We start from the raw sequence: 144,179 nt of genomic DNA, 5'->3' as shown, positions 1-144,179 counted from the left end.
GTAAGGAATGTTTACTATCCTGACTGAATTTAAACTCAAAGCCTCAGAGTCCCATCGCACAGGCTCAAAGATCCAGACTACTGTTTGCACAGCTACTGATCTGCTAAACAGACACTGACTTTACACTCCGAGCTCTCTGTTTGCCTCTGCTGCATTTAGCTCTCTTGGCACCACTTGGGTCCACATGTATGCTTTGTGTGTTTTGTGATCTTTGTATGATTAGTTTGGGTCTTTTCACAGATCATCATGTTCTCTCAAACACAATGGACTCTTAGGCAAAAATCTTGGAACTGTCATAAATGCTGTCTTACCTTCCTGACAACCTGTTTAAGTCTGTAAAACAATTTTGGTTGCAGTTAGTTCAGAGGTCTGCAGCCAGACTCCTCACTCCTCGTTTAGCTACTACTACCACGATATGGCTGAGTAACGATGTCCACTTGATTCATGAGATGGGATGTGAACGTCTTGCACAGCCATCCACCAACCTCTGCCCTACACCTGTTGGTTGCAGTATAAGAACATACTGTAATAAAACAAAAAGTTGACAGTGAACATTTCCGACCAAAAGCTACTAAACGATTCAGACTGTTTTATGTGGGCATAACATAGGAGACAAAGTTAGTTCTTGCTTGTCCTAATATTTGTACTCGTCTTAATTGCTTCTTATTTCTTACTAGTGCTGTTGCTATTACAACTACACTTATGTCACTTACACTAATGATATTACAGTTATTACTTTTTTGATATGTTGTTATTTCTGTTACTGTTCCTGTCAGTAACTTTACTATTATGTGTTATCAATGACTAGTGTTTTTGCTCTAGGATCTAACCAACCTTCTTTCCATTCTGAAAACATATTTTAAATTACCCACCAGCTCCGTTCCTCGCCACGTTAGGAAAAGATTTTGTAGCATTAATCACTCAGTGATGACATTGCTTTCACACCCACACTGTAGATGAATCGCTCCAAAGACAAATGGCTGATCAAAGCAGCAAGACAATTTCCATCTGGAGACTCAGGTAGTTCGATGACCTCCTTTGGTTTCTCTCTCTCTCTCTCGCTGCTGACTCATAAGTGGTCACCAAAGCCAAATCCCTAATGGCACGAGGTACAGTCAGTAGTCTCGGCCACAGAGGCAGCGATGGAGCTGGAGTACCTGAGAAAGAGACAGACGCTGAGAGAGACATGAGATAGGAGCGAATGAAAAGGCACATAGAGAAGAGGAAGGGAAAATCAGAAAATTGATGTGTAGATGAAAGAGAATGGAGACAAAAGGAGGGAGAGAAAAATAGAGCAGAGAGAAATATACTCAACAGGAAGAGAGAGTGGTCAAAAAATGGTAAAGAAGAAAATCAGCCTTGTTGGTTTTCTTTCTCATTTCCATAGAAATGAGAAAGAAAACCAACAAGGCTGATTTTCTTAGTTTCCTAAAAGCAAATTTTTAGTATTTTTAAAAAAAGTTAATTTACACTTTGTACAAGTTAAGATTACTTATCTGTGGTGTCGGTTGCAAACTTCATAAATATTGCAGTTTCTCTCAAATGTCCATAATGTAGAGGTTTAGCATGACAAGGGGAGATCATAAATATAGTGCCGGACAAGAAACCAATTGCAATTGCATCAAAGAACAAGATGGAAGAGAAGAGAGTGGCCACCTAGTGGTACAAGACCGTCAGTACACAGGACAAGATGCTAAATTTTCCTGCAAAAATGAATGAAAGAAGTGTGTACCAACGTGGAGAAGACAAGACTACTGACCAGAAGTCGCTTGGAAAGCAATAACAGTGTGTTTGGGTGAGTGGGTAAGCGTTAACATTTACCTTCAACTTAGATCAGGAGCATCACACTACATCTCAGAAATTCTAACACACACGTTAGGCCTTTTATCTCCCCTTCCTCCAACACTCACATGATGTTTGGTTTTGTTTTGTTGTTTATTTCAGAAACAGGAACACTGCACGCAGATCGAGTGGTTGAGAGGGTGATGACAGACCGATGACCTACAGAACTTAAAGTAATATTTCAACATTTTGGGGGAAAGGCTTATTTGCTTTCTCGCTGAGAGTATTATAAGTAGGTTGATACCACTCTCTTGTCTATATGGAATATATGAAATTACTGCCAGCAATCGTTTAGCTTAGCTTATCATAATGACTGGAAACCGGGGGAAACAGCTAGCCTGGCTTCTTCCAAAGGTCACAAAATCCTCCTACCAGCACCTCTAAAGCTCACTGATTAACATGTTATATCTCGTTTGTTTAATCCATACAAAAACTGAAGTGTAAAACAACAAGTTGTGGTTTGACCAGGGGTTATGACTATTTCTTAGCTAGGCGTAGTAACTTCCTGGAGTTTTGTCATCACCGTGAGGTTGCCAGGAAGTCACTTCACCCGGCCTGAAATAGTCCAGCACATAACCCCCGATACAGGTCTGCGGCCCAATGATTGGGAACCACTGCTTTACATCCTGACATTGATTTTTTTTTTTTTTTCTAATGAAAGTAAGAAGCTTGCCAACTTCACTGAGTTTGTATTTTCAACATACTTCCTGCAATGACTTGTGAATGTCAGAGTGACTGAAATGTTCAGGTTCCCTTTGATACCCATCCAGGACTGTGATCATGTGTGACCATTGCAGATCAGAGCTACCTTAAACTCTCACAACCAGGGTTCTTTGTCAACTCATGACAAGATCGGGGAAGAAAAATACCTACTTCACTTTCAGATAAACTGTTTTCAACCTCCACCAAAAACTTCAAGTATCTTCATCTAGAAATTCTACGCCAACATCATCAGCTTGCCGTGTGTGAGCCCCTCTTGTCTTTGTCGGGTAATGTTTTTTTTTTTTCTGTGGTGTTAATAATTCAAGCTTTTCTTTTCATTTGTTATTCTGTTACTGAGCTTATATGAAAGGTGGTGTAAACCTGCTGTAACTGTGAGCTTGTCAAACTCTGGCAATGTTTTTAACATTATTTACAATTACGTGCTTAAACTGAAATGTAGTTGCCTTCACCTGTAGCTTACCTCTCCATGTAAAGCATGTTGTGTCATATTTGAGGATGAAATCTATATTCAAACCCACAATACATAAGCTGCCTTTTGGGATTTTTACTTTTTACCACAACGTTTCACGAGTCTATGTCTAACCCAAAGAAAGAGCGGAGACAGAGACAGTTTATAGGAGTTAGAGAGAAATTCAACACTCAGAGAGATCTGTGGGAGCTATAGCCTGTAGCTCTGCTGCATACAGAGAATATAATAATACAATATTTAGGTTCTGAGAGAGTCTGCTCTAACAGCAGATTATAAACTGTCTTTAGAAACCACAGGAGACCGTCGGCTTTGATTAGCTCAAACTTCACATTTTCTGAACTAAAGCCAAAACTAGCCAGTAGCTATTAGACTATCAGTGCTTTTAGTATTCAAACTCCCAGCCGCCCCACAAGCCCTTTATTTCTAACTTGGTGCAAGACTGTATAATTGCATTATATATAACCAGTGGAAGCCAGGCAATCAGAAGAACCATGAAATGGCCCCCAGTTTCATTGTAATTCCATTCAGATGGCTGCATTTTGTTTTTCATTACTCTCGCATGCTCGCTAATTACAAAACTGACTCCATTTGAGGTCTCTGTCCGACTGTAATATTCATCTGGAATAGACTACAATAAAAAATGGTGGCTGATGCACTTTCTTATGGTAGGAGTTCAAGATAGCTTCAATTCAAATTAGAATGAGAAATTAAGGCTTTATTATCACCTCTATCTCTTTTTTTAGATATGTGCACTCCTTTTAAGTGTTTTTTCTTGCCCTTGCCACTACGTAAAAAGTAACACAAATCAAGCGCAGCCACAGACCACACCCAACCACACCCACCAGTGATGCTGCAACAGACTTGAAACTTTCAACCAGTGAACAACAGCTTTCCATAACCATGGATGGCCACTGGATGCAGTTACATCGGGTTGCGGTTGTGTTACTGCTCTGTCCCGTTGTGGTTTGTCAAGCAGGTAGCAGGAGAAACACAAGGTTTTGGATCCAAAATGCAGACGCCGAGGCCGAGCAGGTACAGTTCAATGATTTAATAGGACAAAAGGCTTACATGGACGTCTGTCAGGCAGAGAGCAAATCCAGTGAAAAACAGTCCATAAACCCAAAACCATGACATGTCCACCTTCACCACGGTTGCAGTGTCCACTGGAAGTGTTTCAGAAGCAGAGCATCATCAGTCAGTTTTTTCTTCAGCTGACACATTTCAAATATTATCCATATTAAAATTGTTTTACCATTTTTTTGTTTTACAAGCAGATTTAAAAAAAAAAAACATTTGCAGCTAATTTAGATGTTCGATCTCCTCCTCATGACCTGTGAGACGTACGCAAGGCTTCAATCAGCTGCCTCCATCGTTCCCTGAGCCTTCATTTAATCTCAGCTAACTCATCTGTCGCAACAGCAACAATTTCAGTAACAAATGAAATTCATCAATTTGTTAAACAATTGTCAATAAATACAAGCATTTATTTGTACTCAAGTGAATTTCACACTTCAGAGATGCAGCCAAGTCCAGGAAAACTAGATCCAGCGCTCAAAGATGCTTCAGTCCAGCCTTGTGGTCTGACAGCTTTGGTTATTGGGGGTTAGTGATATTTTTAATTATTAATTTAATTTATTTTTAATTTTTTATTTATTTACAGAATGTAACAATAATTTATGTGAAAGAATTAGCAATGGCGAGGAGTCGTAGTTATCTTCCCTACTGAATGAGTAAACCTGAAGATTTGTACAACTAAATAAATGACTCAAATCAGTCAGGATACACCTTTAGCGCCCTGAAATTTGAATCAGTTCCCGCTCTGGCTGGCACTCTGGAGAATTGTGGTCTTCAGTAGCTGTGCACGGGACTATGACCTGTGGACTCTTCAATTTTATCACCTAAATCAAACTTAACTGAAAGAGAAGAAGAGAGAGGCGAGGAAAGGAAAAAGATCAGGGATGGTTGAAAAGTAAAAATATCACATACTGACAATTTCAAATATTTTATAATAACAAAATGACTTTGTTTTTACGGTAGGGAGCATCTAGAGCTCATAGTAAAGTCTCGGGTAGTGAGTTAACTAGCTTAAATCCACACTGCACAGCAACAAGCCCAGAGAGAGCATAAAACAACACAGACAGATAAAGAGAGAGATTTGTAGTCTTATAGCCAAAATAGTATTTTCAAAAGCTCAAGAGGACAGGGGAGGAGACAGTCAGAGACATAAAGGATGGCATGGAAAGACTGTGCAGTGAAAGGATATGAGAAACATTCATTCACACAAAAAGGCAACGAAAGAAGGAGAGGGCTGGCAACAGATGGAGAGAGAAGGAGAGAGAGAATGGGAGGAAGACCAGAGGGGAACAAATGGCAGAAGAGTCAGGACAGAGTGATGGAGGAGAGGAGAGAGGGAGATAAAAGTCGCTGAGGGGCCGGCTCTTTTACCATCCATCTCCTCTGTGCTGCTGCAGAGAGAGAGGGAGAGAGAGAGCGAGGCAGTCACCGGTTGGGCAATCAAGCACTTATTGACAGTACTGCAGCAGCACCACACACACACACTCACACACACACACAGTACAACAGCAATTACAACAGGCTTAGCGCTCCCAGGCAGGCCAGAGGGGGAACAGAGCACTCTCTACCAGTGGTGTAGCTGAGGGGAGCTCCCACACTTCTTGATAAAAAAAAAAAGGTCATTTTGTCGTTTGTGATGCCAATATTTATATAAAAAAAAGAACAACTAATTTCCAACCTCAAAAAAAAAGTTCAGAAAATATCATTTCTCTTGGACTTGGCTGGTAATGTTTTTGTCGTGGTTGAGAACTGCAGTCTTTTATGAGCAGTTTTAGTGTGCCATTAGTCTTTATAACGGCCAAAGTTAGGCAGTCTGGCTACTGGATAGCAGGCTAATGTCACTGCAAGTACAAGTGATGATGAACAAAAGTAGAGCCCAGCAAGTAACAGTAAGTAATAAACTTATTTTTAACTTGTGCACAATACTTAGTAATTCATAACATTACACAATAGTGTTTTACAGAGCTTTCACTCACATGTCACGGTCTCCATCAGTGGATGAGGTGTGTTCAGTTGTCATAACAGGTGATACCTCGACAACATCCCAACCCGACTTAATCTCAGGAAGACAGCTTTCACTGTTTATTTTGCGCTGCATTAGTTAACAGTGTGCACCTAAATGACAGCAGCCAGAGATGGCTAATATTGCTGAAACAATGTCCAATGTGGCATCACAACTGAGGGGACAAATGTAATGAATAACCCTAATGATATTAGTATGGATATAATTCTGTATTTGTAAACACCTTAAAACTAAAAGAAAGCCTGCTGCTACGACTGAAGAAATCAATTCAATCATTGTGGATTCTCCCGATGTGCCCTGGAACTTTTTAATCTCTATTGGAATTTTTTGACTTTACAAGTTGATAAAATGCATCATTAGTTTGATGTCTTTGAGGTCAGACTTGTCATGGCTGCTGCCGATCCTCTTCCTCTCCTTCCTCAGCCTCCAGCTCCAATACTTTGTGCCAATTTCATGCTTACTAACTGTCCTGTCTTTTCAGACCCCACCTGTCCAGCAGCCATCAGTGGGGCGCTTTCCCCCATTAGCTCCCCAGTATATTTAGCTCTCACTCAGTCTTTCCCTACCTTTTGCTGCTTACCAGCTGCAGTGTATTGTCGATTGTCCGTCTCGGCCTGTAGGACCACTTGTTTGACTGCCTTTGACCTTTTGGTGCTGTTGCTCATTTGGACTGATCTTTTGTTGCTGACTTCTTACTTGCCACTTGAGCATGTAAAGATAATTTCCCCTACTCTGCCTGCGTTTTCTGCATTTGGGTCCAAGCTCTGTGCTCTTTCGAGAGGAGCGGGTTCAGCCTGGCCTTCAGTTCCTCTGAAGGACACACCTTCGAGGGCTGCATCCTTTGACAGACTAGCTCCTGAACTGGGACACAACTCATACTGTTTCTCATTGCTCATCCTTCTCCTTTCTCTCCTATTAAGGGCAAAATACACCAGCCATGACATATAGCAGTGTTATCATTTCACTGCCAAAGAGTTCACCAGATGTGCTGCACAGGCAGAAGACGTCATCACCCTGCAGAAGGCCGATAATGCCAATCCAGGGCATTGCGGCTGTTCTGGAGCATCATCGTGTTGACCAGTATGCACAGGTTTTTGAAGGTGCATCGTGTGCCAGCGGTGTGTTATGCCCTTTAGGTTCTCTCTCCAGTGCTGTATTTGCGTCTCCTTTCTCTCTCCGTCTTTCTAGTGTTCTGTGTCGGTCCAGCATTCCTCCGTCCTCCTCCTCTGTTGTGAATCCCCCTCTCGCTCATTTCCCAACCTCATTCTGTCACTTGCCCCGCCCGCTCGGCCGGCCCCGCATATACATCAGAGCCGCACTATAAAGACGCTGTGCAGCCAGCATGGAGGTGCTATTGGCAGAACTATAATGGAGACAACGATTTATGGTCTGCATCAGGTGTGTGTATGCATTTCTGTGTGCACGTGTGCGCTTGAAGAATCGCTCTCCATGAACTAATGGACTTTTCCTAATTTAGATTGGAAATGGGAGAGAGATAGAAAGAAAGACAGAGGGGTGAAATGCTAAAGGTGAAGCTTCTGAAGAAGAGTATAGTAAGAAAGTTAAAAGGAAAAAAAGCAGTGAGACCTTCATAAAATGTGGCATTTTTACGTTACTTTATTATTTCAATTTGGTGAGAAATCTGTTGGATTGCTTTACGGCCTCAAATAGCGACGAGAGGGGAAACGGAAACACACAGGCTTCTGGGACATGGGGTCTTATTTTAAAACACATTTTGTGATGAATTTTGTCTCACTTGGAGAGTGGACGAAAAAGTTGCAGTCAAATTCAAACAGTTTCCAGCAACATTATCATTATCTGCACAGGACAGGCTCATTTCATACAGTATGAGTCTATTAGAGCTGATCCAGGACCATTTAATACATATCACAGTCCTGCATAGCTATCTAGCTGAAGTTGTTACTAGCAGAATGTTGAAAATACAAACTCACCAGATGGTAGGAAATCTTCTGAGTGGCCTATAAACTGAGAAAAACTTTGAACCTGCCAATCCTCAGTCAGATGGTCTGACCTCACACAGACCAAAACTAATGGTGCATTCATGCAAGTGAGTGTCCAGATTGCTAACAAGAACAAACACTGAAGTTTATGTCTGACTTTCATTATTTACATCCTGCAGTGAATTCTTCATTTGTCCAGATGATGTGATCTGAACAGTAACTGATGACCACCTGAACACAAACACCTGGGAAATGCAACACGGTCACAAGACAGAGATTTAATACACTGATGAGCACCAGGAGGCGCTGCAAAGGATACACCCGCTGTTTACATTTGATTTCATTCATTTGGTTTTGAGTTGGGTCAGCCATGTTGTCCTGTTAGGATGTATTTAATCTTGACATGTGTACCTACCTGTCATCCCCACTGTGGTAACATTTGGGGTTTTTCGGTAAAAGATTCTTGTTTTTATAATGTTGTGTATTTCAAAATGATCAGGAATGGGATTTTCAATTAAAAGTTACAGAAAAAATATGGAAATGTACATGGAAAATTGGCTAATAAGGTAAACTTTTTTTTTTTAATGTGTGTCTTAAACTCAACACATTGGTAATAGTATTTATGCTTTTAGAAATACTTAAAGTTTCAAATTGAGCAAACACGTGCAGACCAGACGAGGTATAAAGGGCAGAGAGATGGATGGATGACTGTGAAAGAAGATAAAGAGAAATGGAAGGTGAATGCTCTCGGACTCCTGTGGTCAGTCAATCTTCCACTCGTTCCACGGTTCATTTTCATGTGTGTGTGTCTCGTATGTTCCGGTAGATTTTGTTTATTGTATGTACTGTGTGGCATGCTTTGCTGCAAACCTAATTTCAAGGACAATAATGTCTAAAACTAGATTTAGTGCGAGAGACAGCAGGAGAGGTGAGGTGCTAAAGGTGAATTGTTGAATAATGGAAGACTTTCGGGGGCGAGAGAGGAATGGAGTGATGGACAGGAGGAGATAAAGGTAAAGGGAAGGAGCAAGGGAGGGCAGTCTGGTTTCACAAAATGTTGGCAAATGAGTTCAATATGTTGAAATGCAAAGAGATGTGTGTATGAAAACAGATAAATGTGTTTCCCCTGCCAGAAAGGTTCAGAAGGAGGAGAGTAGTTTGACTTTAAAACAGGGTAATAAGACCAGAAACAGCGATATAAAGGATACCTCACACCTTAGCTTATTAGCATATTTGATCAAAAGGAAAAACTGTAAATATATCTTTTGATCAATATCACAACACACCAAAAAAAAACTAAAAAGTAGAGGTAATGGCACTGTCCAGGCACTGGTCTGTCAGTCCAACACTTTGGTTCAGAATGAAATGGACGGAGGTTTTTTTTACAGACATGTATGGTCCCCAGAGGATGCATCTTAATGGCTTTGTTGATCCCCTGACTTTTCAATTAGCACCACCAACAGGCCAAAACTTCCACTTTTTCAAAACTAGGTTCTCAATAGGATACCTCTAAACTCCAGTCAGTGTCAGCGGTACTTTGAGATAAATGCTAACCTAGCATGCTAATGTAGTGGGTCTGACTCTGCATTGTGTTGTGTAGAAAGTAAGGACCATGCTTCTTGGTGCTGTCTTTGAGAACTTTATTGGAAAATAACAGGACTGTAATTGTGAAGAAACAAAACATTCACAAGGTTGCTCTTGATAGATATGCAATGCACACTAGTGGCCTCAGTAATTATGACGGGATCAAAGGAGGAATCCAGATGAAGTATAAAGAGCGTCAAAGTGGATGGATGGGTCAAACACAGGACTTTCACTCGGGAGACTGGGGTTTGTGTCCCGTGTGAAACCAAAAGTCAACGTTGAGTTATTTTAAGTTATGCTTACTTATTTTAAGTTACGCTATTCACTTCACGTGACTTACTGTGAGTTACTAACGTAGCTTACTTATTTTACCGTAACCGTGAGCTTTTCCTAAACATAACCAAGTAGTTTTGGTGCCTAAACCTAACCAAACTACGACCGTTTCACAACGTTTACCACGTGTTTATTGTTACCATGACAACAAAGGTCACGGTACGCCTGTTGCTATGCGTAAAGAGGAAGTAAAGTCACAGACAAATACCGGTCATAAAATAAGACGATCGTTAGATTTCCTGTAATAACACAAAACATTTCCCTTTGTAGAAAGCTAAAGTTACCTTAGTTACTTTAGGGATCAAATTCAGGTCAATTACAGGGTTTTGGTCATTAACTAAATTAAAACATTTGAGGAATTCCTGTTACCATCATATAACACTTCTGTAGAGTATGGACTTTATCTTCACATTTTTCATCAACACTTGACTGATGGACTGAAATTTATTTATGTATTTATTATTTTCTTTATTTCTATTTTGTTTTATTCTTGAGGCTGTGTTAGAAAGAGGTAACATGCATAGTGTCAACCCTCAAACATCTGAGGTTTGATGCCCCTCACCCGTTTCAGGTCAGGATTAGCTCCACAGTAGTGACCCTGGAGCTGATATGGATTGGTCGAAGACACTTCAGCAGGTGGAGGTTTAAGAAAAGCAGGTCTCCCTCCTCACCCAGCTACACCACAGATCTAAAAAAACAAACACAAAAAAACCCCCAGAAATATTAATGTTAAGATGAAATCCTGTGCGTAGGGGTGTCTTTGCCTTACCAGCCTCCCTCCTGCAGCTCTGTAAATGCTTCTCGTGTTTTTAATAAAATGTTCCTCCGTCCTTCTTCCTTCTGTGAGATGACAAACAGGACCGGAATAACAATTTCTCTCCGTTCTCCGGGTGACTGCTGGATGACCGCAGTTAACACGCTAATGCTCAAGTTTCATTCATATGTGTATGAGAGGTTGTCAGCAGTCTGTACAGTTTCCACTTGCGCACACACATAAACACAAACACACACATTATCATACTATACTTGCAAGGACCATCTTTGACATAATGCATTCCCTTGCCCCTAACCCTGACCTTAACCATGCCAACTGCATGCCTAACCCCAACCCTTACACTAACCTTAATGCCAAGAAGATGAGAACCAATCAGAACCAATAAAACCAATGGCCAGGGCTAGAAAGATAAAAGTTGTAATAAACAGTAGTTTTAAGTAGTACAGGTGCGGGTGCACACCGAGTTTGGGTCTTAGTTTTAGGCCTGTGCAGAACACTAACCCTCAAACAGCCCTTTGTAGAAGTGGGGACTGAACAAAATGTCCTCACTCACCAGTATACACTAAGACCGGTCCTCATAAAGATACAAGCACAAGAGACACACGCATAACTATGTATACAAAAACACACAGATTCACAAACACAGGCATCAAGTGATGTACACACATGCATACTTAGGTACAAAGATATATACACACAACTACTCTGTGACAAATAATAACATGCAAACACACACATGCACACATAAATGTAAATCCATGCTTATACTGTAGGCATACTGCAACATGCGCTTCCACACACTCACAGGTATAACAGCACATACACAAAATGCTCTACATACAATCACACACACACACACATATATATCCATACCATCTAACTGTTCATAAGCATATGGAAGCACACACACATAACTCCAGTCATATGAACACACAATACATATAGCCTACTGTCAGGAAACAACATACACACACTCACACACTCAGTCAGGGGCAGAGAGATGTGACACACAGGCGCTGATGCAGCTTAACGACCAGAATAATTTAAAATAAAGCTTCATACCTACACCCCCATCACACACACACACACACACACATCCTCTTCTCACACTCCACCGCCCACAGCGCTTAGCCTCCACGCCGCCTCGGCTCACATTCATTTTTAAAGGATCGCTTTTATTACGCTTTGGTTTTATTTGTGAACAATAACGACGCGGTGAGTAATTCCCCCGTCCGAGCAGCTATTCCAGCGGGGGAGTTTATGAGCGTGCACGCTCACTGAGATATTTGCTGAATGGCAATTATATTTCAGCACGGTGGTTGATTTGCATCTGAAGGTGCAGCCGTGATGCAGAGATCTGACAGCGAGGACGGTGTCCTGCAGTCAAATGTTGTGTTAATGTTCACACTGCGGCGTGTCCTGGAGGTGTGTTTCCCCTCATCACTGAACAGAGGCGTGTTGTAGATCATTGGGATAGTGGACAAAATAACAGCAACACATGAACATCGAATGCAGTCCAGCACAATGGCCCCGCAATGAACATGAAGGATTTAATGTTGTTGTTGCATCAGAGAGAGGCTGTTGAATCAGCGTATGGTAATGTTCGAGGCTGTTGTTTGTTTGTATTGGATTGTCGGCCTATTACACTGTCAGATGGTCCTGTTGTTTAGTCCTTTCCCTCTATGTGCAGCCATGTCGTAAGAATGAATATACAAGGGCAGGATAAGAAAATATAGGATTGTCACCTGAGATGCATCTACTTTAAAAACACATTACAGTAATAGACTGCAAGCAAAAAGTCTCAGTGATTCTGTATCTGTTTGGCCCGAATGTGAGATTTAAAGTGTGTGACTGTGTGCCTTACACCACAAAAATTAGAATAGAATATTCTAGCTTCTTAACTTAATATTTTGAAAATATCTGAAAAAATGGGAAGCATGTCATAGAGAGAAGCACATCCCAAGGGACATAAGATTCAGAAGGAACTACACCTATCGATATTTGATAGTAGACTGCGATATATTTGGCCAATATTAATTTTTTAACATGAACATTTAACAAGCAAAAGAATCAAATAAACAACGTCTTATATTTGGTTATTTAAGAATTATGATAGTATATAGTTTAAATAATAAACGTGTCAGTGCTCTGACATTCCTCTGTAGAACAAAAGTCTTATGTAGGAATTTCAATCATTGGGCGTAAATGCCTTCTTGAATATTATGAACTTGTTGGCTTTAGCTGTGGGTCTAGAGTTTTTGAATTAGGATAAGTGGGTGTTTTGTTTCGCATTTACTCACTAAATAATTTTTTGTTTTTTTGTTATTTTCTTGTCAAGTTGATATTTGACCATCCACTCGACAGATGTAGAGATGTTTCTCTATCAGATCTACTGAGTGGTGAGTAGATCCTGACCCATATATTGGCTGATTTTAGCTTTTAGCTATCCTAGATATATTGCTATCAGCATACACTGCATGTTGGTCAGAAAAGTCAGCACCGAAGTGGAAAGATTGCAGTAGTTGCAGCAGAAACAGAGTCACGCTCTCCTGCATAATGGGAAACCTTTTCATTCATCTACGTATATCGGCATGGAACAAAGTCTTAGAGGTGTCAACATTTTGGATCTCTTATTCTCTCAAATGATTTATTTGTATTTCATAAAATTTTTACCTTTTAAAAGATCAAATTCATTCCCTCAAAATAATATGTTCCCTCTAATAATGAAACTACTTTATTGATTCTCTCAAATCAATAGCATTAAGTTATCCCCTTCATTCCATCAATCCTAGTCACCTCGGCACTCTCGCTGCACACTTCAGCAGAGTTTTATTTTTACGTTGGACTGAGACACCTGGAGGCTTTTGCTGTTAAACACAACATTTGGTTTTCTTTGACACTCCTTTGTGAAGATGTTATTATAGAGGAGAAAGCAAATTAATGTGAGTGCACAATTTAGTATTTCAAAGGTGCAAATTAAGTGTAATTTACTAAAAGAGAGAGAGGAATAATTACACAGAGCACAGAAAACTCAGAATTTGAGAGGATTATTTGTGACATGAGGTCATGATTTATCAAAAATCCCTACCGGGCTCACTGTGAGATTCAGTTCATTCACACCTGGAGCCAACCCAGTACATCTGTGTATTCCTGAGTACGGGGAGGGTGGGAGTGTCTGTCATTCACCTCCAGTGAGCATCCCAGCTGGGATTTGAGGCCTTATTTCTAACCCAGGCCAAAGCAAACCGCAACACAGTTCGTAGGCTGCTGTAGCATTCAGCGCCCAGTCAGAGCCCAGAGGTGTCATGCTGTACGTCAGCGGCTTCCCAGCGAATGTTCAATTACTGCGCTCAGCATCCCCTGGAGTGCTGCATGATTGCTCCTTTAAGAGAAGCAATTTGATACTGTACATTACACAGGGAGCCAAAGGCCATAGCTCATAGCAGAGAGGAACACTTGGTAAACAGGATGCAGAGCAGTTATGGAGGAGAGGGGAGATGAGAAGTTAATTTACTGCTTCCAGCCTACTGCAGGACTCTAACTGCTGCATGACTGCACCAACAGGACACAAATGCTTTTTGTTTCCAATATGATGAAATGATGGTGGTGTTACTGACTGAACTGTATCAGTCTTACATGATTTTGGATTTCTCAAGCATCACACAAGGGGGCATAACAACAAACATGTACCATCAATTCAATAAGCACTGCAATGAATATTACTTTTTTAAACCTACTGCACTAGAGCAGTCTCACTGTGTGTCCATCATTTAGTGCCCGAAAGCACCACATAACCTTGTTACCTTTACCTGTTAAAATGAGATGTTTAGGGTTTATATAGTTTGAAAAATGTACAGTACACTGGAAGACACTGAAAGAAAAGAAAGAGTGAAAAAGGGAGAATGTGATTTAAAGGGAGTAATAGAGAAAGTTCACGACCAGATAAGACCTTCTGAAAGAAAATAGCGATTAATAAAGTTGATGGAGTCTTCACACACCAGCGGGCAGCTGAAGCCAGTCTTTTAGAGAAAGTCTCTGATGCAGTGGGTGGATGGACAGCAGCAGAAGAAGAAGAAGAGGAGGAGGAGGAGGGTGACATCATTTGTGGAAAGGAGGGCCTGTCAGGGCGATCACATCACCAAACTCTCTGACCTTTGAGACCGAGCCTTAAAGAGTGAAGCTGAGGCTGTTTCTCCTCCTTCCTGTGTGATAGACGGCTGTCTAATCTGCTCACAGATGACTCACTCAGCCTCAGGTACCTTCAGAAGAGGCCTTTTTCATCTGTTTGGTGATTTATGGTTGATTTCTACACTGTAAAATGATATGATCTGTTTAGTGAGTTTAGTGAAATCAACTTATCTTTTATCATGAACTCAGTGTGATTAAATATGTTTGCTAATTTCAAGTGTCAACTCAAGTCAATTCAGAATTTCTAAAAAAGCATTTTAGGACGGATAATCGTGAGTTTAATCATTGCATTTAATTTCAGATGTTTTTTTTTTGTGGAGGAAGCGAGTAAGTTTTGAATGTGCAACATCCAGTGGAAGAGATGAAGAGTGTGGCTTGATTTGCTCTCCCTCAGATGGGAAATGTGATGACTGATGATGATTTTACCACACCTCCACAGCAATGATGCACACTTCAACTGTGTGTAAAAAGGAGTCAAATTTCCAGAGCTTATTATTATTTTAAAGCTTCTTTCATTAATATTTTCACGTTTTACATCTTGCAACCATCTTAATCATGACCTTTTGAGTGGTATTCAGGTGTTGATACCACTGTAAATGTAACAGGGGGCCATAATGTTTGAGTCCCTGCGCGGCTCTGAATTCGAGGCAAACATGAAACCTGCAGGGAAACACTTACGCTGAAGTGTGTAATCAGTCTGTAATGCGTGCACAGATTATTTAGTGATGAAATTTTGTTATTTATTCTTTTGGCGAACCCACTTTTTAACCCGCTCTTACTACTTCTACCTCAGATAATGATCTCCTGGATTTCCCAGAATACTTTTCAACAACCTCAGAAGGGGCAAACTTTTTGTGCTCAGCTTGATTTCCCATCAGAGAGAGCGACAGTGGTGACCCAACATGTCTTGTAGCTGCATTGAATTCTGGTCTAGTTCTTGCTCCTGTTGGTGTCGTAACTGATCTCTGATCTTTCTCGTGAAGCCCTTGCTCTTTGAATTTGAAGGACGGACAGCAAAACCTGATTCAGTTGATGTTTTGGATCACTGTGTCACAGGTTCATCTCCATCTGCTTCCTCTGTTTAATCCACCTGTCCAGTAGATGTCCTCAGTGTTCTTCCCGCCTTGTCCAGTCACCTGATCAGTCTCCTGCCTGCACACCTGCTTCCCATCAATCATCTATCTCAGTTTATATACTCTCCAGTCAGATCGCACTCCTTGCCAGATTGTGTGTGTTGCTGTAGCTCTCCACTTTGGCTTAAGTAACTACTGTTTTATCCCTTCTCTTTTATCCAGAGAGTTCAGAGAGTGAGCTGACAGGCCGAGTGTGGCTCTGGGTGGCTGTGATGTCCCTCTCGTCTGTCTCCCTCTCCTGGCTAATCACTTTCAGTTACCTGACTGGGTCTCTTTACTGTTTCTGTGGAAGTGTCTTTAACATCGTTTTAACACTGACCCAGCTGGCAGTGGACTGTTGCTGACTCGTTTTACATGAATAACAAATTTTTAAAGAAAACATGGAAAACGAAACAAAGAAGTTGATGCCCTGAAAAATAGAGGCATCCCAATGCTTCAAAATACCTAGTTAATGCATTCAGCGCTGCAGGTGGCACCGGGCAGTGCAGCAGGGTGGATTCAGGACCACAGGACCCCACTGAGACCAGAGAAAACACCAGTCAGGCTTTTACAGCTGAAGTGGGAGGCAGAGGACAACAGGGGTAAATGAATCTGGGTTTAGTTAGCAGGATAACATTTGGCTGTTTACCTCATTTTTCTGCTCTGGTTTCATCAGAAATTCTAATATGCTAATAAACCAAAAAGTGTTTTGTCTGTGATTAGTTCAGACGTTATAGGAGGATTCACTGAAGGAAGAAAATAAATCATATCGCTGCTGTATTTATTACTTTACTGTCCAGTTTGACTTCTAATTTTACTAGTTGTCTGTGTGTTGACTCAGTCACATGGTAGTTTTTGAGAATGTCAAAATCAGCATAGAATCTGATCCAATTTAATTAACAATTATAACATTACACAATTATATAAATACATTGTTATCATTATCATTATGTAACATTAAACAGGGGTTTCTTTTTCATGTATCATTCTACAAATTATCATAGTTAATTCAAGAAATCAAATCACTTTACTTATTCATTCTTCTAAAGTGTGACATGGTCTGTATGGGTGGTGGTGTGTCTCCTGGTGGGCTTGGTGGGCCGGTCAGAGTCAGAACTCCCAGGCAGTTTTCCATTCCCACTCCGCCCTGAGCTCAGTGCTGCTTTTATTTGAGTAAAAGTAGCAATACCGCAGTGTAGAAATACCGTTACGAGTAAAAGTCATGCATTTAAAATTTGACTTAAGTAAAAGTACAAAAGTATTTTCATCAGAATGCACTTATACAAAAAGTACAAGAAGTCATTATGCAGATTGTCCATTTATTATATTATTGGATTCTAATTATTGATGCATTAATGTGTTTATCACTGGTAAAGGTGGAGCTAACTTTAACTACTTTATATAATGCTGGGTAGCTTGTGAATTTCCCATCAGGGAGCAATAAAGTCTTATCTTATCTGAACCAATAAGGTTAAGAGGTGTAAATGTGAGCGTGAATGCGTTGTCTGTCTAGAAGTAGAAGTATAAAGCAGCAGAAAATGGAAATACTGCAGTAAAGTACAAGTACCTCAAAACTGCTAATTAAAATATAAAACTGCAAAACGGTTCAGCAGTTAGTTAAAACCCAGGATGATAATAAAAGGTAATAATAATAGTAATAATAATAATAATAATACTGGTGCAGCCCTAACACACACACACACACACACTCCGAGTGTTCCCCCTGTAAAGAACTGCTGTAAGTACATGATAGACTGACTTTCATTCAACTAATTAGTCCCTGCTTGTTTTCCAGGGAAGGGTCCCAAGTGACTGAAATCACAAAACTCTTTCTTTATTTTCTCCCTCTCTGTCAAAACTTACAGGTCACCTGCATCCAAGGGCATCGCCTAACTTCCTTCTGTCAACAGACAGATTTCAGCTTCTTGCAAGAACAAACAAAACAAACCAACAACAAGGATTTTAATGTTTGTTAAAGCAGTAACACCGCTCACAGCAAAGGCAGTAATAGCTGTGGATAACAAATTCTTAACGTGTCTTTGCCATCTGCTCTCAATAAACGAAGCGGTGGTCTGCCTGCGACGCCTCAGCCTTTCATTCCTCAAATCTGTCGCACCAGCTGGCACAGCGACGGCATTTAGGTATACGATGAGAGCGGGCCACCAACGAGGTCACACAGCACCCCAAATTAACAAGAACAGAGAACAAATACCTTTTTCTTTTTGAGGTAACTCCAGCTTTGTGAAACTTTACATCCTAAATATTTTAAGGACGAAATCAGAGAACGGCACTCAGGAGAGATGAGGAGCAGAGGTTAGCTCAGTACTCGGTATTCAATGAGGATTAAAGGTAGCTAATGCTGACCTTTAAAAGTCCAAAACACTTCAGTTATGAGTCACTCTGCTCTTTTTCTTTATATGGTTCGCAACCTCGGTGTTTCACTCAGCTTAATAAAGCAGCAGTTGTGATGGAGGCCGCAGGTCTGAGACACCTGAGGAAATACAACGAGGCGAACAAAAAGCTGTGAAATGTCGGCTGTTAACATTTTCTTTTTTTATCTCATTCAAGTGTGAAGACTATTGAAATTACTTCTGAAAACATACTTATGTGGTTACACTAATTGATACATCAAATCAAAACAAAAAAAATGTTTTATTACTGTATTATTGAGGTGCAGAAGTGTTCACAGTAGTTGAACTGTTTTCCAAGAACATCAACACAGAAAACAAACTTGTTTTGTCCATGAAGGTTAAAGTGATAAAGTTACTGTCTTTTGTTTATTTTTCAGTGTTCCAACATGGCGGTGCAACCATAGTAAAGTAATCGTAAAGTACTCAGATGCCTATATGTAAGAAGAGTTCTTGGTGACTGCAATCATTCCTCCTCGTCATACTTGGAATGAAGTGATCCCTTCCTTACGCAACTCCAATGGGAGAAATGGACAAAATCCACTCATTCAAAACTGCATTCTTAGGTCCAGCTGAAGCTGATATGAGGACTTCAGCAGTTTGAGTTAGGCAAATCAAGTGGGTATTATCCAAACTGTCAGTTAGTACAAAAATTCTTTCTGTTGTATTTGTTACCAAGGTTAGCACCAACTGGCTGCTATTGTTCCCTATAACTTTATGTACAAGAAACAGCGTTTTCTCAACTTTCCCCCCAGTGGAACCGTTTTAAATATTGCAAGAGAAAAAACAGCCACAATACGCTGGTTAGATGAAGAGCTGAAGGCGACGGGCTCTTAATGTGGTTTGAGGACCAGCACACCTCCAACATGTCATCAAGGTTAACATCTACTATCTATATATCTATGTTGTCACAGCCCAGCTCTTAGACTGCAACAAAAACAGGAGACACACAGGTGAACTAAATAACAAAGTAATTTATTTACAACAAAATAATCAAATCAGACAAAAACCAATAGATGGGAGGAATCTGTAAAGTCGGTAGTGTAGCGAGTGGATGAGTGAAAATGTGCTGCATGAATGTTGTGCTGTAAAAACAAAGACGCAAAAAGATGCAGTGCAAGAATCACAAAATCTGACCTGTGGCCTGAGATCTCCTGCAGCGTTGTCTAGGCTGGTTGTGGAAAGACATGAGGGTCTTTCATGCTGCGCTTTAGCCTTAGTTTTCCCTTGACTAAACATGACAAAAGTCATGTTGGTGGTAAACTTCTAAAGTCTATATTTGTAGGGGAACTATCGTAGAAAAGGTTTCAGTCGTAGTCATCTGGACGCTGTTTTCAGAATCAAGACGTTTCGGCTCCCATCCGGAAATCATTCTCAATTGTGAAAAAATGGGCCGGGAACTAGAAATTTAAGCTAATTTAACCATTTCTGTTCAAAGAGTGGTTCTCTTTTTTTCACAAAAATGGTGGGGTTCAAGGGGTGTCAAGCAAGCCATTTTTCTTGAACAGAAATGGTGGTCTGAGATTCAATCTGCCCAAAGTCTATCAAAGTGTATTAACACCTTGGTCAAGCCAATCAGATGCTAATCAGGTACTTAACAGTGATGAGGGAGGTGCAGCCAGAAAACAATAGGCCTGATTACTGATTACTGGGCCATCTTGGAAACCATTAGGTCAGTTTCAGGTGAAACTAGCTAATTAACAGATACTCAGGCAGATTCCTTCCTGAGGGCAGGGCTTATGTAACTCAGAGTAGCTTAAATTTCTGAGTTCCCGTCCAATTTCTTCACAATTGAGAATGACTTCCGGATGGGAGCCGAAACGTCTTGATTCTGAAAACAGTGTCCAGATGACTACGACTGAAACCTTTTCTACGATAGAACACTCCTGGACGAATGAGGGACTACACCGTCTTATTTGTAGGGGAAGTACAGGATGACTACACATACTAGCAGAAATGCTGTGGTTGATATTGGTTCATTACTTCATGTCTTTTCTGGCTGAAAATGTCAATAGTCACTTCAAATCATTCAGCACATCAGAAGAGACGAGACTGCACCTTATGGCAGTTTCAAGTATTAAAAACAACATTGAAAAACCTTTATGTGACACTACTGTTGTTTTTGTTTCCACCACTGATGAAGCTAACTCTGTCGTCTTTAAAAGTGTTGGCTCTCTTATTGCTCCACATTGACCAATGAATTCAAATCCTCAAGGTTTCATTAAAGGCTTCCCTAGCAGATTCTACCTTGTGAATATCTTCTAAGAGCATTTTCTCTTCTTCTTCTTCTCGTCACAGTCCTTTTGCCTGCAGTCGTGTTTCTTAATCAGGCTTTCAGATGTGACGGTGTGCTGCGACGGGATTTGTGTGGATTCTTGTGGTTTTGTTCTGTTGTTCTGCTGCTGCCAGTTCCTGTTAGGACAGGAAAGTGGACAAGACACCACAAGGTGTGGGAGGAAGTGAGCCAACACACATACACACACACACACGTGCAAACTGCGTACATGCGTTTTTCACTGTATTCATGAGGACCTTTACATTCATTGTATAACCCTTTCACCTCAACCCTAAACTTAAACTGAATACAAATTTCAACTCTAATCCCAAAATAAAAGTCTAAACTAAGAATAATTGATGTTCAAATTCTTAATCCTAATCCTAATCCTAATCCGAACAGTAAACTCTAGTTTAAACCCTAATTTAACCTTTGAACAAATGAGTTGCAGCAAAATGTCTGCTTTTGGTCCTGTCTTTGTGACAACATTGGTCCTCAACAGTATAGAAATAGAGTGTGTACACAAACACGCACACACTGAGCAACACACACTCACAGCACATAACACACTCAGTATACAGGCATGTTCACGCAAAGGCTCATAAAACACAGATTCTCCCAGACATGATAGAGACATAATGATTAATGGAGGGACACACACACACACTCATGCCCCTGGCTTAAAGCCAGAGTGACCATATCCTCTCCCTCTAAGGACTGACAGGACATTAACACCTCAACTCCTCTCGCAGATGGGAGAGGAGGACATTTTGTAAGTGAGAGAGGGGGCAAGGCAGCCTATTTTAAGCTATTTCCCTTTTTTATTATTTATTTCTTTTGGACTTTTAAACCTATACTTTTTAACCAAGAAAGATATGAACAGGCTGGGTGTGACCAGGAGGAAATCACAAATAAGACAATCATGCACCATTCATTTCAGTCAGCAATCTGAAAAGTAAAACCTTTTTCTGGGGAAGTGCAGCAAAATATTTCTCTGCCATTGAGAATTCATATACAGTATTTATTTCTCTATATGACTTCTCCACAGGCTTCTCCTCCCTGTGGCGTGACTCTAGAGAAGGCACTGAAACATCTCAACAACTGTTTAGCTTTTTTTTAGCTTAAAGCACCACTGTTCTTAAGTACAGCCTCACAGAGCCGTTAGCACGGCTGTAGACCGCATTCAGACCAAATCAGGCGTTGCAGCGATTAGCCGCAGGGTTGTGCTGCGGTGTGTGGGCGTGTTTATATGTGCTTTAGAACGTAACCGCTGTGAAACAATCAGAAAATAACTACTGGCACTCCCTCTCCTCATTCTCTCTGCTGTCTCTCTCTCTCTCAAACAAATGAACACAAACGCAAAAGGACGCTTCTTGGTATCGCTATTTTTCAGCATAGACTGCAAGCCAGACACAGACGTCAAAGCTACACGAAATAAACCAAGCGAGGACACAACTGGAAGATCATAGTTTGGTCCGTGAACTGTGTCCGGTCAAACTTTAACTCAGTCCGATCACCGGACTGGCCACCACAGCGTGACGTCGGGTTGCGTTTCTCCAAAAGTTGATACTGTTTCAACTTTTTCGCCGCAGGTCGCTGTGTTTTTTTTCTGGCCTCTCCTGCGGCCCCCACCACCGCAGCCAAAACCACATGTAATAATTGAACCTTGTCTGAATCAACATCCAAAACCAGTGGTGAGGAGCATGACGAAATTAAACAGCTGAAGCAGCAAATAAATTAAATAAATAATAGGATGAAGCACATATATAAATTAGAAGGTAATTAAACATAAAAAATAATAATTTTGTGTTTAGTTCCAAACAAGAGTAGAAAATATTTCTCTCAGAGAAATGAGAGAAAGGAATAAGAGCTGCTGCATGCGCAGAGTGGCTGTTTGTCCCACTGTCCTCCAGTAAATCATTTTACTGTCCAGATGACAGAATGGAATTGGTGATGTGCATGCATTTGAGTTTGTCTGCAGGCAAAATCAAATTACCAGCCGCCCATGGAGAGGGCTGTTTGTTTCATAAAACTCCTGCAGTCCTGAAGTTAAAATTATAATGCTAATTGCCTGAGCTCTTCTGTCAATACTAATGCCATCTGGAGAGGACTGAAGGACAGTAAAAAAGTTGGGACATCATAAATTACAACTTGTTGCTAGAGGCAGAAAAAGTGAGCCACAGGATTAAAAAAATGGATCCAAATGAGTTCAGAAAACACAATGTCCCTGCGTGATTAAAGTAACAATGCTGAGGCAACGTGTTACATGCTGTTGTCTGAAAAGTTGCCCGGTATCACTGCTTTAGGACCCCAACTGCGCAATCCGAGACAGGCGGTAGCCTATCGGGAAAAACGCTTTTAAACTCCATACATTTCAAAGGTGAAAAGCGACTTGTAGCAATGTAGCTGTGCAGGGAACAGTGCAACACGGCTATTGTAGTTGGACATGCATCACAGAGCCAAAAAAACCTATATAGAAAACTATATAGAGTACCGACGTCACCTCCGAGCTAGCCTCTGTTCTACTAGCTTCTGTAACTCAAAGCATTCTTTGTCTTATTGAAAAAATGACACGTGTTCCTGGTTTATAATCCATACTCTGAGATAAATGAGTACTTGATATTAGACGATGAAAGCTTCTTGATTTAAAGCAGCCCGTCCTCACCAGAAAAACGTCCGTATAGGTCGATTGCGCAAGCAGCTTATTACGACCCATGTTTACGTTTATCGTTAGGCCGTGACCTCTAGTGGCCGTAGTAATTATGACGGGAACAAAGGAGGCCTGAAACATGTTTGATTTTAAAAAAACAAAAGCAAAACAGCTGTAGCTAAAGTAAGAAGGCTTCAGGTTCTGACACATTCTGCTGTCATCTCTTCTGCATGACGTACTGTATGTGTCTGTACAGCGGCAACATGGGGAGAGGATGTGAGGGCGGGAGGGTTACATACAGTACATATACGCATTCACACATAATATATGAGCTGCTCAGTACAACCACAGGCTTCACTACTGCAGTTCCATTAGAGTTTAAACGGCTCGTTCAATGACAGGCAGCCATTAAAGGAGAGACGGATCGTCTCATTCTGTTTCCATAATCAGATTCTCCTTTTTGGAATAGAAAGCCAAAAGCCTTAATACCCCCTCACACACACACACACACACACACACACACACAGAGCACAACTCTGAAATGGAAAATCTAATGTCCTGCATTAGGACAGCATAGCTGCAGGGGGAAATATTATACAGAAAAACAGAGGCAGGACACACACACCAACCAACTGTTCTTTTCATTTCCCCCTTCCTCTCCTTTAGATCTGGTACATTTCATGTCATGAATGCTCATCCAACAATAAGGATTTAACTTTGATTCAGTCATCTAGGTTAGTTACGTCTGAAGGTAAGTAATATATTTGCAAAAAAACATACAGTACATTAAGAGAAAAAAGAGGATTGCGCAGGTGAAACAATAAAAAAGGGCTTATGACGACATCTCAGCAAAAAAAGTATGAGACAAAAGATCATTTTTTAACATTCCTACACACACACACATACACACACAAATGTCACATCTATGGTTATAGAGTTGCACACAGACACAAACATCTGCTTGGAAAATGCATATCATCATACACTTTGTGTTGCACAAGCTCAAACGTACTGTACAAACACACGTACACACTGGAAAAACAAGTGTGACCTCTCCTGGGACGCAGGACTCTGATCTTTATCTGAGTCCACTGTGACACAGTTGCTTTTGTGTGGCTTAAGAGTGTATTGATCTAAAGATTACATCAACCTTGAAATGAATATACTGTCCGAGTGAGAGGTTAGGATGAGTTTTTTTAATGCTTCATTCTGGAAATTATTTGTGCAGCTTAACGGGGGAATAAAGGGGAATAACTGATACAAACCCACAGAGAGTTTCCCATTTGTTTTTCTTTTTTCAAAGGCAGAAATTATTTTGTTGGTGTAGTTACAGCTCAGTGTTGGTTCTTTGGGGAGCCAGAGCAGTGCTAATGTCATTCTGAACACAGCCTAACTCTGGTCAAAGTGGAACAGTAAAAAAAAAAATAAAAAAAAAATAAAATAGCATCTAGATGGCATTATTATGTCAGGGGAACATCCAGTTCTACTTTATATGCCATTGTAGTTTTTCCAAGCAATACATTTACTCACAAAATCTCAGATAATCATGCTTTCACTGGGTCCACAAGCATTTCAGTCCCTGCACCCACACCATTGCAAGAAATATCATCTCCTCAGACATAGTATGCATATTTTCTTGATGATGTTGAAAGGTCTGCAGCCTAGCTAACTAGCTTACTTAGATATTTACCAGTTTGTATGTCTTGTTTGAACTTGGAAAGTTATCTAGGCTAAAGGTAAAGTAAGAACTGTGATTGTTTGGCTCCACCCTTTTCAACATTGAGAATGAGTTGCAATGCGGCAGGAATTATTTTATATAGCCAGAGAACTGGAAACCGCATTCCAAGATGGCGCCGCATTCATTCCCATGAAAGTTGCTCACACCCAAAACAAAATTCAGGCTCATGTGTTTTTGGGCACATGGAGCATGAGAGTCCTTCTCAGGCCAAACTGGTTGCGAGCATGCCCGTTAAGATGTATTAGCACCAAATCAGGCGTTGCAACAATTAGCGCAGGGTTGTGCGGCGGTATGTGTGGGGGTACGGACGTGTTTATTTCTGCTTTAGAACGTAACCGCTGTGAAACAATCCGAAAATAACGTTTTATTTCTCTGATTCACTGGCTTTCTCACTTCCACCGCTCCCCATTCACTCTCTAGCTCGCTCGACCACCGCTGCGCTCTCTCTCTCTCTCTTTCTCAGTTTAATTCAATTCAATAGGCTTTATTGGCATGTCATTTGACATGTGTTGCCAAAGCACAGTTCTCAAAAATGAAGAAGAAATCATTAAAACTGAAGCCATAACAGTTATTGATATAGTTATTGATTCAGGTTCACAAAATGAAATTTTTCAAATGGAAATACGCATTCCCATGTTGCACCTCCTCGTCTGTCTCTCTCAGTCCTCTGAGAAATATGTTTTGAACAAAAGCTCCAATCTGCAGTAACAGAAGCCATTTGGCAGACAGATTCTTCAATGTGCCTCACAGGACCATGATGGCAAACGTTTTTAGCATGCCTGACCTCAGTGAGCCTCTAACCCAGCACTGTTGCCTTGCTCTCCTCTCTGTCTTCAGCTGCACAGGAACATATGAGCTGTGATTCAGCAGATGCTCTGGGAGGCTTCGAATCGCCCTGATTCACGTCTCCTGAACCCTCAGACCCCCACCACACTGTCCCCAGAGTGTCCTGTATTCCCTGACAGGTGTATGAAGTTGGCCCGTGTTTGCTACTGAAATGGGAGGCGATGCCACAACACATTCTTTTATTGCGTAGATGTTGTGCTCGCTGATGGACTGGCACAAGAGGAAGAAGGAGTGAGTTCACTGAGTAGCGAACACGACAAATGTGCTGGAGCCTGAGTCATGCAACATATATTTTTCAGTACTGACATGAAGATGAAGTGGAAATTCTAATTCTTTGACTTTTCCTAAAAGTGTGTTATGTAGCATCCCCTATTGTTAAAAATTGTCAAGATGAAGCCAGATTTAAAAAATGGGCATTTATACCTATAAGCACCAGCGGGTAAAATTTACCCCAGTAGAGAACGCAGTCATTTTCATCCTATTAATTTCTAATTGCCGCCTTTTGTCTACTACCGTGCGTGATAGAGCTGTGTCAAGTCATAGGCTAACTTTGAATTTGGAGCGTTATGAATGCAAAACAGGCATTAGACTTGCTCTATGCTTTGAGTGAAGGAGAGGTTTCAGGACTGAGTGACGTGTCCTGGGTTGATTGACGGGTCATCATCTGACAGCGATCCACTGCCTTCGTGAAAAGTAAGGCAAAACTATTATACTAAAATGATCAAATGTAGCCTATAAACATTTATGAAATGGACTTAGTCTAAAGTAGTCTTTCCCTCTGACACAGGTGTGTTTGCGGTCCCTTCAGGTGGTGTGTGGCTCCCTCATTATGTGTTTTTTGACCTGCGGAGAGCAGAAGTTTTCGACTGCAGTGTAGGCCTATTGTTTAGCAAAGTGCTAATTTTTTCGTTGGGTAAAAATCTAGTTTGAATATAGGAATTGATACGAATAGTTTCTTTTCAAGAAATATTTGTGTATGCGTAATTGTTTGGATGCACGCCAGTCCGAAACAAGCAAGCAGGAAGAACACCTTAAATTATTATTCTGCATTATTATTATTATTATCATCATGTAGGCCTATAAAACACTGCAATAGCCAATCGTTTTTTCTAAATTGTATGCTGCATTTAAACTCAGACTGTTTTGAATATAACTTCAACAGCGCGGAGCGTATGGCATCAAAAGAGCCACCACGCGTGGACGTGCCCTTCACAGGTGCAGCAGAGCGCAGGAGGAAGTGACCCGTATGATGAAGGCAGAATGCAAACACAATTAAACGTTCTGTAAATGCCGCACGTGCAGGGATGCTGTTTGTGGGAAGTGCACACCAAAGGTGCTGAATGTCTGCGCAAGGTGTGTTTGAGAAATAATCACAAAATCGATGCGTTCTGATAGCGGGTACATTTTAGCCGTTGGCGGTTTTAGGTGTACAGTGACTCCTGGCGGTTCTAGTGTTAAGACCATCGACCATCCGACAAGCACGTCGGTTGAAGCCTTTACTCTTCTCACATTTGTTTACATTGCTGTCAGCTCATATTTGTATGGGATATGACTTACAATAAAGAACAGATATGAACAATCACCCAAAACGGTCAATCATGAGCAAATCAGAATGCAGTCAATGTGAACACCAGACTTCAGGTTTAGCGATGAGCTGGATTCCTCTTGCAGCGGTGGCTAAGGATCATGGGTAATGTAGCCTAGCCTTCCGCTGTCCAAAACTCTCAATTTCTCAGAATCAAAGGAGAAATAATTAAAACTGATGGCCGTAACATTAACCTATCGTATTGCTGAATTATCGAGGACACGTTCGTGTTTTAGTTTTGAGAAATGTTGAGGATATCATTGAAAGAAAACCTTAACATGGGAATTAACAGTGATGAAAATACTTCTGGCCGGCTTCTCGGTTCTCCAATGGATCCGATACTCACAGTATCTTATAGCACCGCGGTTTACATTGGAGTTAAGTGAAAGCCCGGTGCGTCTCATACAGACACTAAAGGGTACCTCGTGCGTCTGTATGAGACGCCAAGGGACGTGACAAAACGTTGCTATTTGACAACCTCAGAATGAGAATGGGTTGGAAATCCTAATGTGTACAAGAAGCAATATTAAAGAAACAGAGAAACTCTGAAGCAAAAAGACAGACACTGCTGATCTCCAAACCTCACAGAAAGTGTCAGTCGCACATCTCTATCGTCCGCATGAGTGCAGAATCCTTGCGTGTGGTTCCATTTTACCCCCACTCACACACACACACTCATATCAAGCAAAGATAACACAATGTGCATCTGTCAACAACGATCTGCTCAGCAGTGCGACCGAGGCCTGATATTGATGAACGCCTTCTCAAAGCCAAACAAATGTAAACTGTTCCATCTTTTCCATTTATCTGGTCATGTGACCGCTGACCTAAATAAATCAGAGCCGACAAAGACTGATAGATCAATGACTTTGCGTCACATCATCTCATCTGTTAAAAGTTGCACTTGAACACAAAGCAAAGGCTTCAACTATCGGCTCTCTGACATGTACTTCTGTTCTGGGCCTGAGAAAAGTAGCCAGTGTTGCACAGTAATGTGATAACTTTTCTTAGTAACAAGTACTTTAGGGGATTACAATTTAAGTAATTACAATACAATAGTTAATTATCCCAGTAACGCTTGGTTCCTTCGATGATTTGAGAGTCAACTTATTTGCTGTTTTACTGGGAGTTTGATAAACGATTGATATTCAATTTTCTATCTGTGCATTCGGAGGACAGACTTCTGCCTGCGGTGTGGGTAGGTGGTGAACCTCCACCGAAAGAGGAGAAATGTCATGTCTTCTAAGCTGCCAGCTAACATTTAAATACCTATGTACTGTTGGTAAGCCTTCATTCAGTCCCTGGGCTAAGCTAATGTTAGCTGTGGATGGTGAGAAAGTACCTATAATACTAATAATAATCCATGTGACAAAGCGCTTCACAAAGGCAGCAAAATAAAACACACGAGTCATAAAACCATCTGGTTTTAAAACAGAAAAACATTTTTAAGTAAGTAAAAGACAGTTTAAAGAAAATCTTAAACTCAAGTAAAATCAGGAAAGGCTCTCCGATAAAAGTATGTTTTAAGAAAGGGACTTAAAAGAGATCACTGACTCAGCCGACCTGATTTCCTCAGGCACTCTGTTCCAAAGACTCGGTGCCCTGACTGCAAACGCTCTGTCCCCTTTAGTTTTCACCCGGGTCTCTGGAACAGACCTCAGCCCGAGGATCTCAAAGTACGTGCCGGCGCATACGGTACTAAGAGGTCAGAGATGTAGCAGGGAGAGAGGCCATGATGTGCCTTAAAAGTAATCAGTAAAATCTATTCTAAAACACACTGGGAGCCAGTGTAAAAAGGCTATAACGGGAGTTATGTCATCACGTTTCTTGGTTCTGGTTAAAAGCCTGGCAGCTGAGTTCTGTACAGTCTGGAGTCGATCAATAGGTTTTTGGTTGAGGCAAGTAAAAAGTTGCAGTAAGCCAGACGTGATGAGATGAAGGCGTGTAAAATGGTTCCTTGCAACAGGCTCAATGCGATCCAACAGGGAACCAGCAGAATTTGGTTTGCCATGTGCTGGGAACCGGTGACAAGGATCTCCGTTTTGTTTGATAACAAAAGATAGATAAAACCACCAGTTATTTTTAGGCTACACAAAAGTGTAGCATAAAAACCTACTAACTGTAGGCTGGCTGCTTGTTAAACCACAATATCTTGTTTTCTAATTCGACACGCGTTAAATACAAGATGTGACGTCTGGCTGTGGAGGCTTTAAAGTCACCATTGACGGAGCTGTGCTGAGTAACAAGTAACAAGTACCAGCAAATTACTTTTGAGTAATTGCATAATTAGTAATGTTAATACTTTTTCAAAAAGTAATATATAATGAGTAATAGATTACATTTTTCAACTAACTTACTCAACACTGGAAATAACTAGTCAATAGTCTGTTTTCATACATTTAAACCATTTTCAAAAAACTTTTAGGATGTTTTATTTAAATGTTGCAACTTCTGTAAAGTCATGCTATTGTCAATCTGTGGAAAGGGGCAAGTGAAAAATAATGAAAACCTGCACTAAATGGGTGAATTCGTAGCTGATTAAACTTGAGTCAACTACAGCCAGCCGTGCCAGACACACCACAAAAACTGCAGGCGAAGGTCGGTGCCTGATGGCTCTCTGTGATTGTGTGTCAGGGCCATTAAGGTCACAAACGAACTGCTGTGCGAAAACAGCCTCAAGCTTAATTTATGCTTGAAGGCTCAACACTCTTTTGGTCTCGTCTCTTGACAGAAACTACACATTTTCAGCTGTAAAAATGTCACAGGGCATGATCATCACTGACTCGTACACATGGAGTTTTGTCATGTCGAGATCTCTCAGCACAATCCAAGTGAACATCAGACATGGAGGGAAGAGGAAAGGCTGTCAGAAGCAGAAAAATCATTACTTATATGACTTACATGAGTAAAAAGACAGCAGTCTGCCATCTTGGAAGAGGTTAATTGTGTGATCACCTCATTATAAAACTGTACTTGTCTTTTTCATCTCTTTCTTCTTATTTCATCTCTGAGCCGGCCTCTATCTTTGTATCTGAGTAGCAGCTTCCTGGCAGAGTAAAGGAACATCAGTTATTTTCAGACAAACTGCAGCAGACAGGCAGGTTGGAGCTGGAGGGTCAGAGCTGTTTGGATCGGCCAAGAGGTCAATGAATCTCCTTATTCCGGCAGCAGCTGCTTCACAACTTTGCAGTTTATTAGGTCTCCCAATCAGAGAAACCATATGTGACACACAATATGTAAGCGATAATACATGACAGACAAAAATAATTGACAAGGAAAGTGACATGACATGATGTGGAGTGACATTTCCTCCACTGAGCCCATTATTTTCTGTATCAGGACACGTCAGTGTGCATTATTATGCTCATACCATGACCATTTACCAAAAAGGCAAAGAAAGTCAGTTTCACCCAAAACTTTAATACTTATTTAATCCTGCTGGGGTGGGGCCTGGCCTCCTACCGGTGGCTAGGAGCAGTTAACTCAGTTTGCCATGTTGATAAAAGAAATATGTTGAGAGTATGGCCCGACCGATACTGATATTGATATTGTGGGAGATTAAAAAATCAAATAACAAATCAGATAACGATATATCGGCCGATAGTAATAAAGCTTTTTTTTACATAAAAACACAACTTGTTTATTTAAATTGTGACCAAGATGCATACTATGTAATGGTGACACTGTTTCTAAAGTACCTCAGACCTAGTTTGGTATTTCTGAAATGCACTTTCTTGTTACTTATCAGCCGACTTACTGTATACTGATATATCTGCAATAAGCTAACATCGGCCGGTACGTACCTGCGACCTGCACAGCTGCATCGATCTCGCTCATGCTTGTAGCCATTTTTATTTGGACTGGATTCTGCCTCTGGAGCTTAAAGCCAGAGAGGGCAGTGAAACACTGCTTTTCAGCCTGGTCTCAAGTAACTATTTAAGAAGTGAGTCAGACATTTTCTTTAGTCATCGTGCCCATCCATCCAACATAAAAATATTTCATATTTGGATATTCATGCCTCCCACACTATGAATGTGGGAGGCATGCCTGTTATTTTTGGTGACCACCTCATCTGGAAAATCTCTACTTGTACAAAGAAAACATCAAGTTCTAAGCGGCCAACTGTCATGAAATTGACTGAGCACATTCAGGCTCCCCAGAGGATGAACTCGTTCCATTTTGGCTACTGCGTGAGCTCTATTTTAGCATCACCCTCCAGCAGAAAATGTAACCATTCGTGTAATCTATTCTCTTCAAAATGCAACCTTCTTGTCATATCTTAAAATCAATTGGGTAGATTACCATAACATTTGCTGAGCACAACCCTTTTGATTCCAGTGACATGATGACCTTTCTTCTAGAGCCACCTGTAGGACAAACCTCACATTTCTAGCCCTAATGCTGGTATATCCTTATAGCAGTTATGCTTTACACTTTTAGTCATGTTTTATCATTAGTTGTTTTTCTTGTTCTTTAACGTTTCTTAAATAAATGCTGTAGCCAGTAGAAGTCCATAAGAATAACAATTTTATAGAGACTGTATTCTGACTGCAAATATATGTATTTTTTTGCCTTTTTCCCACCGAGTCATGCTATCACAAGTTTAGACAAGCCAGACATGACCACAGTTTGTCTCGGAGCGCTCAGGTCTGTCACTTGATCGCTCTCCGGATGTCAGGTCCAAGGTTAGACTCTCTGTGCTCACGGGCCGGTGTCAGTGAGGAAGGAGATCTGAAGACAGCTAAAAAAAAACAACCCACACACAACCAAACACAAAAATAACGTAACCCACAGGACCCATGTTAATTTAGTTTATTTATTTTTTATCCTGGTGATACTCGGGGCAAGGTGAAAAGACAAGAGAAATAGCGATGGATGGAGAAAGAAAGAGGGATGAGAGGGGAAAAGACTAACGGAAGAAGGCATGGGGGAGTAGAGGAGGAAAGGATGAGAGAGAGGGAAGAAGAGGGTAGTGGGAGTAGAGAAATGAAAGCAAAGAGAGAGGGGTGAAGAGGTGAAGCAGAGTCACTGGAGAGAAACCGAGCCAAGCTGCTGTCAGAGTAAATCTTGCTAAAAGAAGGTAAGGGAGAGATATTCAGCTTTCTTATTGATTATATTTGAAGAAAACAAAGAGAAAAGCTTTACCCAGTTCTCCTAAACGTGGTTGGTTGGTTACCTGTCTGCTGTGTAAAGAGTCACTACACCCAAAGCAATCGTATTATTATTTTGAGCAGGAGAGTTGATCTGTGAGTAACAGCCTAAAGCTTTAATAATCAGTGTTTTATATGTATCATTTATCAGTTTTGTGTGGCTGTGGAAATGTTAGCTCGCCAGACCTGTGACTCTCCATGTAGTTTGATTTGATTTGATCAGTCTGCCTGGCAAAAAACAAGTTTTAATTTTCATCAGTACATACAAAATTCTAACATACCTTGCACATTGTGTTTTCGCCTCCATGTACAGTAAGTACATACACAATAAACAGGAAGTTGATTGAATATTTGATTTAATGATGTGTCTTTGTTAATAGTAAAATCTGTGACTTGATGTAAACATAGAGCAGAGGTTCCCTACCTTTTTTTTCTTGTGAGCGTCTTATACAAAGCGAGCCAAATCAATTTCACAAATCACACATTCTCCTCAGACCCTCCGTCTGAATTACGAAACCCCCAGGTGGAGAGCCACTGAATTACAGCCTGCAGGATGGTTAGGCCGGCATGCATCCCTTGATGAGTTTAAAGGTACACCTATCTTAAACAAACTCACACCTTGAAGTATGTGTTTTTTGAAGAATAAGTAATATTGATATCATTCTGTTGCTCATTATAGCAGAATAACAACCAAATAAGCACAACAGTCTTATGGAAGGAGGGACATATTGTCCCAAAAAGTGCTGAGGGGAGCAACTACCAAATGATTAAATACTACTAGATGAAACAGCAAAATAAACCTCCACTAACGCCAAGCTTTCAGTGCAGAAATACAGTCTGGTTTGAAAACACACCCACCTGGAGTCTCATTCTCTTCACCAACAACAAACTTATACCTTTCTTTTTGAAGCGCAGACTTTTAACCGTCTAATTTCCCACCTTGCCTGGGCGCCGTTCTGCCTGTGAATGCTGTTAGAGGAATGAACATTTTCTTGCACTTAACCTTTCAGCACAAACAGCTCACACAAACCACTGGAGTTTCAAAAAGTAAACTTTGTTCCACTTCCTTTTTCTTTTCTCCTCATCAAAAAGGCTCCTTTCAAACCTCACGGCCAACATCGCAGAGTCAACACATTACCCCCCCTGCCAACACACACACACACACACACACACACACACACACACACGCCACAGGACAGGCAGCCTATTCTCTTTTACTACTGTCAGTCCACATTAAGGATGCTCACCCTCAAACGACCTGCTGGAGGCTGCAGCAGCAACCTTGTTTTACATAAGCGCTTTGCACACACACACACACACACTCACACACATACACACTCACAGTAGTACTTCTGTACTTGTGAGGACACTCGTTGACAAACTGCATTGCCTAGCCCTCAACCCTAACCTAAACTTAATTCCAACCTTAACCCCTCAGCCACCTTCCAAAACATCCTCATTAACTCAAACTGGTCCTCACAAAGGTAGTACATGGATTGAAGATCACAAACACACACTCACAAATGAATACGCCCACACATACAGTAAACTGACACACAAATGTACTATACATACCTACCAGTATGCACATTGCAAAGAAAACAGAAATACACATCCCCAAACACACACACACACACACAACACATACAGAGACATGTATTTATATTCATGTGTGCATGGACACAAACAAACACACATACATATATACAGTATGCTAACAGGCATGATTACACACACACACACGCTGGCATGAATGCACATGTTGCATATGTTTATGCACAGACACACAGATACACAGTCAATGTACAAACATACGAGGTGTATATTCACAAACGCAAATGTGCAACATACACATGCAGAAAGTCATACGCTAATATGTGTACTGCATATTGTACACACACACACACACACACACACAGCTCTCCTGTGACTCATTTCTCTTTTAGGTGTTTGGCCTGAAGTCAGAGACAGTTTTAACCTTTCAAACTCGTTTTTAGCTGAACTCTCCTCCGTCATTTATCTCAGTCTTTAACTGAAAGCTTCCTGTCCAACAACAGCTTTAACACTGACAGTATAAAGGAAGGTGTTTCTCCTTCCTGTGAAGAACTAGACAAATGATGTTACATTACATTTAAAGAAAGTTTCCACAATGTAAAACATGAACACCAAACATCAGGTTTTACTGTCAGGATTAAAGAGTGAGGGCTTCTTTCTGTAGAGGAAGCACAGAGACTAGTTTCTACACCCGCACGAGAAGCTGGCAGACCAAAATGCACTACAGCTTCTGTTCTTTCGCTGTTACTGTCACCAAGGAGATCTTATTTTTGGTCCTGTTAGTCTGCCTTAACTTTATCATGTATTTATTCTTATTTTTGAGTGTAGGAGGGATTCTGTCATGCCATCTTGTCTGCACTCACACTTTTCACTAACACTTCCTCCTCTCATTGTTTTGACAGATTTTGACAAATTTCGTCAGTGCCACGTGTTGCTTCCGTACTAATCCTACATGAAATTAATGAGGGATTACCCTTGCAGCCCTGGTAACAATCACACACTTTCCTACATGTTTGCTGAGTTCCTGCAACGTGTTTGGCTTCTTTTGAGAAAAGAACAATGTGGGAAAAGTATTTTTTCTGTTTTGAATTGCAAGGTTTACTGTGCTGTGTTGTATAAGCCTGAAATGCACCTCCCTGGCTACACCTTTGCTAGAAACACATCAAAGTCAACTTTTCTTCTCTGGTTTAGACTAAAAAACTGTATTTCGAGGTGTGATCACACCTTTAGTCATCCAATGTGACCTCGCTTTGAGGCAGCTCTGTTGCTCTGTGATCTGCCCATGGCAGCTCCTCACTGTAACATCTCCTGGCTGAGGGGATTAACAGCCGCTTTAAGTGCAGTCCTCACTAACACTCGTTGTCGCTGACATGTCACAGTCAAGGTCTATCCTCTCTGAAAGCGCTGGGCTGCTGTCAAGAACATTTTTAACGGGGCGCCCCGGTGGTTCACCTGGTGGAGCGTGCACCCCATGCACGGGGCTGAGTCCTTACCGCAGATTCCAGCCCGCGGCCCTTTGCTGCATGTCATCCCCTCTCTCTCTCCCACATTTCCTGTCTCTCTTCAGCTGCTCCTATCAACATTTTTAACCCTGACACTGAGAAGATACTTCACTCCGTCCTCTCCAGCTCTCTGCCTGCAGTGGTTTGGATCAAAGGTCCATGCCAAACCTCTTTTTTAAAACCCACTCCTGCCCGTGATAATGTTTTGTTGTTTTCTGGTGAAGAGCTGTCTGCCCAATCTTGCAGGAAAAATATATCAGATGTGTGTATCAATTATTTTTATGTCAACAAATGCTAATACAGTTTCTCGTCTGCTTAACGAGGCAAATTTAGAACACATGAACTGAAAATAAAGAGACTTTGAATAGTAAAAATAAAGATGGACACCTCAGTATCTGCTGCTCACCAGCAGATGTCAGACACAGATTCATGTTTATGTACTTTTTTTAATCTTAGATGAAAGTCTGAGCTTTTTTCTTTCCAATTTTCTGTTGTATGCTGGGCCTTTTATAACTTAAATAAATATTTTAAATATTTTATATTAATATTCTATGCCTTTTTTATATTAATATTTTATATTAAATTCTAATATTTTATATTTATATTCTATGCCTTTTCCCTTTATCTGCTGTTGCTTATAATAGTTTTATTTCTTGCATATTACACTTATTCATTTTAACCTTTCTTAACACGTCTTTTAACATGTGGCTCTTTTGTAAGAAACACTTTGCTTCATCATGAGTTAAATCATTGTTAGTATACAAATGAGCTAAAAATCATTTTTGAATTTGGTTTAGAAGGTCAGGAGCTGAAGCTTTTTTTACCTTCCTAGACTTATTTTATGTCTTTGATTACATGTATTAAAAAAAACTTGACGATTTCCCGTCTGTTGAGTTAATGAACAGTTGGAGAAAAGTTAAATTCATTGACTGAGATTTATCATTTACCACAACAGAATGAAGAAAAATGTGGTGTGTGTGTCTCAAAGGTCCAGTGTGTAACATTTAGGAGGAGCTATTGGCAGAAATGAAATATAATATTCATAAGTATGTTTTCATTAGTGTACAATCACCTGAAAATAAGAATCCTTGTGTTTTCGTTACCTTAGAATAAGCCGTTTTTATCTACAGAGGGAGCGGGTCCCCTTCCACGGAGCTGGCCAAGTTGCACCGCCATGTTTCTACGGTAGCCCAGAACGGACAAACCAAACACTGGCTCTAGACAGGGCTGTTGGTGTTTTTCGTGAGTTTTTGGAGATTGCAGCCGGCTCCGGCAGCAGAATACTCCACATATGTATCATCATTAAGCTACTACATATTTAAATGTATTTGTGTATATCACAGAGCGAGGTGCGTGCCGGTGTTTATCGGTGTGAGGCGGGTTGGCAGGTAATCAACTCCGGCCTTTGGAGCGTAGACAAGTCGTAAAATGTAATACACAGCCAGAGACCCAGATCCCACATAAACAGTAAACATATAAGGGTTACTATATGCCAAACAATATCACAATACATCATTCAGTGTGCTCAGGAGTCAGAAGACTACTGTTCTTTAAAAGCCACACTGAAATTTACCAAAGTTGATGAGCCAATTTCACTATTTTATCTGCAGACAGACTTCAGACTGCAGGGTGAAAGTACAGTTACTCGATTATTGTACGATTTTGAGGTACTTTATACTTCTACTTAACTACATTTCAGAGGTAAATATTATTTTACGTCATTACATTTATTTGATAACTTAAGTTACTAGTATTATTAGTATTATTATAATAGGTTAAGATAAGACTTTATTTATCCCTGGAGGAAATTCACAAGCTACCCATCAGTATGTAAAGTAGTTCAAATTAGCCCCACCTTTACCAGCTGCGATATTAAAGTGATAATTATAATGCAAAAATCTACTGTACAGTACATTATTCTGAAATGGTGATGGGTAAAATGCTAATACTGTTGTCAAATGTTTAAAGCATGACTTTTACTTGTAACAGAGTATCTCTACGCTGCAGTGTTAGTACTATGAGAAGTATTTCTTCACTGAATCTGACTTTTTTTGTCCCTCAGATGTTTTGCAGTGTGTTTTTTCTCTTTGTTTTTTGTTTTTTTTTTTGGTTTGGTTTTAATGACACAACAAAAAAATTCACAATGACATATTTAATCTGATATTTTCAATTCTGATTTGGCCCATTTTCAAATGTGATCCTAAATCCGATAGACTTCACGGCCAACAGCATGTGGACACCTGAACATTACATCTATATTTGATTGTTAAATATGTCAGTCTGACACTATGGGCTTTAATGTGCCGCTGTAACAGCCTCCACTTATAATGAGATAGTTCCCGCTTTTGACTTCCAACGTCTTATTGAAATGAAGCACACTTCAAATCTGTGGAAGAGCCACCTGCTGCAGGAAAATGCAGAGTGTCATTGTCATTGAGGAGAATGTTCTTACTTTAAGAAGAGCAAACGTCTCAAGACATTCAGAACAGAGAAAATCTTTGTATGTGTTTGACAAAAAACATAATATTGGACTGCATGAACCTATTTCTAACACATCATATATTAATATCATAATATACAAGCATATATTACAGAAGTGTGATCTCATTAGACCAGAGGGCGAGTCAGAAGGTCAGGACATTGTAAAAAATGTCCATCAGTGTAGCATTTGGTCTCACAAAGGCTCCAAATGATCACAGACAAATTAATGGAATCACTTGCAGGATGGATAAATGATGAGGACAGTTTTGTCTGCTCTGTGATTTAATGGAAATTGAAAATGAGTCTCATTTCATGTTCTATTGTCCTTTATGTGATGAGCTGAAAGAGATGCCTCACAGCATAATTGCCTCAATTTCTGCTAATTTCTCTTGAATGGATGATAATGAAAGCCTTCAGAAAAGATTCTGTGTGCTACATTTGGAAAGTCTATGGCACCATGTTCCACTCCCCTGACCTGAAAATCTGAGTACTCCATGGACACCTTGAGCACAAGACGCGGATTTAAACAAAAGGAAATCGGTAATCAGCTCTAAGTCCTGAGTCTGGATTGTGACAATGCGACAAATGTGTTTTAAGAGAAGCGTAATGCCACCTGGATGACATATTTGATCAACATAATGCGGTATCTGCCAAGTCATAAAACTACCGATAAATGTTCACTGTTTCCCCAAAACAATATCTGCTTGTAGCAACTACAGCATTATTTTTTTTTTTTTAAATTGTTCTGGTTAGGCAGTCACAGCACTTGGCTTAGGTTAGGAAAAGAATGTCATTTTGGTTCAATAATGAAGAGTGAACAGTGACTTGAAGCACGAGAAAAGACAAGTTTACTTTTTGAGTATGTAAATGAAACTACAATCTTTCCCCAATCTTAATCAAAAAGTCTTTGTCACCTAAATTTAACCACATGCGGGACTCTGGATGTGAACCTTAGTCTCCACCATCCCCAACGGAGTCCCAACGAGCTGCGTGCAGTACAAAAATGTAGCGCTTCCTTTACTCGAAAAAACATTGCCACCGAACATAATCATGGCAACGATTACTCTTCCTTCTGAACTTATTTGTAGTAGATTAGTAGTAGATAAAGGTCATTTCTAAGACACAGCTGCCTACTTTCACATCCAGCGGACGAAGAGCAACATTCCCATTGGAGTTTGTGTCCACCTGATGAATTTCAGTCCCGTATTCACTCTCCTTTTAGCTCTGCTTTGGTCTCCACCAACACCTGAGAACAATATCTGGCTCTTTAGCTGCTAGATGTTCCACTTTCTTCACCAGCTAGTCTCTAACTGTCTGTCTGTGTGCAGCGGGTTTATCAAAGCTTGTTTGATGAAAACAGCTGCCTGCTGCTGCTGGAAACACTGAAGCCTGGTTTTATGGTCGACACAGTGTCCCCGGCACAAGGGTCCGTGGGCCAGAAATGACGTAATCACGCCTTTCACGTCGGGCCGCAAGCTGTCCCGGAGCCTGATCGTGCACCTCTGAATCTGAACTAGGCGCCCAGGGCGCGCGGTGTGCTTTTCATTTCAACATGGACGCCGAAGCTGGTTCGGCTCTACAAACACATCTACCACCCTTCTTTGAGAGACCACAGGGACAGCCAAATGACTCTCAATTCATGGAGAGACATTGCCACCACACTGGCAAAAGTGTAGGAAAGTATGAGGAACCGCCATATTGGATAATGACATTCTTTCGGTGACACTCGTTGACTTCTTGCTTATTCGCAGGATATTTTGTTTGTACACCCCTAGGATGTCGGAGAAAACTGCAACGAACAACGCGCTGAGCACAAACGCCTCTGTGCGTGCTCGCAGCTCTGCAGAGACACACAGCACGCCGTCTCGCGGAAGTATAAACAAAGCTTGAGACTGAAACAGACAGGAAATGTGGCGTAAAACCAAAACTAGGAGATAAAAAAGGCTAGAAAGCTCTCTAGAGCTGCAGAGTTGGTGAAAATTATCAGTGATCTCTTCACATCACACATATTGATTAGATTAATCATTAATGTAAAAATATGACTTGTGCAAGTGCAGCTTTAAGTGTGTAATTCAAATTAATAGATTATCATCTGTAATTTTCCATGAAGAGCTGACAGAGAAAAGGAATCAGCAGTACTCACTGATTTAAACTCTCAAATCTTCCCTTCAATCACTGTTTGACCTTTGACCTCTCCCTGACAGTCTTTGGGTGACCCAGCTCGGCCCTGCAGCGTTCCTCATCCTTCCCTCTGTACAGCCTCGGTTACAGGTCACAGGGGTCAGTGCTCTCTTTATAACGGTCCATTAGTTCCACTGGTCAGTTGCTTCCTTTTCAGGGTCGGTTATGCAACTGATCTGATGTTTGGTGACTCAGTTCAGATACTGGAGCTGCACCCATTGACTTCAGTGAGGAGTAAAAAGGAGTGCCATTTGCTGCATTGTAGAGGTTTAATTAAAGAGAGATTAAAGTCAAAACTATCAACCTCAACTTCAAGATTCAAGACCATTTCACAATTTGACAGAAACAGGACACTGACTCTTTCCAACAAATTATGACACTTTATTGTAACTGAGGACAACAAATAGGAACATTTTTACAGTATCTTTTGTTGATTTGGAAAAACAAAAATCCACACACAGGTTCCTTATTATTAAGATAATGGATTTAACATTTCTGGTAAATATTTTATTAATGGAAACTTAGTGTGTCTGGAGTGAACCCTTAATTAAAGGCAGTGAAAGGAAAGCGTTTTGAGTAAGTCCATCAAGTAACAAGAAATAAAATAGGGAAGATAGGGAAAGATGTGTGGCTGTGAGATTTTAAAGTTCCCATATAAAGTTTTTTTCATAATTTTGTTTTCATATTAAATCTGCTACCTAAAGAGAAGAGAGGAAGTTTGATATTTTGCAGATAAATGCAATAGTTCAAATAAAACAGTTATTAAAACAGAAATTTTCAAAAATGCTTATGTGAAGTTGTGTTATACGGTGTCCACCGTCAAGAAAATGGAGCCCTGTACATCCTCACAAGCCTGAGCTGTAACTGTAACCTGCTGACTGGAGGCTTTCTGTTCCTGCTGAAAACTGACCTGTGTGGATGGTCTTCAGTTTCAGATTTCAGGTGCAGATTCTTTAGTGAATGGAGCCAATCATTTGGGGGAATATCTATAATCACCTGGAAAAAATTATAAATTATTGATTATGCAACAACTTTAAACTTAATAAACGCCCTATCACAGTCAAAATTATAACAGTACAGTCATTAAACAACTTGGATTATTGCATCTTTACATAAAGAGAGGAACATTTAAATTCATACAATGGGGCCCATTTAACTAGTGTCTCTGTTGCAGCCTAATTCTCCTGAAGACATGAAAACCCGCCTGCGACTCATTTTAATTCCCAAAACACTGTTCCAAAATCTGGTATTGTATAAAAAAATGTATCAACAGATGCTAAAAATGGGGCAAAGCTCTCACTAACCTGAATGAAGACCTTAGTGAACTGAATAGTGAAATACTAAATGATGACCTTAAGCATAAGTTTTATTCAGTAATATCAATTTCATTGGACTGTGAAGTAACAATAGTATATTTACAAACACTAAGACATTTTCATAGCATTATCCGAGACATGATTTGACCCGTCCATTTAGATTTGTCAAAGATCCAATTGGGATCAAACTTTTTTTTTTTTTAAACAATTGGTTTGGAGTCAGTGTGTTATTTCCATGAGATTTGCTGTGGATGTTCATGGTTTTTGGTGACCATCTGGCCTTTCCTTTAGCACAGCCATCAGGCCAAAACTTACCTTTGTGCGCTAGTAATGGACACGTTTATTGACCACATGCATGCTCCTCAGATGATGAACCCATTTTCTTTTGGACACTCAGTGAGCATTGCTCTGGCGCCACCCTCAGGAAAAATGTGGACATTGTACACAAGATATCTTATTATCTAACAGGCTAGATTGATTTAGATATTCATGGTCCCCAGGGGATGAATCATGTTTTTGGTAATCTCATTATCTTTATCTCTAGTGCCACCACAAGGCTAAACTTTAAATGTTTGCACCAGACTGGTAAGGCTCCTTAAATAGCAAAATTGTTGTTTATTTCAACACATATATATTGTAGGGTGTAATGCACACTGCAGACTCTAGGGGGCAGCAACAATCAACTTTTACAGATGATTGTTTGTTATATTTTCTGATGGGATGTTTTCATAACAGCTGAAGGGTTTTTCTTCTCACCTGCACAATTAGCATTTTTTCCACCTCTTTCTGTGTTTTCACCACTGTGTTTTACGACAGTATTACCTCATTTCTATGCATTCTTAAAGTCTCACAGCCTTGGCCTCAAATAAAAAATTTACTCTGTCGCCTTGGGACTCGGGCTCATTAAAACATATTTCTATCCTTGTCATGTAGGGCCCCGCAGCAATCGGCCTGCACCTCATTCTGGGTCCCGGTCTGCAGAGTCTAAGAAACTAAATGTTAATAGAATTCATGAAAAGAGCCTTTTCCTATTTCTGCTGGACGATTAGTCGGACCAGACAGAGCGGACTGAATTTATCTAGCATCCATCTCAGAGTGAAATTAAATTTGGTTCTTGACTGTTGCCATACATTTTTGAGTCTGGTATCATCCTGCTTCAAAGTCACATCATTCCTTTAATTTGTGCTCCTTTCCACAAAAAAGCACTGACTTTGCAATGAACTTGTTGAAATTGTCCTTATATAGTACACTTAAAGGTCCAGTGTGTAGGATTTAGTGGCATCTAGCGGTGAAATTGCAGTTTGCAACCATTTGAATACCGCCAAGCGTGTAGGAGAAACTACGGTGGCCGCGAAACTCTCGAAAAGCACGAACAGCCCTATCTAGAGCCAGTGTTTGGTTTGTCCTTTCTGGGCTCCTGTAGAAACATGGTGGTGCAACATGGCGACCTCTGTGGAAGGGGACCCGCTCCCTCTGTAGATAAAAACGGCTTATTCTAAGGTAACAGAAACACAAGGATTCTTATTTTCAGGTGATTGTACACTAATGAAAACATACTTATGAATATTATATTCCATTTCTGCCGATAGCTCCTCCTAAATGTTACACACTGGACCTTTAAAGGATATAACAACACAGTTAAGGACAAAGAATAATTCAGCCTCAGGCAGCAACATCTGTCCTCCAAAAAGAATCCAGGCCCTGTAAGAGACGACTTATCATTTTGAGTCAGATGCTAATATTGATAAATTCTAATATAAACATGCTGATAATTATCTATTAGTAAATATTGTTGGGATCCTCGCATTTGGCTTCCAAACAGCTCCAAGTAAGGTCTATTCTGGAAGCCACTAACTTTACAACACACACTTATTTACAAAATTTAGCTAATTTTTGGTGTTAAAGTTGGGGTAATATTTTGGTTAGCATTTTGCTTTTATTTTTTTGTTATTTCTTTTTTATTGAATTTTTCAAGTTCTACACTGTTACGACTGCAGCCGTATTTTGTTGCAGATGTACTGTATGTGTTCTTTCCATCAGTGTGAATGTACGTATGATGTGCGCCTGGTGTGGGTGTGTGCATGTATGTATGTATGACGGGACAAGGAGGCGATTGGTTGACCAGCTACTGGCTACCCTCTTCTGAAATATCCAAACATACAAGAACAATATATTCAAAATGTATTTAAGAGGCAAAATAATATACTAGCATAGGAAGACGGGAAGAGAGGAGAAGGAAATAATGAAATAATGTTGATACAGCTCCACACATTCAGCCACAAGATACAGTATTCCTCTGCATAAAGGGCACTAAATGTCCCTCCAGTTCGTTATCCTATAGGACATAAATGGTATTCATACTTTCCTAAAATTAGCCGAACAGATTTTTCTGATTTTCTCTAATTTGGGAAAATATAGTACAAAGCCTCTTCCCATTCCAGGTGGTTGAAAGACTGAATGAGGTTTAACTTAAAACAAATCAAAATGAGACAATAGTAAGGCAGGCAGGTAAAAGCAACAACATCATAAATATTTGTAGAATGGGTAGCGTTCACTTGGTCCTCTCATTTTCATTCATATCTGACAAAAAACTTGTTTTAAAATCAGTACAAATTTCGTGTGAGATCAGGCTGAGCTGTGGTGCTGATCTGCCAGTGTACATGCTACAGAGTGTAATAACAATGGACAAACAATGTTCTAAGTTCCACCGAGTGCTTTTTCCTCATTATGTAAGCTTCTGTACTTTTTCATATCAGCCAATATACAATAGACTATATGCCAATATCAGTCTGTGTGTCATGAGCTACTATTAGCTACGGATATGTATCATTAGTATTGGTTCTTAGTATTTAGGAACACATGAAGTAATTCAATTTGTTTGTCATCCATTTCCCTCTAATCATAATCCCTTGTGATTTGGGGTTGTTTCCTGTAGGTGGCGGGATTACGTTCTCCCTCCTAAATATCCACATTTTCTTGTTAGAGGGTTGCAACATACTTGTGGTGAACGCACCTTAACATGAAGTGTAACAGAGTTTGAATCCAACTGGAACACACACACACACACACACACAAAAACATGACTTGCACACATATAAATCCTGTTTGTTTTGGGCTTCTGAGGACAAGATAATGAAGCCCACTGAACCTTAAACTCAAACATTCAATACTGTACTGTACATAATGCTGATGTTCAGCATCCCCGGGCATTTGAGAACTACTGTTTACTGTATATCTAAAATCTATTCAGTAAAACCTTCATTTAGATAAAACACATACCTTGACAGCAATTTTTATTTGATTCTATATACATATAAATATGTGCATGGATAGATGTAGGTGCAGCAAACTTCAAACATGATCTGAACATTTTGTAATTTCTATACCATAAACACATGGCACATTCTATACACAGCTAGTTTACAGGCAGTATGCATGACGCCACAAACACTGAGGCAGCCAAAACCTTAGAATCCATGCCGTTCTTCCAGGACTCCTGCCTCAGTGTATTTTTTCTTTGCGTGTATCTGGACTGAGGTCAGATATATTTACTGGGCTGCTTTAGGAATTCCATCGGAATCACATGTTCCATGACATGAATGCTGCCACGGGAGGCGAAAAGGTTGTCCGTAATTGAAACTGTGACATTGAAAAGGCAGCACCGAGGCAGAATTAATGGGCCCGTCCTGATATTCAAAGCTGAACTTATGCTGCCCCCTAGTGTCAGCAGATGAGTCATGTTCTGGTTTGTTTTTGTTGTTGATGTTTTTTTTTTGTTTCATTCCCTTTGCTATCATTCAGGTTCACATGATTCTGTTATTCTTCATATATGACATAAAGATTTTAAACTCTACTTTTTCTCCTCAGCTCTTAAATATTCGCCTGGAACTCCTCTTACATGCACAGTAACAAGAATAGTTTTCCTATCTGACCTTTGACCCCTACCCTCCTAACTATTGGTTTATAGTAAGATTGATGATCTAGGAATTTCAGCTTGGGGTATTGTGTTTAATGTAAGTGTCCCTGGAGAAGAACATCTATCGGTGTTTTTTATATGCTGTTTGAAATGTAATCTGTAGAATTCAGTCACTTTCTTGCTGGGATGTTTCACCAGATGTTTCCCAGCGACCCAGTAATTGATTAATTTGAAGCTTGAGAGAATGGCTATTTTTAAGCATCAAAGCACAAATATTTCAGAAATCTTCGACATCAAATGGTTTTAAAAGAGTACTCCACTGATTTAGCATTGCACCTCTATACCATTGTCAGACACATGGTGGACAGTTAAAAAAAGAAGTATCAAAATCGATGCAGCAGAACCAGAGATATCTATTTTATTCCACACATTAATCTTCCTTGTCAAAATCTGGCACATACATTCCCCACAATGCAACTCTGCCACAGACAGCTTGGTGGGAGATGTGGGTGTGTTGTGCTAGTAGCAGCTAATGTAGCCTCGAGCTGCAAGTCTCAAGCAGAGTTGAGGAGCGGGCTACGGAGGTCTGGGAAGCTCACCGCTTTCTAACTTTCTAACAGATTTATTTCATTTCAAACTTGTAGTCTTCAAGTCCCAACCGACGCTGACTCAAGTGACATCACTTGACGGGAAGTGAGACATGAATGTATTGTCTACATTAGATGGGTTCAGTGAGTTTTTTCTGTGGCTTTTATAGTGTTTTTTTTCTTTACATCAAGAAATCAGTTATTTTAACCTCCCTAAAATTCCCCCCAAACCTACACATGCGTCCCTGACCTAACGCACAGCACAAAGAGTTCCGTGAAAAAGTGGAGCTTCAAGTCAATAAAAATCTCCCAACACGCAGAGTCACAGGGGGGTTTTGACCCAAACCCAACTTGGTCTTGTGCCAATGCAGACATTGTGTGATTTGTCGGTCAGTGTTCCTTTACAAACAGATCCATGCGTACTTACTGCAGGTCAGTACACTTTACACAGGACAACCGTGTTGTTGTTCGACTTGATATCACATCAGGACAGAAAGACGATTTCTGTGAAAAGTCTCATCTTTCGAGTCAATACAAATGTCCGACTTATCTTAATCTGTGTAGACCATAAAGGCCAGGTAATCAGGCACCACTAGAAAAACAATATTGAAAATATCAAATCTAAAAGGACAGTGATAGCCTAAGGGTAAAATCAGTGTAGGTAAAAGCCAGTGAGTTTAAATATCTGTAATCAATGTGCCCTTGTGCAAAGCACTAACACCCAGCTTTCCATAGAAGACAGTGTACTGAGCAGCTCCCGCATCTGAATACAATAATGTGTGTTTATTTTTGTCCACCGGAGACACAAGCTACAAGAGAAGGACATTATTCAGAAGCGTTTTTGAGCTGAAACACAACCCTTTTACAAGTGAAGAAAAAATTTGCTTCAGAGATTATATTTAACCGCAAAATCTGGAAGTAAAAGTCAAACTTCTGCAGAGAGTCATCTAGTTTTTGACTTTTGAGGTTGTCCCATCGGCACATTAATAGATTGTAATAGTTATTGCTGTCGCTGTTGCTGAAGAATTATCTACTGGAGAATATTACACATCAAGAGACTGCACCAAAATCTAATAAACTGATATTTGAGCCGAGGGAAGTCAGACCACCACAATTTATCCAAATGTGAAACTTCAGAGTTTTCTGGCAGGAATAACTACTAAGCCATGTCCCAAGCTCTAATAATACAGGTTGAGGAATGGCTGTGGGATGGTTGCCACTAAGTTGTCATCTTTATTTAATTATTTGATGATCTGTCTTTGTTGCCATGTGACATAAAATGTTTTGTTTTTGATCCTTCGTGCCATTTTTTGGTTGCCGATTGTTAAGTAAGTGTGGCTTATTTGTCATAAACTGTAATAATTCCTGAATGCATTGTGCAATTGCAACCATGACACATACATAAATCATTGCTTAGGTGCTAAAGAAATACAGTTTATTTGCTACGAAATCTGATAATGATCATTTTGCCTGTAAGATGATACATTTGAATAGCCATGACTCAGTGGTCATGAATCTTTCTCACTCACAAATGTTGCACAATTCATCTGTGTACAAAGCTTTAATATTTGTATTTAAATATTTTTTATATTCTCTGGGATTCAGGTATTCTCCACAAATATGCAGAGTATAACATTTAGAGGATTGTATGTGTGAGGATTGTTTATATGTATGTGTGTGTTCTCTGAGTGCCTCAGTTTTTATTGTATTTTATTTTGTTATCAACTTACATTTCTCATTATTGTCACTTTTTCAAAATTCATTATTGTATTTTATTACAGTTTTCCGTCGCTCATCTTTCATGAGTTGTTGCTGTAAAGGTAAGTTTTGTGCGTGTATGCAGATATTATCAGATAAAGATTTTGGTCATTTTTATTTTTGCTGCCACTCTGTACCAACATGGTGACTTATCTCCTGTCTCAGTAAGACTGATGTTGTTCTGTCTTTGTCGCTTAGCTTCTTCGATGAGAGGGTAAACTCAACCTCACATGCACCATCCATGTCAACAACACCTGTGCCCACAGACCAATCAGAAGCCAGAATCGAGACACACCGCATTCACATGTCACACTCACACACAGAACATGTGGACTTGTTTTGCAGACATGTAACCTCATGTCTACTGTTTAAATGCTAATTTGTGTTTTATATTAACATTAACACGTGGACTTTGTGCACAGCTGATAAAATCAGGGTTTCATATATCATAAATGATGATATGTATTACAATACAATTATATATTATGACTCATAATACATAACAAATGGTTTCTGTGCAACTTGTCATTTTTACATTTATATATTTCTACACTACAACGTTCAGTAGATTTCTATGTTTCTTATACCTGCAACCTGAGGAACTCCACACGACACAATTTAAGATAAAAATGATTCTTTATTAAGAATCAGAGTCAGAAAAGTTCCTGTTTTTAAACAGAAAAACAGAATACAAATTCAAAGCAGTTTTCATTTAATGAAATGACTCTATATCTAATGACACTATATCCTGTCCAGAGAGATTTAAAAAAAACTTGTTCCACACCAGTTTGAAATTAAAATAAACTCGTCTACACTTTTACACAAACAATTGCAAAAGTAACTAAAGAGCATAGTTAACTACAGTGGACAAAACTGCACTAACAACTGTGGTTTACTGCCGTCTACCCTGGAAACATAACATATTTCACTTTTAGAAAATGTATCTCTTGCTCCTTTAACAAAAGGTCTTGAGCCAAAATGGGTTTCACAGAGAATAAACCCCGTAACAAACCTCTGTCCAATATGAACGTCTTAAGTGGAGTAGTGAAGTGGAAAGTGCAGGACTGATTTGAACTGATTTGAACATCAACTGAAACCTTCCTGCATGATTTGTCCAAAAATCTTTCTTAAAGTTCTTTGTATTTTGTCTGAAACTTTTTATGCTCAACCTGTTTGCATTTTCTCCATCTTGAATGTTAAAATGTTTAAGTCGACACTGTGAAATGAATCTAAACTAACTTAAAGAAACACTCCAAAATTTGGGGAAATGCTTCCATTCGCTGTCTTCAGTTTCTTCTCTGCGTCCAGGACAGAGAGTGTTTAGCCTCGCTTAGTAAAGACTGCAGAGGGATACCGCCAGCCTAGCTCCATCAAAAGAGAACACCATCTAACAACTCCAAAGTTGTCTTAATACCATGATTATCTTGTGTATTTAACACATGTATAAATAAGAAATTAGACATTGTGGTTTTAGCAGCAGCTAGCATCTCAAAGGTCACTCTGTTCTAACTCTACTGTTAACAAAACTGACTCTTAAGGGCTTTTCACACCCCTGGGCTAAGAGCTGGCCCTGGGATAACACACACTGTTTACCCAGGGTTAACCTGAGCCCAGGGCTGTATAATTCACACTGCACTTCTACTAGCCCTGGGTGAAATGCAACTAACGTTTACATTCTGTTTACTGTAGCTCGTTTCACACTGGCACCTTTTAGCCGCGTGTTTAGTCGATAACAGTTAAGCCTGTTAGCAGATGAAAAATGGAAAAGTTCGAAACTTTTATTTGTTCTGAAGAAGAAGAAACACAGGAGACAGAGAAGCGATGGGGAAGGAGGTAGGAGTCCGGGAGAAGCAGCAGTTTCTTGCAGGTCAGACTTGGCCCACTTGCATTTCTCTGTGAAAATGTTGCATCTGTTATCATTGTCTTATCACAGGGTGGAGTTTGGTTTGTCTGGAGGTGGTGGAGGAGGAGGAGGAGGAGGCATCCTCCACAACAGCTGTGAAACATTAACTTCAGTTAATCCTGACAAATTTGGAATATTCTGAAACTTTGGGATCAAATAAGGTTACATCATTTATAGGTTTCTGAATAATTTTACATTTTATATGTAATTTGATGTTGCATTTAGCTGATCCTCCATTAAATTATGGCCTTATGGAGGTTCTTTACTTGTTTTTTTTCCATTTTAAGAGACATTTGACTTCTTCACTACACTTCATTACATTCCAGAGAAATGTTTTTCAAATACTGTCATATTGTTCCTAATCAAAAAGCAATCAGACCTCAAAGAGTGAAAGTATAGACCACCAGATAGATGAAAACACCATATTTGACATGATGGCAGACGTTTGTGAAAAACACTAAGAAATGTATCAAATCGAAAATATAGATAACCTGACATTTCTGGGCTCTGCCTCCAAACACTCCATATATACAGAAGAGATAGCAGCATGCGCAAGAGTCCATTGACAAATTGACGTTTTGGAACTACTGGAACTCCTTCAATAAACCTCGCCAGGAAGAATTGGCTATTCAAAATGGTGAAATGTGGTATGAAAGAATCCCTCTGAAAACATATTGTACGTTTTACTTCACTAACATTTATGTGACCCTTTAGTTACTGGTTACTTTGAAGATTAAGATGGCCAATATTCCCTGTGCTTTACTTTTATTGTACTCTAATTTGTGCACAGAGGAGCTCAGTTCAGTAAATCTACCTCACAGTGAGAACGTCCTGAGTTTGAGTCCCATCACGGCTCACTGGGTTCTTTCTGTTTGTTTGCTCCGCTGGTGTTTGTGTGCATTTCCTCCAGGTGCTCTGGTTTAGGTATTATATGTTAAATATTATGTGAGCTATCAAGAATCTTCCTGCCGCTGCCCTTGACCAAAGCACTGACTCAGACGTGGAGTTGGTGCTGTTTCTCCTTAATAGTTAGGTGGTGTCAAAAGCAGAGGACTAAATGTCCCCACAGGGGGGTAAGAATGAAGCTTTACTTTAAAAAAACACACACTTCTACCACTGAGTGGGAAACCATTTAATTTTTCTTATTCTGTAAATCTCATATTTCAAATGAGATTTTATTTTAATTTTGTTCCTCTTGTTGCTGTCTTTAATACAGTAGCTGTCGTTTGTAACGGCTGTTATGAAGTCCCGTGGTCTAGAACAATAGTTCCCAAACTTTCTCAGCTCGTGAAGCAAAGATATGTCTCCCGGTAGTCCTCTGTCGCCAGGTAGCGAACGTCTATGAGCTGTAAACAGTTCAACCTAAGAGTTGTTTTTCTGTCTAAGATCGTTTATTTGAAAAGATTTGACAGGCCTGAAGAGATAAAACTATGCAGCATTTTTAGAAAAGAATAGAAACAGCAGTTTACAAAACAATCTCACCTTAAGCTCCATTTAGTGGCTGTCCTGGGCTTTCGGTCATATCACATAACCTTCATCAGCAGATGGAGCTTTCCCAGTTAGCATGGAATTGTAGATGTTCAAATTTCCTTTTTCTGAGCAGAATAAATGATGAAGATCATGTGATATGACTGAAAGCTCCAGAAGAGCTAGTAAACGTGGACAAGAAGTGCTAAAATAATGGAGATTTGAACATCAACAATTACATGACAACTGGGCAAACTCCATCTGCTGATGAAGATCATGTGATATGATCCAAAGCTCTGGAACAGCTACTAAATGGATGTTGAGGTGAGATTGTATTGTTAGCTATACAGAACTTACATAACAAAAAAAAAAAGGGAATATTACAGAAAAGTCATTCAATTCAATTTTATTTCTGTAGTTCAGTTCATAACAGAAGTTATCTCACTGAATGAATGTTTTTAAATTGTTTGGTTTAAAAAAATTATAAAAATATTAATTTAATTTATTTAGGTTTTTTTTATTGTAAACAGAAACTAAAATGATTTTTATTATGATGATGTTAAATTCTATGTCAGTATTGTGGGCATGACAATTGTTGTAAATATGACAAACCTAATAGAGATGCAGTATGTCTATACATGTTGTAGAAATATTACATTTACATCATAAGAGGTGTCTAAGAGCTTTATAGTGACTTCCATAGACAGAATGTAAAACATCAGCGTGAGGCCCAGGCTGTCAGTGAGTGCAGGTTTACAGTAGAGTCTCTATTTCTGCTCAGCTGTCCTCCTCATGGCTCATTTCCATGACGGTGTCTCTATAGGCTGTGTGGCTTTGGAGAGCCCACACCTGATTGGCCAAGAGAGATTCTCGCAGATTCAAACTTTCTTCTGATTGGTTGCTCGTGCCAACCTGTTGTGCAGCCTTCTTATCGAAGCACACACTCTGCAAGATCTCTTTTTCTTTTCTCAGAAACGGATCTGCCCGCTACATTATCAATACGAGCCGAAGCTTAGTTGTTTCCCACGTCACTGCAGCTGAGAATATATGCAGAGTCTTTATTCGCTGACTGATGAAAGGCAGTCGGCTGAAGTTTGGACGCGCAGAGCAGCTCTGAGTTGAAGATGCAGACCTCAAAGAACTTTCGCTTGGATGATTTTATCGCAGGATGGATCGGCGGTGAGTGATTTATTTCCAGGCTTTTATTCAATGAGAGGCTGTCTGTTACCCAGGTTCAGTGGATCAGTGTGGGGGTGGGGGGGGGGGCGGTGAGTCCATCCACTCAATGGCTTCTCATTACTGCATTGTTTGGATTAAATCAGCTTTGCATGGAGGACTACACAGGTTCAGAAACAGACACAAGCTGCTATTTTCGTAGAATTAAACCCGTTTTGTAGGAAAACTACTGCAGCCCCCAATGCATCCACATCCAGTGTCAATAATGGAGGGTCTGCAGAGAAATCTACCAACCCCCTCCTTGCCAACACTAATAAACACTCTCACCTTCCGTGTTTTACCTCAGAACTAAGATAAAGCCAGTAGTTGAACGCGTTATGCCCTCCATACACACTGCCAGAGACTGTCACTGCAGAAGTGATTATGTAAAATTAAATTCTACTGAGAAAACACCTTTTAAGTGGAATACATGCTGCCCGCTAGGGGCGCTGTTGCTGCATCATTTTAGTTGCATAAACAAAAAAGTAGGCCTCTGATACCCCTGCTGAGATAATGTTGTGCTGTTTATTCATACAAGTCAAGACAGCTGCAGATCATTTAAATTCAATTTCTTAAATTAAAGAGTTTAAACACGAGTAATTGATAAAACAGAGTTGATAAAAATGAGTCGAAAGAAGCAGTGACTGAGAAACATCAGGCTTCAAGTGTTGCACCGGTCCTATAAAATGATGCCAAAAACACACAAAAAATCCATGGAGCTTAACTGAAAGAAAATCTGGTCCAAATAGACACAAATGCAAAATTCATTCAATTGTTTTCTCAGTAGAAAACTCAGTCTGAATTCATAAAAAGGGCTAAACTCTGCCCTTTCATGTGTTGTTGGGGCGGCAACAAAAGGTGAAAGCAACAACCAAACAGGCCATTTAAATGCATTCTCTCATCGTCTTTCAGTGAATAAATAACAGTCGCAGTTGAGTTAAAGCGTCTTTTATTTTGCTGTAGACCCCCAGGGACCCTGGTAGACCCCCGGACACTAGTTTGACTGAGGGACAACTCCAAGTCACCTGTATTTAAACTTTAGTCTGGGGGGCCACATCTCATTATAGTTTTATCTTGTAACTGAGACTTTTGAGTTTTGGACTGCTTCATTAAATCCACACAAACACATCAGTTCAAGAAAATACCACAAAATAGCAATGTCAGAAGATAATGTTGTATTAAATCCATAAGAAATCTCTTGATGGATGCCATGATGTGCGTTAAAGTGATGATGAGCTCCACAGAAACAGTATGTTGTTGCTGTGGAAATATTATAGGAATGCTTTACTGATTTCTTGTGACATTACTGAACATTAGGAAGCCTTTAGAAACGTAAGGAAACCTCATTTATAAACAATTTGAAATGTCTTAAAAAAAATGTTGCCTTGTTAAGTTAAAGTTGGACGACACACCGGACGCCTCAAACAAAGCACAGTTGGATTGTTGTGTTTGAAAATGCTTTAAAAATTCTTAACATGTCGCGAGGTTGAAGTACAGCCGTGTGCGCAGCAGGGAGGAGTGTTAAAGCAGCAATTCAAAATGAAGCTCCCTTTTTTCTTCAATCTGTGCTTCAGTTCTGTCTTTCATAACTTTCCAGCCAGGCAAAGTGTGTTGGCGGAGCAGGCACTTCACGTACTGCATGTCAGTAGGTTTTGAAATGTGCGCTATCAAAGCACAATATCAACAGAAATGCTGTATGTGTAAGTGATGCATAGACAGTCCTAAACACATTCATGGTCTATCAAAACAGTGAAGTCTAGTTGCCACACAGCAAACCCGGGTCCAGGTAGCACCGGTTGTTAACTGTTCTACCAGACAAGATACTGTAGGCCATGTGTAGTGTGCCGTGTGTGCTTGATGGGTATTTGGAGTGATGCACACACACAATGCACAGAGAGCAGTGGGAACAGGGGGTTAATCAGGGCACAATGACTTATTCTTGCCCCAGGGCCCCATGATGGCAGCCCAGTTTGACCAGTCTCTTGCTGCTTTGCCCCCTGAAGGGCTCTAAAGAAGTTTATCTCAACAGGGAACAAAAAACTCAAATTTACTGAGAGATGTTTCAGTACATCTCTCTCTCTCTCTCTTTCTCTGTGTTTTTAGCTATTTAGTTGAAGTAAAGTCGAATGGCATAAAGTGCAACACAAACCAAAAGCCCGCTTCATAGAAGAAAAATTAAAACTAAACTTAGTATAAGATATGAAGTGGTTTAATCGGAACTACGGGTTTTGGGTGAATGACATTCAGTTACATCATTTTGTTTATCTATAGAAGGAATAAAAAGTGTCAGAAATAATCAAAATAAATGAGAAATTCACTGTCCTTGATCAACATTTGTAGCCGAGTTCGACTTTTCCTCTTCACCAACAGTTTCATGGTAACAGTGTTCTCTTTTTTTCTTCTTCTGGTATTTTGTGCATTCATTTTCTTTTTTCTTCTGTCTGTTTTTCTTTGTCTTTTGGCTGCAGGAGCTTCCAGTGTGGTTGTGGGCCATCCACTGGACACAGTGAAGGTATTTAAAGCTGGAATGCGGGACTTTTACATATAAACGAACGTCTGTTTCATTCAAGCCCTTGTCAAACAAGTTCACACAATGCTGATTAAGCCTGTCACCGGCAGGTAAATCCCTCTGTATTTGGCAGTATGCCGGAGTTTTTAAATCTGGTGTCTGTGGTGACATTCCCACGCTGGGGCACCGGTGGTGATGCGTTTTTTGTCAACCAGCAACGATTGGTTTGCCAGAGCCGAAGGGGAGAGCAACCGTAGCGACGGAGTAGGCTACAGCAACTAGGAGTAAAACCTAAGACGCGTCCAAGAAAAGTTTCTGATGCTCCAGATAAAAAAGAAACTCGGGCTGGGACTTTCCAGGGCTTTGAGTGTTACGTAATACGTCAAGCAAGACTCCAGATGTTTACATGCACTTTGTGGCACATTTGGATTTATTTGTTGTTACTAAAGAGCAATCAAGGCTAATTAGCACTTTTTTATGAGTAGAACTTTGTTTACTATCATAGAAAAGGTTTCAGTCGTAGTCATCTGGACACTGTTTACAGAATCAAGACGTTTCGGCTCCCATCCGGAAGTCATTCTCAATTGTGAAGAAATTGGACGGGAACTGGAAATTTAAGCTACTCTGTGTTACATAAGCCCTGCAAATGCACGGCGCTCTAAAAGCATCTAAAAGCTACAAACCACACATTTGAAGACAGCGAGGTGAAGATTCTAAGTAGAGAGAAGAGTTGGTTTGAACGGGGCGTCAAGGAATCTCAGACCACCATTTCTGTTCAAAGAGGGGTTCTCTTTTTTAACAAAAATGGCGGTCTGAGATTCAATCTGCCCAAAGTCTATCAGAGTGTATTATCACCTTGGTCACACCAATCAGATGCTAATCAGGTACTTAACAGTGATGAAGTAGATGCAGCCAGAAAACATTAGGCCTGATTACTGATTACTGGGCCATCTTGGAAACTATTAGGTCAGTTTCAGGTGAAACTAGCTAATTAACAGATACTCAGGCAGACTCCTTCCTGAGGGCGGGGCTTATGTAACACAGAGTAGCTTAAATTTCTAATTCCCGTCCCATTTCTTCACAATTGAGAATGACTTCCGGATGGGAGCCGAAACGTCTTGATTCTGAAAACAGCGTCCAGATGACTACGACTGAAACCTTTTCTACGATAGAACGCTCCTGGACGAATGAGGGACTTACACCGTCTCATCCATGTAGTGGTGTACAGCCATTTTTTGATACAGAAAAGAAGACAAATCCACATTGAAAATACTAAATGTTGTACGTAGCAGTTTTGGCTCCATTTGGTAGTTTGGGTCAGTATTTGAATTTTTCTTAAAAGCATCTTCTGTCTCCTTCTAAGTCTGGTCTATAAAGAGCTAAAGGCCTGTCCCCATTCCAGGTTAGCTTCTGTTCTGCTAGCTTTCGAATCTCAATGTCATTTGCAGGCATTCTTAGCCACATGCTAACAAAATAATGATTGTTTAGGTAAAAAAGGTGCTCAAATGTTACAGTTCAGTACAATAGTAGATAATTATCTTAGAAGTTTGGACAGAAAAACCCAGGAACACGTTTCAGTCTTTAGAGAGCGAGAAATGAAAGTAAACTATCTGTAATACATAAGAAGACACCGGTTGATGCTAATGGAACTGATGCTAAGAAAAAAATGGACAAGACTTAGGCTTTCTGTACTATTCTTTTTTTTTTTTTTTAGCATTTTGTAATGAAAGTGCTGTTTCTCTCCTCCAGACGCGGCTCCAGGCCGGGAAAGGCTACAAGAACACTCTGCACTGCGTCCTCACCATCTACAGGAAGGAAACGGTAAATCCAAACTTCTTAAACCTGTCTGTCTCCATCCACTGTGGTGGTGTTGTGAATACTGTGTGAATGGTTTTAAGATGTCCCCCTTTTTCGTCCGAATGCTTTGCACATTGCTATTTGATGGTAAAGACAGAAAGATAAGAAATAAAAAATTCAAAAAGATTTGTTAGACTTGGATTTTAACAAATGTGGGTACTTTATTTTTCTAAAGATTATACATTGGCATTTTCACCTTTATTTGAAGGCAGACAGGACACAAGGGGAGAGAGGGGGGTATTAACTTTCAGCTACTTTATTTTACTATTGGAATTACACTCAAAACTGAACTCAAATCAGATGCTGAAATGCAAAATGGAATTTTTAATTTATAACCATTACAGTGTCTGGTCAAAAATGCTTTGCTTTACTCAGATCAGCATTTTACACTTTTTTTAAAATTCTTTTTTGAGTTTGGTTTGTGAGGAGTCAAGATGATGTGTGACTTGCGTTGTACTCTAAGCTTAAATAAACATGTAGTTCTCCAACAGGGAAGCCAACTTTTGACCAGTCTTTCTCAGTAACAACAATGACTCAGTGTAGTGAGAGCAGTCTGAAGATTCATACATGTACTTCACACCTCTACCATTCATACAAATGGTAGGTGCGAAGTGGTCAGTCGACTTCTTTTCAGCTGCAGGAAGACAAACAAATAGACACACAGCGGGCAGCAGTTAAAAGTTCCTCCATTACAACACACATACTAAGTTTTTATCAGTGACACATTCTTTGGGTGAAGCAAACATAAAACTCAAAATCATTGTCAGACATTTTTACATTTAAAAAACTAGAAAAAAACCCAGCACTTACACAATTTATACAATACGTTTTAGTCCTATACACAAAATATTACTGATAGCTGATGTTATACATTACATCTATAGCCCCTTTCAGACATGCACCTTGTTAAATATATAAAATAGCAATTTTAAAAAGAAGTCGACAGTTTTGTAATTACAAATTAATTGTAATACATTATATTTAACTCAATCTAACATTGTAGTTGTTGGTTGCCTGTTTCTATAGCTCCCATTTGATTAAGCTTAAACGCACAGTATGTCATTTCTGCTGTTAGGGGTCTCTCCCATCAAAACAATAACAAAAGACATAGTTTGATGACGTTGTGAAGTAGCATGGGATCATGGGAGTTGTTGTCTTCATTGTTAAACAACCGCCATTGACGATGAAAATCTATCTGACGTGACTCAGGCAGAAATCATGTTCACGGACGAGGTAATGTATTAAAGGTTTATTCACGTTACGTTTAGACCCGTTCGCCGGCTTCCTTCCTCACTCTCTGACGTATCATCTGGTGTTTCCTGTGTTTTCCCTGAAGTTATATCGACTAGAGGGGGTAAAGGGGATATGACACCATTGACAGGTGACCAAATGAAACGCACTGTTTCCTTGAATAAAACGGATTACCGATTTCTCTGGGTTTGAACATTGTTGGAAACATTTGGGATACTGGTGCTCTGAACTCCCAGTCTGGGCAGACTCAGCAAGCAATAGAACCACCAGCTGCATGGCTATCTGAGCTAACTAGCTAACAGCAGCTACAGTTAGCAATCACTCAGTTGATATGCTGCCCCCTATTTGTTTGGAGTATGAATTTGACAGATGGACAGTTCTTACATATTGTACCTTCTTAAAATGATGATCAAGGATAGTAGATCACCAAAGCCTGATCATTTGTGCAATAAGAATTATTACAGCTACATATTTCCAGCAAAAAGAAAATGATTGATTGAGTTTTGTAGAGAATTGTACTACAGGCCTGATTCAACCTACATGTAGTTGAACCTAAGAAAAGTGTCCATGCCATCTGTTCACTGTGACAGTGTGGTATGCATCCTTGTGGTTTGCACAGTAACTTTTGGTCACTTTTGACTGCTGCAAACATGTTAGTTTGACCCCTACACTCCCTGCCAGAAACCACAGGTCTGGTTTCCTCAGTGGTCAGATGATTTGTTCAGGCAGTGGACAGCTGTATTTAAGTTTCAACATGTCTCCAACCTCCCCCCTGCTAAGAGGCAGTACTTTCCATGAAGACTCAAAATATTTGGCTTGGCAAGCCCCCCACCCCACCCCACCCCACATTTTTCATTCTGTGCATTGTTAGTACAGGCCAATATAATCTGAGTATACTTTTTCATTTAAAATTTGTACTGTGGGTTTTTACTTGCTTTCACCACTTGAAAATGTCTCTCGTTTTTTTTTTTTTTGGATCAGTAATCGCTTACAGTAAATATTCTCCTTCCTTTCTTGTCTTTCTGTTTCTCAGGTCATGGGGTTCTTTAAAGGCATGTCTTTTCCGCTGGCCAGTATCACATTCTACAACTCAGTGGTGTTTGGCTTTTTCAATAACACACAGAGACTTATAAGCAAGTGTCGCTATGGTGACGTGCGGCATCCCTGCAGCATGCTGGACCTGACTGTGGCCAGCATGCTGACTGGACTGGTGTCAGTGGGCCTGGGAGCCCCGGTGGATCTGGTCAAGATCAGACTGCAAATGCAGACGCAGACGGTTCTGGCAGGTAAATCAGGGTCCGTTTGTTTTGGCTTGGGATTGTTGTTTTTCCCTCCTTAGGAAGCAGAAAGAGCAACAACAATTTATTCCAAAGCTACAAAGATAAGACTGGAGTTGGTTTTTAAAAAAAACAAACATTTTCTTTGGTTTTCTGGCACATAATCAACATAGTTGCAGATAAACAATAGTCTACGCCTGTGCAGACCCAACTTGTCCCAGCCTGCCGCAAATGGTTTTAATATGTCCAGTTTTCTAAAACTTAAAAGAAGAAGAAAAATTGAATATGAAAAATACATTAAATAAGGATCGCATCATGGAGGGACAATCTGTGCCCTGTGTGAAGAAACAGACTTGATGGGTCATGTCCTGTCGTCATCTTCAGTAAGCCAGTCACTGTACCCTTCAAACTGTCAGTCTTCATGAAGCAGTTCGTGGTCGTCAAATAGCCGAATGTCATTATGACACTACAACCCAGTGCTGAGAAGAGACCGAGCAAATATCGCTCTGTTACAAAAAAAACAAACTGTGACACAACTCAATTTGGAAACATTTCTACCTTATCGCACTCTTTACTTTGAGAGCAGAAAGTTCTGGTCGCTTGACATTAAACTTATTCTGAAAACAATAATCCACCCAGAATATTATCTCTTAAGTATCAAACACTGAAACCCTGTTGTTTTGAAATGTAGCTGTTAAAGGTTAGCAGTGTCCTCCTGCTGTGGTCCCCTTGGAATTACTTCAAGTTTCTTGGCGTTTAGTACATACTTTGGTATTTGGATCATACTGACATTACAGATGGATAGTAGGAAAGTCAATTATGCTGCAGGAATGGTTTTAAAAGTTCTACGGACACCTTTGAAACCTACCTTTCTAACCCTCTATAACAAGGGTGTTTATAGTGTCTGTTGAGCTCACACTCTTCACACCTGTCATCATGTGATAACTCACATTTGTTTCATTGACTTCCTCAAAGAATATTTTGCCTTTTTAATAGATCCAGATTCTTTTATGATGTTGAAGTGCCAGAAAGTTTCTGGCAACAGTTTGAATGTCCCTTTAGCAGACTCTTCTGTGATTAATATATCTGAATTGTTCTGATTAGTTAAACCTGATACTTACTACACGATTGTGTACAGAGCAATAAGATAACTACAATAAAAATGTTATTAAAAACTCATTTTACTGTAACTGTCAACCACAGTGAATGTGTCCTGATAATCCCAGGAAATATCAACAATGTCCCAACATTTTTAATAAGTAGAGCTCTGCATTAACACTGGCAGGATTGCTGGTTCCACCCCCAATGCACAGTAGGTCAATGGGTACTGCAAGGTACTCAGAGGTGAGCCGCTACTGTTTCTACAACAACAGTAGCAGGAAATAAAGTATACTGCTCATCAATTTATCACTGCATGGTCAATCACATTTAATTCCTTTTCAACAGAGAACTTGCACCTTGCCGGCAATGTATCGAATGGCACCAACATCCCTCTGCGCTCTGTCGACATCCCCAACCAGAGACTCTACCGAGGTCCCATCCACTGCATCAGCAGCATCCTGCAGACCGAGGGCCTGCAGGGCCTGTACAGGGGGGCCGGGGCCATGATCCTGAGGGACGTTCCTGGATACATGCTCTACTTCATCCCTTACACCATGTTCTGCGACCTGCTGAAGCCAGACGCCACATCAAGCCCTCATCCTTGTTCCATCTGGCTGGCTGGAGGACTAGCAGGTAAATGTCGCAATGTGCAGATTTTTTAATTAGCATAACAAAGCTAAACATTTAGGATCAATAACATTTATGGAAGTATAGCAGTCATTGGTTACCTAAGCTTATTTGAAAGATAATAAAAGCAAAAACACACAATGCTAAGTCTAACTCTGAATACACTAAACTACAGAACAAAAGTGTGTGTGTGTGATCCAAGATGGCTGCTTTGGTCAAAATGGAAGAAATGGACAAAGAAAGTTAATTCAAAATGGCCATAAGGCCATGTATGTTAAAGAGTGTGGCTCTGTAAAAGGGCCAAATTGAGGTGGATGTGTGAACTGTGTAGGATAAACGTTACCAGGTTAGAAAGAGGATAGTTGCATACAAGACCCTGTGTCTGTGTGAACATCACGAACATCACTTAACATGTGGCTACCAACAGTGAAAACACATCACAACAATAACACTCACGAACCAAATAAACACATATACATTCACAGAAGTAACACAGTCCTGTGCTTACCCACGTACACTGTTAAGCTATGCGAAGCTATGTAATGCCCACTTATAGGTTCAGTGGTTACGTTACCAGTCCATAAAGGAAGTCGCTTCACTTATTATCTGGCGGGTCCATCGGATCAGCCAGGCAGGGAAGAATGTCTGTTCCGATTTATAGAAAAGTCCTTACTGTGCAGTAATTTCCTTAGTTGCTTCTTAAAGTTAGCCGGCAGGCTTTTTGTAATAGCTGTTGGCGTTAAACTTTGTTGCAGAAATTGTATGTAGGTCCTCATGTCGCTGCGGTAAGAGAGAGAGTTCAGTTGCTGTGTCTGCTCCAAGCAGATGGCAGCTGGTGGTGGTGATGGCAGCTGCTGCTGAGCAGCAGCTCTGTAGATGAAGCCGGGTGAAAGAGAAAGAACATCACGGGTCACAGGTCAGATTGATCAATGGATTGTGGACTGCTAAATTCAGTGGCTCTCAGGATTGTGGGATGTTGAGTTCAAGGGCTCTCCTTTGTTTACAATACAAAAGACAAAAGAGCATGTCGTTTCCTAATAGTCAGTTAAAGTACCACGAATGAATGAATTTCAATGGTGGAGTGCCAGTGGTCCCAACACATGGTTTCCTCTTGTTGTTTCCACTTTACTACTGGTACTTTTCCACTTGGTCAGCTGTGTGAATGAATATGACTTGACAGGTCTTATGAGACGTAACTGAATGCATCATTAGTTGCATTAGTCGGTTAGACTGTCTCATATGTGGAGTTGGAGCAGGTTCAGCTGATCCTTCAGATCCTTGGAAGGATCTACCTTTGCGGGCAACGTCCTTCGAAGGATCTATACCCTGAATTGTGATTACACTGTGTTTGATTCAAAGTTAGAAGTTCCCCGTTGAAATTTCCATTCTTTGCCTTCTGTGTGTACCTGTGGTCCTGCTTAGAAAAAAATGTAAACATGAACAAGCAAATTACGCTAATGCCAAATTTCATTATATCTACCATATTATAGTACACAATATATTTCAGTAGCTTAATTTTGTTTGTTGAATCATTTCTGTGTTTGCTAGCTGGAAGTTAACATTTGTAGTTTTCCTTGTTTGATGCCATAAAATGTGATTTTTCTGAATGGCTTGGAATTCAGCATTAAGTTGCTGCTGGGAATTGAACCCGTAACCAAGGCAGTGTTTGTGCCTTTTGTCACATGTTGACAGCAGTAGCTAAAGGTTGTTCTTCTCTACTCCAGGGTCCATTTCCTGGGTCACGGCCACGCCAGCGGATGTGGTGAAGAGTCGAATGCAGGCCGACGCTCAGCTGCAGAGGAAGTACAGGGGAATATTACACTGCATCATCCACAGCTACAAAACAGAGGGAGCTCAGGTGAGCGTTTGGTTTATATTACATTACAGCAGGAATGATACAACCCTAATGTTTATTACAAACAATATATATTTATTTGACAGCTGGTGGGTGAGTGCAAGCTACTGTTAGAGCATTATATTATGCTTAGTTTTATTCTCAAGTGCAGAAAAGTTACAGCAGCGTGTATGTACAGAAAGTGCAACAGCAAAAAGCCTCAATAAGGAAGCACGTTTTGTAAAAATAAAACTTTAAGTTTCTGATAGACATAAAAAAAAAGTGAATTCTAAAAAAAGCTCTTGATACATTTGATAGCAATTAACGTCATATTTGACAATTTGGTTAAATCATTAATTCATTTAAAATCTAGAATCACTTCCAACATATCTGCAGGTCTTTATAATGTTAAATTCTTAAATTAGACATATTAAAGCCTCAAAGTGCTGTAATTTCTTAAAGACTGTGATTATTTTTATATCCAGCCAGGAGCACGAGGTGTCTGCAAAGTTTTATAGCGGAAGTGAGCCACCTCGCCTGAAGCAGAAATGTAGTTTATCAAAAAGATATGATTAGGTAAAGTTAGCTTTATTGTTGATACAATATACCAACCATCGTCCTCATATTGGAAAACCCTGCAGCACTACATGTTTGTTCTTTATACTGCTCAGTTATAGTTCCAGACCCTTTTATTAGCTTATTTACCTGGAAAGGTAAACGGTGCCACGCTTGATTAATTGTTAAACTGGCCATAAATCTTATCCCAGCTTGCAAATAAAAATTCTAAAGTCTAAAACATGCCTCTTAAAATCAGCAGATAACCTTGAGTTCAATTCTGTCTTTTAGATACTTTTAAATACAACATTAAGCACCATTACCCAGCCAGGCTTACTGTACTAGCTGTTGTAAATGAAACAGATGGTTTAATCGTTTAGAGGTGAAACCCCAGAACACAGTGTAACAGTCAAGCCGAGTTCTCAGAACTTGATTCCCTGAAGTGCACTGGACCACGTGATTCTGTCAGTGAATGAAAGCTCAGCATCCAGGCGAGCCTCTTTTTGTAAAGATCATGTTCTAACATCTACATATACAGTATAAACAAACTTCTGACTACCTCTGATCAGAGTAAATGAAGATCAGATGGAAAAATATAGGTTACATTATAATGAAATACAGACAAAAGATGCAGCTGTCATCCAAAATTATGACATGCTTTTGATGGATCAGCAGAAATAAGTAAGTGATGCAGATTTGTCAAAGGTTACAAAATGTAGACAAACTACCCAGACGTCCAACATGGAAAAGCGTCAGTAACCCTGTTTTGGCAAACAGTTAGAAAGTGGACTGCTCTTGAAATCTGATGTTCACAGATCATTGAGTCAGGTTATTACAGGACAGTCCCCCAAAGCAAAATAACCTTCAACACTGTGTGTGTGTGTTAAACAGTGAGACTATCTTGAGTCAATGCTCCTGTTTAATCATACAGGCCTGGAGTAAAGTAATTAATACATAAACAATTTTTCATTAGGATTTTATTTAAGGTGAAATTCAAGAAGATATGAACACAACAATCAAGATAATTAACATGACATGGATGAACAAAAGTAAGCAGCACTGTTGAGTTGCAGAGCAAAAACAAGATGCATAAAATAACAAAACTGATTTACAAGCAACTAAAGTTATAAATAGGTAAAACTCGCAAGAATAATTTTGATTTACAATCCCCTTTTGTTGGTCAAGAAGCCAGAAATACTCATTTACTAGTTTTCAGTGGTAGCCGGACTAATGTTCACAACCTATAGATAAAACTTGAAAATGAGATTAACAGCATAAAATAGGAAATGTTGATGAAATCTGATACATTAAATTAACAGTTGTAGTCCTCTTAATTTTACAGTTTTCACAAGCTACTTGCTGCCAATGCATGTTATCCAAGTATTGAAAGTTGATGAAAATATTAATATGAAATGCATTCAAGTTCAACTCAGCGACTCTCCTGCATTTGATGTGGTCTTATTGAATTGCAAAAACGCAGCACAGTTGCAGTCGTAGAGCTGTGTTACAGTGTAATGCTTCTTTTCCATCACAAACAATACAGAGTACAGACACCGGTCTGCAGAGAGCACATTAACCAGACAACAGCCTCAAGTTTTATTTAGCTGTTACAAGAGCCGGAATAATTAGTCCATCAATCGAATAGTCGAGCGAAAGAAAATTAATTGGCAACTAATTTGATGACTGCAGGCTTTCAAGTATGAGAATTTGCTGCTTTTCTTTGTCTTACATTATAGTAAACTGAATATTGTGGGGTTTGGACTGTTGCTCGTACAAAAACAAGACAGTCGATGACATCACCTTGCACTAAAGATATTGTGGTGCACATGTTTTACTGTTTAATTGTTAGTTGCAGCCCTAGCTGTTGCAGAATTAACGTTAATCTGCCACCATGATATTTGACTTAACCGGTGAAAGTGACTAATAGCTGGCAAAAATGAGAAGCTTGCCAACATTACCTGAATGTCTTCTACATTGATATTTTCTAATTAAAAAGAGGGATGGGAGATAAAAGGTTCAAAATGGCACCAGACTAAGAAATCTCTTATCGTTTTCTTTTTGTTTAAGTGCAAAACATACATTTTTAGAAAGCAGCAGATTAATGTTACTGCCAAACCCTCTTGTTTTGTTTTTCAAAAGAAGTTTCTCCATAAGCTGTTTGTTTCAATAAGTAAAGTTAAGAATGCAGTTTTATGACCTACATCTTTGTGTGCAGGTTTTCGTCCGTGGAGCGTCAGTCAACGCCATTCGAGGCTTCCCGATGAGCGCCACCATGTTCCTGACCTACGAACTCTCCCTACAGTTCTTCAGGGGTCTCTAAAACAAAGGAAACATGTTGGTGGTAAAAGGAATCACACTCACTTTCTTTGGCAAATGAGCACACGGCAAACAGTTTATTTGAGACAAGACATTGGTAGCAGTTTATAGTAGCTACGAGTCAGCTGCTTTTGAGCTGATGCTAACTTACATTGAACACACCAGAACCTTTGAATGCTTCGCTATGTGATGAAATATTTTAGCTCTGAGATATACACACTGACCTTCTTGTCACACAACAATTGCTTGATCAGTTATGTTTTAAACTAGTACTTTTTTTTGGGAGGATGTCCTGTTAAATAATAAGAATTAGGATACCAAAGTCATCCATGTGTTTGTTCCTGGACAGAGCCTCCGCTGCAGTGCTGCGCACTTATCTAGTGTGTTAAGGTACTGCAGGTTTAATGCTAAAACTTCAGATAGTTGACATCTGCAACAACAGAAGTCTACAGAAAGAGGGGGATTTGAGTCCTAGACTGGACTCAAACCAGGTGTGTCTCATTAACTGTGGTCTCAGACTGCAGGATGCCCCTTTCATAGCATGTTTAATGCTAACATCTTACCAATCGCTGCTTTGTGACAGTTAATTTAACCATGTGCTGAGAGATGGTTGCTAACTAGCATTAAATCAGACGTGAGAAAACAGAATATTTAATTTCATTGTCTGTGATTTTGCTATCATAAGACAATATTTCTCTGTACTTGAATTTGTACATGTACAGCTAATTTTAAAAGACATGAAGTCCTGGATAGAAACTATACCTGCCCCTCTAGTATCTCTGGGTGTTTGATTATTAAAACAACTGAATGAGATCTATAAAGTAACGTTAATGGTGGTGCCTGCAGCATAAGCATCTTCTGTTAGTTGTAATATAACAGTAGTTGCCAAATAAATCCTGGCATAGCTTTCTTATGCTAATATTTTAGCATTTGCTAACAGGAGACATATAGATGATTTTGGTTTCAACGTTCTCATTATTTAATGGATGAGTCGAGTATTTCTGATGCAAATTTACCAAGAACTCTGTGTGTTCCTCTCAAGGTAGTTTTGGGGAAATCCGGTTGTCAGTTTGGGATCAGTCTGTCCTGTAACACAAATAATGATAATTTCCACGAGTTTTGTTAAAAGTAAAGTTCTGTGTAACCCTGAGACAAAGAAGTACATGATAATACTGTGGTGTTACACAGTATCAAACAGTTAGAACTGATTTTCAGGTCGAAAGCGCTCTAGACATTTAGGTTAAAACCAGAAAGGTGGATGTTTTTTGGTTAGGTTATACACAACCATTATTTTAACATGTAATATGGACCCTCCTCCACACCTTTTTTAAATATAGACATTTAAATTCTTCAATTCAATACAATTATATTTATCCATGTAATGGAAACTGCAAAAGTTTTAACCAAATTTGGCTTTGTTTTAACTGAGACGTCTTGTGACCTGAAAATCACCAAATCAATGCTTTTGGTCATCATGTGGTCTTTGTAGAGTCATTTATCAGTAAGAAGGGAGCTGAATGCTTTTATAAAGGATGTGGACTTTTCAATACAACTGAGTCTAAATGTTACATTTTTATTGCTTTCAGTCTCAGTCAGCTTTCAGCATTGATTTTGTTGTTTCAGATTTGTTTTTATTTAGTTTGTTTGTTTGATCATGATCAAAATGAGCAAATTTAAATGATTTGACATTACACACAATACGTGCGTTGACACATTTCACTTTTAGGCTTTTTTTTTTTTTTTTTAAACAAATTCAAAATTAGGTGAGTTTGCACTGCTCATATGTTGTATTGAAAAGTATTGAGGTGTTGAAAGTGACACATTCATGACTAACATGAATTGTTCCATGCACATGGACTGTATGTGCATTTCATGTTACTGTCCGCTTGTACATTTGTGTGTTTCTTATATTAAGAAAAGTTAATTTTAACTTCACGTTAATCTTCTTCCTATAATACATGAATTGAATTAATGCAGCATAAATGTAGAATCATTATCAGTTACATTTACAGCTAATGATGCACAAAAGAAGTTTTATTCTGAAATGAGATAACCCGAGACATCTTCTGTGAAAAAATCATTACTTTTAACACATTTTTCATTAACATTTAAACTATGTTCAGACTTGCCTGGGCCAGAAAGTTGTGGGTTTTAAGATGTAAACCAACATTTTCTTCACAAAATGTATATTTCTCATTTTGGAGTGAATATATATATATATATATATATATATATATATATATATATATATATATATATATATATATATATATATATATATATATATATATATATATATATATATATATATATATATATAATATATATATATATATATATATATATATATATATATATATATATATATAAAAAATATATAATATATCTTTGCCTGCCTAATAGTTGTATTTTAAATATATTATGTAAATACTTTAATATGTAAATATGTTAACTTCTGTTCCAGATGGTGGGGAGCCAGAAGTGTCTTATTGTAAATAAATAAAGATTTTAAACCCATCTGTGGCCCTGCTGCGTCTCTGAATCTGCTCTTGTCAGAATACTGTACGACTCATGTGACAGCATGTCATGTGTTAACCGCTGCATAAAGATAATGAGTTGTTACCAGATAAACACTTGATGTTTACACATGTTGCATGAAAATCAACTCCTGTTAACTCATGTAACTGAGCTTGGGGGGATAATTCGGGCGTCAATAGAAATGCAGCCTGACGTTGGCCCTCTGCCTGCAGACTGCTGATAAGAGTCTGAAGCTCTGAGGTCACTGTCCTAACTACAGTAAACTGAACGCTCTGTTTGTTGTGTACTTTCACCTGCCTGTGATATTACATGATGTCCACTAGATGACAGCGTTTCACAACGCAAAGCTCACAGTTCTGTTTCTATGCATTCAAGCTGGTTGTCCACTGGAGTTCAGTATCCAAGAAAACTGCAAAAAAAAAAAACATAACAGGTATCAGTAATAAGACTTTATATTGCACTTTTTAAAATTTACCTTCATTAGTTGATTACACTTGTTCACTAAATTTAATATTATTGGTATTAATTTTGTAGAAAATCTGCAGTCTGATTTAAAAACGGAGAAAAAGTTTCTCTACAGCTCACCAATGACAGGATAAGTTACGCAATACAAGGCAGCAGAACAATATTAGCACAACACTATTGGTCAATCAGACAAAGACTCACCAAAGTAAAATCCTAAACAGCCCCATTCCCTCCAACAACAAATCTCCTTTGGGAGATTGGACAATGTTGAGACAATATACATTTGTCAGCCATCACAGGCTTTGCCATACCGTTTATACCAAGATGTCTATCCCTTTATCCCTGCGTTAGACCATTATGGACAATGTTGTTGAGTACTTTGGTTGTCATTTGCCGAATTAACCAAAAAGATACATGCCTGTCTGGTTATTTTAACCATTAAGATTTCTCAATTGTTTTTCCAGATAATGGACTATATTTCCATAATATACATTTGTATATTGATATTTTATATTATTTGTATAATAAATACAACATGACATAATTTTACTTACATTGCCCTCTCCTAACCTTCACTTAACAACTTATCAACTAATGGGCACTTAATGAAATATTATCAACAAAGTGACAGAGTTCAACAACAAAAAGTCTATGAGCTTTACCAAAACTGTATTCTCCTTATGTTTTTTTTCTATATAACCAATACAATCACACAAATGTCCTCACTTATACAGATACATCTGACAACACTGGTAATGTGTCACAAGTGTTTTTTGTCCACATTAACGTTGTTGCATAGTTTAAGTGTTTGCCACTATAGAAAATGCTTTCTTTTTTTTTTTTTTTTTTTATAAACCTTTCTTCCCTTTTTAGATTAAGAGTGGTTTTCTGACAAAGTTGTGCAATACTCTTATCCAGAATTCAAAAATTGTTTGGCCCACATCTGAGCCACATACTTTGGTTTCTTCCAGCCAAAAAATAGGCCTTCATCCTTAGCCAAAATATGTCCTTTAGGATTGACCAATTCCTCATTTTTTAGACTCCAATATACTCTAAATTGGTAATTTTGAAAAATTATGAAAGAATGCATAAAGCAATGGTTCTCAAACTGGGGGGCATAGAGTCACTGCAGAGTGGGTGTGGATGACCAGGGGAAAAATATGGAGTGGAACTAAACTGAATGAATGTGATTTATGTAGGGAAATAAAAAAACAAAACATAATTTCTTTTATTTCAAATCAAATTCAACTTGGCTCTCTCTAATATTGTTAATGACTGATAAGAATTCAATTGGTTTACATTTGGTGGGGGGGGGGCATGAACTTTTTTCACCTTCTGAAGGGGGCAGAAAACGTGTGAGAACCACTGGCATAAAGGGTGACCAAGCTGCAACAGCTCGTTACATACAGTAGGTGGCACAGATGTACCGGTATGTTGATGTATTCAATTTGCTATATAAAACTATACTGATTTAAATTTTAGTAGAATACTGTTACAGGTTACATACTACAGAAATCTCCAACTTATCAAGTCTGTTGACTCCTAAAAGCCTTATTTAGTAACATTATTTCAGCTTTTTTGAGTACAAATCAACTTGTATAAAGACTTCAAAAAATCAAGTATCATTTTTCTTAATTCTAGCCTCAAGTTACTGACAAGATACAACATGTAGAAGATGTATCTGCATTTTATCCTGCCTGCAACTCACAGCTGTAATTTTTTGTGTACACTTAAAATCACTGCCTTGTCTTCCCTCCTCCGTCATCCGTCAATCTCCTCTGTTCTCCCTCTGTCACCCCCCTCCAGATCCCCTCCATCCACTTCTGTTTCTTTCCTCCCTTTCCTCTTTCCTGCCTTCATTTTCAGTTCAAATGTCTGTGATTTTCCCTCCTGGCTGTGTCCCAGTGCAGCTGAGGGTCCCACCCCTGCACGCAAAATACAGGGACCGACGCGGAAACACAGTCTGACCCACACCCATCATCTGTCTACATCCTACACGCGATGGCTCCACGTGTTGACTGATGGCTTCAGTTTAAACGTGGGTATGGATGCAGCAAAAACCTTGTTAGTTGTCTTGTTAGTCAATACAAATACTTTTAAAATTTAAGTTTAAAACGAGGAAACTGCAAATTTCAGCATTTTCAAACAGTGCTTTCCTTGTGTTTATCTAAAGATGACCCATCTGTCCAGCACTTTGGTCAACAGCAAGATATCTATGGTCCGCAGACGATGACTTTGGTGACCTCAGACCTCTAATCTAACACCACCATCAGATCAGAATCACTACCACAAAAGCCATACTATGAAATTTACTTAATATATTTCACCCCAGAGGATGAATCTTTTCCAGTTTGGACACTACACAGCATTTCCTCCAGCACCACTATAGGTCTAATTGCAACTTTTACTCAGATATCTGAAACTAATTTCTATTAAATTTGCTTTGGATATTCATGGTCCCCAGAGGAGGTGGCCTAGTGATTTCGATGACCCTCAATGCTTATGTTAGCACCACTATCACGTTAAAACTCCCAAATGTAATGGACAGAGTATTATATTACCTTTTACATGATGGTCAGTCCGTTGTGGTCAGCCTTCCGCCAGCGTCACCCTCAGGACAAAAAGTTAACCCTGAAAATAAGACACAGTATTTCATAATCTAATAGACAGGTTTCAATGAAATTTTCTAAGTTTAATCATGCGCCCCAGAGGATATACCCCTTTCCATTTTTAAGACCTTATGACCTTGCTTGGCTTTCAAGTACAGCAAAACCCTCAGTTGTGGGATGTAATGAACATTGTAGCCATCAGGGCTGCTAGTAGACTTTGACTTTTTTTCTATTTAACAATAGAGAGCGCAATTACAGCAGTCAGTCAGTTCCAAGCCAAAACTAAACCCAGGAACTCCGAGCCTCTGCACATTGCGAGAAATAATGCTAAGTGAAGCACCAAGCTACGCTTTATTAGGGCTGAAACAATTAGTCAATTGACTAATCAACAGAAACATAATCAACTACAATTGATGATTTGATCGCTTACTCGTCTAGTTTATTTATCAAATTCCAAACCTTTTCTGGTTCCAGCTTCTATTTTATGCTATTGTAAATATAATTTATTTGTGTTTTGGACTGTCTGACGGGTGGGGGGTTTTTTTTGTGTGTGTTATTAAAAAAAACTATTTTCTGACATTTTAAAACTACATATTATCGAAGAAATTATTGACAGTCAATAATGAAATTATGATGTGAGTGCACAAAACAACAATGTAGATTTAAAGAAAAAAGGCATTTTCTGCAGCCTATATATATGAAGTCATAACAGATTCCTCGTATAAACTGATCTCTGAATCTAGATAGATCGATAGATAGATAGATAGATAATCAAAATGACAGTTACTGATGCCTTTAGTTTCATGTTTGGATGCACAAGCTGCAACGTCATTGTGCTTACAGGCTGTGAGTCTGTTATACTGTGTGAGATTTCATGAAAATCTGAATGTTATTGTGTACATGCTACAAGGCCAATGTGAAAAAAAGTGTCCATTGCTATCTCTATGACTAATGATTAATTTGACAATTCTGTGCTGAACCTTGTATTGTCCAAACGAACAGCTTTTCATTCAGCTTACCTTGCATTTCACATTGTATAGAACAAACAAACAAAAATATGAAAAATCTGTTTATTTTGTTGCTTTGAGCAGAAATAATGGAAATATAATTAGGCCTACACCTATTCCAAGATACAGTGTATATGCCTGCCTTCAGGATTGAGAAAGATTGAAAGAATACACACAAACATGCATACACATACACACACAGTATTATACAACCTCTGTCGTTGGCATTTACAGTGATTCCGTTAAATGTGAGCTGAAATAAACCGCTAATCTCTCTCTCTCTCCCTCCACATGTAAATGTCTTGTGTTGAGTTTTCCTCAGGAGACAGAAAAACAGTAAACCACATCTCCGCTGTCTGTCATTTAAAGCCCCTTAACGAGAAAAGTCTGTTGGTCTCTGGAAATTACAAACAGCCCACACACACACACACACACTAATCTGTCACTGAGTCTTTCATTCAGGATTAACAAGACTGTAACAAAGCAAATCACCGCTGGTAATTCATCAGTTACTAAAAAATGACTAAGGCAGCAGCGGCAGGCGACTGTTTGTACCGGACAGTGTGAGTGTATGCCGATGTAGTGAGTGTGAAGCAGGGTGTCACTGAAAAAGACTAATCAAGGCTCATATGAATAATCAGCCTTTTAAGCACTAATCTTTCAGACATTACTCCACAGACATGATTTCTAAAAATGTATGGAAAGGTGGATCAAAGTTGTGACTCTTTACTTATGAGAAGATTACACTGAGAACATTGTATTTTACATTGCTACAAACAACAATGTAATAAAATGAAGGTTGGCAGATAACTTGCCTAATGGAGGTGCAACAATATGTCGTTTGAAAAATCAAACAGGACATTTTGCACATCACCGTTGTTCTGAAATAAAACTTGGAATGATGATGCATTCTGGCTTCTTTTACACTTGGTGCTATTGGTGCAAACCATAGACTGTATAAAACATGGAAGCAGTGTCCGTGACCTCACCCATAGGTTTCAAAAGAGCCATTGTAATAATCTGCAGATTAATCGACAATGGCAATAGCTGCAGCTTTGCTTGGACGGTAATGAATCCTGGGTTTCGTGGGATGCATTCTGGCTACTTTTGCACTTGATGCTATAAGGGAAAGTTGGCAAATGTTGTTGAAGTTATCTTCGAATATCATTTGAAAACTATTTTTGCATAACAAAATATGTTTTGGGGAAACATAATGCCAACTTTTGAATTTTTCTTCAACATATCAGTAACTATATTCATTATTGTCTGCAAAATGTTTGCAGCCATATTTTTTAAGTGGATATTTCTGTATTTTCTGTGGGTGGTAAATACATTATATTTAAATTCTGGTTCAGGCAATCAGAACCACTTAATTACTCCCAGCGAAAGATGGTGAATAAATAATAAAAAGTGTCAACGCTGACTTATATTATGAGGCACGATATGGCAGCTGAAGCAGTTATCCATTTTGTTTTTCAGTTAATATACTGTGTATAGTTTATATGTCTGTCTGGTCTAGTATTATAAAAAAGCTAAATCTTTAAGATTTGCCGTGGGTGAGCCTCCTCATACTCTGCTACTGTGAAATACTGATCTGCTTGTCAACTTGCACCATTACGATGAGTGAAGTCTGTTCAACACAGAGCCAGAACTTTGTCAGGCACAAGGTTCCCACCATTCCTCATGCACTGAGATCAACAACAGAAGCCCATCAATGTCACACTTTGCTAGCTTTTGGGCAACGGCTTATTCAAATGAGCAACAGGCTTCTACAACAACTCTGCCAACAGTTACCGCTCACTGCTGTACAAGAGTTACAGATTTCAGTTTCAACTAAAATAATTATTGTATATGTTTTCCCCCAACAAACAGAGGCAAACTTTAACTCATTTATATTGTGAAATTGATTTTATCTGCCCATTTTATCTATTTTTCTACTATAAAAATGTCCTGCTTGTTTATATTAAAAAACAATTATCATAATCAGAGTGTTTGGAACATACTGAGCCTACAGATAGACAGAGAAGTGATTATGCAGCACGGATGGTTTGAGAAGTTTCAAAAGACAGTTTGTTTGTTTATTCAGCAGGGACAATGCACAATACATGTATTGTGCCAGATATAGCTAAAGGCTCATTTTCCTCTGTAGTCCCTGGGCGGAGGCCACTAGTGATGCGCAGGTTACAGAGATAAGATCAGTTGTAGGAAATCAAAACCTACACTATGTAAAAAAAAAAAAAAAAAAACAGACCAAAAAAAAAAAAAACAATGCGAAAAACTAAGAAACAAAACAAAAAATAACAACCACCTTGAATCAAACAGAAGAACAATACTAAATTCACACTGGGGAGCACCCCATAAGCAATCCCAACACCATTAAAAAACAGACAGTTCACCAGTACAAGAAATGACCAACTAAACACTCAGTGATACTGGTTTTCACCAGGAAACTGGTTTGCAGTAGGAATCTGCTGAATCCAAGCTGACCACGTCATATGTCCTCCCTAAAAAAGGAGCAAGCTACAACTTTTCAGAGCCACCTGTCAGATCTACAGGGGATGAGTGTTAAACACTCAAATCATTGGTTTTTGGTGAAATATTCCTTTAAACAGGTGCAACAGACTGTATACTGTAAACAGTGACTTAATTGCGCATACAGGTGCAGAGTAGCGAGTGGTGACCAAAACCAGAAATACACATAGCTTTAATAGTATTGTTATGATGAGTATTGCTACTATGAGGCCCTGCATGTCTGCGATAGTGTAAAATACATTATCAACCCCTAACATATGCACAAACACACACTGAACATCTGAGGGTTTTTTTGTGGGATTAGTAAACGTTTGTTGGCCATGCCTTTGGTGATTAATACATTCACTAGGAGCTTTATTAATACCCTCGAACATGCATAGCAAACTATTTAATTATAGAAGTGATTTCTTTAATTAAATTCAGTCACTGAGGGACAGTTTCCTTAATGTGCTTCAAGAACAAGTTTAATTATTTGTAATTATGTACATAGGGTTTTCTTCCTTCAAAAAAAACTTAAGTAAGAGCACAAGTATTTCTCCATATTAAACTAACCCAACTGTATCCTAATGTAATACTTTTACATATTATGTAATTATAGAGATGAATGAATGACAAATCACATTAAATTAAATTAAAATACAGATATTAACATTGATGTACAACTTGAACAAGATGGACAAAACTACTATTATACAGGACAAAAGTTCTTCTGACAGCCAGTTGAGACTGAAATTTTCATAGCATCCCACAATATGAATATTTACATTATATCGAGATGTTTCTTGTGTAGAAATACGTGAGTTTTGGTGGCAGAGGAAAAAGTCTTGTGGTCACTAGGCTTCATCCTCGGAGCACCATAGTAGTAGGTTTTTTGGGGGAGGCATTGAAAACTATCTCACCTGACAATTTCATAGAAATCATTACACCTCAGTTAACCCTACCAAGTGTCCTTAAACATATGAGAGAAAAAATAAATAATAAATCACATGAACGGTCAGTAAATCAATATCTTCACAAAACAATAACATAAACCAGCTTTGTTAGCTTCTTACCTCACGTAGCTAGTCAGTATTAACTGCAGTTTAGCCGGCTCCAGGGGACGAACGGCCATAGCTGTTTGACGGTGGCTTTCAGTAGATGGTGACTCGGCTCTGTGAGAAGGAAAATCTACGGTAAACAAACTTTTGGCATGTTCTCATGGGTCCGCAAGCTAATCCTTCCGTGGATGTATTGAGTCCGACTTCTACCACAGGTGAATGCGCGCCATTTTGTTTTGAATCTCCATTGCGAAGTGAGAGAAGCGCATCCGGGTACTTTGCCCCCTGCGTCAAGCCCACGCCCCCTTTTGACTGGCGGTAAATGCAAATTCCGAGGTCTTTATTAAATTAAATAGCATAAAATAAGAATACTGCGAAACAGAAACACGTATGACTGGTAAAGGCACACTGACCTCAGGATAAATTAATGTTAATCTGTGTGAAGAATGATAATAGGAAATTTGGTTGTAATTTTGAGTCAAATGCTCACAGTTGAATGAGGTTCACTGAGACTTTGATTGAGCCCTTTGGCAATGATGAGGACTTTCTTATTTGTAAGCAAGTGTCGGAACTGGCCATAGGGAGCACAGATGGGCCGGGACTTTGGTTGTGCATGCATACACCCCCCCAAGTCAGTCAGGGAGCTGCAGTGTTGGTAATCGTTGACATGACTTATGTGTGTGCTAGCTACTGATATAGGCCGGATGACTCGTACGAATGTAAATCACAGAGGCAAACGGTACAAGGCATTGTAGCATACGGTCAAGTCCTAGTTTGGCCTAAAGGCGGGGTATGATTCTGGACAAATCCAATACCATGACAAATACCATGATATAGAGTGAACAACGACACAGCACGTAATCTATCTAACGTTAGCTAGGTTGTGGGTTAGCAAACTGTTGCTACAGTTGCTGCTGCGAAGCTAACAGCCAGAGAGGACGAGGCGGTTTCCCAGAGCCAGCACAGCAGCTCCAGACAGCGATGCTCACAACTCTCCTGCTGCTATAGCTAACATCACAACAACAGCAGATCTTGGCTAACTAGAAAGTCAGCTGAATGTCCGTGGGCAAGTCATTTAACGTTACCTGACACACAAATAATGGCTGGAATGACTGGAATAGTGTTGTGTGGCCCGGTCTAGGCCTCTTTGTTTATTTCCCATTTATAGAGCCAGGGCTGTGTACAAACACCGGATTTATTTTCAGCGCACACACTGAACGGACAGCAATCAGCAATTAATGAAACCAATGTGGTTTGTGAAAAGACACACTGAAGTAAAGGTAAGCAAAACAAAGAATAAAAACACAGATGGCTTTTTATTAAACCTTTTTTTTTATTAGTATTATGCATTTAATTTCCAAAAAGAATGATTCAGTTCCATCAATGAGACAGTTTTACAGTGATTGGGCTCCACAGAGTATATGACATGCAATTAAGGAAAAAATAGCATAAGAACTCATATTTTACATTCTTAACCTCTGCACCCTGAAATATTTTTTACCCTGAATTAAAATGAAAAACCCTCTTGATTCAATTGTAGGAACTTTAATAAAAATCCATTCCCTTTTTCAGTTGTGTATCCCTTTTTAATCCGTTATTATTATTATTATTTTTTTTTTATTGTTTCCCCCATTTCCTTCCAAATTTTGTTGTCACCAGTTTCCACTGTTTACCATAGTCCATGTCAATTCCAGCCCCTCCACATGGGGTCTCCAGTTGCTTCACCGGAAAGTGAAGAGATCTAGTGCAGCGACCAGGTCACATCATCAGCAAACCTGTGAACATCGGCAATTGTGTTGGTTGGCACAAATGACCAAACTAAAGGGATTGCTGCCAGGTATTGAACCCCGGTCACTACGGTTGTGACAACATTTTTTACCTCTCATATCTTTCTACTTTACCGCTTAGTGGGCTGGCAGACGGAGAAAAAAAATACAGGTAATTGATAGTGGTGACTCCTTAGATGCCATAACCATTGTTAGTGTAACATTTCAACGTATTCTAGTGCAAATGCCAAAAAGACTGGAATGTATTCAGAGAGTTTCTCTTCACAGTAACACTTGTGCTCACTAATGAGAGCTCACCAAAATCTCAACTTCCACTGGAGGGAACGTAAACGTGGTGACAAGCTTCTTAACCAGACGTCTCGGTAAAACATTCACCGAGCAAGACACGTTAACTTTCACTTCTGGATTTACTGGCAGGAATCAGCAGTTACAATAATATTCGTATATTAAGTTTTTATTCTAAAATGTTCTCTCCATTTCAATAGCTCATTGCATTTCATAAAGTTATGTTTAAGAAGTAAACATCTATGGCATGTCATTTGCACACTGCCAGTATAAATTCTTTTGTGCTGATATATTGAAATAGTCATGAGAGATATCACCAAACCTAATGGCGAGTATTTGCTTTTTAAAGGAGAGGACGAACTGTGGTTTTGAATGGCAGTTCCAAGCCATTCTGAATGTTTCTGGGCTCCTGACAACAGAAGATGCTTTGATAATCCATTTTTTGTGTTGCAATCTCTAGTTTCCCCTAAAACCATCCCATCAATGGTAGCCTTTGAGCTCAGACGTTTTAGAGAAACACCAGCCAGGATTTGATGTAGTTTAATGTCTTTGAGGCCTTTCATGTCAAAATCTACACTTGCAGTTTTCATCTCTCTCATTCACCCACATCTACTTCTGTGGAAGCTTAGGAAAATATACAGTTTATATATTCCATGTAAAATAATCCTTATTGTTTATAACCCCTTAGAGAAACAATTGCTTTTGCCTATCAAACCAAGGATTTATCTAAACTGAAAAGCCACAGCGGCTCCATAAACACAGTTTTCCACACTGAAGTATCTCATGCAACCAGAATTAAAACAACAACTTCACGCCAAGACAAGCACAAATGCGACAGATGAGTTACGACTAACCTCATATACAGATGACATGGTAATAGCCCTTTTCAAAGGCAGTTCACATGCTGTGACGCCTCGAGACGAGTCCCGCTGAGAGACTATTTTACATACAGAGGGTGTATGGCTGTAGTTTCCATGGAGGGCCCATGAATTAAGCCTAGTCCAGGATTTATGTCCTGGGAGATACAAGGCCTGAATATACTTAATCCACGTGCTGTAGGTAAACCTGGCCTGGCCTTGGGTGCAGGAGGAATTGTGGGAATCCCTGTGTTAATGTAATAAATAAATAAAAAGGTGATTCTCCCCAGACAACTCAAACAAAGCACACCGCACTAAAAAACATACATTTCTGCACTGCAACCATTTTAATCTATGTGGCTGACCCTCATGCATTACTCCAACGTGGCTGGTTAGTTTATGATGATGAGCAAAGCGACTGCATCAAAATAAATCTCTCTGCAGGTTGGTCTCTTATATAGACATGATAATTTGCATGATGTATTTTACATTGAAATCAAAATGGATATACCTAGGTTATCAAAAAAGCATTTTAGTTGCAGTATCAAATTAGTTTTTAATTGCACGTTCCCCATTTTCTTTTTAAAAGCCTTCAGGCCTTCAGTTAATCTCAGAGTTGATGTCTTGAAACTGTTATCACAAAGGACGATTTTTAGCCCGGCTGGCACAAGTTAGTTTGTTGATCGCTTGGAGAATGGACTAGTTCAGATCACTTTTGTCTGGCCAATTAGTTTGTGTCAAATGTGTGAGTGTGTGTCAAGACACACCAGGATACGCCTGCTGCGACGTGACAGCAGTATACAGCAGTGTTGTCAGTATTGTGACTCAATGGATCCAGTGTAGATATTGACGGAAGACTGCAACTGCTGTTGATCAACTGATTGGTTCAAATCTTTGTGTTTAGTGTAAATGTTTGGTATGAAAAATCCCGCTGCCACTTTTCACATGATTTGTGGTGTTACGAGATTTGGATGAACTGGAGTTAGCGATCATGGAAATATGCTGACCATATACTACGATGACTGAGTAACAAGCTTGTATTTCATGTTAAACTGTAATCAGCAACCAGAAGCTGTGTCCCAATTTCACACTACAGTATATGCTGATACTAAAAAGTATACAGTATGTATTTATCTACTATGTAATTTGGCAAGAACTCACCTAAATCTTTTGTAGACGTCAACTAAACTGTGACTTTTGAACACCAATGCAAGTTTTAAATTTGAAAACTTAAGAAAGCAAGCAGCATGCTTTTCTAAAGATTTAATACCTTCAGCATCTCACAAAGCAAGAGATCTTAGTCTGCAAACTGGCATCTTTGACTATACTTAATTTTGTCACATTTCCTGGGTGAACGCACTACTAGCTACTACTATAACTACAAACTTATAGTATAGAACCGGGACACAGCTAGAGTTGTTTTTTCTAGCGACGCTCACAGATGACCTTTGTGTCTCAGCTGAATAACAAAGCTCCTGTGCGATCACAGTCTTAAGCTTCACCAAACCTCAGACAACAAAGAACATCGAACACTCAACAAGCCCATCGCACAGCCGATCTTTCTGGATCCAATGCACAGATTCTGTTGCCTGGAGACGCCTACAGAAACAGGAAATTGTCTATTTTGTTTGTCTTTTGACATTTGGTGTATTCTCTTCTCTACCAAACGTTTGCATGCTCAACATTTGAACGGAATGTGTTAAGTTTTTTTTTTTTTTTTTTATGGCACAACTAGGGAGCTGCCCTAGCTTCTGCCTGTGCACAAAATAGTTCAAAGACACATTTATTTAGTATAAACCAGGACTATATGAATCAACGACATGGTCTCACATCACAGACACGTAGAAAGACACATACATATAAACACACACACACACACACTTACAGTAAACATGTAGTACACTGAGACAGTTATTACAATGGCTTCTTTTTTCTACATACATTTTCTTTGCGTATACATTAGTATACATGTTTAAAGATACAAGAACGGTGAGGATTTACAAACAGATATGCAAATATCTTTTTTTCAAATTTTTTACAGAAAACAAACATGAGACACTTAACTTTCAATGTTGAAATATTCTCTTTTTATCATTTTAAGTAATTATTGCAATCTAAATAATATGGCTTTGTCTAGTGAAAAGTCCTATCTGAGCTAGAAAATGAAAATAAGGAAATGGTTTTATAGTGCTTATGACAACTTCATCATTAGTCTTATTAATCCTTAAAGTTGTTTTTTTTAATTTACAACCTAATGGAACAATGTATTAATCATACATTGTCGCATAACTAACCACTGAAAAGCCACCAGATCATTTAGGAATAACCAACATGCTTTGTTTTATCAATAAATGTCCATATATTAAGGTAGTTTCACTAAATAGAGATTGTTTCCATTTACATTACATCAACTTAAATGCTGTATGACAAATCACTATGATATTTTGTTGGATTAAGAGATGCAGGATGCAGAATATACTCAGCTCTAAGTGAGCTTTTCGGACAGTGAAATGCGACAACTCACAAACCAGTTTTCTCAGTCTACAGTTAAATTATCTAGTTTTATTTAACCATGGAATACTTTTGAGGAAATAGGAGAGTATCGTTTCAGTTTAACGGTAGTCTTTGGGATGCATGCACACGCTGAAAAGCCAGCTGCGTTTCTCCTGCAGGCCTCGCACGTACAATAAAAACCAGGTTCAGCATGCACGTCTTGGTTTCAGCTGTGACAAAAGAAATAGTAAGGTTTCACCAGTATTTCTTTGGTCTCGATGGTGATGAACTTTGATCAAGTTAAAGTTATGCATTAAATGATGAGCTCAGCTGGAATGTGAATTAAATCACAATTTCGGTTGTATTAAAATAAATTGGCAGCACATTCACAAAAAGTAATAATTAATAATTAAAAATACCCCAGACTTTGCCTGGCATTTGCATTCATGTGTGAAGAAGAAAAACAAAATTCAATTAAGAGCCACTTAATAGCAATCAGTTAATCAAGTGCTTAATGCAGAACCCACTTTGAACCAATTATAGATAGTGTGACAGGAAATGACAACATTTAGTAGTGGTCAATGCTTTGATTGTCTATGGAGACCACACTACCTCAAATCCTGATGACTTGGTTTGAGCTTTGTGTAAATCTGTAATTTCTGGACAAAACAGCAGTGATTTATTTTTTAAAAAGGGATTCAAACAAGGTAACATTAGTCTTGTTTGCTTGTATGGATGATACCTTGAGCTCAATAAAAGCTATTCCAAAATACTTGTGATTGAAAATTCTTATATTGACATGAGTTATTAACATGTTTAAGATCTAACATTTTACTTTTCTAGCATGATGGCAGTTCAACTAGCTGACAGGCTTAGAAAGTCTAGCTTTTGTAAAACTAGAGGTGGAAGTAGGAGGGAAATAAAACTTTTTATTCAGCAAACAGTTCTTTGGAAACATGTAGCCAGATAACAGTAAATTTTGTTTTTAAATAGTTTTGTGGACTGTCAGGCCTTCAAAACTTGGTCTGGGATTTCCAGAAGTACCTAGTTAGAACAATGGCTTCTGGAAACCCCAAAATATGCCAACTAGCCAACTTTATATCGAATACATTATTCCAAAAGTGTCCGATGTTGTATCCGTGAACGCATGCCTACATGCTACCAACAACTGTACACCTGTTTGATTCAAAATGAAACCCTCATTTACAGTTCCTCTGCTGGAGGAGATGATATGAAGGCACATGTCCTAAAAACTCAAATGCAGATTATTTTTTTTTTCATTAGACAGACCTACACCAGGTTCATAAAAGTAGAAAACACCCATTGAAATAAACACATCATGCTCCATCTACTGGAAAACATGCCATTTGAAAAACCACAGAAGCAAGAGAACAGAAGCGTCCACTGTGCTTCATTAAGGAAATACTGTTCTCCATTGGTCACCATTGCCTGGCAGCAGATGATGGCCAACCAATCAAAATGTCTGATCTTAATCTGTGTAAAAATAACAAGAAAAGGACAAAAAACATACTAATTGTAAGAAATGTGCTATGTGGCAGTTGAAAGGTTGTACAGCAATTTTGGCAAATAAAAGGGGGAAGAATGACGCAATCGTCGAGGAGTAGAAAAGAACAAAGTAAAAGATTTGTAGAAAGGCAGTGTGTAGCCTCTAACAGTTTGGCAAGAACCCCCTCCCAAATCCATTTAGTTCCCACCGACTTCTACATGCCCCAAATCTACACTCAAACCCTGCCTGCTCACAAATACCCAAACCAATCCCCCAGTCTCTCTTTTCCTTAAACCTGCAACACTTAAAGTTCTCCCAACCCTTTCCACCTAAAGTCCCCGACACAAAGACCCCGCCTCCCTTTGCCCCGCAGCCTAGCCCAGGCCAGACTGGACCCTGAATTTAGGGTTTGTTTGATTTGTTTTGTTAGTTTACTTCTTGAACATGTCCTGTAGGGGTCCGGGCAGAAACTTGAGGACAGTGTCGAGGATGCTCTCCTCCTCCTCTTCGTCGTCGTCTCCGCAGCCCCGTGGGATCGCCTTCTTCGGGCGTGTCAGTGACCCCTCACAGGCCTGCTCCATGGCCGCTTTCTCCTCCGCCTCCTTCTCCTCCTTCTTCTTCAGCCCATACTGAACAGAGAGAGGACAAGAGGCAATATGCAGGGAAAGGAAATTAGGGTGAATGAGTAGTAAGAAGAAAATTGTTAAGGGATAGTTAAAACTTTGCAGGTCCAATGAAATTTTAAGAGTTGCTGAGATGTATCTTATTTAAGAAAAAGTAACACATTCAATAGAGTTTCAGTGTCACAGAGTACTGATTCAAAGGCTTTTCACCATGAAAAGAAGGAAAATAGTAGGAAAACACCAGTTTCCTGTAAGAATTTTGCCATGGAAATATTGTAAAGGTATGCAATACTGCAAATAAGGAAAATTAGAAGTTTGAGTAGAACAAATATAAGTAATGCTAACAGCATTCACAATTGAATTTTGTTATCATGACGGTAGTTGCGATCAGAAAGCTAAAGTCTAAACTCATGATTATATATTTTTTAAGATTGTTAGTTGGTGCATAACAACGACAAAATTAAGCTGGAAAAATGACAAAGGCCTTGGACTCTGTTGATACGCGGTGTACACTTTAGGCCGGAGTATAGGCTGGCAGCATGCTTGAAGCATATTTGTTTTTTTCTGGCACCAAGTTTGCAGCGACTGGAAACATACAGCCCTTTCCCACTGCAGGTGGTGCAGGTCACGGGTTCAGCTTTGGTCTCCACTGTTCTCCACCCACTTTGGGGCTAAGATCTCAGGGCTGCTGATCAGGACTGGTCATCACATCACAACAAGGACAACTTCAACAGACAGAATGGCTAGCATCTGCCAGAAATGGGGATGAAACATGTAGCCAAACAGTGCTGGGAAAAAATTTAACAGTAAATTATGGAAAATAAGAAGATAACAATGTGCACAGTGGAGCAACCAAAAACCACCAAAGTGGTTTGACGTGCTGGAAGCCCTAGCAGTGCCCTGAATTCTCCTTCAGCATAAAACTTTTTATCTCATGTTCAGTAAAGGTGAAAGATGATCAATAACAATATCAGCACCACTTCTAATCTTGTCTGTCCCACAGCTGCTTACTTATCTCACCTCCCAAACGGTACATCAAAAGGGTGAAGTTGATCCTGTTGTAGCTTTTTAAATGATGTGTATCTAAAACCAAACTTATATAAAGGTGTTTACCCAAAATGTGCCTATTTAATGTGGCAACACTTCACAAAGTGCTATATATACATTGCAAGTGTCTTAAAAATGTAAAAGCTAAGATAAAATACACTATTTTTTATTTTTATGATGACCGTGATGAAGGCCACAAGCTGAAATGCGATGGTCTGACGATAAAGTTGTTCTTTATACTAAGTGTTGCTGGAGTTTTGACCTCCTTACGTCATGGGAAACGACAGGTTACACGCTGTTAAGTTTCTGCAGTAGAAAAAGGGCGTGAGGCCGAAAGTTAAAGCATTAGTCAAACCAGAGGAGAGTTTCCTACCTTGTCCCTGATGTTCTGCCGTACTTTTTCCCTCTCAGCCTCCATGCGGGCGTGTTTGGCCTTCCTCTCTTCCTCCTGCTGCCTCAGTGCCTCCTGCCGCTCCTCCTCCTTCTTGGCTGCATCCGGGTCCTTCTCCTCCTCCCCACCCAACATCTTACCCATGTCTTTGGTGGCCCCTGGACAAAAAAGAGATGCCGATATTGGAGGTTAACTCGGGCTGACTGTGGTGTTTTACTGACTCTTCCACCCTGACAATAATTGCTGGGGGAAATACTTAATACCTGTACATTTTTGTCATAGAAACAGTCACATTCACAGTTGTTGCTGCTTGAAGACGAGGAACATCAGCCTCAATTTTCCCAGCCAGATTTGGATACCTAACCTAACCTACAGATTTGGTAACCATCAACCCCAAGCTCTGGCACTGCCAAGGTAAAAAAAAAAAAAAAAGGGTACACTGATTCCCCCTCTCCACTGTTACTGCTGTTAAGTGATACGGGCAACATGAGTAAACACACCAGACAATAGACCACATGTACACTGACACCCACATCTGTCACTCAACTATAACAACACGGCATTAGCAGTTCTGAGGATTATGTGGCCGCAGGGTTCCCTGAAGATCCTTGAGGCGACTTGGAAAACAAGAAGGAAGAAGAAGAGCCAGCTGGAAAAGCTTCAAAGAACCACTGAGACAGAGGAAGACACATTCGTCCATCTGGTGTCGGCCATCTGCCAGTACTACCTGTCCCTCCACATCCAGGAATTCACCCTCACTTTGAAATATACGTGAATTCTTAATCATAGATCAATGTATGTGGTATGTCTTGAATTTCTATATAGCACAGTAACTGCACTGAGTTTAACATTATGTGCCACCAGTTCGGATTTGGAGGGAAATCTGCTGAATCGTGTCATGTCACTTAACATGAAGAGGGCGCTGTTCTTCCACAGATGAAAGAGGTTAGGCTTTCAGAGTTTCTGGTCATATAGCACACGGCAGGTACATTGAAACGCCAATGGAAAAGTAATTTTCAACATGAAGGAGACGGGTGTAGGGTTATTTGGACTGGTAATGAAATAATTAGTTAATTACTTGATTAGTTGATTGACAGAAAACGAACCACTAGCAATTTATTACAAGTCATTTATCAAGCAAAAATGCTACACATTCTCTGGATGCAGCGTTTAAAATGTGAGAGTTTGCCGCTTTTGTTGTAAACTGTAAATTTTGGACTCTTGGTCAGCAAAAACGGAGAACATGTCACCTCGAACTCTGGGAAATGTGATGGAAGTTTTTCACTATTTTCTGACATTTTGTAGATTAGTTGATTGATAAAACAATATTTGACTGGTTAATTAATAATCAAGTGGCCACCCAAATCTAGGTCATGGTCTCATGGCCTCGTGTCATAAATTATAGGAAGTTTGTAAAAGGTACAAATGTAAATTTTCTTCAAAAAAGATTCATCCATTGATTTTTTTCTGTAGAGCAGGTTGACTGGATGTTTTGGGGTCAAATGCCTTGCACAAAGGCACCTCTAGTTCCCTCAGCTCCATCTGCACTTTCTCTGCCTGTGATCCTAAAACGGGCTCACCTCTTCATCTGTGACAGAAGCTGCTTTCTAGATGTGAAAGCGACTCCCTCTGGCCTATCAATACTGCTGCTGTTACCTCCGTCTGATCGATAGTAAATACAGGACCACCTTAGCGTGTATGAATTATAGATCCTCCAGCAGAGAGAAAACTTAATCTGGGTATTGATCTGCTTCTCAGGCGCTGGTGAGAGGAGAGCCTGGCTGGCGGCCTGGTTTGCCATCTAGTGCCTTTCTTTAGCCAGAGCCAGAACAAGAGCTAAATATGTTTCACCGCTGAGGAGCGATTGAGGAAAGGAAAGGATACAAACAATGGAAAGCTGTGTATTTTCTGCAAAAATTAAAAATCTTGGTAAATAAAATTATGCCATTGGTTGTGTAGATTCTTGACAGCATTTATATTCAAAGTCATTAGTGCTATAATCTGTCACTGAATGTGATTGACTGCAAACAAGCTTCAATCTATAATTGAATCGGGTAGAATGCTAAAGACCGACTTATCAAAGTTCTACTGATCGTCTGTTTTATCTGGTTTACACATGCCACATGCCAGTGGAGATTACCCTTTTGTTCCTTCTTTAATAAGGACTTATTGATGAAAATGAATACCAGCATATATATATTTTTTATTTCATAACTTCGAATATGTCATTATTTGGCAGAGATGAAAATTGTATTCTCTGTATTTAGCTTCCTGGCTGAGCTACAGGCTTGAGCGATAGTAATGTTGGTCTGTTGGTCTAATACCTCAACAGCTTTTGGGTAGATTGCAATAAAATGTGTTGGAGACATTCATGGTCCCCAGAGGTTTATTTCTCAATTACTTTAGTGACTTTGAGCGCCACCAACAGGTTCCAATTTCTACTTACCTGATGTTTTAATTCATGACAAGATACCTCTAAAACGTAGACCCAAAGTCACGACAGCCTCGGTTCATAAGGTTATTATTTTAGCATGCCAACTTTAGCATTTTTTTTTTTACATTTTTTTTATTTAACCAGAAAAACATCACTGAGATAAAGGACAGGTAAGCATGTATCACTAACATGCTACATTTTAGCATATACATTAGTATGCTAATGTTAGAATGCCGATGACAATGTAGAGCTGAGCTTGACAAGCTGAGCCTGAGTTATTCTAAAATGTCCACCTTACCGAGGAAAAACCTTTCCTCGGTTCCTCAGGCAGTTTTCACTATTTTCTGACATTTTTGACAAACTGATGAACCAAAAAAATAATTTACAGGTTAATTGATAATGAAAATAATCCAGTTTCCACCTAAACCAGACCATCTCATGGTCTTGTGTCATATATAATAGGGAGTTTGAAAAAGGTAAACATTTACATTTTTTACAGATCTTACATTGTTTGCCTCACTAATGGTAAAGATCTAAGAAAAGCAAAGTTGTTAATTTGATAATTAAACTGTTAATTTGCTAATCTGATTCAGCTGGTGTTTTCTCTGGGATGGTCAATTAGTGTTGAAGTTGTTTTTAGTCTGGTTTCTCCGCTGACTTCAATGTGGAGGTTTTGGTTTGAGAACACTGCAGGACTGAAAGTTACTTTTGGAAGCCAGGAGGGTCATTAAACATTAATGGTTCAATCATCACTACTGATTACCAACCCTATCAACCCTCACAGATATATTGTGGTCATTTAGTATTATGTGGCAATTAAAACCTGAATTATTGCCTTTTTAAGGAGCCAAAAGAGAACATTTCTGAAAGAGTAAATTACGCAGAAGAAATGTGGCTTTAAGGACTGTGTGGTTCTCTCTCGAGACCCCAGGGGTGGCCAGTCCTGTCGCTCTGGAGCAGACCCACACAGTGGTCCTAATTGCCCTGCAGCCCTGTGGTGGCAGCAAACCTGAGGATGACAAATTAGCGCTCAGCTGGTGTGAGGGGGGGCAGTGAAATGTTCCCCGGGACTCGCTGGGGAGTCGGGTTAAGGTCAGACTGTCTGCTGTGCATGCTTCACTGTGTTAAAACACTCAAACACACACCATATGTACTGGAACTATGTGGATGTGTGTGCAAACACCTGATGAGCAAGTGTATACACATACATAGGCTGTAGTATAATGTACATAATCTGTTACTCAAACTGGCCTTCCTTGATTGTATTTTATGTTTCATTCACTTGTACCTGAAACAACACACCCCTGCCAACGCAGCGTCTTGCGTTGCTTTAATGCAGGGCTGTTTTTGAGAGTCTACAGCCACGCTAGCAGCTCTGTGAGGCTGTACTTACGCACAGCAGTGCTTTGACTGAAATGCTAACGTCAGCATGCTAACACGTTCACAATGACAATGCTGATATGCTGATGTTTAGCAAGTAGCATGTTTACTATGTTTACTATCTTAGTTTGGCCTACTAGCATGCTAACATTTGCCTGATGATGGCACCAAGAGGAAACCTCAGGAGATCACCAAAGTCACTTTGATTCATCCTCTGGGTACCATGAATGTCTGTACAAGATTTAATGGCAATCCACTCAGTCTTTGAGATGCTACAAGTGGTCGCCCAACCGACCGACACTGCCATCCCTGGAGCCATACCGCTAGCAAAACAAAACTCGCTGTGTACTGTGTCAGCCGAAATTAGATTAGGTAGTCTTCATTCATTTGCTCTGTTCTTTGTTGTTTCATCTCTTCTCCTCTTTTCAAACAATTTTTTTTCAGCATTCGATTCTATCACCACACAACCATCACTTTAACACGCTATAATCACTGTAGAAGGACTCGTCTATCCTCACACTTTGCTTTCCTTTGGTTCCCGTCCATCTCCATCCTTCACCAGTCCATTACAGGCCAGATCACAGATTTCTGCTGCAGACAAAGGTGGGCAATTTGAGGCAAAGTGCTCCTTTTTGTGCATTTAATTGCTCATTTCTTCACTCAATCTTTCCGGTCTTTTCTGGTTTTAATGCACAAGTCTCCGAATTTAAAGAGATTCGGTGGTATGATGGTTACGCCACGGCTCCTTGAATGCTTCAACAGACCACCAAACAGACAAACAGTGGAAGCAGAGAGCCACGGTGCATGGATAAGATTTGATTGATTTAGTATATTTGGTTGAAGCTGATTAAGGAATGAAGTGTATACTGTAACTGTCTCTGCTGCATTTGGAGAAATAAGAGCAGTGACCTAAACTTTAAAGCAATTTAAGGCTGAGTAGCTTTTACGAACAGTAGTCATAGCTACTCTGGATGAAAATAACCTCCATAGAGGCTGAAACTGAAACTTAAAGGTACAGTTCACCTCAAAATCTAAAATACATTTTAGTTACACAGTACACATTATATGCATTTATCTATGTATTAAGGGGTAACTTTATCCAATATATTTTCTCACTTTGTCATTCTGGCAAAAGTGTCCCTTGTTATTCTGGATAATCAACACAATGGGAAAAGTTTTTATAGCTCTGGTGGATGATGTGTCTGGAGCCTTTATCTAAGTAAAAGTAGTAATCCCACTATGTAAATTTACTCTGTTACAAGTAAAAAGTCCAGCATTCAAAGTTTTCTTTGCATAAAAATGCTAAAGTATACGACCACCTGTTATCATGCAACCGAAAGTTCTAGGTCACGTTGAAGATTTTCTATTCGCTGAAGAATATTTGATCACAAATACAAAAGTATTATCTGAAAAATATACTATCTAAAGTAAAAGTGCTCATCATGCAAAACCTCCTCTCAGAGTATTATAATGAAATAAATGATAGCTATCCTTGTAGTATTGTTATTGTAATGCAGTAACATGTAAGCAGAATTTTAGTTGGTCAATGCGAAACTAATTTGAACTATTTAATATACTTTGGGTAGTTTAATCTATAAAATGCATCATATTTATGCATCATAAGATTGTATAAACCTTTGATTAGTAAAGTAACTAGTAACTATAGGAGTCAGATAAATGAGTTGAGTCTGAGTTGTAGTGGAATAGAAATATAAAGTACCATGAAATGGAAATACTTACGTAAAGTACACGTACCTCAAATGTACAGTACTTGAGTAGTGAGTTACTTTCCAACACCAGAAATTAGTTCCCAAGAAAACTGTTCATGGCTAGCTACCACTATGGTAAGTGAGAAAATATCAATTTTTTGGTTATTTGGATGAAACATGGCTTTATTGTTTGCAGAAAAAAAGTCATAAAAATTGAAGCAAAGACTCGAAATCATGAAATCATATCTCAGCTGAACTAAGGACTCATTCATGATGAATTGAAGTATGATATTAAGAAATTACGTATTTTGCAAAGTCGTTTGTTTTCTCTCAAGTTATGACGTAGGTTTAACGGCTCAGTGAAAGACAGTAGAGGAGGATGAATATTTGTTAGTGAATCACGTCGCCATTGCTGGAACACAGTGTGCACGCTCAGAGAATCCTTCTCGGGTACGAAAAGATTAAATAAACTGTATCATCTCGAGCCGAGGCCACAGAGCGAAGACGGCGTCTCTTCAACCAGAAGATGTCATGTAATATTTATCTGAAGTGCAAACATATCTGAAGCGCTGTGGCTTTGCACCCCGTCCTCCCTGCTGGAAGGCTGATTCCCACTGTCTGGTGAGCAGGAAGGGAAGTGAGGGAGAAAGATTAAAAAAGAGATAAAGAGTAAGTAAGAGCAAGAGAAAAATAGGAAGAAATACAGGAAGAGGCTATAGGTTGCCAGTAAAGGTTATGAAAATTATGATGGATTACAAAAATAACTGAATGGAAATTGCAAATTTGCAACTACAAACCTATTTTTGTTTGCTTGAGGTAAAATTTGGGGGAAGGAAACCCAAGAGAAATTGTGACAGAAATTCAGTTGTCAAATACATTAAATTATGCCGCAGTGACATTTGCAACTGAAGCTAATCTATTGTCCACAGCCTCCGAGACATTTTCCATGTTTGAGATGGTGGTATGAACATTAGCTAGTGCCTTACAAAAATGCCAAGCTCATTTCTTTTTCTTCTTATGAATTATGTCGGAACTGTTTTGGCCTTTTGTCCACACTGAGAAGAACTTTTCAGAGATGCTTTCCAGAGTGTTTTGTATGGCTGCTTTTGTTTTGCTTTTATACTTGTGCAATTTTGATTATATCATTTATGTGCTTTTTCTTTTCTAATTTGAACCCACGCCCTGACAGGAGTTGGGTCAACCAATCAGCTTGTCTTACGCTGAAGTCCATATGACACATTGTTGGGATTTGGAGGTGCGTATGTCAGCTCCTCTGCAAGCCTCTGCAACCTTAGGTTACCCTAACTCCCTTTGTGTAGACCCGCAGAGACGTTTATGTGTATCTTTGGTGAAACATAATTCCAGGCTTAGTATGGAATAGTCAGACAGACCCAGGTAAATGCAATTACCGCATCTGTACAGTGACACATAAAGGCCTATAGACCATTAGTTCAACAGGATGTGTGATCTGGTTATAGATCTAGATTATGAAATGCATCTGGTAACTAGAGTTTGCTCTGATTTTTGGAGGTTTGGCAGAGTATTAATTTAATAATGTTTAAATGTACTGTACTCCCCCGAAGAGAGAGAGACAGAGAGTATTTGTATTTTTTAACTGCAAGTAAATATTATTATCATTATTATTATTATTCTATATTATCTTACTTATCTATATATATTGTAATAGCACATTTTTTCTGTTGATGTATTTCACATATGCTTTGGCAATATTAATGACTGTTTCCCATGCCAATAAAGCCCAACTGAACTGAACTGAATGGAGAAAGAGGTCATGCATGTGGGTAGAAGTGGAGACACAAAACAAAAACTGATTTGATCATGAAGCCTGATGTAACTCTGTAGAATTCTCAGGTTTATCAGTTAAGTGTATGAACGACACTGCAGACCTGAGTCTCCGTTAATAGCTGTTACACTGTTAACAGCAAACAGAGTGACAGCTGTCTCATACGAACAGGTCCATCGCTGGTCCGATGGGCATCGGTAGATCCACGTATCCTCGTCTGGTCATTCAAATGAATGCAAAAACCATGAATGTTGCACAGCATTTTCTTTGAGTTTCTCTCAGCACCCCCAACTCTGACTGACTTCCAGCGTCCCTGTAAAGGTATGCTTATTTATTTGCTTGGACCCAGCTGAATGCGACACACCTAATTCACATGTTACTTTTCTGCAGCGTTACTTAAAATTTTCTTCAGAACTGCATGGAAATGTATCTACGAAGAGTAAAAAGGGAGAGACAGAAAGGAAGAAGCCTGAGCTGAAGAATGACAGAGAACACAAGTCAGAGGAAATCAGAGAGACAAAGCATGGACCATTGACTCCCCCTCCAGCCAGTCAGATGGATGGCAGTGCTGCTGGATAATTTGTCAGGGGTGGAGGGGTTTGAAAAATGGAGCTCATTCAAATAATGGATGACCTCCATCGCCAAATTACGCCCTCATAAGTCACATGAGTGCCTAGACTGGCGGAAAAATGTGCCACATCGATCAGATGTTTGGGAGGCAGGGCGACCTCGTGGTTACATCACTGGATGGTTATTGGTTTGAGTCTAAATCCCAAACCCACCTGTTCTGCTGAAGCTTGAGCGCCATAAACCGTGTGGTTCTGTGTAGAGTCTCTGGTCAACTAATCACCCTGCCCATGGCTTCCTGTTATTGCACCGTCCTCGCCTGCACAGGAAATGAAAGTCAGCTCGACCTGCCTGGTCCAGACCAGGTCACGTTGATCTTTCAGAGATTATCTTAACATTATCTTTTATATGAGCTTCTTTATGAGAAAAGGTGAGATGTGTTTGATATCCTGGAGAAGGCAGGAGAGGCAGGATGTACATACTGGGAACAAAATAAATGTTTTGATGGCACCTTTCTGAGGACAAGGCTGTAGAGAGACTCAGTGGTTGCATCGAATCACTTACGTAAATTTCAAATACCAACATATTTCACCTTATATTTGCTGACTCATATACAGTGCAGTAGGGTTTCAAAGGACTAAATTAACAGTCTCTGGAAAGTCCCCTTACATTTCTGCCAATTCGAATGAACCTTTGCTCATTTAAAGTGTAGCTTTGTGCGAGAGTACACATGAGAGACAAAAAACATGCTCAGGTGTATTTAACATGTAAAAGAGTCTCCTGGCGGCTTGTGGCTCATTTGTCTCCTCAGTTTGCTTCTTGTCTGCCAGAACTTCCTGTTCTTCATGATAGCAGGTCAAGGTGAGAACGATGTCATCCAAACCAAATATAAATACAGACATGGCAAAAATGTCTCACTCCACAAACAATAGAATTGGTCTGTCATCATTCAAACCAACTGCAGGAAATAATCTTAAAGACACTACAAGCGATTTTGAGTAGACCTCTGAATGACCTTCCACGTGTGCGATTTGTTCAGTGATACATCTGGTGTTGTGCTGATTGACGGTTGTGTTAGCCGGTTGCAACAGTTGACCAATCAAAGCTTGTAGGCAGAATTAAGAATAGGTACGGCATCTTCCTAAATAGCTAGCTAGCTACATTGATGAAAATAGCTGAGATTGACGCAGCTGTACAGGTTGTTACAGAAACGAAAACTCTTAAATCGCCATATTTCTTCCATTATTGTAACAAATGTTAAGAGAGCTGTCCCTAGCAATCGCTACCACAGCTTCTGTGACGACTAAAAGTGACATTGATGGGACAGATACGTCACTCGCTACTGATTTGTTGGAGCAAACAAAATACCCACCATCCCAACAAGAAACAGAGTAACATGAACACAATGTCAGGCTGAATGAATGTCACGTGCGCTACTGCAGATCAGTCAGAAAGTCAGGGGATCATCAAAGTCATTAGGACTCATCCTCTGGACCCCCACTGACACTGACTCTCTGATTCTGATTCTGGAGACCATGAAGGTTTGCACCAAATTTCATGGCAATCCATTTAATAGTTTTTGAGGTATTTGAGAGCAAAGTGTTGGACTGACAGACAAACAGAAAACACTGCAATTCCTGAAGTCACTAGCAAATTAAAAACAGTTCAGTTTTGATGTCTGTAAAATGACTTGTCTACACAGTGAGGTTCACACCCCGGTCCATGGATCCACCACGCTGTCCTGGACTGATAAATGTAACACAACGTGGAGACTCTGATGAATCCGATTTCTAATTAAACAACCAGTAAATACAATCTGTGGCCCACGGCTGAAATCTATACCTCAGTCTGGACTAATGAAATGTTCAGGAGGTGTCCACCATCTAATGATATTAGTGAGGCTTGGGGGTGTGTGTGTGTGTGTGTGTGTGTGTGTGAGTCAGGCTAAATTAGATAAAATATTTGTAAAGTTTGAGTACAGCTAAGTTGGAGTGGAGTGTGTGTGTTTGTGTGCACATTTATCCTGGTATCCCAGTATGTGTTGTCTTCTGGTTTGACGGCTTGTGTCTAAATGAAATTAGACTCTGTGTGTGTGTTTGTGCTGATAAAGAACAGAACTTTTATTTTAAATTCACAATAGTCAGTCACTGAATGTGAAGACGTTTTGGATTAATTCCTGTCAGGTTTCAGTGTTTTCCCTCAAACTGAGAATACGTATATTTTTGGTGTCTCATGGACTAAACTAAATACATTAATTTCAATCAATTATGGCATATTTTGTGAAAATACAGTAAATGTTAAACATGCAATAGCTAAATGTTATGGTTTTACTGCCCTGGGAAAAAAAATAAGATAATATAGATTCATAAGATCATAAGATTACATTATATCTGCAGATAAAACTTTTTTTTTTAAAACAGCTTCATGAGCAGCAGTGAGCGCTTAGTGGGCGATCACACAGAGACGCGCCGCTACAGGCGCAGCCGCTTCAAAAACGCCTTGGCAAAGCTCGTCGGGCATAAAAAGCTGGTGTGCCTGTGGAGCGGGATCAAATATGATAACGACAAGCAGACGTCGAGCTCTTGCCGTTTCATCTGCTACTGGATGAGGAGGAGGGAAACAAAGCCCATCAAAATGGAGGTTTTGATGGAAACAGTATGGTGAATACCACCATCTCTTCCATGAGTTGCATCTGGAAGATGCGCTTCCAGTCCTACTTTCGGATGAGCAGGTGTCAGTTTGAACATATTCTGCAAATAGTGGGGCCAAGCATGGCAAAGCAGGAGACCAACATTTCAAAAGAGGTGGATAAATTGAGTTTACTTGGGTTTGCCCCCCACTACGCCCCTGCTCTGTAACGTTAGCTCTCTCCCAGTCCAACAGCTAACTAGCTACCTAGCTTATTTATCGGCATATCGCAACTCCATGTGTGCATGCGTCGATTAGTATTGCAATAATGGGGTGACCTTGAATTATACAGTTTATCATAATTATATACCTCTCGTTGGCATTTGCCATTGTTCCACCGCATCTACCGGCATCAAAACAGGAAGGAAGTGGTAAAGTTGTAAATCCCATTCTTTGCTTGATTTGATTGGCTGCCTGGGCCAAGTTTGACATTGATGGGCGGTGCGACTCCGCACCTTGCGCTTAAAAGTTGAAAATATTTGAACTTTTAAGCGCGTCTAAAATTTAATTTAATTTTAAGCCGTACCATAGGAAAACAATGGGTTTCTGTGTGATCGCACCTTTAGAGGACCTTTTTTGCCCTTAGTTCTGCCTCTCAGGCAACATACAGGCTGTCCCAATCCTCTATCATCATAGATAGTATTTATTTGAGAAAACTCAAAAAATTTGAAGTTTCAAAGGGGAGTTTTGGTCCAGTTTTATACATCACATGAAAAATGTTACTGTGCCCTCATCTGCATGTTTTTGGAGAGCAATCCTTACTTACGATCACCGATTTCATCATTATGTGTTATTTGCTTGTAAATGCAGAAAATGACATTCACACATGTCAAGTTAAGAATTCCTGACTTCATTCTGTTCCACTTACTTCTGACAGCAGGCCTATGCCTTTGCCTTTGCATTAAGAGTGGGGCTGCTCACAAAATGGCTTCATCTCCAACAATCAACATGTTACCTTTTAACTTTTTTATGTTTTATGGGATTTCCAAACGAGAATCCTACAAATTTCCAAATGAATATTTACTAGAAAGTACTATATAGTCTTGTATAAATTAGAGGGAAAATAGAGACAGTGTTCAATTGGTACAATTAATTACTGGTGTAACGCAAAGTCGTTTAGTCAGTGCACAGCAGGTCAGCTGTCAGGTGAAAATTAACGTACAATTCAGCATATACTGTAAGTAGAATAAAGTTTCTATAATAAACAAATATGATTGAATATATACTTGTTGAGAAAACAGCTCTGGAGCTTTCAGTTATATCACATGATCTTCATCAGCAGATGTAGTTTGCCCAGTTGTCATGGAGTTGGAGATGTTTAAATTCCCCTTTTTTCGGAGCTCTTTTCCTCATTTATCTGCTGATGAAGATCATGTGATACGATCAACTGGACCTTGTGGTGAGATTGTTTTCTCAACTACTGTTTCCAAGGTCAAGAACCAACCTTCAACATCAACTTTTACTTGGATAACAGGAAGTTTTTGTTTACGCTTTAATTAATATTATAGACCCGGCACAAAAAGGAGTTATACAAAATAAATACAAAATAATTTTTTGGCTGGTACAAAATCACTTTGGTTGGGTCTTTTCTATGCATGAGAAACACTGAAGGGTTTTTGTTTGATTGATGTCCTGACATGCCCACGTAAACACTCTTCTCCCATTGGCTGGAGTACGCTTCGTCTCAAAAGGGTGTCGTTCCCCCCCGGGACTAAAACCACCACTGAAACCTCATCTGTGTGTGTGCTTTTTGTTCTGTTTATGTGTTCATTTTTGGATTTGTGTGTGTGCGGCTGCTTGTATATACTCATGAGCGGCCAGCTGCGTCCCAATGAAATAAATGCCAGTCTGTTCCAGGAGAAAAGGTCACGGCACAAGACAGCACCACTACAGGAGGTAAATTACAACACTTCAATTTGGAATGGATGGACAGAGGGGGGAATGAAGGGATGGATGGAAACTGCTATACTGTAGCCTATAACTTGCAAAAAAGGGGGTGTAGGGAGAGAAAGAGAGAGAAGAGAAGGTAGGCTGCTCTGCTGAAAATGAATGGAAGCTATGGGGTGAAGGGGTGCGAGAATAGAGGGGTACTTAGAGTTAAGAGAAGAAAAATGCTAACGACCCAATCTGTGCCGCTTTCGGCAGTAAGGACAAAAGGATGGATGGAAGGAGTGGGAACTGAATGGAGAAAGATGGAGGAGAGTAAATTGCAACAAGTCTGTGGGAGAGACGGATGAGTGAATTAGAAAAGAAAGAGAGATCAAGCAATGAAGAGCAGGGAAATTGCCCCATCCCAGAGGAAGCAAAAGAGGAATGAATTGCTAGATGAGGACAGAGATGGATGAGGTGATGGAGGGAGCCCAGCCTAATGGCGTTCAGACTGAACGTGATACAAATTTCGTGTCCTTTTATTCATGCGAGGGCTGGAGTACAGAGTAAAGTTTTGTTACCATATGCCGACCTGACAGGTCCAGACAAAGTATCAGAATTTGGGTCGGGTTCTGGCCATTTTGTTGCATAAGGCCTCGGGTCAGGTTTGGATGTGATTATTTTAAAATGTAATTTATTAGAAATGTTCTCTCTTTCTATCTCTGACTGTACCAATCATCTGTGTCAAGTGTTGCAAGTAGATAAAAATGAGATATGGCGCAGCCAATGTGTTGGATTAGTCTGGCAAGCTAGCGGTCAGCAGTGGATGAAATAAAGCAAAAATATAGCTTCTCGGTTCAGGTTTGAGTCTCACAGTTGGTAGTACCAGTTAGTTTTATTCTGGGTTCGGGTCTTAGTTTTCGGCCCGTGCAGTGCTCTGTGTTGGAGTGTTTTTGCTACGTTAGCTGTAGCAAGCTAATAATATGCTATGATAGCTTATGCTTGTATGACAGCTCAGAAAATAGACTGGTCTGCGGCACCCTGGTGGCTCACCTGGGCTCAGTCCTTGCTGCAGCGGCCTGGGTTCGAATCTGGACTGCGGCCCTTTGCTGCGTGTCATCCCCTCTCCCTCTCCCCCTTTCCTGTCTATCTTCAGCCCGATCTTGGACCCGAATCAAATCAGACTCATGGAGAACCTAACTGAACCCGAGGTCCATAAATTCAATTTCAATAAAAGAGTCCAGATCCAAAGGGGATCAATACGAAACAGCAGAGGGAACAGCAACACCCAGACCCAATTAGTTTGAATATAATTTGGACCCAGCCCGACTCGGGTCTCTGTTTTTGACATTACAGTACCACAGTTCCAGAAGCAAGCTATCAAGCAGCAATATTAGCACTCTCTCTTGAAAGAAGAAAACATGAGGTAAAGGAGAAGGAAAATTAAGAGAGAAGGATTTAGGTGCGTAAAGAGAGCAAGGGAATAAAGCGTGGAAGAATTGATGGAATGAAAACCGAGTGGAAGTAATGAAAAAGGGGGAATTAGGGAGGTGGATGAGGGAGGGGGAGGAGTAGAAATAAAAGAGTGATGGGGATGAGAGAGCGTTGGAGGGAGGGAGGGAGGAGGGAGAAAGCGAGAGTGCAGGCTGAGCTTTAAAGGAATAAATCTCATTTCATTCTGGCTGGTGGTCAATGAGCTGATGAAACTAGATGAGAGGGTTGATTTAAGGAAACACCGACCTCTGGCCCCTGGGGGCCCCTGACTTACAAGAAGATTCACACAGCCTTTTTTTATGTTGCTCTTACTGAATGAGTCAAACCACAGACGATGTACAAGTCACCTTGGGTGTAAATGAACACCAGAGGCAAGGCTATGAACTTATGAAAGAATACAACTGTATTGGCAAAATGTATCACATTATCCTGATTATTCTATCCTGTAACAGAGTTAAAACACTTCACTAATATAGCCCAGCATTTTGAATAATATGATTGTTGTCTGTCTTATGTAGAGTCAAGACTAATATCAATCTTATTTCTGTTTTCAGTATGACCATCCTAAGAAGTAGTTTTAGAAATAAATGTTGACCTTTGTACCCATTTTAAAACAAAACAATAACCAGAAAACACTTGCCTCTGTCAAGGCCACATAAGCATCAATTTGTTATTTCTGCATCAAAATCCATAAAGTGAAAAAAACACACACTGATAGTGACACAGACCAGACCAGCACATACGGGTACTTCGTAAACCGTCATGGCCACGACCCTTTTTGGGGAATAGAAAACCTAAGATCTTATCGATGTCAATGCAATTTGACTTGTGTTTGGATTGCAGTTTTGACAAGTGGGTATGCATTCATGTCGTGTTAAACAAACCTTTGTTTTATGTCTAATAGTTATTTTGCTACCTTGCCTGAACCTGAGCGTTCGCAATACCTTACTAAACTAACCGTGTTCAGTCAGCCGTCTTCCCCGTCCAAGTCAATGACCCAGCACATCGACATCTGTACATATTTAATTGAATCACCAGGTATCGTTTGGCTAAGTGTTGATTAACTAGAATAACCAGCCTGTTAACCAACTGTTTGAGCTAGGCTAGGCTGAGATTTAGTTGGACGATAGTCTGATGCTGCTATACTGTGACTTTACTGGGGTAAAATGACTTTAGCAGTGGATGGGTACAGGTTATCCTAAATATAAAACCTGAGGATTCAGACTGCAAAGATCGGGAACCAGAGATCCGGATTCGTATGTTTATTTGTTTTACAACCTGCTACACGACAGCTTTTCGGCATATTCCTTTTTCTCTCGTTAGCTATGTGAAATCCTGATTCTTTCCCCCAAAAGGGGGCACAGCCTTGACGCTTGATGACGCGATGCCGGTCTGGTCTACAGTGACAACCATTGAACATGTGGCAGATTTTTAAAGGCCCTGAAAACCCGTCGTCTCAAACAACTTTTTACTATGAGTGATGGGGTCCTACATGAACGCCTAAACTTTGATTATTGCTTATTTTGTCAAGAATATTTAATGTTATAGAGAAATATTTTAAGTTAAGTGCAGTAGTTCATCAGAAAAGACTGTCCAGCCCTATCTCACAACATTAGGAAATCGTTCACAAAATTCCTGAATCCACACCAAAAGCCCAGGGCTAACTTTCCACCAAATTTCATTTAGAAAAATAAGTTTTTGAGATATCCTGCTAACTAGCAAACCTACACCAAGGAGGTTATGTTTTTGGGTTCTGGTCATGTGACCATTTACACCTTTCACATGAAGTTCATATAAAATCAATGCAGGTATAAAGACATTACAGAGTCTACAGCCGTGCTATATCATCTCTGTGAGGCTATATTTAACTACAGCAGTGCTTTGAACTAAATGCTAGCTTAGTATGTTAGCATGCTAATATTTTCTAATTAGCACTAAACACAAACTGCAGCAGAGGCTGATGAAGCTGAATTAGTTTTGCAGGTATTTGGTCATGAGCCAAAGTATTGGACAAGTTTTCATTTTGACCTGATGGTGGTGTTAGATGAAAAATCAGAGGATCACCAAAGCTATTACAAGTCATCCTGAGGGGGACATGGATATCTGTACCAAATTTCATGGCAATCCATTTAATAGTTGTTGAGACATTTTACCAAAAACCATAAATGGTGGCGCTGGAGGAAACGTCAGGGAAGTCATTAGGATTCATTCTGTGAGGATCATGGATGTCTTCATCCAACAGTTACGCAGTTTAATGGCCGTTGATCTCCCTGGCTCAAGTGCCAACATGTAACTGAGCACAGAAAAACTGTCAGATGATGCTTTATATTTGCTTGCTGCTGTCGTTTTGAATGGAACCAACAGGAGAACACAATGCTATGGGTTCTGAGCTGACCTGCCAAGCCATCTTCAACAGGAAATTAACTGACTCTTGTTTCCACACGACGGCAACATGGAAAATTGCCAAAGCACTGACAGGTTAAGGTGCATATGGACCAAGGACTACAGTCAAGTACTTACCACCTAAAGCTTGTTTCATTACAAAATCCATGATTGCTGCTGATTTGTATAGCTGTTCTTCTCAAAACCAAAGAGAACTGAGCATGTAGCCACCAAGCCTGGGATCTCTGGGCGTCGCGATCCTTCTCACTTTCCCCTTCCTCTGTCGTGATGCTGAGTGTCTTCAGTGACTCTCTTTTGGACCTGAGAGAGAAGAAATGAGAAACAATTAAACAAACAACCCCTGGATCCTTAGTTTTAAATACATATTAAGACATGTTAATACATATTAATTAAGGAAGTGTAGAGTTTACAATTTCATCTCAAATACATCAATAGAGACACTAAATACAACAATAGATCTCCAGTACACCAAATATTGTACAGTGGGAGACAGCAGATCACGCTGATGTTAAAACAACAGATAATGAGATCTTCTTATCTCGCTCTAGCCCTGTGACAGGAATCCCATTCTGGGTAGCACGTAGATCAATACTGGGGCAATTTGCTCCAAGTCACTTATCTGTCTGTAACTCAATACCAAAGGATCAGTCATCTTCTATTGCTGATTGGTCATAAATATTTCATGGTAAATTAAACGATGTGGTTGTTTTCTGTTTAAATCCATCAAACTCATATGACACACATCCAACATGCATGCTGAGAAAATCAGCTTATATCCACACACTACTGTACATAAAAACACAGAAATAGAAAGGGAAATAGCAAAAGATAGTCACATCCATATTTTCTCATTAATATTTCATGAACTATGAGAATCCACTGTCTCAGTTTCAGAAGCTTCTTCCTGCATTTCCATCCTAGCAGGTAATACAATAGCTGCCGTTCTGTTGCCCTGGTGGACTCAACATAAAACACTGAATTTGCAAAGAGTGATATGTATATTCTTCACTCTCACAGTCATTTAAAACCCATGGTATGCAAGGGGGTTCAGGCATATAGTCAGTCAGTTTCACCTCCTGGTCCAGGACGTAGTAGTTAAATGAAATGTAAAAGTTGCAGTGTTATGAGTGTAGTTTCCATTTTTTTCTAATCAAATTCAAATGCAATTTGTCCCTTGTCCAAAACATGCAAATCTTTAGGCCCTACTATCTCCTTACTTGTGATTAAATCAACTGTATTAATTCTATTTTGTAATTTGCACTGTATCTTTTATGTCTTTCTATCGTGTCGTACAGTGTTGCGTTGCGTCATTTTACACCTGTTGTTCACAGGCTGTAGACTGTAGATACAGAAAAGTAGTGGGGGTATGGTGGCCAGGTTGTGCCAATCTGGTATACAAATGTGATAACGTTGCTGCTTTTCTGGAGTATCGATGCAGTGAGATAGGATGGTGTATCCTGGCATCAACACCAGTGTCAACTTACAAAGAAAACAACTGTGCACTCAGTGCACTCCACTGTATTAAGATGCCCTTCAAGCATCACTCGGTTCTGTTCATGAGTGAAGGGAAGGTCAGTGCTGCCAACTATTATTAATGGAAAGAAGCCAAAGCCTGCAAGAAAAGCCGCTAGATTACATCACATGTTAATTTCCATATCCGAGACATCATAACGTTAACTATTTACAAACTGTATACACAAAAGTCAAACTAAACTTAACTAACTAGCTTTATCATTAGCTATTATTATTTTTCAAGCTGCTATCATCATATCATCATCAATATACATCTACCTCTAATTTTAAAAAAAAGATGGTGGCTGTTGTATAGACTGGAACTTAAGTGTCATGAATAGAGAGGATTCAGACCCTGAAATGAACTCTTGTGAAAAATAAAAACTTAAATAGTCAAGTTAAAAACAAAGGAGTCGTTCCCCCTGGACAAACAATGGGCATCAGTGATTGGTAAGTTAGGTACGCACATTCACAGCTCATTTGTTTCTGTCTGTCTGTCTGATTGGTCGACTGAACGTGCTGCTGCTCTCCTCCACTCATTGAACACCTTCAGAAGATGAAGGATAAAATAACGGTTGCTGTGAAAACTTTCCAGAATGATAAAATCTTTCCTCTGTGCAGTCACTGCTACCTGAAACAACATGTCACCAAAGTGTGAAATCAAGGGGCTGATTGGTGCTGCATCAGCAGCGATGCGGTCGTTATGGGATCCTTTCCCTAGTAGTGGTACCATCACCTTGGTTGTGTGTTCTAATGAAAACAATGTTTCATTGGATTCTTGTCCTCGCTGCTGCTCCAATGACTGCTACTGATTGTCAATAGTATGGTAAGCAGTGACAAGGACTGCAGTAGAGATGGACATTCAAAATGGGGAGAAAATGGGGGGGGGGTCACATAAATATATGGAGGAAAAAGCTTATTGCCTTTGAATTTCAAGTTGTTTTTTTACATTAGTTTTAGTACAGGTGGCCATTAGGGGAACTGCAGCTGCCTTCGTCACTCAGCCGTGGTTGGGCCTGGTTTGCACATTGGCTTATGTTGAATATGTTGCTCTGTTGCCCCTGTATATATTTGATAAATTGTTCTACTGCACCAGTGTCAACCAAGATGAAATCCTCCACATTTATTGTACCTGGCGAACCAGAACACCATTTCCATTTTGAAGTAGATCCCTCCTGCTCTCCCCGCCGAGCACCTGGTGTCATTTCGCCACACCAATATTTGCTGGAGCTGAATAGAGCCGGGATGAGATGGGATGGGACTGCAGATTGAGCTGCACAGCTTATTCTGGGAGGCAACAGGGGAGACGAGGCAGAGCGGGACGACAATCCATTTGTAACTGTGACCGAGCGCTTCAGGCGGTGAAGTGCCTCATTTCCATACACACACACACGATTTCATTATAAAATATATAATATACGCTGATAGACAATACGAACACAAATGCTACACACTTAACCTTGTGTGAGGAAGAGTAAGATGTGTTTGCATACATTAGCGTGTTTGTGTGTATGCATACAAAAAAAACAGGTGCATATTTAAACGTGTGTGTCAGTGTAAGTACACAAGAGTGTCCTTAATCTGAGTTTCTGTATAGTTGAAAGGACATGAATAAAATGCTTTTAGAGATTAAATCATTACTAAATGAGGATGTATACACACACACCCCACACACACACACACAACACACACACACACACACACACACACACACAGGTCTTGTGAAGTGCCTTGGGCAGATGTGTGGGCGTGCGTGCATGAGTGCTTGTGTATACTGGAGCATCATCACTTTAAGTGGAGGATCGAGGAAATAATTGTAGAAATTGGATCATTACTTATGAAACGAGAGGTTTAGAGCCAGAAATAGATGGACTGTTGACAGTTTGTTGCACGAGAAGCATATGAAGTCTTTTCTTGAATTAAAAATTGCAGAGGACAGTGGAAGGAAAACCAAAACGTCACATTTTTCTGCTGGCAAAGAAACAAGATGCTCGCCCATGTTTACAGTGTCGTGAATACAAAAGATGAACCGCTGAACAGATAAATCATCAGAAGATCACTCACATCCTGCAATTTGAACATTTAAAAAAAAATTGTATTTGTATTTGTGTCACATTGTGATCAGGACATCAACGGCGTTAAGGCCATTAGTGCATTACATTAAATAAAGATGTTGTGAGGTAAATCCAAACTAAATGAAATCCAAGATAACCAAAAATCAATCGTGGTTGGTAACAAGGTCATTTATATTTTGGTCAAATAGCTATGTTGGTTCTGTCAAGTTCTGATGACAATAACAAAGAAGTGAAAGGTGCGTCTCTTTAAAACTTTACAGATCAACAACATTTACCATCTGGCCCCACCCAAAATCCATCTGTTCTGATGGAAATCAGGAAATCGCCTGCAGTAAATACACTCAAAAGCAAACAAAGACAGGAAGTAAAACTACCAGACACATGAGGGGAAAAGAGCATTTCAAAATAAAACAGAAAATACTATACCTGAACCCTTAAACCATGACATATACAGTGTGCGTGCGTGCGTGCGTGCGTGCGTGCGTGCGTGCATGTGTGTGTGCGTGTATGCAGGCATGTGTACGTGTGTGTGTGTGTGCGTGTGGCCTCTGATGTTTGTGGTCTGGCAGCAGAACATTTCTCTTATCGTTACAGAAACAGACTAAAGGAGACACTAATGGAATAAAGGAAAGATGCTGCTGTCAGACAAAGACATCTGGAAGAAAGAGACGCACACACACTTGTGTACTGAGGGCATTCAGTTCCTAACCTTGACATTAAAGTCATAATCTGTGAAAATAAATGATCTGCGATCAATGTATCCCAGCAGTGATGCAGCCTGTATGATACCTCGCTGTTAGATTTGTTGTTCTAAACATTTATTTTCTGGTTGCACTCCTCTGAAGTGATTTATGTGTTTTATGTTTCCAGCTTGTTTGAAACTAACTGAAGAAGAACTCAAAATTTGATTTTATAATACAAAATGCTGATGATATCTCTCGTTTCTGCCCTTTTTTGATCACTGGTTTCTTTTTTTGACTGTCTCTCTCTCTCCCTGGCTTTTGTTATCTCTTTCACTTGTTTGTCCTCTTCCTCTCTCTTTTTATTGCTGGTTTCTCTCCCTCTTACTCTCCCTCTCTCTTTCCATTTCCAATGCAACCACACACTACAACCCCACAAACACACACACTAAATGCACACACCATACCCCCCATCCACATCTACTGTTTTTATGCTTTAACCCAATTCCCTTTTTTTATTACTTCAAGGGACTCATTGAGCAGCTCGTCTGCATTTCCTAATCATTTCACCTACTGGAAGGACTGTCTAAGCTAAAGTCAGCCTGCTGATTGTAAACTATAGCAAACATAATATAAAACTGAAGGTAAAACTGTAGATGTGTGCACACACACACACACACACAAAGGTGATTGGTGCTTCTGTCAGTTCAGGTTTCAAGTCAAACTAGATACATAATTACGTAAAGCACGTTAAAATGTACTGTATACAATCTAATGACTCTCTGTGGACTCGTGTGCTACTGTCTGTAGCAACAGAATTCAGTAATAATCCATATTACCATTCATTTGCTAAAACGAACATTTTCAGGGCTGCAAACAAACGTTATATGAATCCAAATCACAATATATATTTTTTTATGTCACTTCCAGTGCTATTAATTAAGTAAATTCTCAAATTCTTAAACATCTGAGAAATTGGAAAGATCGATTAATATTTTAAGTTTCTTATCAAAATTGTTGGCAAAAAAGAGTTTCCCCTCGGGGATCAATAAAGTATTTCTGATTCTGATTCTGAACTGATTTTGTGGTGATCTAACTGATCGTATGGTTATATTTCTTTAACTAGGTATCTTTGGCACAATAAACTTCCATCTTATTTTATTTCTTATCCCAATCAATGAATTGTCAGCGCTAATTTCTTGATTCATAGTTCACTGTGAGCCACCAGGGATATTGCTGCCTTCACTGATGATATTTACTCATCTCTTGGGTGTAACATTTAAATTACTGCAACGCAAACCGCCTCTGCTGCTAATCTCTCTGCTCCTCTGCCGTCTTGCCCATCACCCTGTACGTGCAAACTGCAACCTCTCCAACACGACAGAACCAGGAGAATCTTAGAAGATTCTTCATCTGAGAAAGACAGGAAGAATTCATCACGGCGTTATCGTGTGAAACAGAGGAGCGTCACTCTACCTGCCTCCATTTACATCCTCATCAGGAATCAGAGGCCTGAACGGCGGCTCGTTATGTAAGAGCTTATCAGTGGGCGGTTAGCGATGGACTGGAAACTGAAGCAGCTCTCCAGCATACTGAACTTCTCCCTTCTGGTGATAATGGAGGGGCTTTAAAACCTTACATAACCCTTCCTTTCACACAGGGCCAAATATACCATACAGTCATTGACGACAGGACCCAAGGGCATCCCCCCTCTCCCTCATCTCCCATCCCCCAATCATTTTTCTTCCATCCTTCACCACCCTTTCTCCTCCTTTTTTTTTAATTTCATAATTCAGGCGCTGGCAGCGGTGCGTGACGTGGGATAATGTTATCAGGGCCGGGCAGGACGGCGCGCTGATCCTATCCAGTTAATTGGAAGTTGTTTCCGAGTTTCTCGGCCGGAGACGGGGATGGGAGCGGCTCGGGAAGCCGAACATGAGTCTGTCAACGTAACATGTTTATGACAGGTGAAGAAAATGTGTTAAGAGAAAGAAAGAAAAAAAAAGGAGAGACAAGCTTCAAATGTGTGTGATTTTAGTTCAAAGATGACCGGTCCATGACAGGAGTTACAACCAGTATGGAGACACACATACTGGATCCATATCATTGTTATTGCCTTTTTTAATGATGGAAAAAACAACATATCACTGTTGTCGTGCAAAAACTCATCACCCAGTTTTGCTGATTTTCATTTTTTGCTTTAAAGGCTTACCGTTAGTCAGTTTGTCAGTACTTTCTGACTTCTGACTTCTCTTTCTTATGAAGACGTAAATCTTTAAAAACACCTCACAAATATATAGTTTCATGCTTAAAAAAGGTCTAGTAATTTACTAAAACAGCTGCTCGGTGTAGTTTTTATCAAACTAAAAGGAGGAAATAGTGCATTTGTTGGGGACTATTTCCAGCGGCGGATGAATCCACATGTGGTGCTGTAGTGAGTGTTTGAGGCAGCAGGACGGTGTGTGTGGGACTGAGTCAGAACAAACTACAGTGTGTGTGTTCATGGTGATGAAAGAACATGTCATCCAGTGCAACAGTGCGGCTCACTGATTTGTTTTTATAGTTTTAGGACAACAATGGGGCTCAGTCCTCCTCAACAATGGAGGATACATTCATTGTTGGTTTTGGTCTTTTCATGATATTTGTAGATGATAAAAAATATATAGAATTACATCAGACCTATCCTTTAAAGCAGTATTTCAACATTTTGGGAAATATGCTTATTTGTTTTCTTGCCTAATAGATGAGAAGATCAATACCACTCACATATCTGTCCAGTAGATATAAGGCTGAGGCCAGCAGCCAGTTAGCTTAGCTTAGCTTTGCGTAAAGACTGGAAACAGGGGGGAGCAGCTAGCCTCGCTCAGTCCAAAGGTAACCACCTACTAGCACCTTTCAAGCTCTCTAACTGACATATTATATCCTGTTTGTTTAATCTGTGCAAAAACCAAAATGTATGCTTAAGGCTGCTGGCTGTAGCTTCATATTTGACATACGAGTGGTATCAGTCTTCTCATGGAAGAAAAAGCTCCCAAAATGTTGAACAATGCCATTACTGTTATAGTCTAAGCCATAAATCTAGTCTGTAAATCTGCACATGAACTGCCTTACCGTGGTACAGTAATGTAACTTTGATAAAAACTAATGCAGACCACTCAAACAAGTTTCAAGAGTCTGACAAGTGATTTTCTTACTGTGCGGGAATCTAAAACTGTCCAGTATACACTCAAAAATGGTCAGCTAAAATGTAATGTATAGTTAAGAGGCTAAAACTAGCAAAAATATTGGTATGGTCCTTTAAGAAAATTCCCCTTCCTCTTAAACTCTTTAATTAGCTTATGATTAGAATTATTATAATCAGATGTAATTAACCGTCATCGCTTCCAAAACGACTGTGGATTTTAACTCCCAAAAGTGTTCATTCATCTTGCATTAACAGTTGTTGTGGTTGCAACAGTCCCACATCCTGCATCTTTGCTGCATTAGTGGTGTAATGCAACGTTCTCATCATTGTTTAACCACCCACATGTTTCTATGTCTTTATGGCTTACAGTCGTCAGCACTGAACTGAAGCAAATTACAGTCAACATGCAAGTCTGAATTCAACCTGACTGAATTTTAAGCTTTTTGACAGCAACAAGCCCCCCCACCAAAAAAAAAAAAAAACGTCTAAATGAAGCTTAACAAAACAGAAACTAAATGAGTTCTAATGTGCTCTTAAGTGTACAAATAAATCACAGGCTGTCCCCTTTAACCAGTTTCAAGGACAGATGTTAAAAACCAAGTCCATTTGTAGTGGTCAATACCCACCCACCCACACACACACACACACACACACACACACGTTTGTTTCACTATCCCCGTGGGGGACATTCATTGACATAATGCTTTCCCTAGCCCCTTACCGTAATCTTAACCATCACAACTAAATGCCTAACCTAACCCTTAACCTAACCCTAACCTTAACCTAATTGTAACTTGTTCCCTAAAACCCCCCCTTTAACCCTCAAAAAGCAGTCTCAGTGACACAAGTCCCCATGCGTTAGTGTGCATTCATGTTAAAGTTAATATAAGTGGATATAAGAACATGAAACACACACACACACACTCTGCCCCCAGCTAGCCTGTCACCCAGTATTTGATGAGCCGAGCCTTGGGACACTCGACTGGACCGGAATGGGAAAATCAATATAGAGAGCTGGACGAATGCACCACGATGGATCCCTGACAGGAGCTGCTTTCACACCAGGTTAGCACGACTCCACCAGGACACAGTCATCATCCGTTAGCAGTCTGTGATGAGTACTGTGGTTCATGTGTCTATATCGTACTACAAAAATTATAATATCCTTGCCATACTGATTCTTAAAAGCCATTTTTATATTTAATACATTTTGACACGCTGTTAAGATTTAATGTGATTTTTTGATTTTGCCATTCATTGTAAGCGGGCACATTGGTATTTACAGTAGAGGTATTCAGTACATGTACGAACAAATCCTTAAACTGAACTGACTGTACTGAATCACCATAGTCACTGACTGAATCAGGAGCTTTTAGCAGTGGAGCTCCTCACTGGTGACTGAGAGCGCCGCTGTCAGCTCAGCCGTGACTCACCGTACGTTACTTCCTCATTAAAAGCTTATTAAAAGAAAATTAAAGCCGCAGAAACAATCATAATCTGATAACTCAGTTGTAAATAATACGTTGCTTCGCTATTAAACTTAAGTGCAGTGCTTGTATTGGCTGGTTTTGCACTGAACTTAACGTAACAACTCGGACCACAATCAGACTGTGAATGTTGTGCACTGTGATGCGTTCACTTACTGACGTACATACTGAAGTGCAGTTCAATGATGATGCAACCTCAACATGATTCGAATCAGAAAAGTTGTGATTTCCACCTCTAGATTGCAGATACTATGTGGAATCATTAATGCGATTAGCATCTTTCAAATTATTCTGATTACAAAAGTTTTTGCTTGTAGAAAAATGTGAAAATCCAAATGAGAATCGGTGCAGTATGTGTTGTTTCAGCGCATTCACTGTCCCAGGGTTGGATCCATTGGATTTGGTTATAGGTAAAGTGGCTTTAAATTATGTCATCAGTGATGGCAAGTCCGTTCCATCATCAATGGAAACTATTTTTAAATTCAGATCTTCCTGCAAAATCTCTAAGTATAGTAGAACAAGAGGTTGCCAAAACTGACCAATAGACAAGCTACCTCTGAGTCATGTGACATTTGTTTTCGGGCCCTGGTTATCTTGAATTGAACATTGTGAAGCAGAATGAGTCAAAGACAAAACAAAACCACTTTGGTTCAGAAAATCAACAAGAAGTTCTCTCTCCATGAAATTGCATTGCAACTGAACTACATTACACTTCCTTTTTTGTTTCTTCACAGTTGCTTTACTCAGGTCAATAAATGTAGTCTCTCTCTCTCACACACACACACACACACACACACAGTAAACAAGGTGGGCAAACATTTTTAATTTTGTTTATCCTGAATACAATACTACAAAATGACACATTCATGTTGCAAAAAGTCACCAAAGACAGAAAATACATTTTGGAGAGATTGGTAAATGAATTAATGATGAGCTGCTAACGTTGGGCCTCACTCTCAGACCTGCCAGGCAGCGACATTATTTATTCATGTGACTTCTTGGTGATAAATTATTCCCTCAGCACAGACTGGAAGGCGGAGGAGGGATACATGACTCCATTTCATTTTACTTCTTTAAAAGTGACCGACCCGCCTCGGATGTTAAAGACGCATCTGTGAAATTATGTTGAGGAAGCTAATTTTAACTTGCATATTTAATATTTTAATAATACTTAATATGGTTTATTATAGCACTGACTTCCTGCAGATTAGACATTATGACAGATTAAATATTACACCATTTCTTCACATGCCATTCTATTTCTGCTTTGGGCCTATATGATTCAGTATCTGGTCGAGACAGCCCTCTTGAGTACGAGTAATTGCTATATATCCAGTTATGGTCAGAACAGCTGTTTGTAACTAAATTAAATAGCTGATTATCTGATATACCCAGTTGTGGACTGGCTGTGTGGCCACACCCAGATCCTTCTTCTGTTTTGGTTCTGTCTGCCTCTCTCTTTTCCCCCCTGCGTATTTGTTGGGTCATTTGTTTATTTCTCTTACATTTTGTTGTACCTTTTGGCGTTTTGTTGGTTTGGTAATATATCTGTTTAGACTCTGGTTCTGCTCAGTAGCTTATTTTAGACAAATAAAAAATAGCAATAGCATGTATGTATGTTGTCAGCTACTGTAATGTAATGTAGATAAAAACTTTATAGTGCCATTTTTGAGTGTGTTAACTGGATGTTAAAGGTGCTTCTGTGAAGGCATGTATGGAAGCTCATTTTAATTTGCATTTAATTTCAATACTTTACTATAGCACTGAGCTCCAGCAGGTTATTACGTGCCTCGTTTGATGAAAAAAGGTGATCTAAGCGTTCTAGGATGTTAGCATGACCATCAAGACTGAGGTTAGCAAGATTTATTCTGAATACATAACTACATGTAAGTACAAGTACATGTAGTTATGACATTAGATGGGCAGACTTCTGTTCGGGAAGAAAAGAAAAACAGGTGATGTTCATTGAGCAAACATGTCAGTTAATTACAAAACATGTTTGGGCTTCCAATGGAGGGCATGACAGGACCAGGGATCTATTGTGTAAAGGGAGGGTCACATTTGCCTTCAGTCAAATGACAGTAGCCCACATAGATGTGATGTCACGGGTCTGACGTTGGTAATAAATAAATACTGACAAGATCGATAGTGAGCGGGAGCCATGCAGCAGGTTGTAGTTGTACATATATATATATATATATATATATATATATATATATATATATATTATATATATATATATATATATATATATATATATATATATATATATATATACCACATATATACCAACTTTGTCCTTCACCCTCCGCGGTGGTCTCATCCTTCCAGCTCGGGTCCTCTACCAGAGGCCCTGTTAGCTTGAGGGTTCTGCGCAGTATCTTTGCTGTTCCCAGTACTGCACTTTTCTGGACCGAGATGTCTGGTGTTCTTCCAGGGATCTGCTGTAGCCGCTCCTCCAGTTTGGGGGTCACTGCCCCGAGCGCTTCGATGACCATGGGCACCACTGTCGCCTTCACCTTCCAGGCCTTCTCCAGCTCTTCTCTGAGCCCTTGGTATTTCTCTAGTTTCTCATGTTCCTTTTTCCTGATGTTGCCATCACTTGGTATTGCCACGTCAACCACAACGGCTTTCCTCTGCTGTTTGTCCACCACCACGATGTCTGGTTGGTTCGCCATTACCATTCTGTCAGTCTGGATCTGGAAGTCCCACAGGATCTTGGCTCGGTCATTCTCTACCACCTTTGGAGGTGTTTCCCACTTTGAGCTCAGGGTTTCCAGTCCATACTCCGTGCAGATGTTCCTGTACACTATGCCAGCCACTTGGTTATGGCGCTCCATGTATGCTTTTCCTGCCAGCATCTTACACCCTGCAGTTATGTGCTGGATTGTCTCAGGGGCCTCTTTGCACAGCCTACACCTTGGGTCTTGTCTGGTGTGGTGGATATGGGCCTCTATTGCTCTGGTGCTCAGGGCCTGCTCCTGTGCAGCCATGATGAGTGCCTCTGTGCTGTCCTTCAGTCCGGCCCGCTCTAGCCATTGGTAGGATTTCTTGATATCAGTCACTTCAGTTATGTTCTGCTGCTACATCCCATGTAGGGGTTTGTCCTCCCATGGTGGTCCCTCATCCAGTACCTCTTCCGCTGTTCTTTTCCTCTGATCAGTGAGTCGATGTCCTGCTCGCTCTTAGCATATAGCTTGATGTCATCCATGTAGAGGAGGTGACTGATGGTGGCCCCATTCCTGAGTCGGTAGCCATAGCCAGTCTTGTTGATTATTTGGCTGAGGGGGTTCAGACCTATGCAGAACAGCAGTGGGGACAGAGCATCTCCTTGGTATATGCCACATTTGATGGACACTTGTGCATTGGCCTCAAGGGTGGTTTTCCACAACCTCATCGAGTTTGCAATGAAGTCTCTTAGAGTCCTGTTGATGTTGTACATCTCCAAGCATTCAGTGATCCATGTGTGGCATTGAGTCATATGCTTTCTTGTAATCAATCCAGGCAGTGCACAGGTTGGTGTGTCGGGTTCTGCAGTCTTGGGCAACTGTTCTGTCAACCACGAGTTGGTGTTTGGCTCCTCTGGTTTCTTTGCCGATGCCCTTCTGTGCTTTGCTCATGTATTGATCCATGTGCCCACTTATCTTAGCTGCGATGATGCCTGACATGAGCTTCCATGTTGTGGAGAGACAGGTTAATGGCCGTTGGATGGGACTGTACCCTTTGAGGATACAGGATTGTACGCCCTTCGGTAAGCCATTCAGGGTTTGTCCCATTCCTTAGCAGCTGGTTCGTTTGTGCTGCTAGGCGCTCGTGGAGTGCAGTGAGCTTCTTTAGCCAGTAGGTGTCCTTGATTTTAGCCTCCAGCTTTCGTTTCCATGGTGGGTATTGGCTCCCATGGTTGCTCTTATAGCCAAGCATCTCGAGGATCACTGCTGCTTAAGTGTATATCAGCTCATTGGTTTCGGTGATGGTTGTGGTAGCGATCTTACTCAATGCTGCATTCACATCTTCTAGCCTTTCATTCATTCTCGCCATGATCTTATCTTTCAGGTCAGTCGCTGCCTCGTTGAGCGTGATTGCAGCCGCCGTTGGCTCCCCTCTGACCTGGCGTCCTGGCTGTAGCATTCCCTGACAGGGAATATAGAATACTGTTGTGAAACTGGAAATGCTCTGACGTGTAGTAACTCCTGAGACGAGGTCACCAACATGTCACGGGACATTAAATCTTAACTAACCACCTACATCTCTGTCCCATGGTTGTTAGCGACCGCCAAAGCATGCCACGCGATCAATAATCCCTGAGTTTTTAATGTTTGCACTCGGTGAACGCTGATAACATGAATCCATCTGGTGTGAATAAGAATTTCATCTCATCGAACCCTTCAGCTGGGGGTTTGACTATTGATTTGTACTACATTCGCTGTGTGGAGTAAACAGAGGCTGCTGAGTGTCAATATTCTGCAGGTTTATACTCAGATACTCACTACTCGCAGAAAGAGAGAGAAAGAATGAACTGAAAGTGCTCATGTTTATTCACGCTCTGTTGTATTCCTCTCTCCATCTGTTTCCGTCTCTCTTCCTCCACTTTGTTTCACCCTGCCAACATCTTTTTCCTCTTCTATTGTTTGAATCTCTGACTGTGTCTCTCTGTCATACTCTGATGATGATTATTATTGTATATACTGTTGAATCATGAAAACAGAGGTTTAGCTTGTAATATAATTGTAAAGTTTGCTGTACCCGTCTCTATATTTGTATCATCATACTTGTACAAAATGAATTATATTTAGAGTTTGCACCATCAGTGATGAATCTAGTAATGCGTCATATTCTGCATTCAGCATTCATTTAAATATTGAGATATTCTGCACTTTTTGTGAAATTTTGCTGATTTTAATATTTATGAGCACTTTGGCAACACAGTGACATGACAAAAATCTTTATTAGCCCTAAAATGTTCTTAAAGCTTATTCCAGGATTTTTTTTATTTTACTTCCAAAAAGTTGAGGGACTTGTAAGAGACAGAGTATGAGGCAGCAGAGTATGAGGAATCCTGACTTTTAGTCGATAGCATGGAATCCTACACTTCCCATAATGCAACTCGATAGTGCCTTTTGTCCGACCCTACCTGCCACAGAAGACATTAAGCTGTTTTCACAGGTTGAGTCGTACTAACCATGACCAGTAAACTAATTGTAAATTCAGTGGATTTCCACTTTAAAAAATATGACAGAATATGAGGAAAAATTACACTTAGAAAAGTCTTGAAACTAATTGATTTGTACTGGAAGGAAGTTGAAATTAGGATTTCACTTGTTTTTAGAAAATAATACTTTTAGGACTCAATAACAAACAAAATGAGGTTGATTTGATGGAAATGTCTGGGGTGTAAGTAATGGTGATTCTGGAGGAGAGAGGGATTATCATATAAACAGAAAAAGAGAGAGTGAGGCAGACATACAGGGGCAGGTTTTCTGGTTGCAGCTGAAACTCACTGGAAGTGTGTTGAATATTACGTATTTAATGGAGCAATTAACTGCTACAGTACGGAGCGCTCACTCAGCCATCTGTTCAAATGACAAACAACGAAATCAATACGGCGCCAAGTCCCAACGCTCAGCCGCTGTTCAGGCTGTCAACCATTAAACAAGCCATTCAGAGTCAACCTGAGGAGGCCCTGAAAAACAACTGAGGGATTCATTTACACAAGCTGAGCCTTTTTATTAATCTTTACCTGCATTTGTCAGGTATTTTCTCATGATCTCTTTCACCTGATCCTGCTTCACATTCAGTGCGTTTGTATTTGTGCTAATTGTTGCATTATAACCATATTAGTCACATGCAATGTCATTTTAACAGCTTAACCAGGTTATCAGAGTTAAATTAAGGGCCCCAGGTTGGCGTAAACGTAACCTGATTAACAGAGCTGGTTATTTGTCTTTTAAATGACTGCGGCACGTTTCACTTTAGTCTGATTTCTTTTTCTGCTCTGACTCTGAGCTAAAAAGGTCACAGACTGAAGTAAAGTGGTTATTTAATAAGTAAACAGGATTGCAACACATTTATAAGGCAAAACAGCTCTCATGTAACATTTAAACTGCAAATAACAGAAGTTAATGTTTTATTTTCTCACAGCAACAATGTCTGTCCTCTCTCAGAAGCAAATAAGGAAGGAGCGTGACATTCTTGGGCCGCGTTCAGACCGACTTTAGCACGCAGCCTCCTCATTCATTTAGATGAGGCCAGTCCGGTGACGCAGCGAGGGAGCCGATGCAGAGGAGCCGGCAAAAAATTGGAACCAGGCTGAACTTTTGCCACAGCGCAACATCATCTGGCAAGACGCAGCATTGACCAATCACATATGTGCAATCCCACGTTCTGGGTAGATTACTTTGTGACGTGAATGCCGTATTTTTACTGTTTACCTCGCTATCGTCGGAACAAAAGATAAAATACTGTAGAGTTCCTAGAGTTATACAGTCCTGTCTCTGAGTATTATAAACTGTCTGATAAGCTTCTAAACTCATGGATCTGTTACTCATACTGGACTTCCTGGATATTATCATGTCTCACTTGTACTACCTGAAGCAAAACAGTCCCCCTGTGTTGTTTTAATGCAGGGTGTTTTTTGTCCGAATGCCCTATAACCTCTTAAGGAGGATGGTTGAGTAAAGACGGCATGACTTCACTGGAGACCACAGTTTACATCCCGTCTTTTCCCAACACTCAACACTGGTTTATTCGAACTATGAAGGTGATCTTTCCTTAACGTTAAATAATTACTTTAATACTATGAATCATTCTGGAAGACACTGACAAATGACCTATTTTGTTGTTTTTGAAAAACTTGCAGATGTAGAGAGCAACAGTGACAACCATGGCACCAACATGGCAGAAAGATGATGTATGTGGTTGACATTTTTGCAGTGTAACGTGTAGGCGGCGCCTGCACTCATCAATCAGGCAACAATCTCTGTAGCGTTCAGCGGGAATATAAATCAAACATTTCTATAAACAAGCAGTGTGATCAGCTTCATCCAAACGTACTCTAATTTGAAATATTGTTTATTTCAGTACATTTAAACATAGTGTTTGTGATGTAGGCTACTTTGCATTAGATGTATTCTTCATGTTCAGATATTTGTTTGGCAATATAAACAGTTTAAGCAAACTAAAACATCAACCTGAACAACAGGTTTTGGTGTCAGTCGTTCAAAATCGAAGAGTGAGCTGCCATTTTGCCGAAGTTCAACTATCACACACACCTACATCTGCATTTGCAGCTGACAGAAACATCTTGTGGCACATTCTTTGGCAGTTCTCAAAAGGCAGTCTGGAAAATCTAGAAAATCGCTGACTGAAGCTAAGCACATGAGGCACATTCAGAGAAAGTAAAACTAATACCAACACTTCATCACAATGGAGAGACTAATGGAGTGTTTTCTACAGATGAGTGAGCATCCTTACAGCGGCGTAGAGGAGTGTGATTTGCATGAAACATGTAAAAGCAGAAAAGACGAACAAATAAACAAACAAACAGGCATTCAGCGAACAAAAACAACCAGAGAAAAGACGACTGGTGATGAACTGGAATCAAACAGCTGGTGACATTTTCAGAGTAAACTCATTCAGCCTGAAGACAAAAGAATCAAAAAGACAAAAGATCCTCCAACGCTGCCGACACGCTCACCTCTGACAGACACACAGAGATGCCGTTCAGTTGTTGACATTTAATTATCTGCTGATATTTTACTGGTTGCATTGATCCATCCATCCATCATCAGTCCATGCAGTTTTCATCCTCAATTTATTTATCCATCCATTCTCCCACTGGTGGAGGAAATATTCAGATCCTTTACTTCAGTAAAAGTACTAACACCACACTGTAAAAATACTAAATAATAAGTAATTACAAGCACTGAAAATGTTACTTAAGTAAAAGTATGTAAGTATAATAAGGACAATGTACTTAAAGTAAAAGTACTTAAAGCAGTAAAATGTCTCCTGTGACTGTTATACTATTATATATTATATCATCAGATTATTATTACTGATGCATTCATGTAAAAGCAGGATGTTGCTGCTGCAGCTGGTGGAGCTGGAGCTCATTTTGAACTGGTTTGTATCGGACTGCAGCTGATGATTATTTTCATTCTGGATTCATCTGCTGATTATTGTCTCCATTAATCGATCGATCGTTTGGTTTGGAAAACTTGTGAAAATAGCTGTCACAACGACCCAGAGCGCAAAGTGACGCCTTCACAATGTTGTTGTGTCCAACCAACAGTCCAAACCTCAACATTATTATATATAATTATTATTATATACAATAAATTCAAATAATTAGAAGGACAAGCCGCAAATCCTCACATTTGTGAAGCTGGAAACATGAAATGTTTTTGCATGAAAAATGATTTAAACGATTATCAAAATAGTTGCCTATTAATTTTCTGTCCACTGACTAATTGATTGTCTAATTAATTTAATGAATTGTCTCAGCTGTACTTGTACATTTGTATATGGTTTATGTGCAAAAATCTTAATTTGTAAAGTAACTAGTAACTAAAGCTGTCAGATAAATGTAGTTGAGTAAAAAGTACAATATTTCTGTCTGAAATGTCGTGGAGTAGAAGTAGAAAGTGCCGTGAGAAAAAAAATACTCAAGTAAAGTACAAGCACCTCAAATTTGTACTGAAGTACAGTACTTAAGTAAATGTACTTAGTTACATTCCACCTCTGCATTATCCTGACTGTTTCTCCATCAATCATCATCCATCCATCCAGTCCTCCATCATCGTCTTTCCATAACTCTGCCTCCACCCATCCAGCCATCTAACAGCCTGTCTTTGCAGCCATTCTTCTGCTAACTTCTCCAACATTCATCACTCCATTCTTTTATCCCTCATTCATTCAATTCAATGATTTCATCAATCATACACTCTTCTTCCTATTTATTCTTTATGCAGCTGTTTTGTTAGCCACTTAATCATTCAATCCCTCCATCTATTATCTCTTCTGCCAATTTATGCATCAACCAGTTCATCCATCTAGTTCACCATTTTTCTGCACATTTCTCCAACCACCATTAATTTTATTTATCCATCAATCTGTCTATTTCTATATCATCATCTAATTATTCACCTACTAATCCATCTATTCAGATGCCCTTCAATTCAGCACTCCATTAATTAATTTTTCATTCAGTCAGGCTTTCCATCATTTCTCCGCTTCTCCATCCATCCAACAGGTTTGCATCCGTTATGTTGGCCAGTTATCCACCTAGTCCCTCATCTATCAACCACTCTTCTGCCAATTTATCAGCCCTTTCATACATACATACATACATTATATAATTGTCTATTTTTAGTCAATCACTTTTTTTCATTACTGGGAAATGCTAGTCATATAGTTGGCATCACAGTAATTTTTTGTGTTTTGTTCTTTAATAACCTCTTGATTGAGATTTAGATGTGAATCTTTCTGCAAGGTTGCATTCACTCCAGAGAAACAATTCAACAGATTTCCAACTAGGTGTTTTTTTTATTTTAATTTAAATTGCAACCGTAAAAAGGTGCAGCAGGCCTGTCAGATTTTCTCCACGTGCCGATATAGTGAGTGTGCATGGGGCTCTAATAAGACTAATAAGACAAACACTTTAGAAGGTGGTGTCTTTTTATTGACTTTCCAAAACCAACATGTAAGGACTGGATTTAGAATAGATTTAACAGTGTTTGTCTGCTCTGACATAGACTGCAAATATTAGCATGCCTGGCTAACTAGTGTAGTGCCTACAGTGGCAACGTAGCGTTACTTCCAAGAACAAGTTATCTGGGTTAGAGATGACATAAAGAAAAGGCCCGTTCAAGACCAACACATGCTGTAGCCTCAGTCTTTTAGCATGATATCATGTTTGTAGCCATCAGTTGCATATTTATGATTTATGAAGTTAGCTGGAAACATTAGCAAGTCAGCTAGAGACAGGACTGGAGTTTGTAACCAACTCACAGAGTTAGTGTTACTTCGCTAGCTAGCTAAAACTAACAGAAATTGACTAGCAACAGTCATTTCAGCCAACAAAATCTACGGTCGTGGGCTAGAAATAAGAAGCTTCTTTTTGTTTTCTTCTGTGTAAAATCACAGACCCAAAATAACTTAGTTATATAAATAACTAGCTACGAATTGAATATCCGTTAATTTTAAGTGGTAAGCCACTATTATCAATTTTGTCTCACATGTGTCATGTGAGAATGGAAAGCTTAACAAGTTTTATGCAGTTTACATGAATGAATGATTTATTCTAGGACAGTGAATCCAGATACAACAGGACTAAAGTATCCAACAGCAACGACGGCATAACTGTTGTCACTGAAAATCACATTAATGCTTGGAAATGGAGCCAGTGATGCCACACAACCATACTCCATTGACTCTGGCTACTTTTCTAGCCTTATATATGTAGCTGCATACCTCCCCCCTCTCCTCCCCTCAGGCGGTGGAGGATGGAGGGGGAGGAAGCAGGCTATATATCACCAACGAGGCATTCGTCCATTTGTCTTGCGGTTGGGTGGTTGAAGGAAGAGAAAGATGAAAAGAAAGAAAGGATGGGAGTGGGTGCAGGGGTGGATATAAAGAGAGAGGGAGGATAACAAAGAGAAATGAGGACAGAGGAAGGGAGCGGAAAGGGGGGAAGGTTGGAAGAAATAGAGAGGAGGAAGATGATTGGGTGGAAAAAATGAGGGACAAAAATATCACAGGCTACAGTAAATGTAGAGATAGAAAGAGGGATGAGGAAGGTGAAGGAAGGAAACAAATGATAGAAAAGTGAAGAGGGAAAGGAGGTAGAGGAAAAGAGGAGAGGAGAAAATGATGGATGGGAGGAATGTGTGGTAAAGAAAAAGAAAGGGGGATGCAGGAAATGGAAGGAGACAAAGGCAGAGAGAGAGAACATGGGCCAACCAGGGACATTACTTAACACTGAAACATTCCTTCCAAATTTCATCGATTTATGAAGATGAGATATTTCGGGCATCCAAGTTTCCAAAAGTAAAAGTCCAGTTTATTTTTTCCATAGACAATGTTTGGTGACCGACAGTTGGAGCACTTCAAGGCTTGGAAGGACGTAAAACTCTCCAGATTGAATCATCAGTACTGAACCTGTAACAACAGTGTTAGAAAATATCTGGTTCTTTGGTAAAATGTCAAAGGTACAAACCCCTGGACATTAAAACTGAAGGAGAGAAGTCAACTATGATTCCCAAGGTGCATTTCAGTAGCAAACATCTAATCGCAGAGCTCAAAATTCAGTTGCGTGTGTCGCTAACAGAGAATTGAGGTTAAAGATTACACTTTGTAGAAATCTGATAAAACATTCAGCAGTTTGTCCCACTTCACAACTCTTATTATATTGGTCCCTTAACACAGCTGGTGATATCATGTTTGGTGGCTAAATACACAGACAGGCTGATCCATGTCAGGACACAACTTTCATGTCCATCAGCTCTCAGACAAAACTTTCAGAATACCACAAAAAATCCTCATAACTGAATACAGAACGTTTTTATCTTGATGCAGCTAAACCAGAGGCAACTTTTCTGTTTCAGCATCAACTTTCTTCATGAACTGATCAGCCTGAAGTGTCAGTTCACCCAAATCACAAAAACACATCTTCTTACTAGTAGTGGTGTATATCCTTGCATCAGGACATGATCATGTCAGTTTCATGTGCGGTTTAGAGATAGGGATGTTTTCAGGCAGCATCTTTGGTAGAATATAGTTCCAATGAAAGTAGAGTAACTGGAACACTTGTTTCTGGACAAAGATGCAATTATAAAATCTAATTTTTCAATGCTTCGAGCACCTCCAATGAAATTCCATTCATCTCCATTGTTTTGGGGTGAAACGATCTGCATGGCTAAATAAAACTAGAGGTAAGGAAATGTGTCTTCTTTTGTAATTTGGGTGAATTGACCCTTTAATTAATGGATTGTAGCTCATTACACTGCCATTCAGCACACATTTACATAAAGCCTTTCACTCAGAGAGAGCTGACACCAGAGATGTCAGACCACATGATGAACGGCGGTACTGTACTCCTGTTTCACTTCACGGTCTGGTGACTCGTCCCCACAGGTGCTAATTCTAGCTGTAGGCACAAGTCAACTGCTAACAGCTGCAAAAAGCACCTTCACTTTCCTGGTCAGCATGTGAAACCCCCGGGGGCCAAACATCTGCTCTCAGGCCTCAAGGCTTGCAGGCAGCTGAGTGTCAGCTGCACAGACTGCTGCTGGAGGATGGTGGAGTTCAGGCAGTAATGTTCAGCGCATGGAAAAATGATTGCTGTGTTGTGGTTGAAACACTAGTAAAGGTGCTAAAGGTGGTGTTCTGAAAGCTCTGAAAATATTATATATTAACATTCAATAAAGAGACTATATGTCATTTGAAAGAGCTGTGTTGCAGTGACAAACTCTGCAGCTCTACTGAGCTTTTCAGCCTCTTTTAGCTCATAGTTTTGGTTTTATGCTGCATTTCCTGCACAGTTCAGTCTCAGCAGAAGAAAATGTTGCTCTGTGTCTGCTGGATGTGTGAGTAGGCAGCTGTTTGTTAATAACTATTTGTTATGTAAGCCATAACAACTTTTTGAGGTGATAATATGTCAGGGATGCACCCAGGTGGTGGAAAAGAATCAATTAATACAGCTTTATAACATTAGTGTTGCTGAACATACCGTGAACAAGGCTTCTATAAAAAGTGGAAACAACTGGCAACATTTACCCATAATTCCTTCCTGCCTCTTGGTCTCTACACAGAATGTAATGTATTTTGTGCTATTGTACTGTGATCTGTGTGGTTCAATACATACAGGAGGACATGAACACCTAAATCCACACATTAAATAAGTTATCCACACCCCTACCACCCGAAACTGATGATTCCTGCAAATTTAGAAAAATGTACCTGCTCACATCCACAAAATATTATTGTTTTATCTTTTTGCAATACAAAAAAAGCCAATCAATAGTAACAAGTGAACAAATCGGTTAAAGCAAGTGGGGTAAAATATACCAAAAATGAAGCTTCAGCAATGCCATAAAATGTTCTCATTGTTGAAATAAACATATACTTTTTAATTTTTTTATTATTTTTTTTTACTTTTCTCTAATTCATTAGCATGATATTTTTTTAATGATTCAATCCCTGTGGATCACAAGTCAACCTGTGAGTCATTAGTTTGAGTTTTTCTCTTTAGGCTGATAAACTGATGGAGGCTCAGAAAATACACCACTGAAACCCCATAAAACGACCATTAAATTGCCCTTGTTTGCCTTTTCCTATGTTCATATGTTATCTGTCGATTTGTCAAATACTCACATGTGATTGTGAGGGAAACAACTGAATTTAAAGTCTAAAACAGAGAAATGTGTTAACTCCACACAGCAAGCAGGAAACAAAGCAAAAACACTGCAGCAAGAATAAATACAGAACCATGGAGGAGACAAAAAGTTAGCAGTGGGGGCTGAGCTTGCACTGATGGAGGACAGAAAACAACTTCTTCTACCAATTTCCACCAATTTCCACCAGTGAAAAGCATTATTATTATTATTTTACTTTACACAGACTTTATCATGTTGTGCAGCGCTTTGGATAAACGTGTCCACCAACCGGAGGAGAAGCAAGACGATACACTGAATTAGTAATTAAAGGCTGTGAAGCTCAGTGTTTGTTCTTCTTCTTCTGTTTGTCAAGGACAGAAGTCCTCAGAGAGACAAACACTACATAATGCATGGAGAGCTGAGTGGTTTGTCTTCAGTGGGACCGTCTGCTCCGCTGTGTAGGACAGATCTGGGTTAAAGGGACTTCACAGTGTCACGGCAGACATGTCGGGTTTCTGCAGCACTGACGAGGTCACGACACCTTCAGTCCAAACGAGTCAAGACTGAGGAATTTCTGTCACATGACAAATATTGATTGAAATGTTATATCTAACTTTATTCTATGGATACACTTTACTGATATTGGACATTATTAATGTCAAATACCCAGCATCAGTGTCAGGATGGTAAATTCTGTAATTTGTATTCTTATGTTCTGATTTGAGGAACTACTTAACAATGTGTCCTGTCAATGTGGGTGCTTAGCCTGGGGGAGTGATACAGTGACTTAATGCATTAACATGATGGCTGCTGTCAGAGTTCTGTTCAAGATTGCTGCAGTCAGTAAAAGCAGCAGCAGCTCTGTTGAGCTGTAATGCTCATTGTATAGGACAAATTGAAATTTTGATCTCGATGATAGCGCTATATGAAAAGTCGGTAGATTGCCAAAGTTCACAAAGACCGTGAATGTCTGAACCCAATTTCATGGCAATCCATGCAATAGTTATGTAGATATTTCAGAGTGGTAGAGCAACATTGCCATCCCTAGAGCCGCGCAGTGAAATAACTTGTAACACTCAGGCAAACTACCAAATAATAGCCGTTACAATAACATTAAGGATAAATGCTATATCATCAGCAAATAAATTGGCTTGTTCTTACTGATTTAATGTCTGGTTTTCCTCACATTGAATCCATGAAGGTACCAGCAACCTTCAACATAGTTTACAACAAAATAGAACTCCAGAAGTTTAATTTCTTGGATTTTCTGCTGATAGTTAGATTTTCTGCAGATGGTGCTTCTTTCTTGTCTGTTCAGCCTTGATTTTTCAGTTTATTCCAACTGGAATAATAAAAAAAAAAAAACTCGGCTACTCTTCTCTCTCTATTCCCATAAAACCTTGTGAGGAGCTTAGGAAAAAAGAGAACAGATAAAGGCGGCAATGCAAGAAGCAGAACAAACATGGCTGTTCACTTTCTTGTGGCTTGTGTCGGTTTCCCTTCTGCTATCAGCTTGTGATGATGTGTATGAGACACAAGTTGTTCTTTACCTTTAACCCTCAGTGGTTGCTTTTTGGAGCTCCAGTCCAGCAACACTGACAGCAAGCAATCAATGTTAGGGGTGTTAAAAATAAACATTAGGAAAGTATCATGGAGAATTACTTTCACACATGAAGAAGAGATGACCTTGTTTTGAGATCAGGACCGGAGCGTAGTGTGAGGACAAAGATAATCAGCGACGGAGAGCAGTAACATTCATTGGTGTGTAAACTGGTGAATATAAATGCTGTTTGCTTCTTTTTTCAGCTATTTTTTCCTGTCAATAAGCGCTCACTGAGCCTCCCCTTCACTCCATCAGGGTTAAGAGGGCTGTGGTAAGTGGCCAGCAGCATGCTGGGAGGGTGGGCGGCGATGCTGTGTGGGCAGGAGGTTTGCTACGCCTGCCAACTGCTCGAGTGCAGTGATGAATGTTGCTGGGAGATGGAGAGCTGCACTGTAAAAAAACCCCCACAAAAATAAAACAAAATAACTCAAACCAGAAAAACTAAAGAGGAGCGAGCCCGGTTACATTTTTTACCTCTCTATTCGTTGTCTGTAGAGTTACAACTACTGTTATTTTCACTATCAACTTACTTATCATGTATGTTCGGCATGGCTCTAGGGATGGCAATGTTGCTGGTCTGCAGGTTGATCCACCACTTTGGTCCAGATGGAAATATCTCAACTACTGGATGGATTGCCATGAAATTTAGTACAGACATTCATGGTTCCCAGACCGGCTACCCTACTGACTTTGGTGATCCCCTGACTTTTCATCAGCAGGTCAAAATTTCACTTTGTTCAGTACTTTGGTTTCTGACCAAATACCTGCAAAACTAATGATATTCCCGTCAGCCTCAGCTCAGTACTTTGTGTTTAATGCTAAGTAGCAAATGTTAACATGCTAACATGCTAAACTAAGATGTTGAACATGGTAAACATTATACCTGCCTAACCTTAGCATGTTAGCATTGTCATTGTGACTTTATACATTTAGCTCAAAGCACCGCTGTCTAATTACATCTTTTTGGCATTTTGGCTTGATAAATGACTTAATTGAGCAATTATCAAAATTATTATTGATTTATTTTTGTTGATCAGCTAATTGATTGATTGTTTCAGCACTAGTTTTTGGCTTTGTGGAGGGAATCTGATTTGTTCTTTTAGCACACTGTTGTTAACTGATAAGGAACATTTTAAAAACACAGACCCCGACCTTTGACCTTTAACAGCTGCTTGTAATGTTTGGTGGCGGCTGAAGCCTGTTCAACTCTTGTAAAACACTTGAGGTGAGAGGATTATCTGAATGCTGAAACTGTAAAGTCGTCCACATTGAGTTGGAATAATAAAAAGTGTGTGTTTGAGTATCGGGGCGGAGGGTCAGGGGGTTTCTGTGGGTGGGGGGAGTATATAATCAAGTTACGTTCAATATAGCTCTTCCTCCTCGACAAAGTGGATGTGACAGCAGGAACAATGGATGATTAGCAATATAAACACAGAGCTCTGGAGCTCGCAGTGGGTCGCTCACTGCCCCTCACCGAGAGGAAGATCTGCAGAGAGTTTAAAAATCCTGAGAGACCTCAGAGAACCCCCACATACAATAACGTTGTTAAAGAGAGTATTCTAGTCAGTTATGGAGCTTATTGCACCACTATGGACAGGAAGTCTTGGGAAGATGTGGTGTATCTGATTCTGAAGTATTTTTGTGGTATGCACAATTCATGCACATTTCTGTATTTGTATCAAGACTGCAGTGAGGTTTTTTTTTTCTTTCCATTGGCATTGGTAAATAAATAGAAGCAGGTCAGTCAGTCTGTGTTTGCGCCTAAATCTACAGAAAAGAGTAAAAATAAAGCACACGTGTGATCATGAGTAGTTGGCTCACAGGAGCAACATTCACAGTTTAGGAAAAGTAAACGGCACAAAACCCAACTAAATTTTTATTTTCTGAAAATACATTATCACCATCATCAGAATAACCACGTCTAAAGTCTGTAGCCACGAGAGTGGCCACATTAGGCTGTTATGATCATTACTCAGCATAAGACAGAAGACAAAATTGTTAAATGGATAAAACATGAAGAGTTTATACGCTGGATTTATAGTAAACTGACTTTAGCTGTGTGTGAAAAAAACGCACTTACATAACCTGTTACTCAAACTGGAATGCCCTCACCAACGCAGCCCCCGGTGGTGTTTTAACGCATGGCTGTTTTTGGTCTGATTGCCGGCTTACAGCGTAGCTACAGTATGAAGCCTTTAGAAGTAGCCACCGCAGCAACGCTGCAGGCTACGCCGTAGTTGACATGCACCTCAGTGGCTTCGGAGATACCACATGGGGACTGCAAGAACTGTGATTGCTTGTGTTTTCTCCTACAAGAGAAGTTGATAGTGACGACAACATTGAGGAAGTTGAAGAAAGACTCAGTAATCTTCTGCTTTTCAGAAACCCACATTTATCAAAGACATCTGCACTGCAATCCTTCTGCTTCCCTTGATCTCTATCACAGTGACTGAATGAACATGAACACAGCAGCTGCACAGCAGTAGTCTCAAGAAGGCAAACCTTCCCATTGTTTATCTATATCACAAAGTGAATGTAAACACAGTTACTGTGGAGTATATAATAAAAGAACAGCCTGATAATGTACAATACACATGGCCGAATTTACCTGTTACGGGGCCCCGGAGAAAAAAAAAAGTATTCTTAGGCCCCTACACTGACCGCCCATAGTACCCACACTGTGTGTATGTGCCTTGTTAAGTTCTCAATAGGTACAGAGCACACAGCAGGCTGGCAGCTTCATTTTATAAAAATACCCTGAAACCAACCATCATTCCTGTGCTGGAATAATATTACCTGGCCCAAGGTTTTCTGTGTTCAATTAGTGTGAGGTAATTTTGGGGGCCCCTAGGAGGTCTGGGGCCCTGGGGCAGTTGCCTGCTTTGCCCAGTTGGTAATCATGATTTGTTGGATGTACTCAGACTGCAGAAGCGTCATACTAACTTCAGCTGAACTTGACAATGCATTTTTACACAGGAGGACTGTGGATTTTGTCCCCCATCTTTTACATTGAAATCACTTTAGGAAGCGATTTCTTTACAGCCACTATGGACAGGAGGAACGATTACAACGACCTATAACACTTTCAATGTATTGTTTTAAGACAGACTTGAAAAACCTATCCTTTAAAGATCCTCCTGCAGAGCAGAAGTGCAAAAATGGGGACTTGTTCTCCATCTGTAACTCTTCCATTGTTCAGTCCAGATATAGCTTCTATCTGGTACAAATTCTAATTCATGACCTGTTTCTGTTTTAGGCCTCGTACAGTGAAATGAGACACTGCTGTCACGCTGCCAACATTGTGCTGAACAGTGTAGCAGGGCCAAGATTTGCCCCATTTCCTGTCACTGAGTGACAGTGTGAGGAGCTCCATGATAAACGCAGTGACAGCCGGGTGCTAAACAGGACATCAGAGGCCTCGCTACAGTGGCAGCTCGCCAAACCAGCGTCGTGCCCGAGTACAAGACGATTTATGTTACTGTGCAACAGCTCAGCATAGCGTTTCAACAGGAAGTCTCTTTGGTTTCTTCTGAATATATTGAAGGTATTTTGTTTGAATTAAGTGAATTGGCTCTGCTTCAAGGCAGCTCCAGTGTGGGCCAGCCACAAGTTATAACTTAGTGGTGGAACCTGCTGTGCAGTTAATTAGCTGGAGGATTCTGGATGGTGGGATTCATTACATGGCTGACTGAACAATAAATCCGTGTGTTTTCTGAGGGGTGACATGAGGGGCTCAGTGAAGCCGAGGTCGAAGCACAGACACAAGGCTTTGTCCGAGGAGACCTGGAAACACTGAACTATGATGGGATTCTGAATTTAAAGAAACTAAGAATATTTGCATACCGGATAATAGTTTCATACTCTGGGGACAGATGGTAGAGCCACAACCTTCAGCTGCCTCTGGTCCTCCACAAGTATAATTTAATTGCAGTTATTATTGCTTTTTAAGCCAGTTTAATGTCACAGTTGCATAGAAAACGACTTGTTTCACCTTCCAGGCTAATTCTTCTTTTTTAAAAAGCAAATAATTGCAAATCTTGCAATTTTATATAGAAACGTGGTTATTTCAATTCACGGGATGAAGCTGAGTATTGCTTCTCTTTCACATGAATAAATTACCATAACTGATTAAATAAACTTCTTTTCTCTGCTGTCTGGAACTGAATGGAAATGAATGAATCTGAGACGTTTGGCTTAAACCGAATTTAAGTGCAACACCAGGCAGTGTTTCACTTGCCCCTCTTGTATAAAGGTTCACGTCTGTTGGAGCTCTACAGAGGAACCAGATATATCAGGATTTTGGATACACACACAACACTTGTTAGTAGGATCAATCCACACTACTACGTTTTCATTTTAAAATGCACTGGTTTTGCCATGTTTACACATAGCGTCCACACTACTGCAGCGTTTGCGCCCCAAAAACGGATACGTTTGGAAACGCAGCTGGCCCCGTTGTCTCTGGGGTTGCATTCTAGTCTGGACGTGCAAAAACTTTTAGAAACGATGACACAGACACCCACGTTCGCTTCTTGAAGGGGTCTTGTCAGCCACTACATCGTTCCCCGATTCGTTACGCCCCTATCATGTGTCCCTCGACTACCAGTTGCTCATTCACCGTGGATAACGTGGTCTTAGCCTCGTTGTCGGTCCAAGCAAAGAAATCTCTGTTCTTACTTTCTGCCATTGCTGTTCTTCGTTTGCAGTATTTAGTATAACTGAACATCCACTGACACAGTAGACAATCTGCTTCCTGTTTACACCGGCTGGATGGAGAGTAGCGTGGATGTAGCCTAAGAAAAATATAGAAGAACACCAGCCTTATCCTGTAATCCTCACCTGCTCTACACTGTCTGTCTCACTCTGTACCCCCCCCACAGCAAAAAGCAATGATGTAAATGACTTCACAGCATTGAACACAGAGCAGTAAAATACTCAAACAAACTGAGATGCAGCCTCCTCTGTCTCTGATACTGCGCCTCCCTCCCTGCTGCCGCACAAGCTGCTTTCTCTCCCAAGTCAGCCAGAACATCACCGATTGGCACATGCTAACACGGTGATCCGTGGCAACAGGTGCCAAAGGGTCGTTGCCGGGGCAACAGTGGCACTTTGCATCAGCTATAGGACAGTGTTGAAGTGAGGAAGAGGCCAACAACACACAGGCTTCTGAGTTTAGCTGAGTTTAAGAAGCAGAAACACTGAATGAGCACAGAGAGCAGGGATATAAACCTGATGTAGTGTTATTACTAGTATTGTTATATTGTATTTTTCAACATTAATACCTAACTGTACATGTTAAGCCTTTCATTGGCTAAAATATATCTTAGAATGAGAGGTTTCCACAATGAACAACATAGCAACTAACGACAGCATACTATGATGATATATAATAACAAAAGGCACACATTCATTCTGAAAAGCAGTTAAACAGAAAAACATGAGGTTTAAAATTTTATATTGAGATTAATTTGTAAAGGGAACAGGGTCATACCAGCAGAAAATAATCAAGCAATAATCAGGAGGCACACACACATCCATAAATTTTTTGGGTTTCCATTTCCAAAAGAAGAATTGGAAAGGAGACAGCAGCGTGTGGGAATTTTTTCATCATTTAAAAGAAATTCAAAACATGGGATTGGAACGGCTCTATTGGAGTGGAAGACACAATGTCCACATGTCCACATCACAGAGAGTCAACTAACAGCAGCAGCATCACACCGGACAGACAGAAGAAGTACTGGACTCAAGGTATCCCTTAAACACTGCAGCACTGAAGACCAGGAAAATACAGATGCAGAAACTGTTTCTTTGTTGAGCTGCACGGGATTAAAACCGATTTGTATTCAAAACTGTCACTATTATGTCAAAGTGATGTCCCGTTATTCTGACCTTTAGCGCACAAAAGTCCATTAAACGTCTGAGTGGTCATTAAAAAGCAATAAATGTCAAAATATTTTACTATGAGTCAGCTAATGGGAAACAAAAGTTAAATCTATCACAGGTGCGAGACACATAATGAGCCAGAGAGGCGTCGGTGACTCAGACAGTTTTTAGGATGAGTCATCAATTCAGAGCTGATCAGTTAAACGCTCCATCAGCTGCACAGTGAGAGACAGGCGGACAGGCAGATGGACAGGCAGACGTGCAGTTTAACAAACAGGTAGACAGAATGAAGATTAGAGAAAGCAGCGGACAGGCAGTCAACGTCTCTAAGCTTGTTTCTCTGTTACTCCTCAGTCTACAGGGGTCATATGTTAGCATGCTAACGTTAGTTCCGTCAGTTAGCTAATGCAGTTAATTAACAGTATGAAAAGGTTCCACCTGGCAATTAGTACATATTAACAGCTAATCTCTATATAGTAACTAGTTTGCCATGTTAGATGCTGTATCAGGGTAAAACCAAAAGTTAACACATTGCTAACGCATTGCGCCAAAGGACTTTTTTGTGGGGGGTGGAGGGGTTCTTACTTCCGCCCCCATTCACGCCTCACCTCAGTCACGTTCCTGAAGACGTTAAAGCAGCTGTCTGAAGATAATTTTGGGAAATGTTGGGTATTCAGTGTGCCATTACGCCGTAATTACCACTGCAGCAGTGACTACTAGATTAACACCTCAGTGGGATTTACCTTGTTGAATAAATGTTAAATACTTTTATAGATGATTATTTTTGGCATTTCTGCTTTATTATGATGGTGATAGCTGGAGAGAGACTGGAATCGAAACTGCGGTAAGGACTCAGCCATGATACATGGTAAACCCTCTACCAGGGGAGCAACTGGTGCACCCCTGTTACATGCTTGAAATTTTATGTAATATTATTAATTATATTAATATTGTCACAGTAAAATCAGTGACAATTACTTTGCTTAAGTTTGAAAAACTGAAATGTGACGATTTTCAAGACTTTTAATTGTGTAAAACTTGCTGCGTAGCTTGGATTCAGTGCAATCTTGAAAGTCAGCTGTAGTCACACTTTAAATTATATAATCAGCAAAGTTCTCTTGTCTTTACTGGGGAGCTGTTTGTTGTCTCAAACAGCTGATCTGCACCAGCTACGACGGGTTTGATCTGACAGAATTACTGTCCTGCTGTTGGCTTTTAACTGGAACGCAGCAGCAGGTCAGTAATCCCCACCCTCTACAATTCACCTTCATCCTCCTCCTCCTCCCTTTATGCTTCTAATTAGCTTCTGTCATAACTATGGAGCTTCATCCTCAACACCCGCCAGTGTAACTCTGCGTGTGTGTGTGTGAGTGTGGCCTGCAGCCTGAATGTGAGCAGTTGACTCACTCTTCAAACAGTAATTGAGGGTTTAAACTCCCTCCACACTTGAGTCTGATTGTGTCTATTGTTTGTACTCTAGTGTGTGTACGTGTGTGCACTTGTGGTCTCGTACTTCTCTCGCACTATCTTTGTGAGGACCAATTGAGTTTTTGACAGGGATGTTTGAGGGTAAAGACTTGGTTTAAGAGTTAAGGTTAGGATCAGGTTTAGGTCAGGGTTAGGGGTGAGGGAATGCATTATGTCAGTGAGGGTCCTAAAAGGTATCCAAGTACAAAAGTGTATAAACAGAGAAGGAAATGAGCGTGGGCTCAAGGCAAAAATAAAATAATGTACCTATCACATTAAAAGATGACCGAAAATGCTCTCAAATAAGCCTTTTTCGTTTCCATTGTTTTATTTACAGGTAAAATTATCCAGTAATTCCCAAGAAAAAAGGCAAAGACCAGAGGAATGTCTGGAAAACAAGCATGGTTTCCTATCCTGTTCTGTCAATCATCTTGTGACCTTGCAAACTTGTCTTGCGACCCCTTGTGGGAGCCACTGAAGGAGACTCTACTGTATCTTTCTAGTGTAGTCTGAAGCATGACAAGCAGAGGAACAAAAGACTAGTGCTGAAACAATTGTTGATCAAAAGAAAATTAATCGGCAACTAATCTAATAAGACAGTGAAGTTTAAGCAATTTATAAAACAAAAATGCCAAACGCTGTTGGTTTCAGCGTCTGAAATGCGCAGATGTGCCTGTTATATATCATTGTAAATTGAATGTCTTTGGGTTGCGGACGGCTGGTCGGACATTGGGCTCAGGAAACTTGTCAGAATCAGAATCAGAATCAGAAATACTTTATTGATCCCCGTAGGGAAACTCTTTGTTACAGCAGCTCGCCTTTACGTCAGTGCACACAGGAGAAAGTACTAGAAAACGATATGATACACTATAAACAAGGTCAGAAAATAAATTAAGTATCATATCGGTATAAGTATAAGATAAACTAAGTGTCGAGTACCAAGTGGGTTTACTGGTTGATGATGAAAGTACAGTATAAATACATTGTAACTAATTATGTAATAAATAATAGTAATAAGTGGAGGTACTGTCGAGAGTAATTGAGGTAATTGAGGTAGTATCAGTAACAATAAATAAGAAAAACTAACAAGGGAAAACTAATATTGCACGGGAGTAGTACACAGAATATTGCACAATTATTATTAATTATGGCGGAGATGTAATGCTCAATGTCCAGTTTAGTGACCTAGGGTCAAACAGACTAACCCTTAGAGGGAGGAGTTAAATAGTTTGATGGCCACAGGCAGGAATGACTTCCTGTGGCGCTCTGTGGTGCTTTTTGGGGGGGATGAGTCTTCCGCTGAAGGTGCTCCTTTGCTTGACCAGCACGTCATGGAGCGGGTGGGAGACACTGTCCAAGATGGCGTGTAGTTTGTGATGGGAATTGTCACTATTTTCTAACATTTTACAGACTAAACGATCAATCGATTAATTGAAAAGATAACCGGCAGATGTTAGTTGCAGCCCAACAAAACAACCCACAGCACACAAAAACCATTGCAACAACAACAAATCAAACAACCAACATGGTACAAGAAAGCTGAACAATGGAGAGTGAAGATTGATTCCCCCAGTTTCCAGCAGTAAGAAAGAAGTTCAAATTGAATGAACGCTACAGATAAAGTGATTATTTGCCATCAATGCGAATGTACTGTCCCTGTCAATAAAACGGTCTACCTCTGAATCATGACTCAAGTGAAATGAAATGGCAGTTCAGTTCAGTTCCCCTTAAACGCAGAACAAGAGGACAACAAGGTCAACTCTGAACTGAACTTCTAACCCTGCATGGATGTATTTATACTTATGTTCACAGATCATGTGACTGCGTCCCGGTGTGCGACCGAGGTCGCGTTAAGCCGGTCTCCGCTCCTCTCCTGGTGCTTCAGGCTGTCTCCGGCCGAACTGGGCTGCAGCGGGAAGATAAGGCGGCGGCTGAGCCTCCTCAGAGCGCAGCGTGAAGCTCGCATCGCTTTATCTGCATAACATTTCAACAAGATTAAACACTCCATCCAGCCGCTATCAGCCCCCTCTGACAACACAGCAGCTGAATTAAGTAACAGCCTCAGCAGTCAGGACCGATTCCCCGGCTCAGTGACGCTCAGGATCTGTCAGGGTGACTCTGTCCTCTTTGGATCCAGGTCAAACTGGGGACCAACTGAGGAGAGCTTTTGAAGTACATGGCCGTGAAGTCGCTTTAAGAAGAGCTAAGATAGGTTCATAAATGCCACTGAGCTGAAACAGCAGCCAGGAAGTCTGCAACTCTGAGTTTCAACCTGAGTAGTTAGGGACGGACTGGGTAACAATTCAGGCCGGGAATCTAACTTCAGTCCAGGCCAATCTCCACATTCACTCCATTCCCAACAGATTACGTATACCGTTTAGCGTTTTGTTGAAATATTTTTTCTGTTTACTGTTTATGCCAGTAACATATCTTTTACTTTCAGTTTAAAAAAACATCCAAAATAGTTAAAAGCAGCCAAGTGTCTTCAGTTTCAAGAGTTAATCAATTGCACTTCCATAATTAAGGAATAAATATTCATATTTTGTGCACTTCTGGAGTGTTTGTTTTGCACCTGGCGTTTCCTCAGAGCTCTGACTGTTTATCATCATGAAGCTCTGGTCGCTCTGAGTAACTGGAGCTACTTCCACCTGACAGAAAAGACTACACAGGTCTTTATTTTCCAGATTATTTCCATGCAGACGCATCTCCTGCTTTCCTACATAGTTACGTTTTTTAAAACACATAATCATCTCGGGAAAGGGAGTTGGGATATGAGATACCTTTTCTCATTCTCTCTTTTTCCTGCTGTCCACTGACTGAACATTGTGTTGATGTGTATGTACATGCGACCAACCGCGTGTGATGACAGACAGAGATCATACCATCAGGTTAAAGCAGGCGGAGGAGCTGACGGTCTACAGTTGTGAGGGACTGTAGCTGCCCTGTGTGGTTTTCTCTTTGATTTACCCATTTCATTCAGCTTTTTTAACACTGGCCAATCAGCTTGCATGGCCACTGGGAATTCTCTCGGTGCTCCCGATGGCCAGTCCGGGTCTGTGAGTTGCAATTTAGAATATCTAAATGTCCCTTTTCACAAACTTGGCCCACATGCTTCTGCTTCATCTTAGCAGGGTTACTGCTGCTGGTAACAATTAGTTTCATACATGCCTGCATACATATGGGCACTATACATGGTTTGGTATTAAAACAACACATTTTGGGAGCCTTATGCCAAAATTTGGAATTTGGGGGCAACACTCCTCAATGTTACCAAGCAGGTGTTATTTAATTTTTACTACGACAATTTTTACTTGTTTTTGTTTAGGAATTTAATTGTCATAAATGGTAGTAACGAAACAGGCAAGTTGTAAAGACATGACATTTCCTTGGAACATGTAACTCAAAGAGATTCTGTATTTTCTGTAAATACCTCTTGACTTTGCATTGAACAGTACATTAAAGGATAATGTTGTGCTACGTGTGTAAACCAAACTTTAGCTGTCTAATATTGTAGTCTACTCTCCATTTGAACTTAAAATCAGATCTAAGCAGTGATTTTATAATCATGTCATTTCCTGTCATTTAATCTGATCCTTTACATCTGTCTTTGAGTTGTGAAGAAAAGTGAAGCTTCCTGTATCTCAGCAGCTGTGAAATCTAATACAGTGACAGCTTTGTTACCCAGAGTGACCGTCATCAGTGAAAACTAATCAACCAAAATCTGGCAAAGGAACGCTCCGAAGCCTGAAGCCTGTCTCCAATTCTCTCCCATGAAGCTCAGCATTTCCTGAGCAACTCCCTTCATCGTGGCTGTCCTCGTGTCATAATTTCTGGATAATGGATGAGATTTTAAATTTTTTATATCGTCATGCGCAGACTGCAAGACTGAAAGGCGATGAATAATAAATGAAACAGTAAATCTGCTCTCACACGTAGACACAATCTTTTAGTTTTCAGACTACACCTTAAGAGTAAGTCACCTGTATGAGGCTGAGAGTGTAGTGAGAGGTCTCCCAGCATGAAAACTGTGAGATTCATTCTAAATAAAAACCTCCAGACAGCCTAATTGAAGGTATTTCAGTGCAGTCGGGTTATAAATATGCATCTTTTATGAATTCCATCTAAGGTCGCTCCTGTAGTGAGGCTCCTACAGAGTGAAAGCATGACAAAATACTCTTCACACACACACACACACACATTGATATTATCAGCATGCAAATGTTCAACAGAGCATCAGGGATGTGTTCAGTGTGAAAACATTTTGCAGCAGTTTGGAATGTTTTTTCTGGTTTCCTCCCAGCGGTGATCAACCAGCTCCATCTCCTCCTGTTTGGTGGATCTACGGTGGTGAAAACCAAGACATCAGTGGTGAAAACCCATTGGCTCAGTGACATACACGGACAAAACAGTGTTCCAAACAGACACAACGAAGCACAGTCCATTGTGTTGGCTTACTACATATTCAGTTGTTCTTATTCAATGTACTTGTTTGTTCTATATGGATTATTTTTTTACATCCATTTGCCCTGGAAGCAATAAATCAGGTATTACTTCTCTTTTTAGCTTGGAAGAAGGCACATTGTTGCAGAAAAGTCTGCACAACATATCCTTCATTACATAGGGTTTCCATTTCAAGTTGTTTTACTTGTCTACTGCCTAATATGCAGCATGAGAATACTACACACCATGAAACCTCTGTAAAACATTCTCTGAGAGTCACTTGTTGAGGGAACAATGAGTTGGATGCACCTGTGTTTCCACTGCATCTCACAGTCTTCATCGGTGAATGAAGACTGTGAGATGCTGTTGAAAGCTCATTGAGCTAAGATTTATTTTTGGTCAAACTATTGTTTCCAAGGTAAAGAATGTATTTTTCGGCTCAACATTTTCTACATATTGGCAGGACTGAACACAAACATGATATCATCTGTTAAGCAACAGACTGAGATAAATGAACCACACTCACTCGAGGACTCATCTAGTTTAACATCATCCACCATGCCTGAGTGTTGAAGCCAGTGCAAAAGCTGAATTACCCTAAATGTTAACATACTAATCTAAAACGCTCCTCAAACTGCATGTCAAGTGTTAAACTCTCACCAAATTTAAAAAAACAACAAATCAATGGATTTCATGGTGGGCCGTGGCATCTCTGCAACACAACACGCACCTCTGCTCTATGTTCCAGCAACAGTTTCCAACGGGAGTCAGTGACGTTGCACATCTTGACTTGATGTCTGCATTATGTTTCAGCAACAAATGACTGTGGATGGGGTAAGCTTTAGCTCCTGTGATGACCATCAGATGCTGTTTCCAAGAAAACTCTCAGGGTGCTGAATAAAAATGTGTCTCTTGAAGAGTCTGAAGAGTTAATGTAACTTTTCTAATTTGTGTCTTGAAGGCAATTTAAAAAACAAATTGTGACATTTCAAGGATATTAAAGGAAAAATCTGTAAGCAAATGGGCAGTCACGCTACCAAAACGTTTGGAACTTGCCGTCATTCTCAAATTGATTTGAGGGGAAACACAAAATGTCAGTTTGTTCATCTATAAGTCTATATATGTCAATATGCCTTGAGCTTATATGGTCAAGACTAACACTGACAGGGCTGGCCCTTTAAGGCTATTTTGGGGTTGATTGTGCTTGATTGACAGGTGTCTCAGCATGTTATACTCAGCCAAGGTGGTCGCCACTTGCTTTCCACCTCACCTCCACCCCCCTTCACCAAATTAGGAATTTCTGGCTCCAGCAACGGCTAGATGCAAAGCGACCCTTGGCACTTTGTCCATGTTTTCACTGAGCATTTCAACAAATCTCAAAGTCTGCCTTCAATATGGAACAAGATGAGTGACGGGTTTGCCTCTCAGCATATAGCTCATACTGTACAGTCGATGTGGTGGAGCTAAGGGCATATCAGTGCAGTGATAGCTCACATGTATAGAGGTCTGTTTATGGCAACAGCGGGGTGACAGACAGCCCGAGAATGCCAACATGCCGGGCGAATCTTTCTGTGGAGCTGTCACGCAAACCTCTCACTGCTCAGGAGCACAAAGCCAGAGATTCAAGCAGCGATGCTCGAGCTGGTTTTCTATTGAGAACAGAGAAACGATGCAGTACTGATAATGGAAACTCATTCTTTTTCTCACACTCACAATGAGCCTGAAGTCAATGCAACGACAACAGCAGATAATACTTGCCATCTGCTTTGGTTGCTGATATATTGACGTGTGATTAGTTATAAAGGCACAGGGGGGGCTCTGCGATCGGTCAAACAGCAGTTATTTACAGGCAAAAGGCAGTGGCAAAAGGGTTTAGATAAAAGGCCAACAGAAATTACACCCATACATGCAACCAGCAGCACTTAGAACAGGACGTGAGCTTTAAAGTCAATTATTTTCTCAGTTTCACTGCTCACGTAGCTCCTGCTCTCTGACTCTCAGGGCGGACCTGCTGTTTTTGAGCCTACTTGGGGATTGACTGTTTGGATCTGCCACAAATCTCAGGAATCCTTCCAGAGGGTTGAAAGTTAACAAAGTCAAAGCTACAGGTAAAAGAATGGAAAAAATGCAGGAAAAAAAAAGATCTCAGCAGCTGTGGAACTACAATCACTGGCTGAGAGGACATACTGCCACCACCTTTGTTATGGTTCAAGAAAACACTATTGACATCAATGATGTCTTGTAGTTAAAGTTGGATTTATAGTTCTGCGTTAAGGGGTTACGGCGCTAATGAGGAAACACGTGGAGAAAACAACAACTGTGGATTCACAGTGATAGGAAACGGTGATGGCGATGAGCGGAGGGTTTGCCCGATGTGCATCTCTGAAAAGGAGAAGACTCCTGAATCATTTCTTCACTTTCGTTCACGTTGTCGTCATTCAACAATCTCTGCAGGCATTAGAAACTTGTCGGACAAACACAAGTAGCCCAAGCTGACCAATCACAGTTCTTATGGTCTCCACATGGTATCTCCGTAGCCGCTGGAGGCCCGACGTGTAGTTATATTTTTGAGTAAGCGTGCATCAGCTGCGGTGCAGCCACTGTAGGTACCCCATAACCTCTTCACATAGAAATTCGGCTCCTGGTAAGACGTTTTTGAGATATCTTGGTAACAAACAGACAAAGAAACTGACTGGAGAATGAACATCCTGGTTTAAGGACCATGTGCTTCACATTATAAACTCTGAGCACAGGAAGCTCTTATATGTACTTTAGTGTTTGCTGCACCTTTTCAGATCACTGAACAGCCTGGAGGAACAATAAAGAGCACTTTACTGAATGATGTTGTTGCTATGTTTCTGTGGTTACTGTCCTGATAGTGATACTGTACTTTGTGATTACTGACTATTGTATATTAGGAGTTTTTATGTCTCTGTCTGATTTCTCCCTGTATGACTGATCAGTGGTGCAAAATGGTGATTCTTAATAAGAACCTCTCCTTCTTTGATCCCAAGGGACTGACACCAACACAGGACAGTTAAGTTACATTTAGGTTTAAAATCGCTGAAAGAGTAAACTTCAGCTGCTGGGATTATCTGGACATGATGCCATGTTGTAGCCTATGCAGCCAGTTCTCCACAGGAAGAAGAACTGTACACGGTCTCCAAACCACAGAGTACCTTGTTTTAGAGTGATTTTCCTTTAAATGTGCAGTAAAGCTGTTTTATAGGTTACTATGGCTCTGTCTCTCTCTGCATGTGATTGGCTATACCGGAAGATGCTTGTATCTCACACCCATTTGCACACACACACACACAGGCACGCACACCACCTCTCAAACACTATCTGACAAGCCTGTACACACACATGCGCGTGCACAGAGACACACACCTTTCATTTCAAACACTATTTCCTTGATGCACAAACACAAACACACGCACACCGCTCCCGGTGCATTACATAAAGCTAATCAATGCACTGGCAGCTATAAATAATTCAGTCTCTCCACCAGCCGAGATGCTGCTGCTGCTGCTGCTGGGGCTGCTGCTCGGTGCTGGTGACGGAACTGCGGAGGACCGGAGCCGGGCAGGCCCTCCTCATCAGCAACGCGGGAACTGCCTCATCCTCATCAATGATTTTCAGTGAAAAGCCCTCAGCTGCAGCCTCCTCATCCTCCTCGCCCCTATCTCATCATTCGCACCTACAGGCGAGATATGGCGGTGAAAGATGCAAGAAGATCCGCCGTCACCTGGTTGTATCGATAACATGGAGGGGGGGCGGGGGGTGTATCACCCGCAGCATGCCTTGATGATGAGCACCCGGTGGCCCGAACTGAATTGTAACACTGTGATTTTTGCAGAGACAACGTGTCTTTCCTGCCGAGCTGTTGCATGAAAGCATCCAGCCAGGTGAAGCTGACTGATACCTGCAGCCTGCAGACAGCCTGTCGCCTGGATGGATGTGTGTGTGTGTGTGTTTATCTGCACAAACACTCACACAGAGACACACACCAGCAGCTCACGTCTAAAACCTGTACGCACCCTCTCACTCCTCATCTCCATCTTCACACCGCTGAAATCATCCGAGCTGCACCACAAATCACCGAATCACCTCCCCAAACAAACAAACAAACAAACAAACAACACAACATGATAACCGAGCGTCCCCTCCGCCCCTTCCCAACACATTTTCTGGGATATTCTGGCGCACGGTGCGTTTCGTTTTACTGACCTGATGCGTCTGAAGCGACCGAGGCGGCGAAAGGGATCCCGACCAGTCTGCAGCCAAACCTCCGTTTGATGTCTGTCCTATATCCCGTCTCTCTCTCTCTCTCTCTCTCTGTGTGTGTCTCTCCACCTCCACTACCACCCCCTCCTGCGCACTATTACCTCACAGCCTCCACTCTGTTCGTCCAAGACAGGAGAGGAGAGAAGAAAATGGTTCAATAAAAACCCAGAGACACAACAGGTCGTTTAAATTTCTAAACAGAAACGTGTTAAAAACACCTAAAATGAACCGGTGAAGGTGCAAAACCCCTTGAAACCAGCACCGGTACCTTGGACAACTCTTTAATAGGAATAATAAACCGGAATACAAGCAGACAAGCTGTTTCTCCGTTAAGAGTTCATAATACTTAGTTTTTAACAGAGCAGAAGAATAAAGTCAGCTCTCCCAAGCACAAATACTAATACTCTCCCTCAGTGTGCCTGCATTCAAAGTTCAAATAAAAATGAGCCTATAAACTCGAAAATCCCATTAAAAGCAAAACATATTTACTTTTTGAAGACATTCCTGTGGTTTCAGCATCAGCAGCCTTACCTCACAAAAAATATCCTGAATTATTCATTGTTTTGTTTGCTGTGGGTCACACAGGCTGGCCAAGCAGCAGAGTTTGAACAAATGGGAGGTTCATGCCATCGTCAAGGAAACTTTTTAGCATGTAACTCCATCCACAAATTGTTATTTTGAAATGTCTGTTTGTGTACAGATTAAACAAACAAGATACAGCTAAACTCTGTTAACTCCAAAACTCAGCAACTCACACCAAAACACTCTAGATGGATACATAGCAGCACAGGTGTAAGAGGAAAAATATGTATTTTTGATTGACATAAAAGTTATATCAATCTTCTCATCTCACTCTTGGAAAGAAAGCAAATAAGCATAATTCCTTTCATTTGTTCCCTAAACATCAGCAGGGAGTCCACCCATCAGGAGCACACAAGATACCTTGCAGTCCAGAGTAATTAGAGCCAGTGCTTTTCTAATTATAAGCAAACATGTGGATCAGGTGGACACACATGATACAATCACCTGAGCCACTGGAGCTGTTGACTGCTAACAAAATAGTAAGGTGTTTTTATTTTTATTTTTTATCTTTGTTAAAATAACAAGGTGTTCAGATTTGACTCCAGTGAAGCAGTAGACACTCATTCAGGAACATGATTCAGAATTTCAGAAAGATTGATGAAAGAAACAATTTACGAGAAAGTTACTGAAGCTGGAGGAGCAGATGTCAGCTAAGAGAAGAGGCAGGGCTTCTGCTCTTTATAAATAAAAATAATGCTGCCGCTGCGTTCAGGTGTCATCGGCTGTCAGAGCAGCCGGTGTCGCTGCCTCCTGTCTGACTGTTGTTATTAGAGGCTGCTGATGTGAAGCCTGGCGTAACACTAATGCACTCATTGTTAAAGTGTCATTACCAGCCTCATTTATCACTGAGAAAACACACACACACGCACACACACTTACACACAAAGCAAACAGACAGGACAGGTGCTGCCTGCTGCTCACCACCATGTCACGCTAACAACATGAATCAGCTGAATGAAAGCAAACGCTGAAACAACTACCTCACCAAAAGCAACACGTGCAGTAGAAATAAACCATTTTCTCAGATGTAAATCAACTTAGATGAAGAATTAGACTTGAGTGTATTGTGTCTAAATATGTTTTTAATCTATAATCCCATGAGGTATGATGGTACTTGTCTGATGTTTTTCATGGCATTGTTTATCAGAACCTAAAAAAGGTGTTTCCTGGTTCTATTGCTCTGTCCCAATTCTATACTACATACTCACAGAGTTTTGACTAAGTAATGTGCTTAGACTGGAAAAGTGACAAAATGAAGTGTACTGTGTAAGATGTCTTTGTGCAGACTAAATTCAGAAAATGGAGGAGCTGTTCACAGCCGCAAAAAGCTAAAATGAATTGTTGGAAGTATTGAAACATCCCCAGAAACATCTTCTTAGTCCATATACATACTCATAAGACTTCAGTACCCCTGAGTGTCAGGTCTTGTGTTTGGGGGCTAATTAATGGAATATCTATATAGACACTTAAGGGCTCTGTTTGCCCTATTTGTCTGAAAGACTGAAAGCTTGTTTGCAATAAAATAGAGCACACAGATCCCAGTGTGCAGAAGCTTTAAAGGCACACAGGAGCCTTCATTTGTACACCATAAAGGTACAAAGCAGTTCCCCAGTTTTGTTCCAATTCAGCCAAAGCTCATTTCACATTGTTTCAGCTTGCAGTAGGTACTGTAGGTCTAACTCCTCATACATCATTTTGGTAATCTGCTGCAAAAGTTTTGAAGGAGTTTTTCTAAAGTCTGGAAGCATTGACGGAGAACTGCTATTGTCTGATCCAATAATCCACCCAATTCAAACTCAAAGCAAAAAAACAAACCACAATATACAAGATAGATTTATTGATAATTTTACAACACAGGGTTGTATAACGAGATTGTGATTGTAGTTCCATTTATGCTACGCAAAAACAAACAAATGTTATGTACAAAAATGATATACAGTAGATTAGAGAATATATAATAAGTCATAGAAATGAAAACTATTGCATTACATTACATGGTGGCGTGCTGAGGATGAATTAAGGAGTCTCACAGCCTGAGGGAAGAAGCTGCTCTGTGGTCTGGTGGTACGACAGCGGATGCTTCTGTATCTCTTTCCAGACGGCAGCAGGGTGAACAGGCTGTGGCTGGGTGGGTGCT

At 40.0% G+C, this 144,179-nt stretch overlaps 2 protein-coding genes and 1 long non-coding RNA gene across 3 annotated transcripts; 1 reads left to right on the top strand and 2 right to left on the bottom strand.

The window, feature by feature from the left end:
- The first annotated feature begins 52,254 nt into the window (after window positions 1-52,254).
- slc25a48 (solute carrier family 25 member 48) lies at window positions 52,255-68,182 on the top strand. Its single transcript, XM_044205601.1, has 7 exons — window positions 52,255-52,580; window positions 55,085-55,128; window positions 56,875-56,946; window positions 59,267-59,519; window positions 60,957-61,244; window positions 62,963-63,096; window positions 65,843-68,182. Exons 1-7 carry the CDS (start codon window positions 52,526-52,528, stop codon window positions 65,945-65,947), a joined length of 951 nt encoding a protein of 316 aa, XP_044061536.1. The 5' UTR covers window positions 52,255-52,525; the 3' UTR covers window positions 65,948-68,182.
- LOC122880454 lies at window positions 65,849-76,421 on the bottom strand. Its single transcript, XR_006378939.1, has 5 exons — window positions 76,147-76,421; window positions 71,508-71,577; window positions 68,775-68,890; window positions 66,960-67,029; window positions 65,849-65,943 (listed from the first exon to the last, which is right to left on the bottom strand). It is a non-coding gene; the product is annotated as an uncharacterized LOC122880454 (long non-coding RNA).
- Window positions 76,422-77,444: 1,023 nt separating this feature from the next.
- On the bottom strand, window positions 77,445-141,568 carry LOC122880471 (complexin-2). The gene is made up of 4 exons (XM_044205631.1): window positions 141,404-141,568; window positions 101,587-101,769; window positions 85,104-85,279; window positions 77,445-83,689 (listed from the first exon to the last, which is right to left on the bottom strand). Exons 2-4 carry the CDS (start codon window positions 101,615-101,617, stop codon window positions 83,492-83,494), a joined length of 405 nt encoding a protein of 134 aa, XP_044061566.1. The 5' UTR covers window positions 101,618-101,769; window positions 141,404-141,568; the 3' UTR covers window positions 77,445-83,491.
- Between the last annotated feature and the right edge of the window lie 2,611 nt (window positions 141,569-144,179).

The sequence above is a fragment of the Siniperca chuatsi genome, linkage group LG8 (assembly GCF_020085105.1).
Source record: "Siniperca chuatsi isolate FFG_IHB_CAS linkage group LG8, ASM2008510v1, whole genome shotgun sequence".
Lineage (NCBI taxonomy): Eukaryota > Metazoa > Chordata > Actinopteri > Centrarchiformes > Sinipercidae > Siniperca > Siniperca chuatsi.
The sequence above is the reverse complement of the archived record's forward strand: the minus strand, read 5'-3'. Positions and strand labels throughout refer to the sequence as shown.

Excerpts from the sequence above, each read along its gene's own strand:
- LOC122880471 (XM_044205631.1), bottom strand. The coding sequence starts at position 101,617 with ATGGATTTTGTAATGAAACAAGCTTTAGGTG. Across the intron at positions 85,280-101,586 it reads AATGAAACAAGCTTTAGGTG|GGGCCACCAAAGACATGGGT; the intron begins GTAAGTACTTGA and ends TTTTTTGTCCAG. Across the intron at positions 83,690-85,103 it reads GGCAGAACATCAGGGACAAG|TATGGGCTGAAGAAGAAGGA; the intron begins GTAGGAAACTCT and ends CTCTCTGTTCAG.
- slc25a48 (XM_044205601.1), top strand. The coding sequence starts at position 52,526 with ATGCAGACCTCAAAGAACTTTCGCTTGGATGATTTTATCGCAGGATGG. Across the intron at positions 52,581-55,084 it reads TATCGCAGGATGGATCGGCG|GAGCTTCCAGTGTGGTTGTG; the intron begins GTGAGTGATTTA and ends TTTTGGCTGCAG. Across the intron at positions 55,129-56,874 it reads ATCCACTGGACACAGTGAAG|ACGCGGCTCCAGGCCGGGAA; the intron begins GTATTTAAAGCT and ends TCTCTCCTCCAG.